General features: G+C 49.2%; 14 protein-coding genes and 1 long non-coding RNA gene across 25 annotated transcripts in view; 10 read left to right on the plus strand and 5 right to left on the minus strand.

Annotated features, from left to right (window-relative positions):
* Positions 1–1,012: 1,012 nt before the first annotated feature.
* Positions 1,013–3,019, plus strand: nfkbil1 (nuclear factor of kappa light polypeptide gene enhancer in B-cells inhibitor-like 1). 2 transcript variants are annotated; one of them, XM_084693941.1, is made up of 5 exons: positions 1,013–1,370; positions 1,518–1,630; positions 1,812–1,932; positions 2,026–2,638; positions 2,669–3,019. In XM_084693941.1, the coding sequence occupies exons 1-4, from the start codon at positions 1,097–1,099 to the stop codon at positions 2,610–2,612; spliced, it is 1,095 nt and encodes a 364-aa protein (XP_084550067.1). In that variant the 5' UTR covers positions 1,013–1,096; the 3' UTR covers positions 2,613–2,638; positions 2,669–3,019. The 2 variants fall into 2 exon arrangements, with proteins under 2 accessions (XP_084550067.1, XP_084550066.1); XM_084693940.1 differs by having other exon boundaries at positions 2,026–3,019.
* Positions 3,020–3,922: 903 nt separating this feature from the next.
* On the plus strand, positions 3,923–11,658 carry atp6v0a2a (ATPase H+ transporting V0 subunit a2a). Of its 2 annotated transcripts, XM_084693493.1 has the most exons (21): positions 3,923–4,613; positions 5,125–5,203; positions 5,295–5,392; positions 5,642–5,779; positions 6,299–6,396; positions 6,649–6,775; positions 6,872–6,954; positions 7,098–7,191; positions 7,290–7,502; positions 7,618–7,768; positions 7,884–8,023; positions 8,130–8,287; positions 8,417–8,507; positions 8,637–8,755; positions 8,927–9,137; positions 9,274–9,393; positions 9,593–9,712; positions 9,862–9,979; positions 10,122–10,293; positions 10,502–10,648; positions 10,779–11,658. In XM_084693493.1, exons 1-20 carry the CDS (start codon positions 4,497–4,499, stop codon positions 10,602–10,604), a joined length of 2,550 nt encoding a protein of 849 aa, XP_084549619.1. In that variant the 5' UTR covers positions 3,923–4,496; the 3' UTR covers positions 10,605–10,648; positions 10,779–11,658. The 2 variants fall into 2 exon arrangements, with proteins under 2 accessions (XP_084549619.1, XP_084549618.1); XM_084693492.1 differs by having other exon boundaries at positions 10,502–11,658.
* Positions 11,659–12,514: 856 nt separating this feature from the next.
* Positions 12,515–18,929, plus strand: edil3b (EGF like and discoidin domains 3b). Its single transcript, XM_084693847.1, has 11 exons — positions 12,515–12,913; positions 13,176–13,250; positions 13,383–13,412; positions 14,399–14,527; positions 15,739–15,852; positions 16,614–16,795; positions 16,898–17,053; positions 17,176–17,320; positions 17,640–17,824; positions 17,983–18,138; positions 18,233–18,929. The coding sequence occupies exons 1-11, from the start codon at positions 12,844–12,846 to the stop codon at positions 18,380–18,382; spliced, it is 1,392 nt and encodes a 463-aa protein (XP_084549973.1). The 5' UTR covers positions 12,515–12,843; the 3' UTR covers positions 18,383–18,929.
* A 5,537-nt stretch (positions 18,930–24,466) lies between these two features.
* On the plus strand, positions 24,467–36,590 carry hapln1b (hyaluronan and proteoglycan link protein 1b). The gene is made up of 6 exons (XM_084693755.1): positions 24,467–24,542; positions 32,599–32,727; positions 34,011–34,174; positions 34,373–34,571; positions 35,476–35,778; positions 35,994–36,590. Exons 2-6 carry the CDS (start codon positions 32,625–32,627, stop codon positions 36,281–36,283), a joined length of 1,059 nt encoding a protein of 352 aa, XP_084549881.1. The 5' UTR covers positions 24,467–24,542; positions 32,599–32,624; the 3' UTR covers positions 36,284–36,590.
* Positions 36,591–39,294: 2,704 nt separating this feature from the next.
* vcanb (versican b) lies at positions 39,295–57,323 on the minus strand. Its single transcript, XM_084694269.1, has 16 exons — positions 57,146–57,323; positions 56,212–56,286; positions 55,545–55,958; positions 54,075–54,249; positions 53,857–53,984; positions 53,197–53,490; positions 49,574–50,317; positions 46,963–47,141; positions 45,170–46,340; positions 44,957–45,070; positions 44,749–44,862; positions 42,847–43,005; positions 42,186–42,268; positions 41,324–41,468; positions 41,047–41,229; positions 39,295–40,927 (listed from the first exon to the last, which is right to left on the minus strand). The coding sequence occupies exons 2-16, from the start codon at positions 56,273–56,275 to the stop codon at positions 40,767–40,769; spliced, it is 4,128 nt and encodes a 1,375-aa protein (XP_084550395.1). The 5' UTR covers positions 56,276–56,286; positions 57,146–57,323; the 3' UTR covers positions 39,295–40,766.
* Positions 57,324–57,703: 380 nt separating this feature from the next.
* xrcc4 (X-ray repair complementing 4) lies at positions 57,704–72,051 on the minus strand. 4 transcript variants are annotated; one of them, XM_084693335.1, is made up of 9 exons: positions 71,938–72,051; positions 71,067–71,229; positions 70,676–70,866; positions 70,196–70,258; positions 67,272–67,438; positions 66,478–66,609; positions 65,968–66,119; positions 63,626–63,767; positions 57,704–58,049 (listed from the first exon to the last, which is right to left on the minus strand). In XM_084693335.1, the coding sequence occupies exons 2-9, from the start codon at positions 71,206–71,208 to the stop codon at positions 57,938–57,940; spliced, it is 1,101 nt and encodes a 366-aa protein (XP_084549461.1). In that variant the 5' UTR covers positions 71,209–71,229; positions 71,938–72,051; the 3' UTR covers positions 57,704–57,937. The 4 variants fall into 4 exon arrangements, with proteins under 4 accessions (XP_084549461.1, XP_084549459.1, XP_084549460.1 ...); XM_084693333.1 differs by having other exon boundaries at positions 57,704–58,052; XM_084693334.1 differs by having other exon boundaries at positions 57,704–58,052; positions 71,067–71,249; positions 71,938–72,027.
* On the plus strand, positions 72,003–74,802 carry tmem167a (transmembrane protein 167A). The gene is made up of 4 exons (XM_084693337.1): positions 72,003–72,141; positions 72,537–72,646; positions 74,001–74,035; positions 74,373–74,802. Exons 1-4 carry the CDS (start codon positions 72,139–72,141, stop codon positions 74,441–74,443), a joined length of 219 nt encoding a protein of 72 aa, XP_084549463.1. The 5' UTR covers positions 72,003–72,138; the 3' UTR covers positions 74,444–74,802.
* A 5,438-nt stretch (positions 74,803–80,240) lies between these two features.
* atg10 (ATG10 autophagy related 10 homolog (S. cerevisiae)) lies at positions 80,241–83,424 on the minus strand. Its single transcript, XM_084693887.1, has 7 exons — positions 83,273–83,424; positions 82,957–83,064; positions 82,677–82,835; positions 82,401–82,581; positions 82,216–82,313; positions 82,013–82,110; positions 80,241–81,533 (listed from the first exon to the last, which is right to left on the minus strand). Exons 2-7 carry the CDS (start codon positions 83,059–83,061, stop codon positions 81,359–81,361), a joined length of 816 nt encoding a protein of 271 aa, XP_084550013.1. The 5' UTR covers positions 83,062–83,064; positions 83,273–83,424; the 3' UTR covers positions 80,241–81,358.
* A 1,197-nt stretch (positions 83,425–84,621) lies between these two features.
* On the plus strand, positions 84,622–90,082 carry acot12 (acyl-CoA thioesterase 12). Its single transcript, XM_084694024.1, has 15 exons — positions 84,622–85,039; positions 85,200–85,269; positions 85,375–85,435; positions 85,670–85,771; positions 85,990–86,158; positions 86,765–86,921; positions 87,177–87,296; positions 87,668–87,818; positions 87,907–87,962; positions 88,097–88,160; positions 88,264–88,347; positions 88,621–88,754; positions 89,010–89,141; positions 89,264–89,390; positions 89,480–90,082. The coding sequence occupies exons 1-15, from the start codon at positions 84,745–84,747 to the stop codon at positions 89,618–89,620; spliced, it is 1,863 nt and encodes a 620-aa protein (XP_084550150.1). The 5' UTR covers positions 84,622–84,744; the 3' UTR covers positions 89,621–90,082.
* Positions 90,083–90,244: 162 nt separating this feature from the next.
* Positions 90,245–92,267, minus strand: zcchc9 (zinc finger, CCHC domain containing 9). Of its 2 annotated transcripts, none has more exons than XM_084694025.1 (6): positions 92,161–92,267; positions 91,423–91,959; positions 91,155–91,305; positions 90,930–91,022; positions 90,736–90,804; positions 90,245–90,614 (listed from the first exon to the last, which is right to left on the minus strand). In XM_084694025.1, exons 2-6 carry the CDS (start codon positions 91,873–91,875, stop codon positions 90,502–90,504), a joined length of 879 nt encoding a protein of 292 aa, XP_084550151.1. In that variant the 5' UTR covers positions 91,876–91,959; positions 92,161–92,267; the 3' UTR covers positions 90,245–90,501. The 2 variants fall into 2 exon arrangements, with proteins under 2 accessions (XP_084550151.1, XP_084550152.1); XM_084694026.1 differs by having other exon boundaries at positions 92,080–92,222.
* Positions 92,268–93,416: 1,149 nt separating this feature from the next.
* Positions 93,417–95,671, plus strand: LOC146220558 (low choriolytic enzyme). The gene is made up of 10 exons (XM_084694065.1): positions 93,417–93,545; positions 93,624–93,677; positions 93,773–93,826; positions 93,949–93,998; positions 94,085–94,166; positions 94,290–94,404; positions 94,488–94,660; positions 94,849–94,930; positions 95,039–95,160; positions 95,233–95,671. The coding sequence occupies exons 1-10, from the start codon at positions 93,482–93,484 to the stop codon at positions 95,322–95,324; spliced, it is 888 nt and encodes a 295-aa protein (XP_084550191.1). The 5' UTR covers positions 93,417–93,481; the 3' UTR covers positions 95,325–95,671.
* Positions 95,672–96,043: 372 nt separating this feature from the next.
* Positions 96,044–100,320, plus strand: LOC146220559 (alpha-2B adrenergic receptor). Its single transcript, XM_084694064.1, has one exon. It carries the CDS (start codon positions 96,910–96,912, stop codon positions 98,485–98,487), a length of 1,578 nt encoding a protein of 525 aa, XP_084550190.1. The 5' UTR covers positions 96,044–96,909; the 3' UTR covers positions 98,488–100,320.
* A 25,404-nt stretch (positions 100,321–125,724) lies between these two features.
* wdr45 (WD repeat domain 45) lies at positions 125,725–128,479 on the plus strand. The gene is made up of 10 exons (XM_084693358.1): positions 125,725–125,879; positions 126,008–126,164; positions 126,322–126,396; positions 126,482–126,586; positions 126,707–126,812; positions 126,930–127,024; positions 127,171–127,250; positions 127,426–127,736; positions 127,864–128,009; positions 128,118–128,479. The coding sequence occupies exons 2-10, from the start codon at positions 126,116–126,118 to the stop codon at positions 128,225–128,227; spliced, it is 1,077 nt and encodes a 358-aa protein (XP_084549484.1). The 5' UTR covers positions 125,725–125,879; positions 126,008–126,115; the 3' UTR covers positions 128,228–128,479.
* Positions 128,118–131,525, minus strand: LOC146220561 (uncharacterized). Its single transcript, XR_014750843.1, has 3 exons — positions 131,432–131,525; positions 129,573–129,633; positions 128,118–129,362 (listed from the first exon to the last, which is right to left on the minus strand). It is a non-coding gene; the product is annotated as an uncharacterized LOC146220561 (long non-coding RNA).
* The window catches only part of LOC146220562 (ras-related protein rab7), a 4,125-nt gene continuing 177 nt past the window's right edge, over positions 130,993–134,940 (plus strand). Inside the window, exons 1-8 of one of the 5 annotated variants that reach the window (XM_084693363.1) lie at positions 130,993–131,176; positions 131,862–131,938; positions 132,050–132,176; positions 132,321–132,539; positions 132,697–132,825; positions 133,252–133,971; positions 134,096–134,214; positions 134,492–134,940. The exon at positions 134,492–134,940 is cut by the window's right edge and continues 177 nt beyond it. In XM_084693363.1, coding sequence (XP_084549489.1) covers positions 131,886–131,938; positions 132,050–132,176; positions 132,321–132,539; positions 132,697–132,825; positions 133,252–133,341 — 618 coding nt within the window. In that variant the 5' untranslated portion in view covers positions 130,993–131,176; positions 131,862–131,885 and the 3' untranslated portion in view covers positions 133,342–133,971; positions 134,096–134,214; positions 134,492–134,940. Of the gene's footprint in view, positions 131,177–131,861; positions 131,939–132,049; positions 132,177–132,320; positions 132,540–132,696; positions 132,826–133,251; positions 134,266–134,491 lie in introns of all 5 variants that reach the window. The other 4 variants (XM_084693362.1, XM_084693360.1, XM_084693361.1 and 1 more) reach the window with 4 other exon arrangements.

Consider the following 134,940-nt stretch of genomic DNA (forward strand, 5'->3'; position numbering starts at 1 on the left):
AGGCCTAAATGAAGCCCCTGTCAGAAGCTCAAACTAGCCGTTCAGCTGTACTCATTTAAGCACTGACCTGTGACAGCAAAGGTAGGCAGTTAACTGAACAAATATGAAGTTGCAATTTGGGGACATGGATTTGTGTTGCTAGATCACTTTAAAATGTTGACGAGAATTGTGACCGATTAGAAGTAGAATAATAGAAATCTATATGATCGCAATTCTGGTCACATTTGTAATAAGAGGAACCAATCGGATATCCTGGACACTCAATATGTGAGCATTTAGCAGGGAAGTAGTACTTATATATTCTCTATCTCTCTCTTCTATCAGTCTTTCACTCTGTTACACCAATACAACCACATTTCTGCAATGAAGGTCCTTTTAGTTCCTGAAACAGCAACTTGATGACATTGACAAACAAATGCACACCCCCACAAACAAACACCAACACATACACACACACACACACAGATGCTCCCCTCATGCATTCCTTCCCCTCTTCCTGGCAGGTGCTATGCTGAAAGGACCTCCATGGCAAAGCATCAACACAGAGGACAACAGCTGAATACTGAGAGGTCACTCATGGGTGATTTAATTGGGCAGAGGGTAAATATATATTATAATAGGTTTACAGTTACATTGGGAAACAGTTGGTATACAGTTACATGCCATACTTGGGCTAAGTGTGGCTTTCTACCTCCATTACTCTACTTAATCATCTGCATTTGTGCTTTACTGCACTATGCTGTTGGTACTTCAAATTCTGCAGAATTTCAGCATAGTTGATTGAAGGGTTTAACCCACCAAAGTGTGAATATATATGATTCGGATGTTACCAGTGAAAGGGCTAGTAGGTACTGTGGAAACAATGTACTATATCTCTTTCCTCGTGCCTGAAGGTTGCGGAGAAATACTGACCCTTAGTGGTTGGATAACACAACTTGACAAGAACCATTTTTTCCACAACCGTCACAGGGACACATTTCGGTGTTGGACAGCCGGAAATTGACGATGGTGTAGCTCTGTTGTCTGTCCGTGTGGTTGTTTTCCAGTGGCAGCTAATTATCGGGCTCAGATTGTATACGTGTTGATCTGTGTAGCCATGGTGTGTCGTAAACAAAAACGAGTTTGGAAATACGTGGAAGGGGGTAGTCTACTGAAGCTAAAATCCTACCTGCGTAAACATAAAGACCTCAACCTCAACTTTATTCAGGGCAAAAAAGAGAGAACCCCGTTGCACATAGCCTGCTCACACGGGGACGATGCTATTCTCCGACTACTATTGAAACATGGAGCTGACGTTTTTCAGAAAGATCGTAAAGGCGACACACCTCTACACATTGCGGCAAACAGGGCTCTCAAGCACGGCACAAGAGGTAATACTAGATCGAATACCGTTGAAAGGAAAGATAATATACCGCTGTCAGCTGGTTAGCTAGCTAACTAGCTACCTAGATCCAAACGTCAACGCTATCTATAGCTACTTATGTGAACAATAATCTCTTGTATGTTTTCTTACGCAGAATACAATGACCTGGTTGTACCGCTTCTAAGAATAAATCCGGATATCATGATCATATCAAATAATGCGGGAATTACACCTCAGGACCTGCTGCAATGGATGAGGACTGAAAAGGTATGATCCAGTAAGACCCATAAAATGTCGGCCCACAGTAATCTTCAATGTGTGTCCTGTTGGCTCCAAGAGTCACCGTTAAATGAGTTGTTCATTATTTGATAAGAACCTTGTTTTGGTTGTAACCTTGTAGTATCAGTCTACTGTACATGAATACTGACTGTAACTTATTCTGCTGAAGAACCAAAAGCCTTCCACAAGTACAAGCTCTTCGCACAAAAGCAATCCTGAGAAGGAATGGCAAGAAAAGCTTTTTGGGGAATGCCAGGATGAGTTCTTTGAAACCTTTGGGCAATACGATGGTAAGATGACTTATTATGAATTATGGCAGTTCATATCTTTTTAAGACGGCAGAACAAATCAGTCTGTGATATTCCTGTGTTTTTCCTTTACAGACGATGAATTTTTACAAGACGATGCAGATGAGGAAGACTTTGGCTTCTGGGCCGACCGAATTAGAACTGAGTACTTTGCGAAGCAGCATGCCCAGGCCCAAAGACTGGCAGCTTCCGGCTCGGGGGGGAAGAAGAGGAAGAGTAAGGCTGAGACGGAGGAGGAGGAGAGAAGCCGCAAGGAGCTGCACGAGAGGCTGCAGAGAGAGCACGCCGAGTACCTGGCGAGGGCGGCGCGGAAGGAGGAGGAGACTCGTCAGGGGAAGAAGCAGCGCTACGAAGAGAAATGTGCAGCCACCTTCCAGAGCGGCACGTCATCCGCCACCACCAAGCTGAGCTACGGGGACATCCCCTGGCCCGCCCCCAAGGGCACCGTGGAGGAGATGGTGGAGGTGATGCTGCACGGGGCGGACAGGGAGGACGTGCCGGTGTTCCGGAAGGTTCTGCGGAGACAGCAGGCCGTCTGGCACCCGGACCGATTCGACCAGCGCTGCGGAGCCCGTCTGCAGGAAAAAGACAAGCAGAGGATCCTTGATACAGTTACGGCTCTCTCCCAGGAACTCAACAGGCTGGCCCAGACGCTGAGGTGATTGGTCAGGAACAGGCAGACCTTGAGGTGATTGGTCTGGAACGGTCAGACCCTGAGGTGATTGGTCAGGAACGGTCAGACCCTGAGGTGATTGGTCAGGAACGGGTGTAGTCATGTCCTGTTGTTTCACAGGCATGTTTAGCCACGGAGTTGTACATGGCTCCTTACAGTACAGAACAATAATGAATAGTATCCATAGAAAATACTATGCAAACTCAAATACTAGTGTATTCAAAACATGCTGTGCTATTTGTGTGGAAGGTGTGTCCTCTTTGGCCTAGGAAATGAATCAGAGCTTCTCCAGCTGCTAAATTCATATTTTATGTGTTTGTAAATGTATGTATATACCTGGGAATAAAAGTTGGACCTATTTAATGCTATAAATATAAATAAATATTTATATCAGTACATGTATCTGCCCTTTTCTTCTGAAATGTCTATTTATTTATTTTATATATAATCTGAAAGGTTTGTACCCAGTTAATGAGAAGCCCTCCTTGACCAAGGAACTGTGAAATATATGTAATACTTAAACAATAGTGAAATTCTAACAATAGGGAAATTGCACGTTTTAAAGGGTCACATATGTTTTGACCAGTTGTATGTTTTTCAACTTAATTCCAACCATCTCAACGTGTTTATGTATATTCATAGATTAAAGTATTTGGGTTAAGGATTGGATTTTGGCATATGACCATGACAGGGACAACCAAACTCGATCAACAAGTCAGGAAGACAGAAAACCCATCATCAGATTGGTTTATTTGAACTGAAAGGGTGTTAAATCATTAAACGAGAAAAGAAACATCCTGTGAATCGGTGAACCCCAAATCCAAAATTAAACACAAAGGACAGATGGTAATTTCAGTGATGGGATAGAATAAATTAGAGGATGTTCTGGTTGCCAGGTTTGTTAATATTCCACGTTGGATATTCAGTCAGTGAATTGTAACCCTGTACGAATGTTAGCGCCCACTGAACATAGGCTACATGTAAAATGTAGACATTTGCACAATATTCCCAAACACACACAAGTCCTTTAAATCATCGGTGTCTATTAAGAATTTACATTTCCCAGGTAAATAGAACTCTTGTCACATTTATTTTAACCTAACCTAAATACATTTCTATAGTCTAGACCTACATTCTTTGATAGATTTTTAACACAATGGTAGTTTATTTTTATTCGTCTACACGTACGTACTATTGTATCATCATTGTCGTCATTAATGGTTCAACAAATATCTTGTTTACTGATGGTGTCCGTGTAAAACATCTCGTTAACAGCTTTCTGGCGTCTACAAAATGTCTGGCAACCCAAAGACGCAATCTGTGTCAGTAGCTGGGCGACACAGTGCGAATGAAGGGCTGCATTTTGTATGTCCGTTAATAATTTTACTTGGGTTATGTCTAGATTTTACTGTAATTCCGTTATGGATTCATACATCATATAGTCTATTGGTCGTTTAATTTGTGTTTGAATGGGCAAATGCATAGCATTGCGACGACTGGTTGCGATAGTGACAGCTATTAAAGGAATAGGATGACGCTTAGGCTCGCTCGGTGTAATATGTGCAACTACATAGACACTAAACATGCTTTATTTTCTTAAATATCGTTGACTCACTGATCATTCAAGAAACCAGAGCTAGCGAGAAAAACATAGCCTTGATGTTTGATTGCAGTGGCTGAAAAACTGATTTCAAACTGAGATAATATCTTTTTTATATAAAGAAATATAATAATTATTTGCTATTTCGCAAATTGAAGCCAAGTGTCGGCTGGTGTTGATGGGCTAAAATTATTTGTAGACTTGTCCGGTAGCCTACTGTTGGCTTGAGAGATTTAGGCCGGAGGAGATTTCGACTGCAAGGTGGCAGATAAGATGGGGTCGGTGTTCCGAAGTGAGGAGATGTGCCTGGCGCAATTGTTTCTACAGTCCGGTTCTGCTTATGATTGCATAAGTGAACTTGGAGAAATGGGTCTGGTCGAGTTCCGAGATGTAAGTTTTCCTGACTGTTCATTGCTCCCACACGTGTTTTATCTTACAGTCTCAAATTCACTGTATTTACATTCAGCTTAATGTAAGTGTCACAATGTCACAAAATTACATTTTGGGCGTGTACTTGCATGTGTGTGCCTACTGGTCTGTGTGTGTGTGTGTGTGCGTGTGTGTGTGGTGTGGGTCAGATAATTGTCAATTAGTTGCCGTTTAATCAGTCCAATCAGTCCAGTTAATGCCCTTGACAGAAATCAATACTCAGAAGTAGAACAAACTGATAATGCAAACCTTTTAAAGCCTGACCTCGAGGCAGAGCAAGGATTCATTGTGTCCAAAAATAGCCTAGCTTCTGAAGTTAACTGCACAGAATATGGGATGGTATTAATCTAACCCTTCCATCCTTAAAAAATAAAAGTATTGTTGAATAAACCCTAATTCTGTGCAGACAAGCACTGGCGCACACATCCTCCAGCCTAGCCGCCCAACCTCGCCTCTTCTTCTCTGGTTTCAGCTCAACCCCAGCGTCAGCTCGTTCCAGCGCCGCTTCGTCAGCGAAATCAAGAGGTGCGAGGAGATGGAGAGAATTCTGGGTAAGGAAACCGAGATGGGACCTGGCTGACATGCACATCCGCCCTACGTGGATGGTGGCGCGTGACGTGTCTGTGCCTTTTCCTTGGGCAGGGTACCTGTTAAGGGAGATCCGAAAGGCCAATATAGCTGTCCCCGAGGAGGATGACAGTCCTGTCGCCCCTCCCCCTAAACAAGTCCTTGAGATCATGGTGAGGCTCTTGTATTGTGTACAGAAATGGGATATGTTGTCACGATTTGAGAATTCGTCGGAGTAACGTCATTATGAAGCCTCAAGACTATATCTTTCGCTTGGCGTGTGTGACCAGTTTGACTTAATAACACGATGCGGTTTGAGTATTGATTTTGTGATGATCGGGATGGAGTGGTTCAGGGCCGAGATGGTTGCGGTCGGGGGAGGATTGGCTGTCAGTGGTTGAGTCTGGCTGTCTGGTCCTCAGGAGCAACTGCAGAGGCTGGAGGTGGAGCTGAGCGAGGTGGCCAGGAACAAGGAGAAGCTCCAGAGGAACCTGCTGGAGCTGACCGAGTACACACACATGCTGAGGATCACGCGCACGTTCATACACAGCAGCTCTCGGGTCAGTCCTGTCTGTCTGTCTGTCTGACTGTCTGTCTGTCTGACTGTCTTTTTCTCCTTCTCTCTCTCTCTCTCTCTCTCTCTCTCTCTCTCTCTCTCTCTCACACACACCTGGCTGGGACTATATATATATATATATATTAATGATATATAGCCAATATATATTGGCCGCAATAAATTTGTCCCACACACACTGTGTCCCTTCAGAACTCCAGTTTTTGACAAGGCCTGACTAGTGAAGACTTCTACCAGTTTGTGAGGGTGCTGCAGAAAGAGGGATGACTCTAATTAATGAAAACAGTCATTCCACAGGCATCCAGAGAATCTCATGACTCCAATAATCTGTGTTAAAAAAAAAAAAAAAAAAAAAGGTTTATTTTTTTACATTTTTATATCTCTGCCAAGGGAGTCACCATGTTCACTATCACCAGACTCTATACTTTCTGCCCGAGTATAGTAGGCTTTAAACTTGAACAAACGTGTGGTGTGATGTGGTAATGTTTGTTCGTTCTCCTCTTAGCATGAGGCCCTGGGTCCCCAGTATGAAGAATTCCCCTCTACAGAGATGGAGTCTGTGACCGGATGCACCAACATGCAGAGACTGGGAGCCAAGCTGGGGTAAGGATTTACCAAGTACATGACAAGTAAATGACTTCACTTTTAACCCAGATAAACGGTGACTGTTTACGGCTAAACATTCAATGTTGAACTGTCACTGTTTAACACTCTCTGTCTCTTTCTCTCTCTTTGTCTCTCTTTCTGTCTCTCTCTCTTTCTCTCTCTCTCTCGCTCCGTTTGTCTCTCCGCTTTTCCTCCCCTCTCTTTTTCCCCTCTCTTCCCCCTTCGCCTATTGTCTCTCTCCCTCTCCAGGTTTGTCTCCGGTCTGATCCAGAGGGTGAAAGTGGAGGCCTTTGAGCGCATGCTGTGGAGGGTGTGTAAGGGCTACACCATCCTCAGCTACGCCGAGGTGGACGAGAGTCTCGTCGACCTGGACACGGTGCGACGGTGAACACGGCACACAGAAATGCCAAACAAGGAACGCGGCCACGTCCGTCGATATCATCGTGTGTCGTTTTTTGTCTCTCTCTCGCAGGGTGAGATCAACGAAAGTGTCGTGTTCCTCATCTCGTTTTGGGGCGACCAGATTGGACAGAAGGTCCAGAAGATCTGCGATTGGTACGTTCCTCGCGACACGCACCTATTGACATGTTACAAATACGAGGGTACACAAACGTATGGCGTGCAGCCAATCGGACGGGCCGCCTCTTTCGTTTTAGTCTCTGACCCTAGTCCTTTGTCGCGCGTCTGCTGTTCCCTAGCTACCACTGTCACCTTTACCCCCACCCTGAGAACGACGAGGAGAGGGTGGACGTGATGGACAACCTCCGGACACGGATCCAGGACTTGAACAACGTACGTCTGGGCCCGTGTTCGTTTTTTGAACGACGTCCACCGACGCCGTGAGGGGGAAACCCTGTGGTCGTTGGTTTCTCACTGTTCCGTCCATCCAGGTGTTGCACCGTACGGAGGAATACCTGAAGCAGGTGCTCCAGAAGGCCTCCGAGTCGGCCTTCACCTGGGTGGTGCAGGTGAAGAAGATGAAGGCCATCTACCACATCCTCAACCTCTGCAGCTTCGACGTCACCAACAAGTGTCTGATCGCAGAGGTGTGGTGTCCCGTCAGCGACCTGACGAACCTGCGGGGGGCGCTGGAGGAAGGCTCGGTGAGTGAGTCCTCTTTCTCTGCGAAAGACGAGAGATTCGACGGTGAATTTGCGCTGCTGCCGTCCTATCGGCGGATCTCCTCCTGACCGTTTTGTTTCCCGTTTCCGGCTTCAGCGAAAGGGAGACGCCACCGTTCCGTCTTTCGTGAACCGCATTCCGAGCAGCGACACTCCGCCCACCCTCCTGAGGACCAACAAGTTCACGTCTGGGTTCCAGAGCATCGTCGAGGCCTACGGCGTGGGAGACTACCGCGAGGCCAGTCCAGGTGGGCTTCCACACCCCCCACAGCCGGACTAGATATCTGAGGTCCACAGCTCCTGGTGCAGCGGAAGTACTCCCACTTCCCTGGTTGGTGATGATGTTCCTTTTCTCATTGGCAGCTCCATACACCGTCATCACATTCCCTTTCCTGTTTGCGGTCATGTTCGGGGACCTGGGGCACGGGCTGGTCATGACGATGTTCGCCCTCTGGATGGTTCTGACGGAGAAGAGCCACAAGCGCAAGCGATCCGACAACGAGGTGAGAGGAACCAACACCCTGTCATCTCCTCAGCAGCAATAGGAACCCACGACGATGCGTTTTCGATCCGATTTTTCATTCGGTTGGGTTTTTCATCAATCCTCAGGTCTGGGTGATGTTCTTCCAAGGCCGCTACATCATCCTCATGATGGGCCTGTTCTCCATCTACACCGGCCTCATCTACAACGACTGCTTCTCCAAGTCCCTCAACATCTTTGGCTCAGGATGGAGCGTGAAGGCCATGTTCATGGACCAGCAGTGGACGTGAGTCGCCAGGCCTTTCACACCTGGATCTGTGGTGTCTCATGTGCGGTTTGGATTCCAGCTTTGACTGGAACCCGTCTGTTGGGAAGTCGTTTGTACAGCTGTTCACTTCCTCGTGTCTCCGTGTAGGAATGAAACTCTCCAAACGAACGCCGTGCTCACGTTGGACCCCAACGTTTCCGGGGTTTTCCGTGGACCATATCCCTTTGGAATCGACCCTGTGAGTATCCAAGTTGTATGGGTGGACACACAAACCAAATGAACACACACAAGCAGCCTCACCCTCCCAGACTGACTGACTGACGGACCAATCCGATTTCTTATGTTTATGCTTCCTCCTGCATCTCAGATCTGGAACATGGCCGTGAACCGCCTGTCCTTCCTCAACTCCTACAAGATGAAGATGTCCGTCATCATCGGCGTGGTGCACATGAGCTTCGGGGTGGTGCTCAGCGTCTTCAACCACCTGTGAGTCACAAGTCACGAGGACAGTTACCCCTGCCCTTGTCGTCGCCATCGTATAAAGCCACGAAGCAGAACTCAAAGGCAATCTCTCTGTCCCTGAGAGAAGCAGCGAATCCGAAACCGTTTGATAGCAACGCAAAGGAGACGCCAATCACTTCTCTTCCCTCCTTCCAGGCACTTCCGGCAGAAGTTCAACGTCTACCTGCTGTTCCTCCCAGAGCTGCTGTTCCTGCTGTGTCTTTTCGGCTACCTGGTCTTCATGATCCTCTATAAATGGATGGCGTTCGGAGCCCGAGACTCCCGCCTGGCCCCCAGCATCCTCATCCACTTCATCAACATGTTCCTCATGCAAGGAGGGGACAACACCCCTCTCTACCCTGGACAGGTAGGGCCTAACGAGGCGTAACGAGCCCCCCCCACTGTGTCCGACTGGGCTCGTGCACTGGATATTTGAGGGGTCACTGGTTCGACCTGGGCTTGATGCTGAATGTGTGTGTGTGTGTGTGTGTGTGGTTCCACAGTCAGGGCTTCAGATCTTCCTGGTGGTGGTAGCTCTTCTGTCTGTTCCTGTGCTGCTGTTGGGAAAACCTCTCTACCTCTACTGGCTGCATCGCGGGGCAAAAGGGTTGCGAGGACGCAGGGTGCGATTTTGTATACTGTTTATGGCTAAACATTCAGTGTTGAACTCACTGTTTAACATACATGCATACATACATACATACATACATACATACATACATACATACATACATACATACATACATACATACATACATGCATACACCTATATATATGTCTGTGTTTGTGGGTCTAATTTGAAGTGTCTCTCTCCTCATGAAGGGCTATGAGAGAGTTCGCCGTGTAAGTGAGGACGACATGTCCACGGCACCAGCATACGACGAAGATGAAGAGGAGGGCCTCGACGACCTCATGACCAGCAGAGAGACCGCACGCAAGAAGGTCAGAATCCTTGGCGACCGATCCGACATCCTACAGCTGGGGCTGTTCTCGCGTGACCCCGTCGAATCCATCCACCCCCCCCCCCCCCAAAAATGAAGAGCAAATGCATCTGAAGTCATGTGATCTTTGCCTCTCACGTTCACTTGCAGTTCGACTTTGGCGACGCCTTCCTGCACCAGGCCATCCACACCATTGAGTATTGCCTGGGCTGCATCTCCAACACGGCCTCCTACCTGCGTCTCTGGGCCCTCAGCCTGGCCCACGCTCGTGAGTAGACCCCCCCCCCACCACCACCACCACCACCACTGCAGCTGGCCATGGAAAGGAAACGTATGGAACTATCTGGAATGTTCTATACTCTGCCAGAGCATTATTCTATTGTGTGTGTGTGTGTGTGTGTGTTGAACAGAGCTTTCTGAGGTGCTGTGGGCCATGGTGATGCGTCTGGGCCTGAGGGTGACCTCCAGACTGGGGGTGCTGTTCCTGGTGCCTGTGTTCGGCCTGTTTGCCCTGCTCACAGTGTCCATCCTCCTGGTCATGGAGGGCCTTTCGGCCTTCCTCCACGCCCTCCGCCTCCACTGGTGAGCCTCTTGTTCTGTTCAGTCGGCCGCTCCGACCATGGTTTAACCCTTCGCTCACTTTCTCATGTCTTCAAATTTGCTGTCGTTCCCTTCAGGCTAACTGTTAGCCATGTATTGTACTCAATGGATCTCTCTTCTCTTTTTCTGTCTTCGCTCTCTCTCTTTTATTCTTTGTATTCTTTCTTCCTTTCTTTTCTTCCTGCTCCAGGGTGGAGTTCCAAAACAAGTTCTACCATGGGACTGGCATTAAGTTTGCCCCCTTTGATTTCTCCGTCCTTCCCTCAGTCTTGGAGCAGGAAGGCCTGCTGTGACCAGACAGAGCGAGCCACATCAAGGCAGTGTGTTTTATTGCCGGGTGGGTTCTCAGTGTGTGAATGTGGAGGCCCACTGTGACAATGATGGTAGAATGCAGTACACAGACTGATACTCCCTGTTGTGCTGGGAAGACATGTAGCAACATTTTCACCTAAGACTTTTTGTAACAGTTACAGGCTGCACTGACTGCCTTCTATCGATGAGACCATATCCAGCGAAACTCTGAACTCCTCGGGGTACAAAATTACTGTTTATGTATGTTGATACTTTGTAATAATAGGATTATTGCTGCTTATGTATTGGCTACCTAACGCCAGTTACTGTTTGTGAATTTAAGGACTTGATTATAAATCAGTTGTGTATAGGAGTTTTTTAAATACTTATTTATTATTTAACATATTTATCCGAGACAAATGTAAAGTTTAGACCCCTTACCCTTCTGAGTATGTACAGGAAGTCATATCAAGCGTCCTGATGTCTAGTGCCATAAGAATGTCAGTGTAAACAACACACATGAAAACCATTGCTACAGAAATGCACATTATCCATGAGAAGAAAATACTGCTTTTGGTAAACCTTCTTTGGTATGAGAAACTACTACTTATTTTTGCAACAGACGTTATCACTTTCCAAAACAGAAATGCAGAAATGATTGTATAATAAGAAAAATTCAGCGTTTTTATTGATGATTACTGTGCTGATGCCAAACGGAAGTGATTTCAATAGTGCTGGAGACTTTAAATTGTTGTTTTTTTTCTTTCATTTTTATTTGATCATTTCTGATGTACTTTAAGGATCGCAAACATTTTGTTGGACATGAGTGAGATCCGACGCACCAGATCAGATGAGACCGCATTGGCAGTTGCAATAAGCTCTCCTCGTGCCATAATCCAGAATGAGTTGAGGCAAGGACTAAATGGCGTTAATATTTCATGTATTTTGAGAAATTGTATTTAATCTTATTTATTAACCCCATTTAAATGTGATGAGTGAAGTTGGAAGTAATGCCAGCAAATAAAAATTCCATGCACAAGATAAATAAACACATCCTAGGGATTTGTTGTTGTTGTTTTTTTTTTAAACCTTTGTTTATATTTATCCTTCAGTGCCAAACCAAACAGTTGCTGAGTGTATGTGTGGCCAGCAGATGGCCCCATAAGAACCGTTTCAGTTGAGCTTGTTTGATAATCGGAGATTCTTCTCCTTGGTCTGACCTACCATCTTAAATAAAGGAGTCATGACCAATATTGAAAGTAATAGAGCATCTACAGAAATTCTACTGGATATTTTCCATGTTAAGTGTTACTGACATATTTGCATATTTGCAATTCATGAAACTTGTTGGCTTTCGCTGTGGCCTGCTTTTTGATACAGAACTTATGAAGCCCTTAGATATCACCTGTAGTAGCCTTTTCCTGTTGGTGAACCCAAAAGCCCAACAACCCAATATGGCTCCTACATCACCGTCTCGTTGAATGGTAAAATATTTATATTTGTAGTTATTTCCTTAGGCGACTCTTTCAAATCCTCTGCTCCCCTCCACCCTCATTCTAGTCCAGCTGCAAGGTTTGCATTCGTCCCTTGGATGCAGCAGACAAACCAAACTGGCTTTAATCAGCGCACAAAGGTCTACAAACACGCACACACGCGCGCACACACATACACACACATTTCCACACAAAACGATTCCAACCCTTCTGTCATATTGCTTCTGTGTTTATCACAGCCAGTTTCATAACCCACAGATATTGATCAGACAACATCCAGGCTAAACGAATGCATAATTGTTTTGTCGTTAATCGTAAAACTATTTTGCTAAATTAGCACGGCGGGTGACATTTAGTCAGACAATGCTTACACTTTTTGCCTCTTTGCCTGTGGTGATAGGCATCATTAGCTACCCCAGTGTGACTGACAATCACAGTGAACAATAGCCATGCCTCTGTGGCGCTTCTGCTGTCACTGGTACCCAGAGCATCAGAAAAGGAGCTGAGTTTTCGGTCACTGCGCACCTTCTTTCTGCGGCGAGAAGAAGGACGCGGCAGCATCCACATTTCGTTCTGCGCAGTTTCTCAAAGTATTGTCAGGGACAGACACAGGCAGGCCATAACATCAAAGGTGACCGCGCATCGTCGCTTCAGTGGACGACCGAAGCCAGGGGACTTTTTTTGGTGTATTATTGTCCTTTGTTTTGATTTGAAAGAAAGGCGCAGAGAGAGCGGCAACTTCCAGAGGATGCTTGCGTTTGTTTACCTAGCGGCGATGCTTTGCCTCGGCGCGACCAGCCCCGATCTGGAGTTGAACGGTGGGTGCGTGTTTAGGAAAAAGAAAGTGCAGTAGAATACTGACGTAATGTCAACAAACCGTCTTGCCTCGCCCTGAACCATGCACGAAAGCTATTGCTGCGTTATTTATACTGTCTCTAAATACTAGCAAGGATGAGGATTGATATCATAACAAGATATGGCATGAATGGTCCATGCATTTCAAATGTTTCAAGATAGCCTATAATGAGTGTATGTGTGCCTTCGTTTGTTCTGAATGTCAAACTTCCTCCACCCCTACAGTGGACGAGTGCGAACCCATGTTGTGTGAAAATGAGGCGGACTGTTCGACACCTCAGCCAGAGGATACCATCTCAAGTGAGCTGACTAACGCATTCAACCTTCACTGACGGCTAGTTAATTATGCAAAGGAAGAAGAAGAAACAAAGTTACAAACACTATGTTTATCTAGTGTCTCTCCTCTCTTCCTCCTTCCCTCTGTCCTCTCAGCTTCTGACTGGGAGGGGGCCGTGGCCGCAGGTGAGAGACTGTTGTCATGTGAACACGTAGGACACGTGAACAATGTTACTAACATCACACTCATCCAGTAGATTGTATCAAAGAACGTCTCCCATTATTTCAGAGCAGTGGTGTCCATAAAGCATTGCCGTAGGCTTCATGCCTCACCTTTCACTAATGTTTCTGTAAGGTTATCCCTAAATTAAGTATGTGTTTGGACAGGAGCCCCTTTGCCCATTAGTCATCATCAGCTCATCATCATCAAGTCTTGATTGAACACCAGGGGTGTTCACTTGACTTGCTTAATGTTTGAATTTGTCTACTCTCAGAAGATGAACCCTTTTGGAAATGTGCAATTATCTAAGGCTGTGTGTGTGTGTGTGTGTGTACACGAATGTGTAGCCAGCAGTGGTTCAGATAATCCCTCATAGTCCCAATAATGTACGTTTAAGTAAGTGTCTTAACGAGGAGAAAGCCTTTGTTCCGTTTGAAAAAGGGGAGAAGAAAGCCAATTGTTCATGACCAAATGACCCAGATTGAGTTAAGCCCTTTCGACCACCCCTGCGGCAAAGGCAGGGCATCCTTCTGTGTTCGTGCTCGATTAGCATGCAGGTATTCCATGTGGGAGTGACCCTCAATCCCATCAGGAACCGTCAAGGCAACAGTGTTTTGACTAACTCCTCTGTGCTCCCCCCGAAGAGGACCCAGGCCTAGGTGTCTGTGAGGCCTGTTAACCTGATGGACAGCCTCCCGCTGGGCCAGTCCAGCTTACATTAGCCAGGGCTATTAATAATATGTCCTATTTTCTTCCTCGTGTAACGTGCCTCCGACTGAACGCTCAGGACAAGAGACTGTTCATTATTTATCCTGGGAAATACAGATGATTTGATGCTGGATGACTGAACAGTAAACAGAAACCGTTGTATGGGGTTGTTTGGCTTGGTGGCTGGGATTACTTTGGTAAAAAGAGGGAAGGAGTTACCCTGTGTGTTTGTGCCCATGTGCAGGGTCGTGCCAGCCTAACCCGTGCCACCATGGAGGGGTGTGTGAGGCCACGGACACCCAGAGAGGAGATGCCTTCCTGGGGTACCTGTGTCACTGCTCTCCTGGCTACACTGGGGTCCACTGCCAGCACAGTGAGTGACTGCCAAGCAGTTCTCAGTCACTTTCCAGCAGGCATTCAGGGATAAGACTTCTGCCCTGAGAATATTAAAGACTGTTATAATCTTAGCATAAAGTTCACAGCCATTCTAGTCATATCTCCCTTTCTTTCTTTCGTTCTTTCTTTTTTAGATCTTTCTGTCTGTCTTTCTTTCCTTGTTTAGTGAGTTATGATGACATTGTGTAATGGCAACATTCTCAGCCCTGACTTTTGCCAGTTCCATGGACAGCGATTGCCTCGGGGTGTCTGGAGTGATGATTGTACAGTTAACACACATTTTGATAGACACACATACATTGGTCTGATAGATAGGATTATGGGCAGTGACAGCACACATGCTGAAAATACACACTTACAGTATATGCATACACTCAGACACTCACCCCCCCCACACACACACACACACATACACACACTATTTGAGGGACAGCTTGTCTAACAGCTCAAGGACTCTCGCGGCCCCAGGCTGTGGAATGGGGTCTGGTTCAGGCACAACCTAAACGAGGTCACTCGTGACTCACGATGATCAGATATGACAGAATACACGCCATGAACAGAACACGACTAATAGTGTTATCATAACCTTACATACACACACACCAACACTATCTGCATCTATGTGGAAAAAACGTAAAGTCTTCACAGAGAAAGAGAGAGCCCTAGACAAAAGCAGAGTTCCATGGGAACCATCTCGTTGAGAGGGCGACAGCTAAACCAGACTCCAGTCAGAATGGGCCAATAGCTGTTCAGCGCCCACCGGTGTGTACCCAGTGAGGCGTCTGTGTTTGCTGTCACACTGAAGACTCCCGTATTTTACAACGGTGCTCGACAGGCAGAAGGAGCCTGACAATAAGCTTTCGGGGAGCTGCTTCCTGTCTGCTGACAATGTTTCCCCATTGAATGTCATGGCTTATGTCCGAATTCTGCCGCGTGTCACCGGCCGGGCGCATTTCTCCTGTCGTTGTCTTCCTGGAAAAGTGTTTTAGTGACAGAAACAGTCAAACACGAGTCGTAAACAAATAAGATCAATCGATAATAAAGGTTACAGTGACATTTACAGTAAATAGTCCTATTGTCTTGTCCGAGGTGTGAACTATACATAGGGTGTCGAATGGACTGTGTGGAGCTGTCTGTCTTGCTGTGTCGAGGGCCGTTTAAACCCCTCTCCCTGTGTTTGTTTTCCAGACGTGAATGAGTGTGAGAGTGCTCCGTGTCTGAATGGAGGTGTGTGTACCGATCTGGAAGCCAACTACACGTGTGTGTGCTCTGGAGAGTTCTCAGGGCTCAACTGCCAACACAGTGAGTGTTTAGTCTGCTGCCGTCCTTTCCCCTCTATCTCTTCAGTGTCAGGGTGTCGACGTCTTTTCGTTGAGCCTGTAAATGTTTTTTTTTTCTTTTTTCTTTTCAGCACACATTGTAGGTAGTTTGCACTTATTCGCACTGTGCTAGGTCTAGCCTGTGAACCGACGCGAGTTGCGTAACTGTTAGGAGAACATATCGGTGTCTTATGCTGTGTCTCAGTTTGAAGTTACGTCATGTAAGCGATGCATTTTTCCATATCAGTTTCTACTTTTTGTACCCTTCTCCTCTACCCATATCCTCTCTCTATCCTTTGTCTCTCTCTCAGTGCAGTTCAGTTCAAAGGGCTTTATTGGCATGAAAACAACAATTGTTCATATTGCCAAAGCAACGGTAGTATTATATTGATATTCATCAATATAAATCATGGCTTGTATATACTTATATTTCATACATTCCTACATTAGATTAGGTGATAGATTACATTATATTTCTCTCTCTCTCTCTCTCTCTCTCTGTCTCTCTCTGTCTCTCTCTCTCTCTCTCTCTCTCTCTCTCTCTCTCTCTCTCTCTCTCTCTCTCTCTCTCTCTGTCTCTCTCTGTCTCTCTCTGTCTCTCTCTCTCTGTCTGTCTCTGTCCTCTCCCCCTCTCCTCTCTCCATCTCCTCTCTCCCTGTCCTCTCCCCCTCTCCTCTCTCCATCTCCTCTCTCCCTGTCCTCTCCCCCTGTCCTCTCTCATTCCCCTCTCCTCCTTGTTGGCAGGGTGCTCTGGGCCTCTGGGATTGGAGGGGGGCATCATCTCAGACAAGCAGCTGTCAGCCTCCTCAGCCAACAGCGCCATGTTTGGACTGCAGCACTGGCACCCTCGCCTGGCACGCCTGCACAGGAAGGGCATGGTCAACGCCTGGAGTGCAGCTGAGAGTGACCGCTGGCCCTGGATACAGGTAGACACACACACAGACACACACACACACAGACACACACAGACACACACACACGGTTGGTGGAGTTTCAGCAGGTTTCTGAACTCCGCATGCCGGCCTCAGGTCAACCTGCTGCGACGCATGCGCGTGACCGGGGCGATTACCCAGGGTGCCCGGCGAATGGGCAGCTCTGAGTTTGTGAAGTCCTACAAGATAGCCTACAGTGACGACGGGCGGACTTGGAGAATGGTGAAGGTCCACGGAAGCACGCGGGACAGGGTAAGACCGGCGAGGCCGGCCCACAGGACGTCCAATTCCTGCCCCCCCCCCCTCCAAAACGGTTCTCCTCCAGGTGAACCGGAATCGAACGAGAACCTTGTTGTTTTCCTGTCTCCGTGCAGATCTTCCGTGGCAACGCGGATAGCAACTCCCCTGTGACCAATGTCCTCTCTTCTCCGATCGAATCCCAGTTCGTCCGGGTTTACCCGCAGGTGTGCAGGGGCCGCTGCACGCTGCGCATGGAGCTCACAGGATGTGAGCTCAGCGGTCAGTGATGTCGCCGTTCCCCTCCCCCCCCCCCCGCGCGCACACGAGGCTCGAATACAAACTCAGCTCGTTAAGATCTCTCAAACTGCGAGTGAATTCCGTGGATTTTGTCAGGGCCTGCTGTTTAATTGTGTGATGGTGTTCCCTGGTCACGTTGCTTCATGGCAGTAGCATGGCTATGATTTCTGATTGCTTACTATAAAAAATGAAGGAATCGTGGCCCCCCTCATTTTAACATGAGACCCGTGAATTATACGATACTACTTCATGGTTGTTTGTGAGCGGTTCTACGTGGGTTCTTCTTCTTCTCCTCCTCCAGGCTGTTCTGAGCCACTGGGCCTGAAGTCAGGCCTGGTGCTGGACTCCCAGCTGTCCTCATCCTCTGTGTACCGGACCCTGGGCATGGGGCTGCTGTCCTGGGGGCCCGAGGAGGCCCGGCTGGACCGCCAGGGCAAGGTCAACGCCTGGACGCCCTCCAGGGACGATCAGAAACAGTGGCTGCAGGTGCGGGAGAGCCAAGAGGCAGGAGGGGGGGAGAACGCCATGTGAAAATGCACTCCCGTAGAACGGTAGGAACGCAAGCCGGGCCGGCCAACCCCAGTCTCACTTCTCCTGTCTCTCCTCCCCACCCACCCACCCCCCCCCCGCCATCCCCGATTCAGGTGGACCTTCTGTCTCCTACCAAGATCACCGGTGTGATCACTCAAGGAGCCAAGGACTTTGGCCAGGTCCAGTTTGTCGGTTCCTTTAAGCTGGCCTACAGTAACGATGGCGTTGCATGGACCGTCTACCAGGACGAAGCTCAACGTACCGATAAGGTAAAACACACATCTAGACATGAACGACACGAACGGTTTTCGGGGCATCTCGGAGCAGGCTTGCGAATGACCCCGGCGGTTGTCTTGGGTGCAGGTGTTCCAGGGGAACTTGGACAACAACACGCACAGGAAGAACGTCGTCGAGCCGCCCATATATGGTCGTTTTCTGCGCCTCATCCCCTGGTCTTGGTATGGGCGCATCACAGTGAGGATGGAGCTGCTTGGGTGCGCAGACAAGTACTGAGTCAAACCATCCCTCTCTCCTTGACCTCCCTTCCTCTCCTTCGCCTTTTCTCTCTCTCTTTTCCCCTCCATCTCCCTTTCTCTTTCCCTCCCTTTTTCTATCTTAGTCCATAAGAGAGCGCTGAATGTTTTCGAGTGGCAGGCAGTGTCCGATCATACTGTTGTATGATATAGTATCTCTTATTTGCTTACTAAGTGTTCATTATTTATTGGTCGCTAGTATGTGGTTTCTTTGTTTCGTTTTTTACTCGTGTATTAATGTGGAAATGAATCATGACTGCTTTGGGTGGGCTGCAGTGCAATGTACATAATGTGCATTAATTACCGTTGACTGTAAACGATCTGTCGACTGTTCTCTACTGACTACTACATGTGTACATGTGGACTATCGCCACTTTGCCACTAAAGGTATTCCTGGAATCTGCACTGAACATCCATTGTGGTATACTATACGATGTTGTCCAATAACAAACCAATAGTTAAAGGTCTGTTTTGGTAGAAACCTTTTCTTAAGAGGATGTGAAACAAGTCTAAACTAAATGACTAAATGCTGAAATAAAGACTTTTAGACAGAATTTAACTTCAAACTTCGTTTGTTGCTAACTTCAGACTGGGTTTAACTGCGTGAACACTTTCTCTTTTGAGGTTTTAGTGAATTGTCCTAAACACTGAGAACAGCACTGACTGCCTGGCACTTGCCTCAGCAACCCAGAACCATCACTTCAAGGTTGAAGCTGCCTCTTGTCTGCATTGGTGTAAAGAGAATAGTATCAGTGTCACCTGGTGGTCACTATAAAGTATTGCATGGATCCAAGTAAACTGTTTTCTAACGTGGACACTACAGGGCACTTGTCTTGCCTTGGTCACATGTTAGTCCTTCTCACCACAACGTAAGAGAATTACAGGAGACCGCTATAACCTCATATCTCTTTCAGACTGGACCTGTCTCCTGCCACGTTGTGACCTGATAAGCCTCTGTCTCTCTCCCTCACACACACACAAGCACACACACACACACAAGCACGCACACACACACACAGGACACAGCATATCCAAGTCTCCTCTGGGCAGGGATCTTTCAGAGACAAAGAAGTGATTGGCTGGTTTTGTTTTGTTGTTCTCCTCAAGTGAATGTTCATTGGCTCCTCGAGTCAGACACTTCCTGTTTGAATTGACACGGCTGAAGAGACACCGAGACACATACGACTAATGGGCATCCAGCACGTGGGAACACATGCACGTACACACACGCGCACACACACTAAAGATGAAAGATTTACCAGCTGCACACACAGACACACTGCAAACTGGGCGTTCCTTGCTGAACACACCTCTGCCCCTCAGACGCCTCACTGGAAGGCCTCACAGAGGCTGCTTGTGCTACTGCTCCCAGGCCGTGTGGACAGGCTGGCCTGGTTCAGGAAGCTGGGTTAGTGAGTGCAGAGCTGGGAGAAAGGGCCGCGGTCGGGGCAGGAACATGGAGGCTTGGCACGAAAGTGCAGGGGAGCAGAATTCCATGGGGAGGGGGGGGAGGGGGGGCGGGGGGTTCATTTCAAATATACATAAACATCAAGTCAAAAGCAACACTTTCTTCATTCATGGGAGAAGAGAGGCCTGCACAGGCTGGCAGAAAGAGAGGATGTGTGTGTGTGTGTGTGTGTGTGTGTGTGTGTGTGTGTGAACGTCAGGGCACGAAAACACTACCGAAGAGTGCCGAGTGTCGGAGAGACAGCAGGCAAGTGGTCGAGGAAGGCAACAAAGGGAACGTGTCATGTTTGGCGAGTATGATGTCAGCGGGGACAGACGGCTGACTTCAAAGGCAAACAGGGTGTCCGTCCTCTGTCCTCGGTCGGTTCGATGACTGAACCTGCGCGTCAGCGGGGTTGGCACCAGGGAATCTAAACACGGTCCTTCGTGCTAGGCCCAGCTCTGTGGCGCAGGCTGGCTGGAGGGTCTCTGTTTATCTGCCGTTGTGTGTCCTGTCTCACATGTGTATGGTGAGATAGACCACCCCCCCCCCCCCCCAAACTCAGGAAAGACCCTCTGAGAACCTGATGCACTCTGCTTTGCCATCTCCTTTCTTCCTCTCCTCTCCTCCCCACCCCTCCGCTCGTCCCCCCCCCCTCCTTCCTCCCGCCTCTCCTCTCCCGGTGTGCCCTATCAGTGCACGCCAGCTCCAGGATGGGAAGGATGCAGCTCACCGCTCCAGTCGAGGTTTCGGACGATGGACTGATCTGACAGAATCTAAGGAGAACAGCTGTTGTGATTTGCGGGGACCAGGATATGACACGGGGGCTCTTGAGCTTCTCAAGGGTTTCTGGGTAGCGTCTAGGGACAGGGATCAGACGGCGTCATTAAATGTCACGCTGTAAAGCCGTCACTGAAGGTTATCACTTCTCTGGGCAGTGGGGGGGGGGGCACTGTCCACATCACAGCTCTGTCAGATAGACTTCCTCCCAGATAAGGCTTAGATCACACAGAGACCTCTGTTTCCTGTCCGTAAATATGTCGGAAAAAAAACGTGCTTCTCAACATGCATTTGTGTCTGCACATGGGCAGTTGTGCCACCGATGGCTTGCTGACCATCAAAACAAGATTACCACTTCTAGAGATCCCCTATTGTTTAGGATCGGGTACTAATAACTATGTACATAGAAGATCACAGCGGTAATGATAGGTTCTTCGGGGGTTCGTTCACACAGATGGAATGCTAATGAAACAGCAGCTGTCATGTGGCCAGCTTTCTGGCAGCTTGTGTCTGGTGTTGTGCCAGCTCTGAAGATGAGTGAAGGGGGGGTTTCATGTCCTTTGCCTTACCCTCCCAGGACCAGCGGTGAACTCGACCTGGGGTTGTGTTTGGGGAGGGTGGAGGAGAGGCATGAGAGCAGGGCCTGTGTACCCGGAGCTCTATGGGCAGGTTGCATAGAGGCAGTATTCTGTAGCCAAAGCGCTTGAGTGTGCCCGCTAGCCGTAAACATTTTGCTGTGGACGAAGCTGTGTTGTGAGGGTGTGTTTGCACATGTGTGTGCGTGCGCGTGCGCTCTGTGGGGTAGTGCGGTAGGGGGGCGAAGCAGGGCGGAGCATTCTCAGACGTACTCTGAGAATGCGGCTCTGTGTTTCCTCTCACAAGGTTCCGATTCAGCCCACTTAGATGAAGAAAAACCATCACAGTAGCTGTGGAGCTACCGGACTTTCTGACCTAATAACACAAACAAGTTAAGCTCGCTTCACTATTACTTGTACACTCAATTTCCAGGAACAGACACTGAGGTGACTGGTATTCTTAGTTCCAAGGAAAAGGAGAAGGTGGTCAAAATGACCACCTTCTCCTGTGTATGAATGAGTGTCCATTCATGACACAGAGGGCATTACACCAAAAGCGAGCAGTTGATGATTGTTAGGGTGTGGCTGGCTGGTCCTACGGCGTGTTGGAGAGCGAGTGTTGAACATGCTGTTAAACCAACCCCTCCACCCCCACACACAAAGACCCCCTGTCCTTACATGCTACATGATTCTCTGTATCTGCGTGTGTATTAAGCCTTTAAGGATAGAGTTAAACCAAACTTGACACAACTCCCTTTCCTTGAAGTTCTCTGGGGAATTTCCTTGGACTCCTCTTTCAGCCCACCCTGACCCACTGATTAACATTATGCAGCCGACATCCATTGCTAATGTGTGCTCGGTGACCTTTCCTCAAGACTATTACAGCCACCTTGACCTTCGCGACAGAAACTCAGTGACCGCAGCAATGGTAATACTCTAATTGTGCGTGGCAAATAAATATGATGAATGAGCTTAGGTAGGATTAGCCATCCCAGCCCTACAGATTGAGTTCACATCAAATGGGATGAGGTCATTTTCCTCCATGACCTATTGGAGGTCAGCTTTTAGGATCCCAGACTTCAGTCCGACCTCAGTCAGACCTAGGACCACAGGGGAAAGCGACAGACCACCGCTATCAGGACAGACGTCCCTTTGGGCTCCACTGAAACTGTTTTATCACAAGAACATGGAATCTCAGGGTGGAGCCTAACAGAGCAGAAGAGAGGAGAGAGGAACCAGGAAGGAAACCGATTGGTCATTAACACACCACTAAACCTAAAGTATCCAGCATGAATTATGCAACACCTGCTGTTTGTCACTGTCCCTCAGGTGTGAATCAGTCTGAGACTCTTGCAGAGTGTGTTACACCCTTTTTCCTTATGAGAAACACATTCAAATTAACACAGTGGTTGGAAGGCATTTGAGATGCCCTGTCTTGATGTGAAATTGCCCCTGGGCTACTGTGTGATTTAATGACATAATCACAATTTAACCTGTGATGCCAGTGGAGATGACTTGTTATAAATAGACATACTTCACAATGCTGTCCATCTCAGCCCTGCCTCTAAAGCTGACTGTAAAGTCATAGAACAACTATTTTCATGAGATCTTTGTGGCTTGGTTCGTTGACAGTTTGTTTTGCATTGTGGCATTTCTCAATATTCTAAGAGCCACTAAGTCTGGTCTGTTACCTTGCCTGTGAAGAGAATATATATTTGCTGTTTGCATCACAGACACCACTGCAATAGTGATATCACCGTCATCTTGTTCTCATGACTTGGTTTCTGTGGAATACAGCTTAATAACTGAAGAACAGCATTTAGTAGCTAAGCTGTAGTTTCTTGTCTAGTAATTGGACATTTTGGAGTTGACGGGGACTGTTACAGTGTAGGTTGTGTCTTAAAACTCTTGTCTCTTCAATCGTAGAAGTGTCTTCATAGACGGCGGAGGAGCATCAATGTCCGTCAAGACAGAGCAGGTACAAAAGCTTTGAGATGAAATCCCGAGGCTAGTCTGAATGTGTTTGTGTCAAGACTGTGTGAATCTCTTGTGCGTCTGTTGCGAAACATTCCTTGCAGAGTGTGGTTAGACTAAGCAGACAAACCACAGTCAGTGAATCTTCACCCACAGAACTGTTCCTCATTAGGCCTAAAATCACGAACGTAAACATGATCATGTGGAGGCTTTCTCTAGAAGATTCTGCAAAGGCTTAACCCCTGTTAGGTCAAAGGAAAGCATCCTTCCTTCCTCCCTCCCCCAGGTAATCGGCGACATCAGGAAGACCGGAACAAGGCTACACAGAGAAGCTGCCGACCTCTTCCATCCTCTTGAGAATTGGAGAAGAATCTCCACGTCGAATACGTTGAACTCTAAGTCAGTCAAACTGGACTTTGTGAGAATTGCAGCAGGGTGTCTTAATCAGTTACAACCATAGACTTCTGGACACCACTACTGCTCTATGTGGAATCTCATATTGTGAGAGAACTGAGGGTTTGAGCAACACCTACAATCAGTTCATTTCTTGTGTCTGTGGGGTACACATACAGAAAATGCTGTTATATTCTGTAACTGACAACACATGATACATCAAAGAGGTTTAATTTTGAGAGCACATTTTGGCGGTTTGTCACAACTTCAGGTGGTTGTGTGACCAAGCCAGTAAACACCAGCTTCTAGTCCTCTATTTTACCCTAGTTGATTGAGTGTGACCAGAAGCGAGCTGGGTGTGTTAGTTAGTGCATTTTTGCTGCCATCATTAGGAGGGAAAGAGGGAGGGATAGGGGGTGATCATGAGGCTGGGAGGGGGACAAGAGTGAAATATCAAGTCAAACTTGTCACCATCTGGAGCTGATGGATTATAATTTATGGACAAGTTTGGGTTCTGATTATTTCTGATGTGCGTAGAAAGTCTGGAAATACATTTCCTGGGTAACAGTCAATTTGTTATCATCAGTAGTTTTCTGACCTCTGTCTACCGTATTTGCTAACTTTACCTGTTTTTTTGAAAATGTGTGTCACTCGCTTAAAGCGCCTCACGAATTATTGAGCCTCTGAAATGAAAACCGCTGCTCTTCTGAGAAACCGGTGTCTGAAACTGACCCGTGGAGAACGAACGCAGTAGGACGACCAAAAACGACTCTGAGCCTGAAATGAATCACTGAATCACAAAAAACGACTTGTTTGACCTGAAATAAGAAGAAACATAGAGACCTTTTTTTCTCTGTCCACTTAACTCGCCCGTGACGTGGTTCCTTTGACTGGGCTCGTGCGCTTGTTGACTCATTCCAAACCTTCGCTGCTGTCTGTAGCATCTCAAGAGCCATCGTACGGAACTCAAGGTAATTTTATTTTCTGTTATTTATTATATATGTCTTGTTTAAGCACTATTGTAACATTTGTACAGTTTGGTGAATATTAACTGTGGAACAGCGCGTGCCATGTTACTTTTACCAAAGAAAAGTTTTCGACCAATGTTTTCAAAAGTAGAAAACATCGATGGCTTTTAAACTCGTTCTTTAACAGTCAAAGTTTTAAGCATGCATTGTTTGTTTCCATTGTTTCCATGATACTGATTAACTTATCGTTTCTGCGTTACAATGTCAATGTGTACGTATATCCTACAAATAATCTTATGAAATAAGACCTGATGTGATTATAGTCTAGAAATGATAAATAACTTGTGTCAGTCTAGGATAACAGCGGAATGGGAGGGGATGAACACCACTACACTCGTGAATTATTGGTAAATGGCAATTGAGTGTAAACAAAGTGGTTTCTTTATTTGATTCCAGTCTATAATTAATGAAACTTGCACAGTTTATCATACTTGTGGTTGGCCATTAAAGTGACCAAGGAGACGGATGCATTAGACAAGCCTACATCTGAAGACGTATGTGTTCAGCCAAAGTTTTAGCCGCACTCTGCGCACTGATAGACTGAACGGCTCCACTCTGCCCGGGGTCTGTGGCCCCCAGTGTTGCATGCCCCTCCCTGACCCACACACACACACACACACACACACACACGTTTGTGGCCCCCTTTGGCCCCTGCCGGTCCGCTAGAGAAAAGGATGTCTGTTGACTGCACTGTTAGGACTTACTCACAGAGATGGACGTCAGGACACAAACACACACACACACACACACTCACACACACACACTCACCCACAGCCTTTAGTGCAGTGAAATGTAATGGTGTGGAGCGTAGGGGAAACAGCTGGTTAAACAAATATTGATGTCTGTGTGTTTTTGTGTGTCTGTGTGCGTGTGTGTGTGTGTGTGTGTGTTTTTGCGTGAGTGTGAGGGCTTGTAATAGTTGGAAATAACAGTGTCACTATCTTATGAATGCTGGATTCAGTGTTGTCTTGCGTTTGAATATGTTTACCTGAGTAGAAGAAGTTTGTGTCTTTGTGTGTGTGTGTGTGTGTGTGTGTGTGTGTGTGTGGGTGGGGGGGGGGGTGTGGGTGAGTGTGGGTGGGGGGGGGGGGGGGGGGTGTGGGTGGGGGGGAGGATTTCTCATCAGGATGTGTTCTAGCAACAGCCGGAACATTTCCTTTGCCGGGAACAGAGAACAGCAAAGAGATTATTATTGCACAGTGGCCCATTGAATGTCTGTACATGTGTACATACATTCTTCACAACTAGGAAGTAGTATAGTTATGAGAGCTAGATTAACAATCCATAATCAGCAGAGTTGGATCGGTGGCGTACAGCCTCAAACGTGACGTGGGCCAATGAACGTCTGCAATGACAGCGTACGCTGTGGATACAGCAAGCATGAACACTGCCCTCTACTGGAGTAAATCCACTCTGCACGTCAGAAATGACAGGCTCTGATGTACAGGCTCTATAGTCTCAAGCTCCTACAGTGTCATATATAACAGGGACCTACATGGTGTGTGTGTGTGTGTGTGTTTGTCCTCTTTACCTAGAAAATGCCCCTCTGGGATAGGATATATGGCTAGAAACCAGGGCCTTGTCAGTACTGACGTTGAAGTGATGGAGGTGGGGTGTTAAAGAGCTGGTATGCTGAATGTGCTCTCCCCGACTCCTATGGGGGGGGGGGGGGCACACTCAGGAGGAGGGGTGGGGGTAAGGATTAGGGGTGAGGGTCGGGGTGAAGGTTAAAGGCCGGGCCTGTGTTGAGTAATTGTCCCATTTCCAGGGGTCTCGTGTTTCCGAGCCAGGAGGCGGGAAGTCAGACGGGGGTCCTCAGCCCCCTGCAGACACGCCGGGGCCTGGAAGGCCTGGAGCTGGCCTCCATTTCTGATCAGGCACTCTCACGGGGCAGCCCTATCAGCAAAGGGGGGGACCTTAGACCTCTTCGTCCCCTCCGGGAACAGGCCACCATCGATTCGAGCCGCGAGGGGTCAGATCTGCAGTCGGACCCCTCGACTCGCGTCCCCGTTCCTCGGGGCGGTCTGTAACCGTGCCGACGGCCGGCTGGGACGGGCACAAGTGCCGGGCTGTGATTGGGTTGCGAGCCTCTTGAGGTTGAGAAGCCTCATTTCCCCCCCTCATCGTGCTGCAGCATGACCCCCCGCCACCCAGGCGGTTACTCACAGTGCCAGTGTGTTCTGGACTGAGAGCGCTCTTTGTACCGACGGAGGTGGGGTGAGGGCGACGTCAGAGAACCTACTGAGGGACTGAGATGTGTGTGTGTGTGTGTGAGGGCGTGTGTGTGTGTGTGGGGGGGGGGGGGGTGGGTATGAAGGTGGGCAGGTTTGAAGTCACCACTTTTGCCGCTGAGGAAAATATATCCGCTCGGGTCTGTTGGTCTGACTGGTTTATTTGTGAATATTCAACACTCCACCTCTCCATTCAAACACCGCACCCTTCAAACCCCCTCACCCCCAGTACTAACAGGGCATGTGTTGCTCCTGGTTACAGAAAAACACACGCGCACTTGCAAGTGACAGTGTTTGTGTGAATGTACTGCACTGTAGGTGCCTGTGTGTGACTGTGGTTCACCTTAGACTGGGTCACCATAGGAGACATGAAGGAGAAGAAGCAGTATTTATGCCTCTATTTATATCTCTTTTTTGGGGGCCTTTTTCCCTATCCAGAAAGAATCCTCGAATGGTTAAACACAAGGTCTTGCATTTGCCTAGAAGGTAACAGCGTGCCGTAGACATGAAACATTAACCTCATAAGCCCATAAAAAAAAGACAGCAATCCTTATTCCATGAGCGCACTGTACATCACAGAGAGCGGGGGGGGGGGGGGGGGGGGGGGGGGGGGGGGGGGGGGGGGCTGGGGGTGATAGATCTGCCCTGTGTTTGTGTAATGAGCCGTGATGGAGGTGGACTCCAGCGGGTGAACGTCTGCCGTGGGTGCGTGCTGCAGAGCCTGGGGTCTTATCTGTGGGGCTGGAGTGGCGGGCCCTGTCTGTCAGGCGATCTTTGACACAGTCCAGAGCCCCCCTCCCCCCCCCTCCTTCCATCCCTCTCTACAGTCGACTGACCCGGGGAGAATCTCTGCTCGGGGTAATCATTTCCGAGAAATCTCATTTGGCACTATACCACCTCTCTATCACCAGGCTACACTTGTATGTGTTTTGAACTTATGAACCACAGTAAGTGAATGCTGTTCTCTGCTCATCACAACAAGGCTCGTGGATGACGTTCTGTGTCGTTTTCAGTCCAGCATCCCTTCCTCAGAGGGAACCCGTGTGCATGGCTTGATAGAGACAGAAACGTAACCCGGCCTGACATCCCTCTGCGTCAGTGTTCATGTCATGTGGACACGCATGTAATACTATCCGTACGTTTACCTCACTGTCTCCCTCCACTGGCTCTTTACACACACACACACACACAAACTTACCCGCAAGGGTGAGAGAGGCTGTACAGTAAGTTGTGCAAACATTGTAACATACTGTGTCGGTGACCTTACATGGAAACGCAGTGAATGGAACAATTTGATTTGTTTTGACAGTTGATCCATTGGGAGAGAGACCTGTGGAGTGCTTTTGATTACAAGAGTAACTCAAGATGAGTAGAACTCAGTCGTGTCATAGCCGTCCAAAGCATGGTACACCTCATTTTACGTGATGACATAATGCCAGCTAGTTTATCGTTCTCAGCGTGAGATTTTGCAGTGTGTTGACTGGCGTCAGTTTGTGTCTGTGTGTGTGTGTGTGTGAGAGAGAGAGAGAGAGAGAGAGAGAGAGAGAGAGAGAGAGAGAAAGAGAGAGAGACAGATAGATGCTCTCCTCCCCTCGGCTAATAGCTCGGACTCTCTCCGTTCACCCCTCTCTAAAATGATTTGTAAGGGCCGAGCGACCAATGACCCTCGTGCCAGCATGGTCGTAAATTACTGTAGCAGTGTGTCCTGCATATTCCTAGAAAAGTCTGTAACATGTCTATAGATACGGACAAACACACACACACACACACACACACACACACACACACGTTGTGGCATCCTGTGTTCATTAGCTATGGTCAGGCTGGGGGTATCTGACACACAGGGGAGAGGTCATGTGAAACATTCTACCTGACCCGTAACGACTACCAGGAGGGCTGGAACATTGTGATGTCGCTTTCTTCCTTTCTATCTTTCATTCATTCATTCATTCATTCAGGATGACCATGGCACAAGGTCGGTGGTTTGATCCTTGAATCCTCCTCCTGTGTTGAAGTGACGTCCTCAAGGTCCTCTTACTGGGCCTTTCTTTTGACATAGATTTTAACCTTCCTTCTTTGACCAACTAACTGACTGACTGACCGACTGATTGACTGACTCACTGTAACTGACTGACTTGATAGGCTGACTCGCTGTTGCCTCTGCTAGTTCTCTTTTCTTCATAATCCTTGCCAACAAGAGGATAAAACGGTGTATTTCTACATCACTTCTGGTTCGCTGTGATGAGCTGCCAGCCTTGGAACCAGAGTCGCACTTTTCCTTTGTAATGTTTTGAGAGATGCCAAATGTAACCAGCCTGCTGCAGATTAGGCTTTGGCTCTGGCAACCTACGGGCCAATGGGGGATGGACCCGGGCCAGGAGCTGGGCCAAAACATGTTCTCAGGAGAAGGGGTGGAGAGGGAGAGAAGGGAGAGAGAGATAGAGAGAGGGGAGAGAGAGATGGAAAGAGGGGAGAGAGAGAGACAAAGACTGAAGACAGACATCGTACACTTTTGGGCCCTTTTTCCATCACACCTTGGAATGGTTGTGCAATTTCATGACGCCCCCCCCCCCCCCAGTCGTCTGGGTGTTTGTGTGTAACACAATACTCAGCATAAGGCCTCAGTAAACCAATGGGAGCATTGTGAAAGATCCGTGTTTAGGATCCAATTTAGGATGGTATTTTACATAAACTATTTGACAGAAACAAGATTCAGACACCGACGGTTAAAACGTTTATGTGACTCTCCTTACATATACTGAACTGCCATGGTGTTTACCCTCTTGTGAGGAGGTCACTGTAAACGTGTCCCTAATGGTGGCCATTACTCTGTGTTATTGTCTAAAGTTGAGCATTTAGCAGCCCAATATAAACCCTTCTCGCGCGTGTGCGTGTGCATATATAAAGTATGTCTATCCACAAACGCACACTCCCCAATCGAAGCCAGCATTTGCTCAATCTGAATGTTGGAACGGGAACCAAACCCAGTTGGGAGATTACGGTGAAATCATTTGTGTACTTTACAATTCCACGTGCCGACAGAGCATCTGGCTGAACTCATGTGCCAGGTCCACTTTTCCCGGAGCCCAGCCTCTCCTTCTCTCTCTCCCCGCCATCCTCTGGAGACACGTCCTGTTCTCCTGTTCTCCTCCACCCCCCCCCCCCACCTCCTCTTCTCCCCCCCTCCATCCCTTCTTCTCCTCCTCACATCCCTCTCCTCCCCTCTCCCCTCTGCTTACACAGGCCTTCTATCCATGCTGTTGCATTGGTTCCTTTCCAGTGAAGTCAACTCGTGTGTGTGTGTGTGTGTGTATGTGTGTTTACACTGGCTCTACTGATTGGCTGACATTCACAGCTCCAATCAGCAGCTTGACTCAGTGGCAGCGTAACTGAAAGCGTCTTGCAGAGGGAGGTTCGAACCTGGCGGAACAAGGGAGGACAATGGAGAGACAATGGGAATCAAGAGAAGACATCACTAGTCAAGCACACACACAACTCCTCAAATAGACACACACACACACGCCCAAACACACAAACACACACCTGGCCTGTAACTCTGAGTGCTGTTTACACTACACAGCTGGGCCCAGAGGGAGGCCAGTGACCACAGCCATTGTTAAGAAGACTCTCGAGGGCATTTCCATGTGTGCACACCAGAGTGTGTGTACCTGGGCTGGTGTCTGTGTGTCGCATGTTTGGTTTACCCACAATGCAAGGTCGGTTAAGGGTTACTGGGTGTGAACCCATCCATGTTGACATACTCAAGTCCTGCTGGGAGTCATCGTGTTCAGAAGAGCTGGGAGTGTTGTTGGACTGTTGGAAGACTAACTGTCGTTAATGTGGCGTAGCTCATTTCAACAATTCTCAAGTCCTCTGCAATCGTTTATGTTAGGAGGTCTGGTTTAGCCATATCTCTTGCTCTCCTTCACTCTGACTCTCTCTCTCTCTCTCTCTCTCTCTCTCTCTCTCTCTCTCTCTCTCTCTCTCTCTCTCTCTCTCTCTCTCTCTCTTATTCTTCATTGCTGTCCTGCCAAAAGAACAGACGAATCGAAGATTTTCCAACTGTCTTTCCCCCAGGACAGGCCATCTTATCAGAGTATTCACCTCTCACTATTTCTGTTCTGTTCTGTTCTGTTCGTCTCTCTCTCTCTCTCTCTCTCTCTCTCTCTCTCTCTCTCTCTCTCTCTCTCTCTCTCTCTCTCTCTCTCTCTCTCTCTCTCTCTCTCTCTCTCTCTCTCTCTCTCTCTCTCTCTCTCTCTCTCTCTCTAACTATCTGTGTGTCTCTCTCTCTCTCTCTCTCTCTCTCTAACTATCTGTGTCTCTCTCTCTCCCTTCCATCCTTCTCACTCTCCCCCCCCCATGTTGGTATGCGTAATTACTATTTTCAGTCTGGGTGGGGGGGGGAGAGGTGAGTGTGTGTGAGAGGCTGTGAGGCGGTTCTGCTGACTGCGGGAGCTCTACCTGGCACTGGGACCAGTGCGTCAGCAGTACGGGATGGAGTGAATGAAGATAGAGGGGGGGGGGGGGAGAGAGAGGAAAAACTGAGGATCAATCAGATTGACTGCAGAGAGAAGCCCCCGCGCACGCACTTCCACACGCGCACATGATCACGCGCGCACACTCGGAACGCGCGCGCGCACTTAGAGGGGGGCTCGGGAGAGAGAAGTGTGCGCGTGTCCTGGTCTGAGACGGTCAGTCGCTCTCGCTCTCCTCGTGTTCCCGGGGACGTGTGTGCGTGCGTGTGTGAGAGAGAGGGGAAGGCTAGGACATGCATGTGCGTGAGGGATAGGCACAGGCAAGATTGTGTGTGTGTGCGTGTGTGTGCAGAGGGTGGCTCTCCAGATCCCTGTAGAGGTTGGGATACACAGATCTGAGGACAGAAGTGCTTTGCCAAAGTTTTCTGGTGCCGGTTGCTTAGACACGGTATAGTATGCTGCCTCTTGATTCTCGCACGGTGCCCATCGTATGTGCGTGGGTAGTCTACAGGACTGTGTTATGGTTCAGGTGACACTCAGTGTTTTACCCTGCGTGTGTGTGTGTGTATTCTACAGGACTGTACTGTTGTTTAAGTGCAGCTCAGTGTTTTCCTGTGTATCGTAGAAGCAGCTTGAGGTGTTGATGTGGCTGGTTAGTCATGGTGAAGATGTCGATTATGACCAGGTTAGATTATCTCCACGACAGGCATGGAGTCCTACTGACGTCCCTTTCTCTCTGATTGTGCCCTAAATATATGTGTGTGTGTGTGTGTGTGTGTGTGTGTGTGTGTGTGTGTGCGCGAGTGGCATGTGTATACTCTTGTGTGTGTATGTGCATGCGTGCATGAGTGGGTCATGTATGTACAGTATGAGTGAGTGTGAGGGTCTTGTGCGTGTTACAGTCTGCATATGTGTGTGCATGTGTGTGTGTGTGTGTGTGTGGAGGGGTTGCTCTGTGACAAGGACACAGAGTGCTGCATTCCTATTGCAATCAGACTGCTCTGGAGGGAGGCACAGCATTGCAGATGGAGACACTGTAGAGGGGTGTTCCGAACAGGTCACACTCACTTCCCTCCCCCGCCCCCCACCTCTCTCTCTCTCTCTCCCTCCTCCTCTTGCTCTCTTCTTTAATCTCTCTCCCCCTTCCTTTATCCCTGTCTCTCTCTCTCTCTCTGTCTCTCTCTCTCTCTTTGTCTCTCTCTCTCTCTCTCTCTCTCTCTCTCTAACTATCTGTGTCTCTCTCTGTCTCCCTCTGTCTCCCTCTCCCTCTCTCCCCTTCCTCTGTCTCTGCAGTGAGCAGCCATCTGGAGTAGCAGAAGATGATTCCTGTGCTGATCTGTGCCCTGGTCTCTCTGAGTGTGGCGGATAACTTTGACACGGCCTATCCGGAACTGGAACACTCCAGAACCATCTACGTCACAGGTCAGTACCAGCACGTGAGTGAGTGTGTGCGTGTGTGGTTGTGTGTGTGTGTGTGTGTGTGTGGTGCAGGAAGGAGGAGGAGGAGGCGGGGGAACATAACGTGACTCTCTTGACGGTGTCGCGTCTCTCTGTACTTCGTTCGGGACACACACTCTCGGAGGTGACGTTTGTGATACTCCCTATCTCCTTATCTGGGTGTGTGTGTGTGTTACTCCTCTCTCTAGCACAGTTTGGATGGCGGTGGAGATTCAGATAAACGGTTGGCCTGCAGACCAAGCAGTGTAGGGCAGCCTGTCCAATAGGATCAATGGACCTTAATCAACCAGTCAGTCAGCACAGCATGCATTATGTGTGTGTGTGTGTGCCTCTTAGACTCCCTTACTATTGTAGTGTGTGTGTGCGTGTGTGTGTGTGTGTGCGGTAATGGAGCTGGGAGTCAGGCACGTCGCTTTAAATCCGAGTACACGTGATACAGGATATGACGAGCGTCACTTGACCCGTCCAGAATATCAGAGTCGTGGGCAGGCCAAATAAGTGTGGTCACGGTCATCCGTCACGCGCGTCCACGGCGGCGTGATCAGAGGGTCAGAGCGAGAGGGCAGAGAGAGTGGCGTGGAGTGACCTCTGGGGGGGGGGGGGTCAGAGGTCACCCGAGGACCAGACTGCGGGGGCTGCGCTCCGCAGGGGGGCGGGCGGGGGGGGGGCGCGCCCTCTCCTCCACTCGCGAGCTGGAGAAGTGTCACTCACAGGTGAAAGCGGGCCTCTTCAGCATCTCTGCACACCGACAGAACATACGGGAGACACAGGGCCTGGGGGGGGGGGGGGGAATACGAAACAGTCACACAGCTAGAGATACACACACACACACAACCAAGTCCACACCGCCTGTGGATAATGAACTCAGCAGGTTCATTGGGGACAAGGCAGGGCTTAATTGTGGCTCTGGATATTACTTATTGATTTGTTCCACACTGCTGGGACACCCTGAGATGGGGATATGAGGTCACGCTGGTCATGCTGGATTACTGGCTGGATTAAAGCACACGTTGGAACTATTTAACGAAGCACGCCTGTGCTGGTGTGCCCAATCTTTGTTTATTGCTTGTTTTATCAAGGTCAATATTGACAGAGAGAGAGAGAGCAAAAGCAAAAGAGAGTGAGAGAGAGAGAGCGCAAGAGAGAGAGAGAGAGAGAGAGAGAGAGAGAGAGAGAGAGAGAGAGGAGAAGGAGATAGAGATCAAGAGAGACTGAAGACTATCAAATAACCTCTTCGCTCCCCCCAGAGAATGGCCCTGGGCTGTCAGTCCTGTCGGAGCAGTCCAAGGTGGTGTCGAGGCGGGGGGGGAACGCCACGCTGCCTTGTAAGATCCGCAGGGAGGATTCCCTGGCCCCCAGCCGCAAGATGAGGATCAAATGGACCAAGATGACGTCGGACTACCTGAAAGAGGTGAGTCGACCCCCCCTCGGAAAGCTCTCCTGGGAGGACTTCCAGAGGATCAGATGTGCAGCTGGCTGAGCTTTTGCGTCGCTCACGTTCAGGTGTCACCCTCCAGACAGACGGAGACACCCTCCTAGTGGTGGGAGGATTGGTTTGGGGATGGGGTCCGATATCCCTGACTCCTCCCCTCCCTCGATTCTGTTCCAGGTGGATGTGTTCGTCGCTATGGACCAACACAAGAGGAGTTACGGCCGTTTCCACGGGCGCGTCCACCTGCTCGGCTCCTCCCCTCTCGACGCGTCCCTGGTGATCACGGAGCTCACCCTGGAGGATTATGGGAAATATAAATGCGAGGTCATCGACGGACTGGAGGACGGAACCACGGTGGTTTCTCTGGATCTGCAGGGTAAACGGCACACACGCACAGACCCGTTTTGACCCCCGCCACACAAACACACAACACACACCTGGATACACAAATACACCCCGGCACAAACACACAAACACACATGTGTGGCGCACATAGGCAGCAAGTGCGGCGAGTGGGGGGCTGTGAAGGGAATGTGTCCTGTCCACGAAATGTTTAACTCCTATACGCTGTGGCGGCCTGTCCTTGTTCTCACACAGACCTAGCTCTGCTGGAGCTAAATATAAACTCTGGACATAGACAACCCAGGGGGGGGCTGTCTGACACACACACCAACACACACACCAACACACACACCAACACACACACCAACACACACACCAACACACACGCCAACACACACGCCAACACACACACCAACACACACGCCAACACACACGCCAACACACACGCCAACACACACGCCAACACACACACCAACACAAACGCCAACACACACGCCAACACACACGCCAACACACACGCCAACACACACGCCAACACACACGCCAACACACACCAACACGCACGCAGAGTAAGGAAGTAAGGACAGTGTGATAGGGATCATTTAGGGTTCCATTCTTATTCCATTCACAGTCCGGGGCGCTTCTGTGTGTTCTATGATATGAGAGAAGTGAACAGTCCTAGCTGCCCACCATCAGTAACAGACACAGAGACAGACACAGTGCTATGATGACAGAATGGAAGGGAGATGTAGCAAAACCGCGCCAGTTGACAGTTTATTGCAGTAAGGGTTTAGCACGAGTTAGAAGCATGACTGTGCAGTTTGCCTTTCAAAGTTCCACTTTCCATTGTCGGAGGACACACCATGAAGACACTCTGTATGCTGACAATGTCCCGCCCCCCTCCACCTCCCCCCCCCCCCCCCCTCCACCCCCCGCAGGCATCGTCTTCCCCTACTACCCTCGGCTGGGGCGCTACAACCTCAACTTCTACGACGCCGAGCGCGCGTGCCGCGACCAGGACGCCATCGTGGCCTCCTTCGACCAGCTGTACGACGCCTGGCGCGGCGGCCTGGACTGGTGCAACGCCGGCTGGCTGAGCGACGGCTCGGTCCAGTACCCCATCACCACGCCCCGCGAGCCCTGCGGGGGCAAGAACACCGTGCCAGGAGTACGCAACTACGGCCTCCGAGACAAGGAGAAGAACCGCTACGACGTCTTCTGCTTCACGTCCAACTACAAAGGTAAAGGCGTGTGCGTGTGTGTGTGAGGGGTGCGTGTGAGGGTGTGTGTTGGGGTTGGTGTCTTTGTGGTGTGGGGAGGTGAATTTAGGGATGTTTGTTTGGGTGTAGGGAGGCGAGTGTCTGTGTGTGTGTGTGGGGGGGGGGATGTGTGTCCAGAGAGGTCTTGCGTTGCGTAGGGGAGGTGAGCTCGTTTCAAAACCACCTCCTTCTCTCAGGCAGATTCTACTACCTGATCCACCCCTCGAAACTGACCTACGACGAGGCAGTGCAGGCTTGCCAGAAAGACGGCGCGCAGATCGCCAAGGTGGGCCAGATGTACGCCGCCTGGAAACTGCTGGGCTTCGACCGCTGCGACGCCGGCTGGTTGGCCGACGGCAGCGTCCGTTACCCTATCTCCCGCCCCCGCCGGCGCTGCAGTCCAACCGAAGCAGCCGTGAGGTTCAACGGCTACCCCGACAAGAAGCACAAGCTGTACGGGGTCTACTGCTTCAAGGGCCAAAACTGAGCCGCAGCACATATACACACCCAACACGCATCGACACAGACATATACACACATGTTTACTAGCAAACCAGTACACATACAGGTTGATGTCATGGGAGGGGGAGAGCGTTGAGAAAGACGTTGAGAGTTTAGAGGGTGCTGAACATTCAAACTGTGATGTTTTATTTTCTAGATACCGTCAAATATGTTCATGAACTTCTTTTTTCTTTTTTTTCTTTTTTTATCTGGACCCGTTCTTCCGTGTGGGATAGTTTACACATATTTAAGGGTCATGTTATTTAATCTTTGATTTCTGATTCAGGGGCAGAAGGAACATGTTTATGGGGGTGGGGAGATAAGGGTGTGAGGGTGGGTTTGGGGGCTGGGGTACCCTTATAGTGGGCAGCCAGTCTCCCAGGGGTGGGTAAAACATGTCATTGTCTTGAAAGACCTATTTGGACTGAGAAACACAATCTAGTTAAGCGTCTCATAATCGGACTGCTACTTTCGGGCACTTACTGTTTTGACCAATACATCTAGGACAACCTTTACAGCTTGGAGAAAAACCAGAAAGCAAAGATGGCTTAAATCCAACAACCATGCCAGGACGCAATTACTAATGTTAACGCAGAAATAGCACGACCATAACCATCTCTGCTTTCCATCTTTGCAGGGTGCTATTACAGAGGCACAAACCTCACCATACCATTGACCTTTTTCGGTTTTGATACCAACAAGTTATCTATGGACCAAACATCAATCAATCATGGAAACGGATTAAAAAGTAGCAGCCAATTATCGATTAAGTTTTCTAACTATGAATATGTAGAACATGAGTATATAACTGTATTTCTGTTAAGGGATGTTTTTTATATATATTAATATTGCCAACCATACAATCCCACAATCCCCACTTTAGACACGGTTCAGAGTGAAGTATCCTCCCACAACAACATACATGGACACGAAACGTTGCACTGAACCTAGGAGCCGAGAATGTCTGGAGGCCTACGGTTGGGCCAAGCTAGACAGTAGAAGGCCTTTAGCAGCAACAACAAAATGCCTGGCAGAAAAGGTAGACGCTCGTGTCACCAGGTGCAATGCCATGTTCCTTTACGGTAAGCTAGCCACATGCGGCTGCTTTTTGCGCCTGTGTTTGGCCTTGGCCTAGGATACAGTAGGCATGACTGAGCTTTAACTAACAGCATTAAAACAAACACTAAGCCTATTAGCTCAGCAAACAGTATTATCTCCATAAAATGCTATTTTTATACCAATAGTTTCTTAAATTGACAAACCACAGCAGTGATACTTTATGTGTCTGTTCCGTAGTGCTGGGCTGGGAAGCTAGCTATCCACGCTAACATACATTGCATGGCTCAGCTCAGCTCAAGCCTGTAGCACAAGTCTTTACCTAACAGTTTACACATGGACAGAATATAGGGGAATATAGAATATTGCTTCACCCCTACTTCATTGAACCAGAAAAACACCGCGTACATGTCAGAGTCAGCCCGTTTGAAGATGCCATCGATGTTTGAGACTGTAGATACTGCACAGAGTCAAGGGCTAGAGCACATTGATCTGAAAGGAGAGTCCTGGCTGACTCTGAGGCTAAGTCAGCAGCCTCCATCTGGTGAGTTAGCCAGATTTGGCTCCACCGCTGTCTTATCAGACAACTCCAAGACTACCCATGGCACTGTTGTTACAAAAGAACTGCTGGTCGGACACACGCAATAGCTTTATATTGAAACTAGCCTCTGATGTGTTTGTTAGACAGATAGATATTTTCCTTCAGTAGGTTATCGTTGACAGCCAAGCACAGGGGGGAGGGGGGGGGGGGCGTTTTTGAAAATGCTACAACACCACTGGCTTAAGGGTCAGTGTGTCTAATAAACCGTTTTGATTGGCTTGAGTGACATTCAGTCAACATGTGATGTGTGAAAAAGCCATATGTCCCTTTGTTTTGTGTACTACAACACTACTCATGGCATAGTAACTATGTAACAAACGTCTTTGGACCCAAGTCAAAAATGAAAATAAAAAATATGAATACATGTTGATGTTGTTTTTGAATTGTATTCAGGAAAATCCATGTATATGCACGTTCCTGTGTGGTACTGGATGTTTTCCTGGGGGTGTAGAATGGTGTGGTGGGGTTTATAAGGAAAGAAGGCCTCCAGCAATAGGAGGGAGGTGTGTGACTCGGTAAAGCATTCTAATATAGGCCCGGCTGCAGGGGGCTAGGGATCATGGGTTAGGAGAAACTGGCCTTGGGCTGGGAACTAGGAGTGGCTGTGGGCTAGGATTGACTTGCCCTGGGTGAGGAGCTGGGAGGGTGGGGGCCGTGGGCTAGTGAGAGGGTCTAGGGGCCAGGGAGAATGTCATAGCGTGGGTCGTACCAGGTGTTCCTACAGTCCCTACTACTACATCACGGCGAAGATATTTCCAGGGAGGGACATTTACAGTTTTCCTGCCAGGTTTGGGAAACACAGACTAACAGAGGTCCTTTCATGGTCCGGTCGGTCTGTCAGTCGATCTTGTAACTGAAAAATGTTTGTCAAAGTCCAGGATTGTTTTAGGTGCTGGATGACAACATAGGGGTTTTTCAGGTTTGTTCATATTTTCGAGGCTGGTTTCCACAAGGCTATTTTAAGATCCCCACACATACCCTGCCTGTTGCCTGGATACAACACTGCTTTCCTAACGGCTCATTCTTTCATTCATCATGAACACAGGAGATACAATGAACAAGCTTTCCATTGACACATGACAAGTGGAAAGTACAGTAAGCAAAACAAAAAACGAACAAACAAAAGTTCATAAATAATAGGTATTCTATATTATTATACCCTCTTTATGGATTGACAAAACTGCTGTCGATGTCAACATCGGGCGTCCAGTAGTGCCCTCTATCGGGGCGAATGGGAAGAAGGATTTCATTTCAAAGACAAAGTGTTTAGCATCTGTTATAAAGAGAGGGTTAGCTACCTCTATGATGGGCCACTTGAAAGTAATGACCCGAAACAGGAGTAATGTGTTAACATACTGATTTTTATTGCACGAACAGCAGACTGACAGGGAGCCTGGAATGGAAGCAAACACAGGAACAGTGGCAGTTAAACGTAACACACTAAAATAACGATCGAAAAGAAAGCTTGCCATCAACGGATGACATCACTGCACCCGATCCAGAATCCCCATCATCTCCACCATGGGGCAAAACAGACAGATAAAATACAACACAGATACTATGTATGGAGAGGACAGGTCAGCTTGAGAATGACAAAGGAGTGGGGAAAAAAAGTTCAAGTGTTGTTTGGTGGGCAGCGGTGACGCTGGGAATCAGGCCCTCAGGACTACAACAGCTCAAAGAACTGGATTACCTTGGGAAAACAAAGTTTAGGAGCGACTTAGGAGAAGGCTACACAAAGGCAATGCAGTGAGAAGTGAGGAGAAGATGCTGTATCTGCAATATACGACAAGGCAGAAACCTGTAAACAGGAAGGAAGCTGTCACTGTTTGGATCGCTTCAATTCTACTGACTTTCATTCAGAATCACAGTCCATTCATAGCGCTTATGTATGCAATAAATTAAACCAATATAGATTCATATAGACCTTTTATCCATCTTACAAGAGTATTGTTTCCAGACACAATACATACAACATACCTGTTCCCTCTTTCTGTGTATATGCAGAACAAACGACACGTTACGAAGGTTAAATGCAGAAAACCATTAAAGGTTAAATGCAGAAAGGTCCATTTCAGGTTTTCTTGTATAAAATTCGACGCACGGCAGACTAAAATGTAAATGGCTCTTGATAGTTCATTCGGCTTTATCATTCATCTCAGGTAGATAATCTATATGGGCAGCTTTTACCCATGTGGAAATATCAAATAATTTAACCTTATTGCATTCTCTGACTTAAAAACAAAGCTTAATTGATCTATAAAAAAAGTGAACTGGATTCAGGTAATGACGCATTGTTCTCTGTAATAATTGCATAGCGATTGGGCAAACATTTTGGTACTTTGATAATTTAGCTGTCCTTTCTGTGGACTATATACCTTCTGAAGGCTCTAGACTCATTCAGATGTGGTCTGCAGAACTGCAGTGTCTGCTAGTTTCTCTCCGGGCTACTGTAGTCTCACAGTTTTGTCTGGGGGAAGATACGTCATCTGTGTGGGGGGGGGGGGGGGGGGGGGGGACTCCAGCTCAGTAAGATAACAAAAGAAAGTTCTCAAAACACGTCACAACAACACTTCGTGAAGTCATCTGAACGGACTCACTATCGTTCAACGGTTAGCCAAAGATTCGTTCGAACCAATCGAGAGGAATGATTTCAAAGTGTCCTAGCTTGCCAACTCACTGACTGACTGGGCTGAAGGGACACGCAGGTTTGGAGTGACAGCGCAGTCGAGTTATGAGTGTCTCTGGGTCTCGGGCGGAGTGGGAGCCGGGGGGGGGGGGCAGGACTGGCCTCCTCAGAACTGACGGAACATCAGTGGTGACCTCGGTGACCTCCGCCACGCTGGTCGGACCTCCTCTCCCTCTTCTCCTGATTCGGCTCGGGAAACACGTTCTTGCTGTGGAAGTCGTGGTGGTGATGGTGGCTTTGACCGCTGCGGTGCTTGAGAGCGAAAGTCCGGTGAAAAGTGGCAGCTGGAAAAGCGAAGAGATCGAACATTGCGGTTATGACGGGAACCGGGGGGGGGGGGGGGGGGGGGGCGTGAGAGAGATCCGCCGTGACACGTCGAGCACGCCGCGACTGCAGTACTCACGGCTCATGCAGGAGACCTTTGGGCTGTCCCATCGGCCGTCGTCACGGCAGCGGATGGTGGGCACGTGTCTCTGGATGAAGCCATGTTTGCAGTGGTAGCGCACCAGGGAGTTGATCTCATAGCGAGGCTTCATGGAGCCAAACACCCGGGCGTCTCTTACAACCGGGGGCTGGCTGCACGACACTGGGGGCAGGACACACACGCAGGGGTTAGTGTTCGTTTTAATGAGCTGTGTGTGTGTGAGAGTGTGTGTGTGTGTGTGTGTGTGTGTGCATACCTGTGCCCTTCTTGCAGGTGAAGCTGAGGTGATAGTTGCAGGGGACGTCGTTCCATTGGCCTTCCTCGTGCCAGATCATCACCACGCAGTCCTCCCCCGACTGGAAGAAGCTATCTGGCTGGTTAGGCCTCCAGTTTTCATATTGCTACACACACACACACACACACACAGAGATATGTTCACAACAAAACCCATACTGGAGCACAGCCGTTTCATGCAAACTAGAGCCCAGACACATCCAGCACAATCTGAGGCATTTCTCAGTGTATACATGCGGGTTAGAACACAGGACCATGGGGAGGGGGGAGGTAAGGGGGGGAGGGGGGAGGTAAGGGGGGGAGGGGCACCCATCATTCATTAAACAGGACAGTTAGGTCACCTCTCTGCAGTTTCCAGCCATCTTCTGGGATGCTGCACATGGTTCTCTAATAAGCCTGCTAAAGTCATCACATGTGCAGCGGCTGTACAAAGTGACAGAATGGCGCTGAAGGGGATCGACTGAGCAGGGTGTCGTTACTCAGAAAGGCCACACGGTGGAGCTAAAACGAATGCTAATAGGGGGGGACTGGACCTCCCCTGCTGTACAAGAGGAGGGGTTTGGACTCTCTCTCGACTCTATCCGAACAGCTGAATATGGGTGTGTCTTCGTTTTCCGATAACGCCGTCGAAAAACCCCCACTGAGTGTAAAAGTCCACGTATCAAATGTGTCAAATGTCTTGCTGTCCTCTCCAGACAACCCAGCTAACTCATCGTACAGGAAAACACAATCCCCAATTATCTCAGAGTAACAAACAAACCCGTACAAACAAACCCGACAGTCCCACGTCTTTTCCCAAGCGCGTGTCCATTTCTTTCACTCACCGCTGGTCTGCTGTCCGTCCACCTGAAGTCTCTCTCGAACATCTTGTCGTTCAGGCCGATCCACTGATAGTCATGGCCCAGACCTGAGGTACACAGGGGTGCACAGTCAAACTACAGTGGAGACTAAGGGAGACTGCCAGCAAATTGAACAAAGGCCAGGACCACAAATCTGTGAGAGAAAATCCTAGAGGCCTGCTCCAGCTCCTAGCTAAACATGCCAACCACGCCAGCTCTCTCTCTGCTCCACTAAAACAGGCTCAATTAGCAACTACGATCTGCACAGATTATTTTGCGCGCGTGTGCTTACGCACTGTACACGCGCGTGTACGCGAGAGAGTGCGTGCGGGTGCGCGTGTCCGCCTGTTTGTAGCCTGTGTCCGAACGTGTTCGCGTGGGCATTCGCATGTGGGATTAAAGAGCGAGCAATCAGCGAGGGAGCTGCCCAAGGGCATGGCGCGAGTCCACCTTCTCTTAGCGCCATCGCAAAGAGCCACAAAAGAGGACCCCGTTACCCCCAGACTGCACTGAGGAACACGGCACGAGTTTTCCTGCCTGCTCCACTCCAGCCAAGCTGGCAGTGTGGAAGCCAGAAGCTGGTCTCTATTTCCGACGGGTTGACACCTCAAAACCGGAGGGGGCGGTTCTGTGGGCGGGACCTTACGGTTGACATACTGCTGCTCCTCCTGGGACAGGACGCTGACCAGGTGGGCGCCGTGGAGACGACACTCGCGCTCGGCGGCGTCCCAGGTGCGGCGGTGGGTGAAGTACTTGTAGCAGTGGGACTGGAACTTCTGCCAGCCGTACTCACACACCTCGGTGTCTGGGGGAGAGAGAGGGAGAGGGAGAGAGAGATAGGGAAGGGCGAGAGAGACAGAGCGAGAGTCAGGGAGGAGCAGGAAGTGAGCGAGAGAGAGGGACATATGAGGGAGGCAGAGAGGAAAAAAAAGAGTATGAACACCCTCTCCACTTTCCTCGTGAGCAGAGCCATAGACCAGGGGCACAGAGCGATTACAGCACTTCTGTTGTCCGTGCAATAATACCACTCATCAGACTTGACGATGTATGGCCGGAGGAAGGTCGGGGGGGCTAGGACAGCGACAGAGAGAGGCACAGCTGGGGAAGAAAGGTCTCTCGCTGACTGAATGAGCTCAGTAACCCAGCTCACAGTTGGACTTCATTAGTCTGATTGGAAACCATCACAAGTTACCCTTGTCTATAGTCCAAACAAACACGCACACATGCACACTGGCGTCCCCCCCCCCCCCCCCCCCCCACACACACACACACTTGGGCATACACACTGGTGCACGAACGCACAGAGCATCGACAACACACCCACTGAATCAGTGAATAGGGGATAAAGTACAATACCAAAACAGTGTAGCTTTGTAATCAGCCGACTCATTCGATTTGGGGCAACAAAGACCAGTCTGTATCAGCCTGTCTGCAGTCACGTCTGGCTCAATGAATGCGCCTTGCAGCTTCCTCCATCCAGACCTTAGGGATTACCCATCATCAACCTTAAATACCTGCAGAGACCTACAAGATGGTCTCACGCTAACCTGGAGGGTCAGACCAGGTGTGGTCGAGCGTGTGGCAGGGAAAGTTGTGCGGTTAGGGTTAAGAAATCGTGAGGGGTTACAGCACGGTGATAAAAGGGGTTACGGCAGGGTGATAAAAGTAAATGAGTAGGGTCAACTGGACACGTGATTCAGAGTGACAACAATAAATGGACGTCGAAAGACAGCTCGGTTTCCGCGATGAAAGAAGACTGATTTGGTTCACTGACAGTCGTTAGCGGAGCCCTCTTTGATTCACTGCAACTCCAGCTGCAAAACATTGTTCGACTAAGTATCGGGCAACTTCTCTCCCTCTCTCTCTCCCTCTCCCTCTCTCTCTCTCTCTCTCTCTCTCTCTCTCTCTCTCTCTCTCTCTCTCTCTCTCTCTCTCTCTCTCTCTCTCTCTCCCCCTCTCTCTCTCTCTCTCTCTCTCCCTCTCTCTCTCTCTCCCTCTCTCTCTCTCCCCCCCCTCTCTCTCTCTCTCTCTCTCCCTCTCTCTCTCTCTCTCTCTCTCTCCCCCCCCTCTCTCTCTACCTCTCTCTCTCCTCTGGCAGAGCAGCAGGAGAGAGCAGCTGTGGGTCTGTCTCTTCTCTGTGTCTGAGAAGGGCTGTGCTGCAAACTGTCTGCACAGTACATGAGAACAGTGTGTCATGTGACATGGGATGCGTGCACGTGTGCGCTCGTGTGCACACACGGGGAAGTGTGCATTTTGCGTCGGGACGACTTGCTGAGTAATAACAGCGGTGCTGGACGTGGAGTCATCGAAAGTCAGGCAACGCCCTGCACTAGGGGATATCCAAGAAGCAAAGACATGACTCACACGTGTGTGTGTGTGTGTGTGTGTGTGTGTGTGTGTGTGTGATTCAAACCCCTGGGAAACTGTGAAAGTGGTTTCTCTAAGCCCAGTAGTGGAGTCTGCAGACTTGATAAAACGATGCTGTTCTTTGTCCCAAGGCAGGTCGACTGGAGCTGTGTGTGTGTGTGTGTGTGTGTGAGGACCTCACCTTGCTCACAGAGCTGTCCCGTATAGCTGGGCAGACATACACAGGTGAAGGAGTTCAGCCCATCCGTACAGGTCGCTCCGTTACGACACGGGTTCGACTCGCACTCATCGATTTCTGGGGGGAAAACGGAAGAGGGGAAATCTGTTGTTCTGAAGTTTACAGAGATTGTCAATTGACTCTGTGTGTGTGTGTGTGTGTGTGTGTGTACCTGTGTCACAGTACTGCCCAGAGTACCCGGGGGCACAAACACATATGCTGGAAGGCCCTTGCTGATAGCAAGACGCTCCGTTTTGACACACATTTACGGTGCATCGGATTAAATCTGAAAGCAACACAGGTCATCAGTCTTCATTATTTTCACCATCATCACCATCACCACCACCAAAACGACTCCCAGCCTCCCCGAATCCAGTGTACACACCTGCGATATTGATCGTTTGGGCTTCGATCGCGTCGTCTGTCCGTGGCTCCGCTGTGGACTGGGGGCCTGCGGGGGGGCCGGCCTCGGGAAGGAGGGCTCCCCTGACTCGGTCGTAATCCACAAAGGGCTCCTCCGACAGGGGCGTGGCCGAGGGGTCAGGGGTCAAGGCCCACTGGGGAACGGGACGCGTGCGTGGCGCTTGGCTGGGCGTGGTCCGGTCCACGTGGCTCGTGGTCGACGAGGAGGCGTGTGTCGCTTCGCCGGAGTGATAAGTCGGGGGTGTGGTTGAGTGTGTGGCCTGGGGGGGAGGGTGGGGCTTGCCCTGGGTGGTGGGGTGTCTGGGGGGGGTGTAGTGATCTCGAGCGGGGTGTGTGGGATCTTCGACGGCTGGTGTCGCAGTGACAGTGTCCTTTCTCGCAGGGGTCTGGTCACTTGGAGAGACCCTCGAACCAGCCTCTAACCCCAGCTCCACAGCCGGACCCACCAGGGGAGTCTCAGCGGAGCCCACGGGGCGGTGAGGTTGCTGGGGGTGGCGGGTGGCGTGAGAGGGGGTCCAAGAGCTGGTGAGCCTGGGTACCTCCGGAGGGTACGCCTCCTGCGCTGAACCCTCCTCCTCCGCCGACGAAGACCCCTCGAGGTCTCCCGCCTCCGTGCGGGCGTGCGCGTCCTCGCCGAGCGCGTCGTCCTCGCGAACCGGGGAGCGCGGGGTGTGTATGGTGAGGTCCGACCCGCCGATCTCTGTCTCGTCCGTTACCACTCCCGATTGGCCGCCCGAGGCTGGGGTGGGCGTGGCTTCGTCCGCCGACCCCTCCTGGGTCACACCCCCTTCGTCGTCGGTGGTTCGGCCCGCCGACCCTTCCGTATCATCAAAAGGGGATGCGCCATGAGACGAGGGGTGGGGGGAGCCGGTGTGCTGGGGCCCGGGGGGAGATACAGGGACTGGGGGTGAGCGGTGGGCCGGGGTGGTGTTTGCTCCGTCCCCGTCCACGGCAGAGGTCGTCGACTCGTCTGGGTGGAGCTCGACGGTTCCATAGTCAAACGGAGTGGGGCTCCGCTCCTCCCCCGCCTCCTCACCCACTCCCCCCAGCGGTGTCTCGACTGGGGTGGCCGTCTCAAACTGGTCTCCCCTCGCCTCCTGCTCCTGGCCTGGGCCCGCCGGCTCCAGGGTCACCTGGGAGGAGGAATGGATGGACTTGATGAAGGAACGAAGGAAAACAATCGAGAAAGGAAAGAAAGAGAGAAAGAAAGAAAGGATTGACGGAAGGAAGGAAGGATAGAAGGAAGGAAGGAAGGAAGGAAGGAAGGAAGGAAGGAAGGAAGGAAGGAAGGAAGGAAGGAAGGAAGGAAGGAAGGAAGGAAGGAAGGAAGGAAGGAAGGAAAAGATGAAAGAAGGAAAAGATAAAGGAAGGAAGAAAGGAAGGAAGGAAAAGATGAAAGAAGGAAAAGATAAAGGAAGGAAGGAAGGAAGGAAGGAAGGAAAAGATGAAGGAAGGAAGCAAGGATGGAAAGAAGGAAGGAAGGAAGGAAGGAAAAGAGGAAGGAAGGAAGGAAGGAAGGAAGGAAGGAAGGAAGGAAGGAAGGAAGGAAAGAACGAAGGAAAAGATGAAAGAAGGAAAAGATAAAGGAAGGAAGGAAGGATGGAAAGAAGGAAGGAAGGAAGGAAAAGAGGAAGGAAGGAAGGAAGGAAGGAAGGAAGGAAAAGAGAAAGGCAGGAAGGAAGGAAAAGAGAAAGACAGGAAGGAAGGCTGTTTAAATCTTCAGGCATGGTGGTAGCACCCGGCTCTGAGTCTGACCTGGTGTTTGCCATTGATGAAGCTGAGTGCGGGCGGCAAGGTGATGGGCGCTGCCAGGATGCCGTCAGCCTCCCCGCTGCCCTGGATGGCCTCGCTGGGCACCACTTGGAACCCTGGAAACTCTGGGATCTGCAAGTCGCCCCCTGGAGGCCGGCCTAGGATATCCAATATGTGATCCACTGGGAAGAACACAACAGGAGGCAAATAAGCTTAGAATTAGCAGACAGTTATAAGGCAGCAGAATACATTCTTGTTTTCTCCACTGAATCTATAATGAAAGCCAGCTTTATATCTGCCTTTCCTAACCCGGGGTGCGTTAACCCGTTCAGGCATCGAGAACAAACATTTCATGTTATGTTACGGAATCCTACAGAAGCCCATTTGTGGGATTAAAATATAGACTGTTTGACAAAGGAGGTCATACTGGAATCTCCTGTAGGTCTATAGGCTTGCCTCTGTGTTGGGTATGGCTTTGTCCCTGCCAAGGGCTGCACTGAAACAATGAAGGTTTGTGTGTCTTCATTAGGACTTTATGGTACACATGGAACCTATATCATGGGAATGTGTGCAAAATGTGAAGTCGATTTGGACATAAGCTCTAAACCTGGGGTACGATGTCTCTCTGGGGATAGATAAAACACACACACACACCGCAAGTTCTGCTCCTGAATGTCTGCGTGCAGAGGTGTGTGTGTGTGTGTAAACGTCCTCGTTTTCACAAAAGCAGCCACTACGTGTCTTTGTCCCTAAACTTGATCCATCCAATCTAATTGAAACGGTACTCTGAAGCAGGAAGATTGAACCATAACAATCAATATTTCTATTCTTCAATTTCCTCACACCGTGTGAGAGCAGTAGGTCAAAGAAAACCACTGAGAAACTGTAATGAAATATGACCTCAGGGACCTAGTATACCTCTGCTCGTTTCATGATAAACATTTTGTTTTAATAGGTGGAAGGGCTGGCAGGTCATGGGGAAGGGGGGGGGGGGCGAGACTCGTGTCAACGGACACATACACACAAATACACACAGACACACACACAGACTCACACGCTGCAGGGATAGTAGTAACGTAGTAACCTGAGCGTTTGGGAAGGGTAAGAAGGTTAAATAAGGGGTGTAAGGAGGTGCTCGTTTGTGGTTTGCACATGGGGGAAGTGTTTGAGCAGCGTGGGGGGGGGGGGGGGCGGTTTGACAAAAACGGACCTTGGAGTATTAGAACGCGAATGGGTGTCAAAGAGTCTGCCATTTGAACTCAGGGCTAACACCGTGGTGTGTGGGTGTCATTGAAACTAACAAACATACATGTCACCTCACCTGCACAAACACATACACACTTACTTCACATTTCCATAAACAGGTTCCCATTCCTAACCCAACAGCTGAGTGGAAGGGCAATTAAGTTCAAGGAGGCCAGAGATCTGTTGACTCCTTGTGTGTGTGTGTGTGTGCGTGTGTGTGTCGGTGTGCATGTGTGTGTGTGCGTGTGTGGGTGTGCATGTGTGCGTGGGTACTACTAAACAAAGGAAACTTCAGCATCCCTTCGGCTCAGAGGGTCCGCCAAAGAGACAGATCTGTATTGAGCCAGCAAGCGCTGAGCTGCCTGTTAGTGTTTAGTGCAACTGAACCTGCTTTCAGAAACCCACTGATGCTTTTGCAATATGCTCCTCTCAGAAAAGTGCCTGTTTGGCCGAGCTGGGGCACTGTAGACACTGAGCACATGACTTCATGCGTTTTCCACATCTGGCTGTGCATGTGTTTGCATGTCAACTAGCTCACTGTTCCTCTAAATAAGAAAGAGCTCAGTGATGATGGGGGCCTGATAATGATAACAATGACATGGATGCTTCATATCAAACGCCACAGACAGGAAGAATAGAATGCACACGAGAGCCTGGGGAACGGAGAGAACGGGGAGTCAGATGGCTGAGCGGTGAGGGAATCGGGCTAGTGATCAGAAGGTTGCCGGATCGATTCCCCGCCATGCCAAATGACGTTGTGTCCTTGGGCAAGGCACTTCAGCCTACTTGCCTCGGGGGGAATGTTCCTGTACTTACTTTAGGTCGCTCTGGATAAGAGCGTCTGCTAAATGACTAAATGTAACCGTGACTGTTTCTGAGGGCCGTTTCTCCAAAACACAACCCAAACAGCACAGCGAAATGAGGTCTGAGAATAAACAGTTCCCACAGATACTACAGGCACAGGAACAGTACAGGAACTACGACAACCTTTCGAGATGTTTAGAGGGCAATAGGAGAATCTCTGGCAGGAAAAAAACGGGCGTGGCCTTCCACACTTTAACATCCAAGATCCTTCGCCAATCGAACCAGAGATGCAGCTGGAAACCTTGATGTCGTATTCACGAGTGGAAATATGGAAATGGGAATATCTAATATGAGGATGAATGTCTTTTTTTGTGGGAGGTCAGACTGGGACACTGCTGTCCAGAAACAGCCGGCTCTAACAGAGGGTTCTGTCTGCGCGTGATGGTCTACAGCAAATACACACAAGCAGACCAGCCCTGCCAGCATCGCACAGAAGCGACAGCATCTGGCAAACGGGTCAAACAGAGAACGAGTCAAACTCAGAGACTCTCGTCCAAACGCTCACCTGAGTGGTTCTTGTCGTGCACGTTGACGATGATCAGCTGGTACGGCGGCTTAGTGGGCGAGGCTGCTCCAGAGGTGGCCACCGATTGGTCCCCAGTGCTTGAGGTGGTCACCGATTGGTCCCCAGCGCTCGAGGTGGCCACCGATTGGTCCACAGCGCTCGGCGGGGTGGTGCCGGGTGGAACCTTTGGCAAGGCCCCAGAATCTGGCCCCTCCTCCTTGTAGACCACAGCAGGCCGCTGGCCTGGCTGGCGAGTGCTGTCAGGTTCAGGGGTGAACTTCCTGACCCCGGCCTGGGGAGTCGCCCCATCCCCCTCCTCCCCCTCGCTGGATCCCTCCCCGCTCCCGCTGCCCTCCCCGCTCCCGCTGCTCTCCCCCCCCCGGCCGGAGCCCCCTTGCTCCCTGTCGGAGGGCTCTCCCCCCTGGGCGATGTCCAGCTGCGAGCGCTGGGAGACGGTGGTGGGCAGTGGGGGAAACTGCAAGGAGAGGATGTCCCCTCGGGGCAGGGACTCTACCAGGCTGGGGTCCTTCTGATCGAAGTCCTCCGCGTTGAAATCGGGGAAGGGAGTGCTCACCGTGGCCGTGGGGGAGTCTGTGGGTGGGGGGAAGTGGGAGCCGACGGCGGTCGTGTGGGGTTGGTGTCGGGGCCTGTCGGTAACGGCGTGGTGAGCTCTCTGTGCTGTGTGCGGTGGGAGAGCCTCCGGGGTTGTGATTGGTCCAGGGGTAGTGATCTCGGGTTCCTTACCTGGAGGAGAGATGGGGGGGGGGAGTGTGGATGCGAGGGGAGGAGAGAAGAGGAATACAGTAAATGTAATTTGAAAGGTGATAAAGCCATCTGCGCTGGAATGCTTTACTGGCGGTCGAATACTTTCAAGAGGGCAGATAGCGCAGAGTACGGTTTGCTAAACATGGTGTTTCATCAGAATGGCGTTAGCTCACTGCAGGCTGTAAATGGAAATCCAACCAGTGTGATTTCTGGAAAGTGAAGTCAGCTGTCTAGAATAAAACCATTTCAGCAGTGGAAGCAGCGTTACCAGTGGTGTCAGAATGACCATATGCAGAACAGGCCTGGACGAGACCACTACAGCCGTATTTATAGACGCCTGAAGAGCTTGGAAACTGGTGCTTTTAGACCAATTCCAAACCACCCATATCATCTCCCTCCCTCCCTCCCTCCCTCCCTCCCTCCCTCCCTCCCTCCCTCCCTCCCTCCCTCCCTCCCTCCCTCCCTCCCTCCCTCCCTCCCTCCCTCCCTCCCTCCCTCCCTCCCTCCCTCCCTCCCTCCCTCCCTCCCTCCCTCCCTCCCTCCCTCCCTCCCTCCCCTCTCTCTGTCTTTCTCACATTAGTCTCAAGATATTTATTTTGGCCGTGACTAGCATCAGAACATATGTTTATCTCTCCCTTTTGCGTGAATCCAGTCCCGCCGTCTGCAGTGCACAGAACACGCACAGAACACATGAACGTTCCGGGCACCTGAAGTTAGAGCCGTTCCAGGTAGCATGTCAGCATCACACTACATGTGTCACCCTCTATAAAAAAAGATCTACCACCTAAGAACAGGAGAGGGGAAGGGGAGGGCAAACACACACACACACACTACATACAATGGGCCTTTGTGAGCGCAAACTGCTGAACTCGTACTTTGTCCCATGAGAATATCCGGTCTGTTGGCACACTATAACTTAACTGACATAACGCTGTATACTCTCAGTTCACTGGCCCCTCTTTCTCACTGAGGTGGGCTGCGGCAGAACGTGCAGAAGGAGAGTCCCTTTCTCTCTCTCTTTCTTTCCTTCTCTCTCTCTCTTTCTTTCCTTCTCTCTCTCTCTCTCTCTCTCTCTCTCTCTCTCTCTCCTCTCCCCCTCCCCCCCCCCCCCCTCCCTCCCTCCCCCTCCCCCTCCCCCTCCCCCTCCCCCTCCCCCTCCCCCCTCCCTCTCTCTCTCTCTCTCTCTCTCTCTCTCTCTCTCTCTCTCTCTCTCTCTCTCTCTCTCTCTCTCTCTCTCTCTCTCTCTCTCTCTCTCTCTCTCTCTCTCTCTCTCGTGTGCTCTGTAGGTACATCCAGAGCTCTCTTGGCTCCGAGCAGAGGCGCTCAGGGGAGTTGCTGGAGCACTTTCACGCTGTAAGGAGACCCTACATACAGCAGGACCCCGGCCAGCTCAGCCCAGCCCAGCCTAGCTCAGCACAGACCAGATGTGATGTCATTTGTTTGGCGAGCCACGGCCATCTGGCTGGGCCGAGGTCTGTCCTTACACTATATGGTCGTGTCACTTCAATTAGATGGCTGTCATTCACTGCTCTGTCCCTATAGCCCCCCCAAAAACACAGCCAGCTCACGGTGTCCAGGCCATAGGGGTGGTTTGCACACGGTCCAAGGATGCAACTGCGTTCTACCCACCTCACTGTAAATCCCCCTGGAAAAACAACACTCTTGGTACATATGTACGGTATACATATTTCCTCCGGATGACGATTAGACTTCTGGCAGATCAACATGCGTACCTCTCTCCAGCCCCCCCCCCCCTCTCTCTTTCTCCCTCTCTCCCATCCTCCCTCTCTCCCTCTGTCGCTGGGCAGGGTCCAGCTGCGATGCATTAGGGACCCTGCCCCGCTTCTCTCTGCTCTGCTATCTGTTTTAGAGGCTGCTTGCTTGAGTTGGGTTTTCCCCTCATAAAAAAAACACACACACACCAGTCCATAAACAAGGCAAGGGGAGCATGTTCCTCCACCGTTTTGGGGGTTTGCTTGTTTTCCCCCGAGCGGGCAAACTCGAACGCATCTCTCAGCGCCCTAGAATCCGCCTGTTTCTAAACCAATCGAGACTTGTGCTTTTCAAAGTTGTTGTGTTCAACCAGCCACAGATAGTGTCTGGGGAGTCCTGGTGACCTGCCAAGTCAACCCGCCTGGTGTTTTTTGACCTGTGTGGGCACTGGCATGGCCCAGCATTGCGGCCACGTTTACTTGACTTTACCTTTGGCTGGTGAGGTTGAAAACTCCAGAGCAGCCCTGGCGAAGAGAGGAGGAGGTCATGGTCTCTCCAGATGTCAGAAACAGAATTCTCGCAGAGCAAACACATTTCCAAGGCAACGTTGCCTCTAAAGCTGTTAGCATGCATGCGCACGTCAGGTCTCATGGGTAGCCTTGATGCTCCTCCCCTGTCTTTTCCCTCTCGCTTTTTTTCTTTTCCTTACAGAGACGCGAGACATGCCCCCCAGACAATCCTCAGCAGGAAGTGAAAACAGGGTCAAAGTTTAAACACACACAAACCATCATTCACGAGTCTGGGGGTGAGGGAAACGCTACACGGTTGACCTTGAGACGGGTCCAACAGGCAGAACATAGCTCAGAGAGAAGAGACAGTGTGTGTGTGTGTGTGTGAATGTGTGGTTGGGATCTGGTGAGGCGGGGCGGGGGGGGGGGGGGGGGGGGGGGGCTCAGGAGAGAAGAGAAATGAGAGCTCGGGAAGAAAAAAAAAGCTGCCCCAGTCCTGTCTAAATCAACCAATCAGGAGCGAAGGAGGGTTCACCCGGGGGGGGGGGGGGGACCCTTTCTTTATGGTTCTGGGCGGTGTGGAGGGGGGGGGGGGGGGGGGCAGCCCACTGCATGTCCGGTGTTATTCAGTCTCACCCTTGAAGCAGAAAGCCCCGTGCAGGTCAGTGGGCTTGGGGAAGCCGGTCTGGTCGGCGTGTTTGTAGAGGGTGCGGACCCCCAGGAGGCCCCCTCCGCACTGGGGCCTGGGGACCGAGACGGGGTAGCGGGCGCTGCCGTCCGACAGCCAGCCGTAGTCACAGCGGTCCAGACCCCCCCTCCAGGCTGCGAACAGCTGGCCGGGGGAGGCCAGCACTGCCCCTTCGCTCACACACACGCGGGTGGCCTGGCGAAAGGTCAGTTTGTAGCGGATGGCAGGGTAGAATACCTCTCCTGTCGAGGGAGCCACACACACATACACAGTAAATTACAGGAAATGACATACGTTTGATGTATAGGAGTCATATGAGAGAGCAGAGCGGTTAGAGCATCGGGCTATTAATCAGAAGGTTGCAGGTTCGATTCCCGTCCGTGCCAATGATGTTGTGTCCCCTAGCAAGGCGTTTCACCCTACTTGCCTCGGGGGGAATGTCCCTGTACTTACTGTTAGTCCCATTGGATAAGTGCGTCTGCTAAATGACTAAAAGTATTGAAAAGGACGCTATATAACAAGGACATACTGAATATACAAACTTATATTCATTTCTTTTGAGGTGGATATGCTATAGCCCCCCCACACAGCAGCCCCTTCAGTCTCACCATGCAGTTTGTCCACATAGCAGTAAACATCGTACATCTCTTTCGGGTCCCGGAGCCCATACGTCCTCACACCAGGTCTGTTGTTCATATCGCCTGAGCAACCAGGACGGGGCTTTGTGATTGGGTATCTGAAAGGCAAAGGGGGGGACAACGAATGAAATCGCCTCCTTCTGACCACACACACACATACAGGTGCGCACACGCACACACACACACACCTGACGGTCTGGTCTGCGAGCCAGCCGGCGTCGCACTGGTCGAGGCCGTCCTCGAAGGCGGCATGCAGCTGCTCTGGTGTTGCGATGGTGGCCCCAGCTAACTGACAAGCGTCCACAGCGCCTTGGAAGTCCAGAGTGTAGCGACTGGTACTGGCCCGGTAGTGGAACACAACGCCTGGAGGGAGAACACAACCAGCCAGTCAGCCAGTTACCCAGTCAGTCAGTCAGTCAGAAAGTCAGTCAGAAAGTCAGTCAGTCATGTTAGTATTTCACTGTAGTTTTATTATTTTTGTTCGCCACACATTAAACTAACTCTACTGTAGTGGGATATGTTCCTGTTTTCCTTTCTTCTTTTTTCAATCGCCATGCCTGGTGGCTGAGATGTGGTTTTCTTTGCACTGTGGCGAGGAAACGTAGACCGTTCCTCGACTCCTCACCACAGAAACACTGTGAAACGACGCACTTCTGATCCTTGATCTTTCTGCGCGCACTACGCGTGTGTCGCTTTGGATAAAAGCGCCTACTAAACGAATAAAACGTGATGTCAGTCCAAATGTAGAGCGCTGACGATTACGATTGCGCAACACCCACGGCAGTTTGAAGTGAAAGGGTGACTAATATCAGTCTGGTTCCTTTTTACGTTAAGAAATGTCCCACTTCCATTTCAGTTACTCGTTGAGTAGGGAAGCTGCAACGGCTAAGCGGTTTGAGTAGGGCAGTTGACACAGGTGAGAGAGGGGGAACACAAAGTATTGAAGTACTTTCCCTGTGATCCAAACCCCTTTTGTCGTCTCGGGGGAACGCATCTGGGCCTGTTGTTTGCCACCAAAAAAAATAAAAAATAGAATATGACCTCTGTCTCAAGCTGGAAGCTTCTGGCAGCTTTAGAGGAGCTGAATGTGCTGTGGAAAGCAAGGCTGTAGGTCACTCATAAGGATGTCTTTGTGAGTGAACAGGCACTGCTGTTCATCCCTAATGTGGAATCTAAGCTACCGGGGGTCTAATGATATTCGTTCAGTCCCACACTGACACTTTCGCCCACCCTCTACATAACGGAAATATGAAATGTTTCAATAGAGATTTGTCTGATGTTCGTTTGATGGATGTGGGCGTCGAAACAGGTACAGGTCTATGTGGTGTTTGCCAGGGGTTAGAGCGGGATCAACGAACAATGAATCAGGACACTGAATGAATCAGCAGGATCAATGAACAATGAATAGGGACATTGAATGACTCAGCAGGTTCACTGAGATTTGATCGTTCGGTTTGGATATGGCCTGATCCTTTTGAATGCTGTCTTGATTGTAGCCATTGAAGAGACTCCAATCAATGAGTCCAATTGAGGCTGCTAGCTCCAAAATAAGTGAGGGAACTACCAGAGGATGAACTGATGGGCATGTTCTCGAGTTTCACCACAAAACCCAGACTGGAACTAATGATAATATGAGTCTGTGTGTGTGTTCCACTTACCGCTGACGTTGAGACTGACTGAAGCCTGGGTGTCCTCTATCCCGTGCGTGACTTCACAGCGGTACATGCCGGCATCGCTAGCCCTTAGGCGGACAACGGTCAGTGAGGCGTCCCCCACTGCCCGTGGGTGGCTGGCGACGGCCACCCTGCCTTGGTACTCCTGGCCCACCTTGACCACTCCTCCCTGGGCTACCAGCACCACTTTCTCCGCCACACCCTCCAGCCGTATCCACTTGATCCGCAGCTGGTCCTCGGGGCTCTGCGTGGGAGAGCTGCGGGGGTGGGGGTGAAGGGTGTGCGTGGGGCTGTCGGAGGTGGTTTGCGTGATCGAGAAGTGGCACGGCAGCACCACCTTGCCAGCCAGAGAGCCGCTAGCCGGTGAGCTCTTTTCCATTGTCATCTTCCAGGTTTGGTCTGGAAAGACAAGGCGAGTTAGCTTGATGAATGAGAGACAGAGACAGAGACAGAGACAGAGACACAGAGAGAGAGAGAGAGAGAGAGAGAGAGAGAGAGAGAGAGAGAGAGAGAGAGAGAGAGAAATAGGAGAAAGAGAAAAAGGAAAATAATTTTTAAAAAGAGAGAAAGAGAGAGTGATAAGGAGGAAAGAGAAAAAAGAAAAGTATAAAAGAAAAAAAGAGAGGGACTGACATTTTAAAGAAATACTCACCGTGCTCAGCGTAGCTCGAGCACAAACACACCAGCCACAGCAGGTGTCTGATTCGTAGTGACATCTCTGCGGTGACTTAAATAAAAAGAAATAAACGAAAAAGCAACGTTTAAGCTGTTACATTCAAACTATCATAAAAAATGCAAACGGTCGAAAACACGAGGTAGGCTATGGATGCCAACCTTTAACAGAGTGAACCGTGCGAGACTGTTGAAGTGTACAGAGCGTAAAGTTGGAAAGACTATACCACTACTCTCACAGTTGAGTCAAGACAATGAACCCTGACTCGAGAGTACAAATCTTAAACCTGTATCAGAAAACAAATAAGTCAATTAGGTCTAATAACTTTCTAATAACGGAAATTTTCGAAGTTTCTTGCCAAGTTGTCAACCAATTTGGTCACGAATTATGCTCTCTCCTCTTTCGCGGACGGGAACACACCACAGATGTTCTGGGCTGATGTGCAGCTGGGAAGCTGCACTACGCTCTCGCATCTCCAGGTCAGATAAGCCTTCGCCTTAAGCTATGACAATAAATCTTATCCACTGATCAGCTGTCAATGGGTGTGACTGAATGATTAGCACATAAAAGAGGCTTCTGGAATGAGGTTCCTCCGCGAACCGTTAAAAGTTATCAGCATGAGAACATTCCTGACCACCCAAACTCTTGCTCATTCCCCGGGATAACAATGCGACATCCATGTCTTTAATTGCAAAAAGATGTCAAACATCCACAGCCACCACAGTACATCCATGTGCATAAGCAGATATAGCGCTGATTCCTTGCATGTTCGAAAATTGTGCAAAAGTTCCGCCCAAAACATAAGCCTATCTTTTAAAAACATCTAATTTACCAATCAAGGGATACAAAAGATAATCAAATAGCCTAAGGCTAGCACTAAAAGATAATATACAACACTTTTTTTAAACAATACCTCTGAAGTTGCGGAATCCAATATCTGACGTGAAGTCTAGAGCGCCAACTGTAAGTTCCAGAGAGATGTCTGTGCCGAGTGGATCTCTCCGCAAACCTCAGGCTGGTCCGAAACGGAATCAGTGAGAACTATCCTCCACTCACCCTCGGCTGCAAGTTCAAACCCACTTTACCACCACTATTATCCCATCTGTAGTGAGAGGAGGGGCGCACATGTGTAACACGCCAAATACCGCCCCAAAAGAGAGAAGAGACTTTCACAATTTCCTTGACTCATGTTTTGACTCAAGTGTAAACGTCAGTGCAGATCGGACATTCATTTAATCACACCTATTATGGTAAAGTATACCATTTTGTTAAAAGGCAGTAGAAACACTATCATTTCAACCATGAACACCTGTATTGCACAATAAATATAACATGGGTAAGCTGCCATTGACACTTCAAAACTCCAGAGGTTTAGTTGAGTCAGGTCAACTAAATACTTGAATTCCAAATCATTAAACTATATCCAGGGGGAAGTAAACTTTGTTTCAAATTATAAACATCAAGCGGACAGTAATGTATATAATTGCAATGTTTATTGAAGAAACACAATCACAAATGTCATGTTTAATGTGTTAACTTAATTGTATCATCCCTTGTACATAGCCACTCACAACCCGACAAAAACATTTCCTGATCATTGATCATACCACTGTCAGGGTTTTGATATTGAGTCACGTGTTCAAATAACACCCGTGAACCCTGCAGCTCAGCCTAAAGTATAAAAATGTCACTTCTGTACGTGTTCTCAAAAGTCTTCAAACAGGTCTTCTGTGTCACGACTGGTTGCCATAGCATCTGAGGAACACTGGGGTGCCTGCTGCTTATTGGCTGTCCTTCTGCTCGTCACCGGGGAGTCCCTACTTGGCGCGCGCACACACACACACACACACACACACACACACACACACACACACACACACACACACACACACACACACACACACACACAGGGAAAGCGGGTCAGCAGGCTAATGAAGGTGGTTTACAGCCTGGTTTTCCTGTGTGCCAGGAAGTGTATCATGTGGCATGTTAGGTCCCAGACTGGAAACACATGGGCAGGTTTAATACCTGTGTGTGTGTGTGTGTGTGTGTGTGTGTGAGTGCGTTCAACATCAATTTCGCCCTGTATGGGGTTGTTGTCAGACAGGTCAAACTGCGTTTCCTCCTCTACAGACGGCCCCGTCAAGCAGCTTCAAAAGGGGCTCAAATGTATTTAGGGAGGAAACGTCAACAGGACCCGACATCGAGAGATAAGACCTACAGTACTGCGGCTTACAAGCTGCACGCGCGTGAACACGCAGGCCAGCGATTGGAGGAGAGAGTGGGGACGAGCCGAGGAGAAAAGAAAAGGGGGGAGAGAAAAAAAAAAGGAAGAAGAAGAAATGGGTGGGCGGCTCCTTCTTCTGTCCCCGGGCCCTGCAGCTTTGACACACGGGGCCTCGCAGATGACCTCCTGTAAAAGAGGAGGCTTCTCAAGGCGGGTCTCTCTTCCCGGGTAAATCATCTCGCTAACCAGGAACACCTCTCACCTTTGGCCTTGGTCGACGGAGAACGAAGAGGAGCGAGGGGAAGCTGATTGGACTGCAGACCTGCCGTGCGCTACATCACCTTGAGATCGTTTGTGAGAAGAACCCAACTTCAGATGGGCTCTATGCACAGGATGGGAATGCTGCGGTGTCGTCATCGACCAAATCTTACTCACGAATCCAAACAAAATTCCACGGAGGCGACGAAAAGGGGGCCACAGAGATTTTGGAGACCATGGAGCATGTGAATGGAGAGAGACGGATTGATAGATGAAGGGAGAGATACAGTAGATGAAGGGAGAGAGAAAGAGAGAGAGAGAGAGAGAGAGAGGGGGGGGGGGGGAGAGCCCTGAGCTCGTTTAAATCATTCCCAACTGTATGACAAACACGAGTTTCACTGCTGGAACCCGTTAAGAGGAAGTGGTAGAGCTGTCCGCAGTGCGAGAGGAAACACAAAGGACCACCGGAGCCCGAACACATGGCTCCGACACATCCTCCAGCAGGAGGGGCCGCGAGGTGAGCGCTCTGACCCACGGCCACACGGGCACGGGCGGAGACCTGAGGTCCTCCGCTACGAGGTTCTCCACACACACACAGCCAGACTATGAACACACCGCAAACACGCATTGGCTCACTGTCATACGACAGAAGGCCAGTCTCAGCGGTGTGCTCGTTTGTGGTTCTTGAGACCAGAGGAGGTTCGCCCTCCATGTCTGACGTGCCGCAGTGCCATGATTAAGCCTGGCTCCTCTCTCTCCCTCTCCCTCTCTTTCTCTCTCTCTCCATCTCTCTCCCCCTCCCCCCCTTCCCCCCTCCTTCCCTCTCTCTCTCTCTCTCTATCTCTCTCTCCATCTCTCTCGTTTTCTCTAAACACCCCCCCCCCCCGCGCGCGCCTCCAGCCCGGCACTCAGGCACACTAACAAACAGATGACCAAGAGGACCTTTCTATGCACTCACAGAGGTATCGATGTACCTCACGTATAGATGAACTCATCGAACTGTGCCAAGTTCTGTTTACAAGCCTGCGCAACCCGGCAACCCCCCCCCCCCTTCCAAACACATACCCCCATACAAGGGTCTTGGAATGATTATCTCTGCCGAGGCTGGGAGCAATGTGCTGATGGTTTACAGAGGCCTGTCCTGTATAGTGTGTGTGTGTGTGTGTGTTTGCTTGTGCCACCCTATCAAAGCCTGCGTGGGTCTGACTCATGGGAAGTCATGGGAAAATCTATCAAGAACGAGACAAAGACGAGTAACACAGAACTTCCTCACTATCAGGCCCAGCGCTACGTGACGTTAGGGACCGAGCGAAGCTGGCTTACCACACAGCTGTAGTTCAAATCAAAGTTTGTTTGTACAGCCCTTTTTTACAAGCGGTGTCAGAGGGCTTTACGCATGCCCACCGAACTGCCCCCTCAGCCAACCTAAAAGCCTTAGGGAGGGTAGTTTGAGTCCATCTAGTTCTTTCTGCTGTTGTTCTCTCTTTCACTCCTTGCCTTTCATTTCTCTGAGCTTTCTTTATTTACTCGCCCGGCTGTTCTTCCCTTGTCAGTCTTTCGGGCTTTTTAGAGATAAATCTCCACAGAGAGAGAGAGATGGAGAGATGGAGAAAGGGAGAGAGAGAGAGAGAGAGAGACGGCGAGAGAGACAGAGAGAGAGAGAGAGAGAGAGAGAGATGGAGAGAGGGAGAGAGGGAGAGAGATGGAGAGAGGGAGAGAGAGAGAGAGAGAGAGAGAGGGAGGTGGGAAACATGAGGGTGAAATGGGGTCATGGATAAACTAAAAACAACTAAACATTACAGATGACCGTCCACCCACCCATATCCTTCCTTTCCATTCCCCTTCTCTCCTGCCATCCTCCTCTCCCCTCCCCTCCCTCCTCTCCCCTTCTCTCCTGCCATCCTCCACTCCTCTCCCCTCCCTCCTCTCCCTTTCTCCCCTCCCTCCTCTCCCTTTCTCTCCTCCCTCCTCTCCCCTTCTCTCCTGCCATCCTCCTCTCCCCTTCCCTCCCTCCTCTCCCCTTCTCTCCTGCCATCCTCCACTCCTCTCTCCTCCCTCCTCTCCCCTTCTCTCCTGCCATCCTCCTATTCACTCCTCCCTCCTCTCCACTCCTCTCCCCTCTCTCCTCTCCCCTTCTCTCCTCCCTCCTCTCCCCCTCCCTCCCTTCCCCTCTCCTCCCTCCTCTCTCCGGGCAGACAAAGGCCTCTCTTCTGCTGTGGCTGCCCGGAGCCATGCTGGCCCGGTTCTGAGGAAGCCCAGTCCACACGTTGCCCCTGGAGCAATTACACGGCGGCAGCTGCCCGTCGACTCACTTCTGTTTCTTGTTGGCCGAGGCAGGGCTGGTAATGGGCTTTGGTTTTCGGGGCTACTGCCGACTACAGCTGCGGATGGCACCACTGTCAGCCATCTGTGCGCGGCATCGCTCTGTGTGACACTGAGCTCCCTAAGAGACTGGCTCTGAGGGCATCTATATGACGGGGGGGGGGGGTGGATAAAGGCCAGTCCGGAACGTTTTCGAGAATGACCACCTGCTTGTCGATGCTCAGGAGAGAGGCTGGTATTGTGGTGTTTTGGATCGGCAGCACCGGGGGTCGGAGGCCTCCAGTTAACCCCCCCCCCCCCCCCGAGCCAACAGCTCCAAGTGGACAAAAAAAATTGGAACCGTGTCTTGTGGAGAACAAACACTGCTCTATTTCAAAGACTCCATGATGCTGCAAACACATGACGGTCCTGTGCTCTAATATCACACCACAACAACAACAACAGGGACAGTATAGCTTCAGGTGTGATCCCGAATGAAGGGTTAGGCCCGTGAAAGCACACTGCCACACCAAGTCTGTTGTTCACCACACACACACACACACACACACTCAGGGACGGAGAGTGTGTGTTCATGTAAAGACAAGGCGGGGGTCGGGAGGTATTTCTCCTGAGGCTGCCCGTGTACCAACCTTGTCGTGACCAGCTGGACTGCCTGAGGACTAGTGACAGTGTGTGTGTGTGTGTTTGTGTGTTTGAAAGTCAGAAAGACAGCGAGAGACACCCAGTAGAAAGTGAGAAGGAGAGAGGCCCGGTGATTTGGTGCACCGAACAGGCCCGGCAGCAACCGAAACTCCCTGACACGGCAGGAGAACGGCACATTTTTATTAGCAATAAAGCGAGAATGCTGAATGTGATATTCCCTTAAGGTGGAAAGCCATAAATGTGACGTGCCCTTAAGGTGGACAGCTGTGCTTTTCCTACGGACGTCTGTTAGAGGAGGAGGGGGGAGGAGGGGGGGGGGGGGGGCAGGAGGATGGAAACTCTGAGCTGACCAGCTGAGTTCAGGAACACGGGGTCCCCCCCAGACCCACTTCTACGCCCTTCCCTCCTCTTTTTCCTCTTTCATCTTCCCCGTCCTGGCCCAGCCTCTGTTCTGCAGAGCCTGTTTCCCCCCCCCCCCCCCCCCCCCGCGCCGTCTTAGACAATGACAGAGCTGTGACACCAGCCGCCCTTCGGTCGACCGTGCCGCGCGTCACTCTGCTAAGAGGGTGCTGACAGCGTGACTTATCCGCAACAGGACAGTCCAGAGAGTCTTCTAGTAGCTTCTCCAGCCCCCCCACCCCCCGGCCCGTGACAAACGCGGCCTCTCTTCTCCCGTCCCGTCCCCCGCCCCCCGACAAACAAGCGGAGTGACGGAGCGCCGTGAGTTTGGCAGTGACGGACGCTCTGAGGAATTGTGGATCCGATCCGAAGCGTCAACATGTTGTTTAGCGGCGGCGCGCTCTTAGTGGGTTATGTACGGGGGGGGGGGGGTCTGGATGTCTGGTCAGTCCGCGAGTGATTCGGATGAGTTCACCGGCAGTAAATATTGATGATGATGAAATGTTTTCTTTGCCTGTCGTCTGTGACTTCTGGAGCAAAAGGAGAGGTCGGCCTCACTCAGTCACTCAGTCACTCGGCCAACGCAAACCAGGGATCAATTAGCCCTACTGGTTTACAACACCCAGACGACTGTAAATGAGGCTGCATTGTCTGGGTGCAGCCTAAACAATGGGCGTCTTTGGAAAGCAAATTAAGCCCAACGGTGACCTTCTCAGGGGGTCAACAGATAGGCAGGTGGGTGTGGGTGATGGGTGGGTGTGTGGTGAGGAGAGCGATTGCTCAACACAAAGCCGACCCCTGAGGAGAGACGTTTATGATGTTTGATTTTCCCAGTGAGAAACCTGAACGGTGAATGAGGGGGAAGAGGGAAATGTGGATTGGAGGGAAAGGGTATGTGTGTGTGTGTGTTTTCCAGGAGAAGGATATTCCCATTTGATAGAGGGCACACGAAGAGAGAAATATGACTGCCGGTGGATGAGTGCTTGGTAGACAGAAATGAGCCTAAATAAATCTTTAACGATCAAGGTGGGACCCCAGTGGAAACCCATAACTCTATCACAATGGAGGACGCGAGTCCTCCGTGTCAGACATCTATTCTTGGGGCAGAAGTGTTACGCCCAAGCTAAGTGGACGAACGCGGGGATCGCCTAATCAGCGATTTACAATCTGGCAGAATAGCAGAGGCAGTAAACTCATCTGTTCAGAGAACACAGAACTTAACCAGTATTTAGACAGTTTATATTCTAGGATGGGGGGGGGGGGACAGGGAGGGAGACAGCAGACAGCTGTAAAAACCGACAGCGTTATAGGCCCTTTGCATTATGGGAAAGTAGGCTGAATAATATGGGCAGAGACAACTAGAGACAGAATGAACCACGAACATCCTTGTATGAAGGTTATACAGACAATAAAACCGTTAACGGTGGGCGGAAACATCCAGAACAAAAAGGAAACATCAGGTTGATCTGGTAGTATGGTGATTATGACAGTACTGTGTTGGGTTGGGGGTTGACATCGATCGATATGGCGATGGTGCGCAGGTACCTCTGTGTGGGAGTCTTCTCCGGGGTCGGTTTCTTGGCAACGACATCGGGCGGCTGTTTGTGGCGGAAGCGGCGTTTACGACAGGGGGCAATGTCCGTGAGGTCGCTGGGACTATCGCCCAATGGGCTGCGGCTTCGCACCTCTGAGAAAGGAAAAACACACCACAAAGCCAGTGAAAACACGGTTCCGCTCCACCATATACATGTCACTCACATCCCTTTAATACTCGCATTCCTGACCCGGACCTAAACTGTTCAAGGGTTTTTGTTGATACACACAAGACGCAGCACTCGGGGGCAGAGTCAGGGGATCACAGGAGAGGAGGGCGCTTGCGAGCGGAGGCTTTACTGCATGCCGTTCTCCAGCTGGCTGGAACGCGCGCGGGGCCGCGGGGGCCGCGTGACCCCCACACCTGGAGCAGACCCTTCCCTCGCCGACTCTCCGTCCCTCCGCCGTGTTCCTCTCCTTTCGTCACCTCTTTAAAGACTCTCCCCTCTCTCCCGGGACTCCCAGACGGCAGGTCCAACACGGAGGACCTGGAGCGGGGCAGGTGTGTGTGTGTGCTGTGGGTGGGCCTCTCCCTCTCCCCCTCTCTCTCCCTCTCTCTCCCCCCCAGCCCACCCAAATCAGCAGGTTGGAAAAGATGAAAGGAGAGTCGTGGCAACAGCAGGAGGAGTTAACAGACACCGAGACGGGGCGTGTCCCAATAGTGTGCGGTGGTGGTTCCCCGCCTCTCCTTCCTCCTCGGTTCACTACAGGACCCGCGTTTGCTCATTAGGCTGCTCGCTTTTCAGCTGTCCGACTTCGACACCCTCCGCCCTCTGTCACGTCTTCACATAACCGCCGCGTTGACGCCAGTCACTGAAGCAGTCTGTAAAACCAGCCTGTTAAACGGAATGGCTCGATAAACCCACAACGAGGGAAGAAGGCTGGATGACACACACACACACACACACACGACACGCAGGTCATTCGCACACTCAAAGCCAGACACAGTCAACAACATCCCGGCAACACACCTGGCCTTGGGGCCTGCGAGCGGCACACGCCCAGACCATAAAAGAGTTGCCAGGCGTCCAACGCGGCGCTGAAGCCTGGAGCGGCGCTGTCCCTTCAGCCTTCCTCGGCTGGCGACGCGCCAACCCTCTGACTCACCGCCGCGGCAAGCGAAAACAACCCAGGAAAACCGGGAGCTTTGTCCCCCATCCATCTCAGCCTGCGGCTGGGGTAGGAAGAGAGAGGGCCCGATCCCTTCCCCCTCCCCACCCCAAAAAACCCCCCCAGAGGCACCTACCCGCACCCCAAGCCCTGCTGCGGAGCCCCTCGCATGGGTAGCGGGGGCAGGAGAGAGAGGGGGGGGGGGGACATAGGCGCGAGCCGACCCGACCGAAGAGCGCTCGTCGTGGGCGACACGCGACGGAGCGTCCCCTCCCTTCTCAGACGAGCGGGAGACGCAGCCGCACTCCCAATCGAGTCTCCGGGCCCTATGTCCGCCGGCCTCGATCGTCCAATCCGTCCAGGTGTGACCGACATGTTTTTAGATGACAGGTCGAAGGGGCCCCAGACTCACGATTCTATAATCCCTCCATGATGTCATCCCTGGCGCCCGGGCAAAAGCAACACCAGTCGCCCAACGGAATCTCCCCCTCCCCCCCCCCCCCCGGGTCCCGACGCATAAACACCCAGCGTTTCCGTGACGACCACGCGGGCCAGTGTACCGACGGAACCTGTCGTGCTTTTTGCGAAACGTGATGTTACACCTTCTGCTCCGAACCATAACAACCATTAAGGTGGACTGACAGACATAACTGATGGATGGACGGACCCCGAGTCCCTGATGACACTAATGATGGCTGGCTTTGTGTTCGGGCTGGACATGCTCAATCCTCCCTGGAAAGCACATGACACAAAGTGAGGGGGGGGAGCTATTATGGGGGGGGGGGGTTTCCTGGATTTCGCTTTGGGGCACATACATGGCGGTGTTTGCGTGTTTGCGTGTGTGCTCGTGTTTAAAGTGTGTCCGTGTGTGTACAGCCGGGGTTTAACGAGCATGACACCGAGGAGAGTGACGTTGGCTGAAGGTTTAACAGAAGGTAATGGTTTCCTGAGGGACCCTTGAGCTGCGGCCCTCTCTCTCAAGTTAGAACACGCTAGAAAAGCAGACAAGAACTTCAATATAACCCCCACGGTAACCTCCCACATCGCTCGCGCCCTGATGTCATCAATGAGAGACGACCGCCACGCGCGCGCAAACGATGTCAGAGTGAGAGAGAGAGAGAGAGAGAGAGAGAGAGAGAGAGAGAGAGAGAGAGAGAGAGAGAGAGGGAAGGCGTTTCTCGGACCGGTGTTAGCTGTGCTGGTCGTAGGGGCGGGGCCTGCCACCGGGCCTTCCTCCGGGTCTTCTTCGGTGATGGCGCCGTAGTCCTCCTCTTCCTCTGAGGGGCGCCCTGATGTCCGTCTCTGGGCTGGGCTGCTGGCCTTCCCCTCAGCTGTGCTGCGGGGGAGGGGGGGGGGACATGGATGTCATCCGGACACATCGCATACATGACCACAAACACGTACGTCATGCTATTGGCTCATGAGAGTATTGCAGTGGCATTGCAAAATCCCTACAGTGACGAGAAATCCCAACATTGCGCAGGGAATCAGCAGTCGAAGACGATTGGGTAAGGATTGGGCAACGAATGACGTACACAGAGAGTACAGGGCTGGGCGTGTGGGCGGTTCAAGGGTCTCCCACGGGGCAGGCTAGAGTAGGCTGGAGCTGGCAGCCGGGGGAGTGGGTGAACACGTGGGCGGGAGGGAGCTCTGTCTGGGGGCGGGGCGGCGGGCGGAGGGTGGAGGGCGCGCACCTGTTCTCCTGCAGGGCGGCGATCCTCTCCTGCAGGCTCCGGATCTTGGCCTTCTTCTCGTTGAGCACCAGGACAAAGCGAGTGTACAGCTCGCCCTCCAGGGACACCTTCTCTGCCACGTAGCGCTTCATCCTGCACACACACACACACACACACACACACTTCCTCAGTGCAGTTTGTCCTCAGTCATCCCCTCTTCTCTCACTTCTGTCTAGCCTCGCGTGGATCGCTTTCTGGCAGCGGTTGCCGGGGGAACCTAACACACACTGTTCTTTCCCCCCCCCCCCCCCTCCCCAGTAACACAATGCCTCCATTCTGAAGCGGCCTGATCAGCGCTGTGAAGCTACGGTCGAAAAATCGGACTGACTAGAAACACATGGACCCCATTCAAGGTGATGGGAGCTGCCCTCAACGCTTACTTGGGAGGGATTCCCTCGATTGTGTGTGTGTGTGTGTGTGACGTTGTGCGTCGGAGGTTGTGTGTGCGGCTGTTTGATCTATGCCTGTGTGTGTGTGTGTGTGCAGCCCTGTAGCCTGTGCGTCAGAGAGGCCCACTTTTAGCACCTTGGGTGTGTTCCATTCTCTCACACACACACACGCACGCACACACACACACACTGACATCAGCTCCTAGCTACATGAGACGTGCAGTGGCGACCCTCCCAATGGAGAGTTGTGGGGATTGGGTAATGACCGAGAGAGGGAGGAAACAGACATCAGTAATGGATCTCGGAGAGAGTGATGGTGTGCGCGTGATTTCGTGTGCGCGCGTGTGTAGTTTATGCGACTCTCACTCCGCAGTGATGTGTTGCTGCTCCTGTCTGAATCGACGGTTTTCCTCTGTCAGGCGCTGGTTGTGGTTCTCCAGAGCAGCAGTCTGTTGTAGAAAGTGAGTCAGTAAGGCCGTGACTTCGTCCAGCGGCTCTGGGTGAGCCCTCAGTGACACGGAGCCCAGCTGGATCTGGAGGGGGGGGGGGGGGGGAGAGGGGGGTAGTGGCAGTTGAGTCAAGTCGAAGTAAACGTCTTCAATCCTTCAATGCAAAGACCATGCCAACGGTTGTGATCAGCGAGGAGGGCAGGAATCCACGTCCGTCCGTGGCTGAATTATCTCTCGTCTCGTCTTGAATTATCTTGAGAATCGGATGGGGGGGGGGTGGGGGGGGGGGCGCGTACAAAGTGTAATTCTGTGTTTTTCTCAGGACCCAAGGACGTGCAGTGTTGCGAGTGAAGTTGTTTGGGTGAGCGGCTTGCGAAACATAAATATTAACAAGTTGGGCGCCCTATTGAGCCATGGGACTCGCGTGAAGCAAATATACACACGGTCGGCCGCCAATGGGAACTGCCCTAGTGTGTTTAACCCTTGTGTTATCTTCGGGTCATTCAGACCCATCAGTCATTGCGACCCACCGTCGTAGTGCGACAACTTTACCGCATACAAAAACAAAGTGAAGCATTTTCTTTTAAGCGTTGGGCTGTGTCAGACCCCCCACATTGCGAAGGTTAAAATACAATTATTTGTATTTGTTTTTGTATTGGGTACAATTGGGTAAACGCAACGATGGTTCGTTATGAACCTTTGGGTCATGTGACCCAAACTCAGCAATTAGGTGGACAAAAATGGATGAATGAGTTCCGACAGAAACCACACTGTCATCACTCACAAGTGGCTGGAAACTCCCTCACTCTCACAAACACTTAGCGAGCGCAGCCCGGAGCCTCTGCTGTCTCCCAACTGGACAGACGCTGTCTCTCAGATAACAACCTGGCCTACCAAGGGCCTCCCTGACCCCCCCCCCAAAGCTGCCACAACCCAAAATAACTGACCTCTAGGAAAGGCTAAGTGTGTGTGTGGGTGTGTGTGTGTGTGTGTGGTGTGATAAAGACTGTTGACCTACTGGCAGACGGTCCCAGGTTGACAGAGAGGGACTGACAGACACACGTCCTCCAGGGACATGGCATCTCTCGTCCTGTCTCTGTTCATGTGGCCTACTCTTACTCAGTCTTTCTTAGCCACCTTCCCACCAGCCTCCCACTTCCCCTCCTTTTCCTCACTGGGATATTTACAGCTTTTCGAACACCAGCCAGTCCTTACTTCATCCCCTCTGAGTAACATAAGTAAATAACTTCAGCTTAAACTTCAGAACTAATATGGCCAGAGATGGAAACATGACTTCCATTCCTCGAGACTGAAAACAGTCGCGGCGGTTGGTCTATTTGCGTACATTTCATTTGTATTTAATTTGCAGCTTTCAATTACGTGTCGTCTTTTGGCTGGTCAAGACTATCAGTCATTTGATTGGCTGGGGTATGGATTTGGTCGTAAAACAATGGGTTGATAACAATCCGGCTCAAAGGCCACTGGCTGGTATTGCCATGAATCCCCCACCAGTTTGGCTGGGTACGGCTGGACAGAGAATGTTGACGCAGAAGTTCCACAAGTCGTCATAGGGACACTACTGTTCGGTTTCTGAAGTGATTGACAGCAGGCAAAAAAACAAGACGCTGGCAAGCTTTGACACACTGCTGTAAATCTTCAGTGGCGGGAGAGACAGAAGCATGGATAAACTGATTCGCAGTCGTTGCCCTATGCCAGTCCTTTTGGTCAACGCACCCTGTCTTACAGTGAATAACTGAGATCAGTGGTTCTTGGCAGAACTAATTGAGGTGGTGACTGAGTGGTTAACACAGACCCCTCTCTTCATTATGAAGACCCGCCGAGGACAAGGAAAGAAGAAAAAAAGACCTCAAGTCAAACGAGTCCATGAGCTCACAATTGTCTACAGCACTGTGGGTCTTCTGCAGATATATGGTGTTGCAACGACTGCTACTAGGAGTTAAAGACCAGGCAGAAGACCAAAATCCTCTCTATTCTGACTCACTCATGTCTCCAAATCTGATGAATGAGTCTTCTGAACAACTGTTGAGCAAGAACCACCCCCCCCCCAGGAAAGCTTTTCCGTTGGGGATGACACATCGCGATACAAACAGTAAAAGGAACTCTTTGAAAACTTTCAGTTCTTTACAGAGGCTAAACGTTTTCATTCCTCTTTTACTGTAACAGATGCCCCTGGGTTTCCATTCTCTAATTATTGCTATGACAACAAAGCAGACGTGTTTATTCGGAGCGTATGGTCGTGCGTGTGTGTGCACGCGTGTGTCTCTCTGTGTGCGGGTGTGCCCGGCGGGTCTGTCACTACTGTGTTTGGGAGTGTTTACTTCCATAGTGATAAACCCTCAACAGCGCAATGTGAGGATCATTTTCCTGTCAGAGTACGGCGGAAGGCTTAACTCAGAAAGCAAGCGCAGGCGGGGCCGCGACTTCAAATACCGGCGGGCCTGGGAAGCCCCGTGTTCGACGTGCATCAGCGTGATTAGCGTTATGACAGGTTAGCCTCTGGGGCAGAAACCTTTGACCCCCACATAGCCTGGATACACAGATGTGATATGGTCGACCAAGGATCTGGCTATCAGAGGACCACCCCCTCCACACACACACACACACACACACACACACACACACACACACACACACACACACACACACACACACACACACACACACACACACACACACACACACACACAACTCTGACCTCATGCGTGTTTATTTTCTCCAGCTCATATTCCATCCTGTGGACCATTTAGCACTCACCTCAGGCGTGTTCATGGTCAATGAGCTAGAGCTCCTATCATAACAGCGGCTCACAGACATGCTAACCTGGAGCGAGCCTCTGACTGTGACAAGCGTGTTTCTCCGGTACCTCACTGCATACATCACTTCCTGGGTTTAAATGGACAACAACAACAAAAGTGAGACCTTTCTGGTCTTTCTCCATTTCTCTTTCTCTCTCCACTCTCTCTGGCTATGATGTTTTGGAAAGTTATTTGTTATCCTCAAGTGGAGGTCATGCGGGCAGAGTTCACTATTTATGCCCGGAAATTCCATCAATGTCAACTATCAGGATCACATGATGGACGAGCAGTGTCAAAGCATAGTAACAGTGGTCAGCCTAGAGACCACATATCATGTGATCATCCCAGGAAAAAGTATTGAACATGAAAATGTCACAATCTGCTCAAAAGTGACTTCTCCTGCAGCAGGTGTTGGAATATCGCCATGTGTAGCCTACATGTATAGGGGTATAGGTGTACTGCATGTGTACAATTTCCCTCCACACCAGCGGAGGGCACCACTCACCCATATGTCACTCTCCACTTTCTCGTAGGCCAGGGTTCTGCTGGAGCTGGGTCCGTGGCAGGGCGTCAGAGTAAAACTGAATCCAGGATCTAAACTTCCTTCTCCTGTCAGAACCTGATGGAGGTCCTGGACATATCTCTCCTTCTTCATCTCCAGCTCAGCAGCCTCTTTACTCACGGCATCCTCCCCCACTGCAGACAGGGGCATGTGGGTGGTGTGGGTGGGTTGTAAGAGACAGGAAGGGGGGGGGGGGGGGGTATAGAATCACACAATTGGATGGTTAGTCTGGCTGGGACTTGGAGAGAAAGAGGCCCCCTCATACTATAGTCTGTGAGAGCAGTCAGGTCTGGGGTCAATGGGGGGGGGGGGGGGGGGACACTGGCGTGCTCACCTTCGCCATTCCAGGCAGACTGTCCGTCAGTCAGCATCGCCTGGAAGCCTGAGCCTAAGTCACGCCCATTCCACGCCAGTCGCAGAAAATAGGCGGTTTCCGGTTCTGAGGAGACGGACACCTGTCGCACCGTCACAGGCATTTCTGGTCGGCAGACACACCGCTGGAAAAATTCAACACAACCTATCAAAACTTCTTTATTATTAGCCTACGCCCAAATAAGCCATGATACAGTATAGGCCTACTGCAATGTAATGGCTAAGCTTATTGTCATCCGTCCCATTCTCACACAGCAGAACAGAAGAAGTTGGTTTCGAATATGACAGAGCAACTCAGGCCTGCCATACTATGGCACTCAGGCTTCTCTTACATCATTTTCCTGGCTACCAAGACAGGCTGCTGCTTCTGGTGCTGGATTTGACAGCCAAACTATAAACCCTAGATCCCGCCCCGCCTTGGACCAACCAGCAAGCTACCACCACGCCGAAAACAGAGCATTTCTTTGGTGGAACTCAACACAGTCACCGCCGTAGTACACTTCTTAAATATATAGCATGCACAGAGTTCTAAACAACTAAACTTGTGGGGGACGGATTAGTTGGCTTACGAGACAACCAACCCTTATTAAATAAACTGCCATCATTTAAGTTTAGGGATGCCAGACACAAACAGAAGTGGAAAGCTTTCTATCTCTTTTGCTTATTTTCTTTGACTTTTAAGTTATATATTTAATGCATTGTTCAAAAGTCTCGCAGTCTTAACAATAACATGCCGTAATGTTTGTAAACAACTCATAGGTCTGCACGTGGTGGCATTGCATTCAAAGTAAGCGTATGCAGCTATACGTAACAGTTTTCATATAACCTCTTACCTTAAAGTTCCTCCGTTATTTTAATTGAATATTGAATGCTAGACTTAACATAAAAACATTTAAACCGTCAAAAGAAGCTGTTTTACATCCGTTTATTTCCGGGCAGTACTTGGCGCAGGTTAATAACGTCATTTGATGAGCGACGAAAGTTTGAAGTGAAGCAAGCTAAGCTAACCCACTCTAGCCTTTTGGTAAACCAAAATGGTAAGTTGTATAGCCTAACAGTGTCATTAGTACATTGTTATTGCTAAGTAACTACCTGTATTAATCGTGAACATGTTGAAAGTGAAGTGTGTTTATTTGTGTCTTTCATTGGTTCGCTTAGAGATACTTTACATGATTGATAGTTAGCAGCCAGCTAGCTAGTGTGACTTAATAGTACTGTAGTCAAGTGTGTCTGGCTTTTGCCTTAAAGTCTTAAGTTTGATTCCTAATGACAATGAGTATTTATTCCCTCCATACATACCCTTTGCCTCTCTTTTTTTCCCCTCCACTCACTCATTCACTCACTTTCCACTCTCACATTTTCACTGCCTTTTCTCCTTCTGTTGTCTTGCTTTCGGTTGTCTCTCACTCTCTTTCTCTTGTCGTCCTCTCAGTCAGCCATATTCAACTTCCAGAGTTTGCTGACGGTGATTCTGTTGCTCATCTGTACCTGCGCCTATCTCCATACCCTCGCTCCAAGCCTGCTGGACAAGCATAAGACTGGGTATGCGCTCTCAACATATTCACTCCAACTCTGACCAGTATGTTGAGAGATGTTGGCTTGACTCTGAAAGTAGTATTGTTCAGTAGGGACCGTTGTGTATACATTCCCACTTACAGACACCCCTGCCTATAAATAAAACACAACCACATTTTTTGTTTTTGGTTTTTACGGGAAAGGCTTTTGCCCCAAAAACCACAGCTCAAAATTCCTTTCCCAATCCTCTTTCCTTTTTTCTAATAGGGAGGTTAAAGCAACAACTGTGTGCCACATGTTGGAGGGAGGGAAATGAAGGGATTACAGCGAGCCCATGATTTTAGCTCTGCAAACATCATGCTCTTTCCAAGACAAATTAGGCTGCACTAAGATGCGGCCCAAGCCTTATGGCACTGTTGTTACAAACACACACTTGAAGCCCAACAGTTGAAGCCTATTGTTTTAGGGGAGTTTCGTTGGTTGCACTGTGTGTGTGTGTGTGTGTGTGTGTGTGTGTGTGTGTGTGTGTTGCTGATGTGTTTATTGACATGAAATGAGTTCTCATAGATGCATCTCTCCCAGCTCAGCCTGAGAGTCTGGGAGAGTAGCCCCCCCATGAAGACCCCTAACGGGTGGACCCAGTTGGCTGTACACAGGCCTGTCACCCTCCAATCACCCACCGATGACAGACTGTCTATTGTTTATGAGAAGCGCTCCCACTAGACACACAGCTCGAATAAACCAGGACATGTGGGTCTCGTTTAGTTTTTTTCTGGCTGGGAACTTGAGTGTTTCATTACCTTGACAGAGTTATTGACGGTGTATTTAGAAAGCCCATCAGCGTGCCTCCTATCTGTTGGCCAAAAGACAGGAGGAGGGCGATGAATGAAGACGAACGACCAGTCCCAGAAGAGCTATTTGAAGATAGCTTGACAGAGCACGCTCAGTTCAAGTCACCAGGCATGAGATTCTCAACCAGATATCCTTTAACGGTCCTCTGATCTAGTTACGTTAGAAATATACCTATTTTTCACGGCTCATACACTGGATGCACAATAAAGGCCTCTCCCCTTCACCCATTTTCTCCCCCGCCTTGTCATAAAGTCAACTGAGCGGTTGGATCTCCTTAATCATTCTCCTCGGATAGACACAAACACAAACAGGGTGAATTTCCGGCAGCCAGTTCAAATGAGGGCCAGTTCCCGCTACCGTCATTTGACTTCACCCCCCCCCCCCCCCCCCCCATGTGTGTAATTACCTCCGGACTCTCCAATCTGTGTGTGTGTGTGTGTACAGAGGAGGAACTGTGAGTGTTTACACACACATATTCTGTAAGATATTTTGTGTCGTGTGATGGTTTTCTTTTTACATTCCTCCTCAGGATATTGGGTATCTTCTGGAAATGCGCCCGAATAGGTGAGCCGTATTTCTTTCGAATCACGTCTGTCCATACCAGGGATGTGACTTGTCATGCACTAGCCGTCTGTTCCTCATTGCAGTTTAGTCATGGCTATAGAGACACGTGTCGACATTCAAATTTGTCAATAAACTGTGAATGATGTTAACGTTTTCCAAATTCCTGATTTCGTTTCCACGTGACTTCCCATTTCTGTATTTCCCCTTGTCATTTCATAGGATCATGAAACCTATTTTGACATGTTCTTGATTGGCTGTCACGATGACCAGAACTGACCCAAACCATAGATCTGAACACGAGCGTGATCGAGGGGGGGGTCTTCTTTCTGATTCCCAGGCGAGAGGAAGAGTCCCTACGTGGCCCTGTGCTGCGCGGTCATGGCCGTCGCTCTCCTGTTCTCTGATTAGCACCTTGGCCTTCTCCGCCATGGTGCTCCCTGGTTTCCTGTAGGCTCCTCCCCCCCCCGTCTGGTGGACCAACCAGGGATGGATCCACCTCTCTAGCCCTGAACCAGCTCGTTCCTTTCGTCTCCACGCGCCTCGCGTCGATCTGGGAGGATCGTCTCCCTCACCTTGCCCTCCGAGGGGCCGTCCTCTCCCTTCTGTCATGTCGTGTCCGCTCTAGGACTCGGTGGCCCGGGCGTGTCTCAGCCGCGTGTCTCTCGGCCCTCTCGCCGGGTCCGATCGGGGATCAAGGCCTTTTGCCGAGTCAGGAACTGGAACTGCTACTGATCAACGCAATGCTGATTCTCCCCCCCCCCCCCCCCACCCCCACCCCCTCCCCCACCCTCCAACTGAAGCAGTTGCCTGTGATCCCTCTCACATCCATCCCCACTGGAGGCGTCAGCGATGGCCAACATCCCCCACTGGAGGCGTCAGCGATGGCCAACATCCCCCACTGGAGGCGTCAGCGATGGCCAACATCCCCGAGCTCTTTGCAAACGCTGACCTTCCTTTGTCGTCGTCATTTGGCGTTTTTGTTGTTGTTTTTCGGTTGCATATCTCTAGACGTTTGACCCATGTATCATACTAAAGTGACAGTCTCACAAAGTCCACATGGAGATTAAAATGGAGGATGGCGTGTAATCAGTTCTGTTATATGACCCTATGCATGACTGTTCTGTTGTGCCTTGTTCAGAAATAGATTTATATAAATATATATATACTTACAGAACTGAGAGAGAGCATGGGTCAACTCTGTGTTCAAGACAGAGGCCAACTCTGTATTTTAAATGTTACAATAGATTGAATGAATGATTGTTTTTATTAACCCTGTATCGAAGCTGTCCTTAAATGGTGGCGCTCGCTTTGAAACGGGAACGTTTGAAAAACGCTTTTTCGAACATTTCAATAAAGCCAAGACGACTGATGGCCAATGTTTTTCCTTGCGTTTTTAATGTTTCTGACTCGCTCCTTCTGATTACCAGAGTGTGTGTGTGTGTGTGTGGGGGGGGGGGGGGTCTCGACACAGTTTGATTAGGAGGGATATCTTTCTAATGACCATTACTTAATGGCTTCACGCACACTGTTTTTTGTCACCCAGTGCCAAAGCAGTAGCTCAAGATAAAGAATCCATTTCCAGTCAGTGGGTTTATCTCTGGACATTAGAGGGACTGGCTGAGGAGGTCAGCTAAACAGCTTTCTCCTGGGGCTCTTGGTCATTTATTGTAACTGGCAGATGAATTAACTCCCCTCCCAGTTTGGGCCAGAAAATCAGGGGTGGGTTGGAAAAACAACTGGTATTAGCAGTCTCATGCTCATGCTGAAATTGCAGACCGAGAGGTCCGGCAAAGGACATCAAGAGTTGTCCCTCGCTCCAAGTCACCAAGTTCCAGGGAGTACTCAGGTGAAGTGAGTATGCAACTTCCTGCCACAGCAAACTCCTTGTTTGTGCGAACTTGCATAACGAATAAAGCTGATTCTGATTGGGAAAAAACATCCTCGGTGAGGTAGACGGATCTGACAGGATTACCTTGCGGCTGAGCCCGGCCTTCTCTGCGTTAGGAAGCAACTCCAGTCTCCGGGATCTTCTCCTGACCCGGCATACACATGAAAGCATGTTTAATGTCAGCCCCAAGCATGACCAGCAGGGCTGAGCACAGAGGATAGACCAGGCTCATTAGTTCTAACAGGCCACCTGACCTGACATCCTGAAAGAGCCGCTAGCTGTCTGATCTTTCCTCAGTCGCGAGCGGAAAAAAGGCTTCACTTTCATCTCTGTCCTCCGCTCAGAGGGATTCTTCCTTCCGTCTCTCTTTAGCACAGCTTCCCTCGCAGGCCCTAAAATGCACCTAATGGCTTCGTTTGTACACACACACACACACACATACACACAGTCCCGGACTAATAGCTTGCAGCTTAAGCTGGAGGTAATGAGCGTTTCCTGATAGTCATCTTCCTGCCTGAGGTGAGGTCCTCTCTCTGTATCTGGTTCTCTACCCTGTCCGTTCAGGTGTAACATCTGGTCTGGTCATCTTTCTGTTGACACGACTGAATTAAACCACATCTGATTGTACTGACCAGAACCATTGGGACTTAGTCTTACTATCCCCAGTGCAGTTGAGGACAAACTGTCGGAGCTGGGTTTCACCCGGCAAGTGGGCAACCAGGCCTGCATGGCTCAACAGCAAGGACTGCCTTATTATTTACTGTTCCAATCCAGGACAATATTTCTGTTTAATAGTATTTATCTTGAGCGTATCTTGGTGTGATGAAGCCTGCTGCTTGAGAGATGGGGAGCCATGCAGAGACCCACTCCCTGGCCACAACTCTGAACCGGGAATAAATTCTACTGGCATTAATGACCTTGTTTGTCCAGTGTGTTTAGGCCTACTGTTTGGGCTTTGATAGATGACCATGCACGGATCTCTGTCACACGTTGCTGTGCGTGTGTCTGTTTAATGTGTTTTAGCACTACTGTGTGGGTTAGAGTGATGGCCTTTCTCGGTGACAGCACTGGAGTCAGCTTTTGGCCCGTGGCTGGTAACTTCAGCCCTGAAAGAAACTCGTAGCCCGTACACACACACACAGGTGCACACACACACACACACAACCCTCTGTAACCCAGATAAACACCACAAACCCAGGCAGCAATGCTAGAAACAGCCGCAGAAATTGTACTCTTTGCCAGACTTTGATATGCAGTCTTGTTTTAGTGTTTATTCGACTCAAGGGAGCCAGTCAGTGAGACAGCCAGCAGTGTCACAACACCCCCGCAATGCCACAGTGATCTGGCTGAATGAGAGACACTGACAGAGAGGAGGAACAAACACCCCGCTACAGGCCCTCTTTCTTAGGACCAGGCTTACTCAGGGCTTCAAGAACCAGCGTTTCTGATCTACTCTCTCACGACCGCCTTTGCAACCGAATTGAATTGGTTCCACACAATAGCTGCAGGCCGAAGCAGAGATGAATGTGAGTTGGTTGTGGCGTGTGTGCGTCAAAGGGGCCCTCATGTCAAGCCCCAGGGTTAGCAAGTGAGGCCGGATGTGAAACGGACGACGCAAAAAAGAAACACCTGTGACATCTTCACTTCATCTTCACTAAGTTCCATTGGAAAGCTGTGTTCCTGGACTGAGACGTATGTGCTCCAAACTGTCCCGACCGCAGCCATCCCTGTTAGCTGACGGTCACCAACACCTCCCAACACTTACAACCATAACCACATGCCCCAATAACGACCTAATGGGAAAGACGACTAAGAGGGTGCTGTGATGTTCTGCACCATCAGCAAATAAAAAACGACAACTCTTTCCCATCACTCTCACTGCCCCGTCCGGGGGCAGAAGGAGCAGTTAAAGTAGAGTCCGTTAAGTTACCTGATGGACTTTGTTAAGACTGGCCTGGTTTCTCGGGAATTGAAAGAGCATGTTTGCTGACTCAGATCAAGGCCATGGCCAAGCATCAAGGGTTAGTTAGTCTCTTGCAGAGGTTCCATCTATAATGCAATCCAGTAGATCCCCAAGATTTCCAGTAGATCCCCAAGAGTTCCAGTAGATCCCCAAGAGTGAACGTTGTCGCAAGGTTTCGAACATTAACCAGTGGCCCTGTAATTATAATCACTAGTGCACAGTGCCTGTGATGCAGTCAGCGATGTCGGGTCAGACACACCCATACAGATTCAACGAATTATATAGGGCACAGTGCCTGTGATGCAGTCGGTGAGTATGATGTCAGTTACACGCAGAGATTGGGGAGGGAGGGGGGGTGCCTTGCTAGGGCTCTACAGCAGACTTGTACATCACAGTGACAGAGATGCAATGGCTGAGAATAATCCCCTCTCCACTGTTTCTTTCAAATTGGAACCAGGAGAGCTGACAGACTGAATGGACCCTCTGTACTTTTGTTTTGAATCAATCTCTCTCACACTTACACACACACACACACACACACACACACACACACAGTACAGACACACTCATTCCCCCGTGGATGAAACAGTGGGAATGGATAAATTGCATAGTGTGCGTCAGAAATGGGAGCTGGCTAGCGTGCTGCATCCTGGCTCAGTCCTTGATTCCTCTGGGACACGTCTTCACGTCTCCGCAGTGAGGAGGCATCGAGCCCTGGGAAGGCCCGACCCAGGGGGGTTCTTCTGGGGCTGCGCTCCAGGACTTGGGACCTCAACCAACCCAGTCGTTTAATGATAGGGTGTTGGGGACATTCATTGCCAGAGACGAAGATGAAACGAGATGCAAATAGGTTCAATCTGTGTTGGACACACAAATAAGGACTATACCACCGAGGAAAGGTAGTCTCCAGGTTATCATCCTTTTTCGACATCGACTGCATCTCACACACTATTCTCCCCCCCAAAAGACGACGACGGATGAATTGTGAAGCGGTGGCTTGTTTTGTTGTTTAATATACTGAGAGCGTACTACTGACCAGGCTGCTGTCCAGCTATGAAACAGAGGACACCGAGTTGTTCTCCATTCACAAGCAAAAGATACGTGTGTGTGTGAGTTGTCGGTGGTGTGTGTGTAATTACCTCCAGATGACTTCTTCACAGACCCAAGGGGGGCATGTTAACAGAACCAACATGGCCCTCATGCTGGGGGTCTCTGTGTGCGAGTATGTGAATGTACGCGAGAGAGAGAACTTCAAGTGAGCTTCTCAACATAAAGAGAGTTGTTCTAACGAGCCGTCGTAGTCATGCATCCCTACTTCTCCCCCCCCCCCAGCTGTGTACTGTGGTGCCCTACCTCCACTCCAGCCACCACCTTGGCCTGCCTTTCCTCTCTCAAGTCAGACCCCCTCACCCTCTAATCCTTATCAGGCCATGGCCACTGACCTAGGATCTGTCCATGTAGTCGTAGGGGAAAAGGATGCCAAGCTGACCTCAAGTAAGATCAGACAACTCTTCAACTCTAACTCGCGAGACCCTCTTGTGGAGAATTGTTTTCATTGCTTCTTCTGGCCACAGCACAAGTTCATTTCCAGACCTCCTATTTTGAAACTGACAGAACTTAAGTGAAAGAGGAACTTTCTTCTGCTGACAGTACCAATTCTTTGAGAAAAAGGTTGACATGTAAGAACATTGTGTAATGCAACATATATTGCATGTATGTTATGTCACTAAGACAAAAGGAGAGGGGGGGATGAAAGAATGAAAGGCACGAGTAAAAGGAAAGACAGTGCAACAACAAGGTTTGAAAGAGAGATAGAGATGGTAGACAGGAGAGACGAGGAACAACACATAACAGATGAGTTCACCGTTTCCAATGTTACCCGTCAGTGGTGCTAACAATAACATGACAACAGGAGGCAGACTGCGTCCATCAGCCGGCAGATCAAGCACAGCCGCAACACCAGGATGAACATCGCTCAGCTCCTCTCCCGTGGGAAGCCTCAATCTCTCCTCTCCTTCACCCTTTCCTATCGCCCTCCCTCGCCTTTCGCGCTCCTCAGCGAGACGAGGAAATAAAGTGCTTCGGCAGAGTTCTCACACGACGCACTGTGATTCTTTCTCTCACCCCCAGCAAACGTTTTTCCCCTCCCGATACTCGTCTGCGTGTATATACGCGTGTACGTACGAAGGCTCGATAGCCATGTGTTTCCAATTGTTGTTTATCCAACATTGGCAGTGAGACATCTCGAGCTAACAATGGTCTCTTTTAAACACGGATAACTGATTACACACAGTGAGGCAGACACACTTTAATCCACATTGTCAGAGCCCCCCCCCCCCCCCCCCCTCCATCGCAGGAGAGGCAGAGAAATTGAGAATAGTAAGAAAACAATTACAACATGAAGTCATGACTGGCCAGTCCGTATACATAGACCTTATAGGTAAATCATCAGGATAAGGGTTGCTGACATCAATCCTGTGGGGGCGGGGGGGGGGCGGGGGTTCCAACTAATTACAGGTCGATCTTTTGATTCTGCCATGACAAAGAGGAGAACAACTGTTCCATTTTGGTTGTCACCTTCTCCTACATCAGTACCTACATCCGTGTGGACGTACGCTCTGCGACCATGAACCAATCCCATTGTGTGTCAGTGATGGACATGGACCCAGGAGAAAGGTTCACGTGAGGCAACTCAATGGCAGACTCACAGTACACACACCCCCCACGCTCACTATTACAGTATTTCCTTTCTCCCAGTGGTCCTGTTATCTTGTTTATCCATCCCCTACACTGCAGCCAAGAGACAGAAAATTAGGATTTATGTGGCCAAAAAACACAATGTGGATTTACAGACAACACACACACACACAATAGATCACTGTCTGGTAGTCTTTTAAGTTGAGGTTGTGAAAGATTAATATCAAAAACATATGCACAACTCTTCATCGATGTCAACTATAATACACACAACGACGCATACGTAAAGATATATAAGAAACTTCATTTCCAAAGTACTAAAGGTTAACTATTTGGGGAGTGGAGAAAGCAAAACAGAATGATTAGTTACATTGGTAAGCATGAGAGAGATGTGCTCCGTTTGTAGAATTCAGTGTAAACAAAAAACACATTAGGGACCTCTAGATTAAATTATTGCCTTGAGGAATACAGTGAAGCCCAGACAACTGTAATGTTCAGTCACCACCAGCAGATGTCAGTAGTGTTTCATGTGCTCTCTCTGCAAGTACATAGTGGGTTTTAACCTTGCCCCCACATGAACTTACAATGTAAAGTATGAATCAGCCACCCCAAACTTAAACTGTACTTCAGTGGTGGATTTCAGACACAACTCTGTGTGTGTGTGTGTGTGTGCGTGTGTGTGTGTCCATGAGCAGGACAGGCACAGTCCCTGTTTCAGTCTGGCTGACTCCCAACCCACGCAGGACTGGTGGAGGAAGTAACTTGTGCATCTGTCTCATTGGCTAACGGGGGAGGAGAGGCGGGGAGGGGTACCCGTCTCCGTCTGACTGGCTCCCTGGGCGGGCTGGAAGGGTGAGGGAGGTAGTACCAGTGTGGAGTAGCTGAGAGGAATGTCCAGGCCCACAACTGGACCCACCACACTCAGCCATGTCACGACATAGTTCACCTGCCTGCAGAAACACAGTCAAACGTCAATCGATGGACATTTCTGCCCGCAGAAATATCCATTGGACAGTAGTCTGACTGAGAATCCTTGCTTGAGGTAACAATGTCAATACTTTCAATATGTATCTCACAATAATGGCTAGAAGGAACGAACGTGGATATGTAGCAGTGGACATGTTAGATCATTATGAGGACTAGTCAAGTAGGGGCTGTTCTAGAGCATGGTGAAGTCTGGTGTAACCATGGTGAAGGTCTGGTGTAACCATGGTGAAGGCCTGGTGTAACCATGGTGAAGGCCTGGTGTAACCATGGTGAAGGTCTGGTGTAACCATGGTGAAGGCTTGGTGTAGGCCTAGTGTAACCATGGTGTAGGCCTGGTGTAACCATGGTGAAGGCCTGGTGTAACCATGGTGAAGGCCTGGTGTAACCATGGTGAAGGCCTGGTGTAACCATGGTGAAGGCCTGGTGTAGGCCTGGGCCTTACCTGTGTTCCTCCAGGGCTGCCTGCATCACAGGCCGCATAAACTCCTCTGTCTTACAGGGGTGGAGCATGAAGAAAGGCTGGCCCAGCAATGGGTGTTCCTACAGGGAGTCAAAGAGAGGGGTTTAAGTAGAGGAAAGAGGAAAAGAGAGAGAGAAAAAAAAAATGAATGAAAGAGAGAAAGAGAGAAGCCAGAGAAGTGCTACCTGTTGTGTGATAGAATCCCAGGGGCTGTTCTGGAGTCTGATTCTGTAATTGGGATGAACACCGTTCCACACCTCCTCTAGAGACAGACTCCTACCATCTGAAATAAATAAAACAGGATGTGTTCACAAAAAAAAAACTTTCACCGACCCTTCCAAACACACACACACACACATACTCTACGCACCGAGTGTTGAGGCTCTGAAGTAGAGTACAGGGGTCTGGTAGCTGCAGGAGTAGAGGATGTGATACTCGTACTGAACCACCTGGTTGCTGCCCTCTGATACACTGCTACACGTGAGCTCTTCATCATCATTATCGTCGATAACATCATCTTCATCATCAACAGTCAACTTAGCAATTAACATCTAATGAAAACAGAAAAATACAAGCAGAGAGAGATCCTGTCAGAGTTAAAACGCTATTCGTGTAACGGTCGCCAACCATCGGGGCGTTGTCCTACCTGCTGTCTCTCAGAGTCCGGTGGATCCTGCCCGGTCAGCGCGGCTGTAAGACGGCTTGGGGCTTCTCCTGCTCCTCTCTGCTCCTTATCCTGGTCCGTGATGCAGCCCACTCTGCCAGGCCCCAGGGTACTTTTCTTGAGGTAGCCATCCTCCGTGCTCTAGACTCCAACAAGATCCAACAGCGAACGTGGGACTCCGTTCACTTTACGGCTGCTTGTTCCTGTCCCCACCATACTTTGGCCCCGGTTCTAAACGTCTAAGACACACAGCCGAGCCTACCTGTCCCTGCTCCCAAGTCCAACCGTCTCTGACGGTGTCGGAATGCTGAAGAAGGTCCTTGCAGCAAATGTGAAACTTCTCTTCATCCAGAAAACATCCGCTCATTTTCTGTTGATATGTTCATTGAGATTAGACGATCAGAAAGGGGGAAAGGAGCTTTCAGGATGTTGGGTAAGGAGAAGTACAGTAGATAGTAGCGGATGACAGGGATATCACACGCACGAAAGGTTCTGTTTGTTTAGAGAAATGGCATCTGAAAAAAATGCTATTACTGCACTAAGTGAACGATATTAAGCAAGAGCCAAACCGATCTCACCTTTAAATACAGCGAAGAGACTTGTGTCGTTGCTGAAATGAATAGCAATACAACATAATTTAAGGCAGCCTTCCTATACAACAATTTGAAATATTTCGCTTAGCTGGAATGTTGTTGATGCATGCCAGTTTGTTTCTGGGACACTTCCGGCATTGCTGTGACGTTTGCTATGTCGGCTGGTTCAACCAATGGGGTTTGTCCTTCAACTTCGCTTTACCAGAGCCTGTAGACATTCTCTGGCTTTACTCCCAAAGCGGATATTATGCCAGTTCGAATGCGAATGTGTATAATAATTCACATTTCAAATAACCAAAAAGGTCGCAGATTAATATGAGCACAATCACACACACGAATTCAGAAAAAAATGACAAATACATTTACATTTTTGTTGTGATACGATCGAAATGGACGCAAAACAGGTTTTTGTCTGAAAACTGCTTGTCTTATAAAATGTTGGGTGTTTTCTTTGTTATGATTTTTTAGTTGCATCCTAAATATTTGAGCAAAAAAATTGTACTGTCTCCTGATGCTGCACGTGCTGTAGGTGTCTTTTACTTAGTACCCTAACGGAAACACATGAGCCACTCACGCAGAATAACCCTGAGTACTCCTTACTTCATCGACAGCTGACTCAGCCTCTTTTGTCCTGCAGCACATTTTAATGTTCTGGTCAATGTCACGCGCCACATTTCCCAGATCGTCTGTCTTGGATGTTTGACTTGGATATTTTTGTATTTTCTATGTAATTTAGTACGGTAATTTGTAAGGTATCTAGTATAGGAGTGACTGTGAGGCATGCAATGACTTATTTGGAATTTACACATACATTCATGTAGGCCTATCATGTATCATCTCGCTCCGGATAAGAGCGTCTGCTAAATGAACATTCAATAGCCTATATAGTAGCCTTATAAAAACATTAAAACAATAATCAAAGGAAATTCATTGAGGACATTTCTGTCAAAGTCCCTCTTATCTGATGTTCCATGCAGCTTATACTGATAAGAAGCCGGAGTCCAGGAGCAATAACATGTGTGTGTGTTTGTGTCAAAATGAAAGAGAGTGAGAGAAGGTAGGGGTGTTATGTGAGAAGACAGTGATCTGTTTGATTTGGTTCGGTGATATATTACATTGACCAGTTTCTTTCAGTTCCATACTTGTACCTACCTGTCTTGCAGTGCTGGGTGAGATCATAGGTGGTCTCGGCTATCAAGCTGTGTGTGTGTGCTCTGCGTGTGTGTGTGTGTGTTACATCAATAAAAGGTTGAAAGCCAATGATAAAGATCAGAGATAGATGGAAGGAGTGGTTAGTGTCTTTTAAAGAGTACACTCTGCTTCACTCACAGAAACCGATCAGGCTGTTTATTCCTGTATTCCGTCAAATGCTCCTACCACTTTTTTAACCCCTCCAGCTCAATTCTTCTCTGTCGGCAATTCCAGAGCTACATCTGTACCTGACAACAGAAGATACCATGGAACCAGTGGAGGTAAAGATGAATGGAAGGAACAAAACCAAGCGGAATGTCAAGAGGAACTTGTTCCTTGAACTTGTTCCTTGCGTCCATCGGGACCAGGAGAGCAAGGGCTCTCAGACTGCGACCGTGCCTGCTCGAGGTGCTCCTCTCCCGGGGTCGAACCAGAGGCAGGCTGCGGCTCCTCTGGAGGTGCAGATGTGCCAGTCCATTCTGCCGTGCCATGCCGATCACCAAGGGCTGCTGAGCGCAGGGCAGCTGCTCAAATGGATGGACACCACCGCCTGTCTTGCCGGTGAGTGTTGACGTTGGCGTTCGGGTTGTTTGTCACTTTCAAAAATGGTCGGTTACGGTACTCGTTGACCCTAAGAAGACCTTCCAGTGCAGTTGTGTTGGTGGACGCTGATGCCACAGTGTGATTTTTCTCACGTCTCTCTCCTGCCTTCTCTTCTCAGCGGAGAGGCACGCTGGCATATCTTGCGTCACAGTCTCCATGGACGACATCCAGTTTGAGGAGACAGTCAGGTAAATCAGCGTTCATTTGTCAGGAAGGTTTGTGTTGCTAACAATTGTTGCTATATTGCGATATGTTGTTGAAGATGACAATATCGGGTCTATGTGTTGCTACAGGGTGGGACAGGTCATTATAATCAAGGCCAGATGCAATAGAGCCTTCACAACAAGCATGGAGGTAAGGGTTCTCACTCCCACGACACGCATTGACCCCTGAGAAACGCTCACCCATAAAAATAACGCAAACCTAACCCACGCGTGCACATGCACAATCAGACAAGCACATGACCCCGAGTGTGTCCACACACTGTGTGATAAGAGCTTCTTATCGTTTGATAGTCCGACACGCTGTAACCCCAGTGCACTGACCCCTCACCTACTCTCCCCGGGCTCTGTTTCTGTCTGTGTGTAGGTGGGGATTCGTGTTTCGGTGGAGGACGTGCTGACCGGTGTACAGAAGACGGTGTGCGTGGGCTTCTCCACCTTTGTCGGGAAACCTGCGGGGTCCCAGAAGGTGATCCCAACCGTCTGGCCTTTGTCGTTGTACTTGTGCTATCGCAACCCAGTATCACATCATTTCGTGAAACAGTCTGGGAAAATAATCTAATATTTCGTGACACGTTCACGAAATTGGCACTTTTGGCTATTGACTCCTCGGGCCGCGTGAACAGTTGCCGGGTCGTACGCGCATGTCAGTTGGCTGATACTGCGTGTGTGTGTGTGTGTCTGTAGGTCATCTTAAGACCTGTGGAAAGTCTGTGTTCTGAAGAAGAACACTTGCAGCATTCCCTGGCATCAGAGAGACGAAGACTCCGCCTGTACAACGATGAGGCCTTCAGCTCCCTGCTGCGAGACTACCAAATACTGCAGAGGTCCAACCTCAACCTCCGCGGGTCCAACGGTTCGTTTTCCTGGATGGCCGCAATCATTTATGAATCCTTTCAATCTATATCATCTTATCCGACACGTCGCCCGTATAGAGACGAGGAGGAGGGCAGGGAGAGGGACGGGGGAACGAGGGGGTAGAGAGAGGAAAGAAGGGGCGATGGGTCATGACAAGCTCGGATTGTTTGTGTGTTTGTGAATGACATCCAGTGTAACAGATGCGATCAAGGTTCAATCAAGTTCTGCTAGCAAACACTGTGCATTCATTCAACTGTGTTGATCCCAAAAAGGACAATTCATTTGCAACTTACCCAGTCCACTTAAAAACTCATAGCATAGGCAGTTAGATATGTCAATGGTAGAGATTAACTTGTATAGATAGAACATAAATACAGTAGATACAACATAAATACATCATTTTATATACATAACCGAGTTCAAAAGAACGTGACGTGTCTGCATTTAAGAGCCAGACAGTGCGCAAGGATGACATTATTGGCGTAAGACTTTAAGGGGCACCTTATATAAAGTACATAGTCCAAATAAGGAAGTAGTATTGTCAATGATTCCAGTCGTTAAGAGCTGTTCCTTTTTAAAGGAGTCACTGTCACTGTCACTCCAGGTTTGGGCCTCAGAAAAGGCACGCCTTCCCTGACCACAGAGAACACGCGTGTGGAGAGCACCGAACTGGTCCTGCCACCACACGCCAATCACCATGGCAACACATTCGGAGGACAGATCATGGCTTGGATGGAAAACACAGCGACAGTGGCAGCCTGGTATACACTTGCACGCAGATACTGTATACACACACACACATATTGTATACACGTACACACATACACATTGTATAGACGTACACACATACAGGCACACACATATTGTATATACACACATACACATTGTACATACACATATTGTATACATATACATACACACATTTATTGTATATACACATACACACACATATTGTATATACACGTACACACACATAAGCAGTGTCTGTAAACAAGTGTGTGTGTCTCTTTCTCCAGTCGTCTGTGGGGTTGTTACCCGACCCTGCGTTCAGTCGACATGTTCAGGTTCAGAGGGCCCTCCTCTGTAGGAGACAGGCTGGTCTTCAAGGCTCTGGTCAACAATATCTTTCAGAACAGGTAACTGGTGTGTGTGTGTGTGTGTAGGTGTGTGCTGGTGTGTGTTTGTGTGTAGGTGTGTACTGGTGTGTGTCTGTGTAGGTGTGTGCTGTTGTGTGTCTGTGTAGGTGTGTGCTGGTGTGTGTTTGTGTGTAGGTGTGTACTGGTGTGTGTTTGTGTGTAGGTGTGTACTGGTGTGTGTTTGTGTGTAGGTGTGTGCTGGTGTGTGTTTGTGTGTAGGTGTGTGCTGGTGTGTGTCTGTGTAGGTGTGTGCTGGTGTGTGTTTGTGTGTAGGTGCGTGCTGGTGTGTGTGTGTGTGTAGGTGCGTGCTGGTGTGTGTCTGTGTAGGTGTGTGCTGTTGTGTGCGTGTCTAAGCATGTGTGTCTTTGCAGTGTAGAAGTGGGTGTTCGTGTCGAGGCCTACAACTGTAAAGAGTGGACTGAGGGAAAACCTCGGCACATCAACAGCGCCTTTCTCATCTACCAGCAGGCCAGCACGCCCCATGAAAGCCCTGCTTCTCCCACAGCCACATACACGACACAGGTACCATGACAAGAGGTCACAGAGAGAGACACACACACAAGTACTTTTCGACACCCTTTTTAACGTCAACATTTGTCTCCTGCTTCAGGATGGGGAGAGAAGATATCTGGCTGCGATTGTGAGAAAAAGAATACGAATGGCAAGGTAACGCAGACCGAAAGTTGTTTGGTGAGGTTTTGACACATTGACATGAAACCCCCGTTTACAATGTCCTCTCGTCAGTCTCAACCACCTGTTGCAAACCGTATGCTTGTTCGCCTGGATTCTCCGTCCCACAGAAAGCACATCTTGTCCTGTAAGGAGGAGGGTCCTCTCTCTGTCCCCTGGGACAAAAGCAACCAGGTACAAACCACACATTCTGCCTGTCTCTCGGAACAGCTTCACCGTCTCGATTCCCAGATCAGAGCTTTTCACGTCTTGTATGATGGATGACTTCCCCCTTCAGGTGTACCTGGGCTATAACAACATAGCAGCTCTGACCGTGCTGGCTGGGAAACAAGACTGGGAGGCCAGCAGCCTTCATGACAGGGTACGAGGCGTGCACGCAAACCGATGCCGGGACAAAAACATTTACAGTACATTTACATTGAGTCGTTTAGCAGACGCTCTTATCCAGAGCGACTTACAGTAAGTACAGGGACATTCCCCCGAGGCAAGTAGGATGAAGTGCCTTGCCCACAGACACGTCAGTTTTCACCGCCGGGAATCGAACCGGCAACCTTCTGATTACTAGCCCGATTCCCTAAACGCTCAGCCACCTGACGCCCCTTCGTGGTGATAAGACGTCTTGTTGTCCCTCCAGATCAGCGTGTATGTCCACGAGGAGGTCGAGCTACTGTGCCTGCGAGTTCAGATGGAGGTCACCACCTCGGCACTCCATGCCTTCACCTCATTGGCTGACCCCTGCCTGCGACCCCGATGGGACAGACACTACCTGTGAGAGCGTCTCTTACCTCATGTGTCATTGCCCCTGCTGCTACGTTAGTATGCCTCTGCCCTCTCCGACCTAGCCACGCCAGCTGAGAGCGACTATTACAAAGTAGTGCATCCCCAACAGCTTTGTTACATTGCGACAGTGCCCTCGCACAGCATATTGAGTGGCCCCTTCGGAGCCATACGTTTAAATGCCCGGTCGAGTTCTTTCGTCCGGAAGTGCCCTTTAACCCCTTCACCCGGATCTGCCCCTGGCAGGAGCTGTAAGGAGGTGGAGAGGGCCGAGGAGGAGGACGAGGTGGTGTACCACATCACGTGCTCCCCCGACCACGGAGACAGGCTCCAGGACTTTGTGATCCTGCTCTCCAAGAGGAAGCCCTGCAAAGACGGGTACCGTCCCAATTCACACCGGGGCCTTTGGCGTGCGAGGGCTTTTTTTTTTTTTCTCCTCTCCCCCCCCCCGCCCCCCCCGAGCAACAGCGTGAATGTTATGTCACGTGTGTCCTATGCAGGGACCCTTACATGATAGCCGAGAGGTCCGTAACCGTGACGACGGTGCCACCCCGAGAGGGCTTTCACCGTGGCGAGATCCAGTGCGTCGGGTTCCTCATCCACGCCCTGGGACCAAACTCCTGCCGGGTTTGTACGCCGCACACACACGCGCGCACAACACACGTACACGGAAGCAGTGTCGGAGACGCCGTCTTGACGCACCCTTCCCCCTCCAGGTGTGTTATTATAGCCAGGTGACCTCCAGTATGCTGCCCTATGTGGCGGGAGACCTAGCTGGCTGGTCCAAGTCCATGGAGGAGACGGCTCATGCCTGCATTGGCTTCCTGGAAAGAGACATATTCACTACGATCTTCTAACACTCCAAGGTGTTGTGCTACCGGCCTGCTCTACACGGCATCTGGTCCTTGTAGTCTTTTCCACATCCTCACAATGGATTCTACAGGATTCTCAGGGCACTGAATACAAAACAAGACCGAGTCCGCATGTGCTGTCTTCAAATCCCATGACTGTTTGTTGATTTGTTTGTCTTTGCCATATATTTATGCTCTTTTCGTGAAACCATGTTAAAACTGTCAATTATGTCTACTTTAAAGGCAAGGTAGATAAGCTTAGCAAAACTAGCAATTTTGGCTCAAATTTGAAAGTATCCCTCCTCCATATTTCAAAGCCACTCCCCAGTAGCCTGCCCAATGCTGCCGGTCCGAACGCAATGATTGGTCGTGTTTATTAGTACTGCGATGGCCATTAATTTGTTTGCTGTCAGGATGTGGATTATTTCAGCAAATATGACAAATAAAAAATACCTACCCTGCCTTCAATTCAGTCAAGTCTGTTTCTAGTCACTGTTGTGGTTTTGATTTGGGAGCAATGGGTCTCACGTTCAACAGTCAGTATATGGATAAGCAGGACAGCGACGAAAAGTTTAAATTGATATCCTGTCTTACAAAGCAATTCAATACCAACACAATGACATTAACATGTTATTAAATCAGAATAGTATTTTAATACATCTCCCTCAATAAAGCCCCCTTAAACACTCATTTCCTCCCTTTTTTAAATGGTGTCCAAAGTAAACAAAGCAATGTCTGTACAGTGGTCAGGAGTGAGTGAGAGAGTGAGAGAGAGAGATCCGGCTGACAGCATCCTTGTAAAGTCCTTTCAGAACAGAGATTGCATATCCAGAGCTGGAATTGACCAATGGGAAACAACGGTCTTTAATCTCGACCAATGAGACGTCTCAAAAGACCACCACTTTGGGTTGTTTGACCGGGGCTTTCTTCACAGGCACGTGGACTTCTTCGTGATCGGCGCTCATGTTGTTGGACAGCCAGCCCACCGTCACAGAGTTGGCTAGAGTGGATTGGAATGAAAGAAAATAAAAAGGTCAGGCTCGACCAATAACCTCACGGAAACCAGGAAGGAGGAGTGCAACGTGTGGGAGGAGAATGAAAACTAAAGAGGTCTGACTCACTCGCGGCCTGATGCTCGGGGCAGTCCTTCTGGAAGTGTTCCACTGAACCACACACACGGCAACTACCTCCTACACACACACACGGTGTCAGAGACAGGTGAGGATAGGGAGAAAAAAAGAGAGATCCAGGACACGATTTGTGAGTTTTAGTATAAGTGTGTACTAGACAAGACCAGTGAGTGGCTTGAATGTACCTGCAGCATAGAGCCCTTTGGGATTGTCTGAACAGGAACGGGACAAGTGACCCATTTTACCACAGATGAAACACTTGGCATACGGGTATTCACCTGAGGACAAGAGAGAGAGAGAGAGAGAGAAAACAGACTTCAACAACCCGAAGAGAGACAAGTTACCATTAACCTTGACAATCCGCAAAGTAAAATCAACCCTTTAGTAGGAGTCTGGAATGTCTTCCTTACCCAGGGCAGGGTCAATCTTAGCCCTGCACCGCTGTATCTCATGCTCGGTTGACCCGCAGCGGTAACATATGTCCCTCCCCATCTCCTCATCACGCTCTGCATCCGGACAGTCGGCCAATCCATGACCAGGTTTCCTGCAATTAAAACAGAGCTACAGAGGGAGGGGGGGGGGGGGGGGGGCAGACATGAGCCAATCATAGTCAGGTACAGGGTGGATACTTCCATGTGTGAAGTGTAAAGCAACTTTGCGTGTCCCTGGCTGACTTACCATATTGCTCTTTTTGTCGTTTTGCCTCTTTATCCTCCTGTCTTCTCTTCTTCTGTCTTTCCAAAGCGCAGTTTCTACCTCTTCCCTGAACTCTCGTTCCTCCCCATGCTGTGACCGTCCACTGCCACCAGCAGGTAAGCTCTTCCCGCTCTGCTGGAGGAAGTCCAGAAACCCGTTGACGTCAACGTTGTCATATTCCTTCTTCGGGCGATTAGGTTTCTTCACTCCTGCGCCAACCGGATGGGGTCTTCTCAAAGGGTCAGCTCCTTCACCACCTCTGCCCCAACTCGGAGGTCCACGTCCAGCTCCACATGAAGCCCAAGAGCCAGCTTGTCCCCTTCCTCGTCCGTGCCCTGCTTCTGTTCGTCCTCCACGCCCTCGCAGCTGACTCCAAGGAGTGGCGTCCGCGGGTTTGTGTTTGTGAACGTTGTTAGCACGGGCCCACCTCGTCATGACTCAACAAGCTTGTATGAAGAATTAGAGGGATTATGAGTTATTCACGCATCCACTGACATCCACGAACTTCGATGGTGGGGTCTGTAAAACAATGGGAAACCTTGCACGTTAGCTGGAGTAGTCAGCTGGCGGTAAAGTAACGATCTGTGAATTCGAGATTATGCTAGGTCTAGAAAGCCAACTAGAAGCAAGCTAACTTACTTGCTAGTAGTAGCTCAAAAATCTCAACTAAGGATTAAGGAAAAAGTTATGATTCAAGAAAAATACTGAATACATACATACCCCTAAGAATAAACTATCGCCACATGTATATTTTCTTGTCCCCGGAAGTCATGTTTATTTACTCCGGAAGTCTAGGGCACACGTTTCTTCTTCTTTGGATTCTGTAAGGTGCATACACCGCCACCTACTGTGCTGGAGTGTGAAGCCATATAGACGCCTTCGGCCCAGAGCCATAGAAAAAGAAATATTTTTATATGGCTCTGCCTCGGCCCTACCGAGCGAGAAGAAAATCAGCTGAGCAAGCAAAAATTCACAGTTAAGCTGTTAACCTATGACAGCGTGTCAAGCGCCCCCTAGCAGCTACCTGTACAACTCTCGGTTTGTGAGTGATGAATTTATATCTGTGCGTGTGAAATAATCTATGCGCTCGCGACTTTTTACATAAATCTGTGGGGGCACCCATAATTTGCTTGCGGGGCCCATAAAAGGCTTGGCCCGGCTCTGATTAAACTGTAGGCCCTACTGTGAAATGGTGTACTGGTTTTTATTGTACCAACATTGCAACACTCTAGCATCTTGTTACATGTAATGAAATTAACTTCACTAAGTGAGACACTGCAATAATAATTTTTATTATCTCTTGAATTTACAGCTCATGCCTTTTCTTTACCAATCAAAACATGAAAATAGCCAATAACCAAAAACACATTCATAGGAGTAATAAATAATCCACTCCTAATGCTGCATTCAGATTCTTCTTTACTGCATCAACACAAAACGGTCTCCCTAAGAGAGCAGTGTGGTTTCTTCGATCGCACCTGAAAGGACTTCAGCATGAAGTAAGCATTGACAAAAATGAAGAGATTTTGCTTTTATGATGTGCCTAAGTGACTAGATGTGGAAGTTGAACAAGTACTTTTGAGCATTTCAATTGTGATCTGAGAAATAGGAACCAAAGCCTCTGAGAAACACAGTAATGAATTACAATATAGCCATCAGTGTCACGTTTAAAGTGTAGAGCCCAGATATATGATTACACATTTATTGTAATATAAAGGCAAACGTGACGTCATTCACAAAGTTATTTTGATGCTTGCCAAAGTAGCAGAAAGTCGCTAGATTTGTCGCTAGTCACTAGATTAGATGTTTCCTGGGAAGGCGAAAAGTTTCTCAAATAAAACGGGCAACACTGAGTAGGCCTACCATCCTTGCTTTCCCATAAGCATCGACATTTCAGTTGAGGTATTCTACAGACAACTAGGCTACTTCAGTTCTTGGCCTTTTTTTGGACAGGTGTGTCAGGTGACCCTAATTAGAACACTCGGAATGGAGGTTAAAACGGTTCAGTATAGTCTACTTGGGTTTCAGGCAATAGGCTAAGATGGCAATAGCTGCTTATTGCGTGCTGGTTATCTCACTTTTTATTGTTGGAAGTTTTAAAAATGGTATGCTCTAACTAAGAGTTTACATATATAAAAAATGTATGATTCGTGCATCAGCTTTATGTAGTTATCTCGTTTCAGTGTTCAACAGCCCCGTAAAGCGAGCGTCTGGAATGTCCGCGAACACGGATAAGTGTAGGGATACGGAATGTCGAAGCAATTGTCTTAAATTTGTTGATCAGTTGGTTGAATTATATTTTATGACATGAAATTCCATCCATGATTTGCAGACGTGGAAAACGACTTGGAGCTTGACGGCTCAATCAACGGGGAAACTCTTGAAGGTAGTCAATGTTGACTTAAATTGCCAAGGCATCCTAGAATATAAACATGTACCTGTTTTCTAGCCAACGGTTAAATGGCTTACCAGTGAACATTAAGAGGATATTTTTTTTTCTTTCTCAAGGAATTTTGAACTCTGATGCTACTGTGATGGAAGGGGACATGATGGTGTCAGTGAGTAAAGCCACAAGGCCTCATCTCTCCTATCTGTACTTCCAAACACGTGGAACATTCCAACTCAAAAGCACATTCTTTCTCAGGCTGACAGGAATGCGGTGAAAAACCTGTGGCCAGATATTGGAGGACAGATTTCTGTGCCCTACACCATCAGCCCAAACTTAGGTCAGACCTCCTGTGGCACGTGCATCCTTTTGAGAATTTAACGTCTAGTCTTTGAATTAGGCCTATTTGATGGACGACTAGATGTCTAATACTTTCCCCTATCAATGTTTTGCTGCATCTCAGCGGAAAGGACCAATGACATAAAAGCAGCCCTCGATATGATATCAAGTCGAACTTGTGTTGGCTTCTACGTGCGAAACGGTGAACAAGGCTACGTGGAGTTCATTAAGGGTAATGGGTAAGGTTGCCATGGCATTTTAATACAAACGCAGAAATGGGGGGGGGGGGGGGTTGTTGACAGATTCTTATTTCCTCTTGTAGCTGTGCCTCCAACGTGGGCTATTTAGGTGGCCGGCAGGTGGTCATACTTGGGCCGCCTTGCAGTGTGGGGAACATTGCCCATGAGGTTCTGCACTCGCTGGGGTTCTACCATGAGCACACACGAAAGGACAGACTACAGTACATCGACATATTGACTGGCAATATCATTGGGGGTAGGGTTTGGTTCTTCAGTCTTTTGGGATTTGTGCAATGTCACCGTGTTTTGGTATCGCTCCCTTGCCCTCCTCAGGCTTGGACTGTGGGTCCTTCTGAATGTAACTGATCACTTCTCTGGAAACACTTGGGAGGTCAAACCATGCTACAGTATTGTCATGCAGTGTTGTTCATTTTCTTCTTGCAGGTATGGAGAGTAACTTCCAGGAGAAGAACGGCAACACACAGGGTCTACCCTATGATATCAACTCCATCATGCACTATGGAGGGTACTGTACCTGAACAGTGCCGTCTTAAATTTGTGCTGTTCGTTCTGTAAGATATTTTTAGTATGGCATCACGAGCAGCGTTTTGAGGGTTGTCGCCCTGTATGACAGGTCGTTTTTCTCCGCCAACGGGAACCCCACGATCAAAGCCAAGAGTCCCACGAAGGATATGGGCCAGAGGACTTTCCTGACAGAACTCGACGTGGACAGGGTCCGACGGCTGTACCTCTGTGGTGAGTGGACTCTCCTCCCATGTCTGTAATTGAATCACGCTGCCTTTTCTAACCCACCCCCCACCCCCACAGACAACAGAGAGCAACAAGACATGCCCTATGTTGTGAACTCGACTACCACCATCCTTGTGACTCCAGCAAATGCCAACACGACCAATGTCTAAACGCTGGGTACCAGCCGGCAACACCCTGCACGTGCAGGACTCTGCTTACAACACCAGAGGGCCCACTCGCTCAAGCAGCAGCGTGGTTGAAGGATGAAATCAAGACCAACAACTCAGGATTATGTCTTATTTACTTTGTCACGTGACTGTTTCTAGGCACAGCAACACATTTGGGGTCAGATATTACTACCAGTGGAGGAGGGACATCTTAAATCTGGAAGTATTTGACAGGTAAATGCATATGTGGATTTTTTGACTGCAAAATATCAATACCATGGATGCATATCAATAGAATGGAACTGGATGTGTGTGCCACCTGGAATAAACATAAGTGTAGCTAAATGGGAGATTCTGTTCTGTGCCTCCTTTCTCCAGCCTGGTGAAGTGTGATGCCATTGATTGATTTCAGGGAATCTCCTCTGGGATAAAGTTTTTAAAATTTGATATATTTTGAATTCCATAGCGACACATTGCCCCAGTTTCCTGCTCAAATTGACAATGGCAACTAGTTTTTTTTTTTTTTTTTTTTTTTTTTACTTGAGTTGACTTGTGAAGAGTATTGCTTTCATAAAATCAGATTGACACCTTTGTGTGAAATGAGGTCAGCATATTTCGAGGGTTCATCTATGAGGGAGGCATGGTGATGCGTGACGTGGGCAGGCGTAGTTATTAATATGGCCCGGTTCCTACTTTGTTGGCAGTCTGAACGGACGGTGCGCCGAGATGGTGCATCAATGCACAAGCAAAAGCGATTGGCACAATTTGTTAACCGAAGAAAACACGCACAAACTTCAAGGATTGCTGTTAATTGGGATTTATGATGTGTTCAATTATTTTGAATGGACGATTTAGCTGCTGGTGATACAAGCTGCTGAGCAAGACTATAATGAACCAGTTGAAAACGTGTCAAGTACGTGAAGACTAGACTACATTGATTACATTGACTAAAATATCAATTTTGCCAGTTTTTTTTAAATCCTGCCTAAAGATGCAATCTTTCGGTTGTCCTTTATGGAGATGGAGCGCGCGCACAGATTTGCTGTTTCCGTTATCTGAAGTTATGTCGCTACACTTGGAATTTTGATATTAACGAGAGATTCGTTGTGTACGGTAACTTTTGTTTTTTCCAAACAGACATCCCACATATCTTGCGCAGTTTAAACTCGTGCGTAATTTCTTTGTATACGCTGCAACATCGCACAACAAAATTGCTTTAAGAGCTAAACTGACGACATTTAAAGACCTTCTTACTATCGACGCGTACATTTAAGGATTTTAGTGTTTTTTTGTTTTTTGTTTAAGCTACTTTATAAAACCTATATGTGAACTATTGGATTTGTCAAATCTTCAACGTCCTGTTTTTAATGCCTTTTTCAGTATTATCAAGACGTGATTCCTTCCAAATGCAAAACAGAAAATGTCAATGCTTTTCCAGACCATCATCATCATCTTCCTTATCTGTCCTTTATCTGGTCACCAAGAATTCCTTAAGGGATTGAGCTAACAACACCCCCAAAAAATAGATATTTCCCAAGCCTCCCCTCTCTGTGACTAATCTGAAATCCTCCCTCCTTCTGGTACTGACATGGCTGCGGCTCCTGATGTGGCCTGCCTATCAGAGATGGGTGGAATCATGGGTCAAAACCTCAGCCTGTCCTATGGTCCTGAACCCTGTAACCAGAGTGCTCTCCGAACCCTGCCCTACTCCCCAGAAGCCACAGCAGCGTTCGCCATAGCCATCACTCTCATGATGATCTTCACCATTGTGGGAAACGTTCTGGTCATCATCGCCGTTCTGACCTCCCGCTCGCTCCAAGGTCCGCAGAACCTCTTCCTCGTGTCTCTGGCAGCGGCGGACATTCTCGTGGCCACCCTCATCATCCCGTTCTCCTTGGCCAATGAGCTGCAAGGCTACTGGGCCTTCCGCTCGCTGTGGTGCGAGATCTACCTGGCGCTGGATGTCCTCTTTTGCACCTCCTCCATTGTCCACCTGTGTGCCATTTCGCTGGACCGCTACCTGTCCATCTCTCAGCCCGTTTCCTACGCGGCGAGACGCACCCCCAAGCGCATCAAGGCGGCCATCGTCGTGGTGTGGCTGATCTCGGCGGTCATCTCCTTCCCTCCTCTCCTCTCCCTGGACAAGAGCGAAGGAGGGGTGGAGGTGTGCGAACTGAACAGCGAGCGCTGGTACATCCTCTACTCCACCATTGGCTCGTTCTTTGCGCCGTGTTTGATCATGATCCTGGTGTACGTGAGGATCTATCAGATCGCGAAGCGGCACACTCGCCGTCCCCCCGGGGAGAGAGGCAAGGAGGGCGCCCAGGGCGCCAACGTCGCGGCTTTGGACAAACGGCAGAAATCGTCCGGCCCGCCGCGAGCCGGCCCTCCAAAGAGTCCTCACGTCTCTCCTCCCTCTCCCTCTCCCCCTCGGGCCCGGCCAGAGACGCCCGGCAACGATCTCCAGCCGCCCGAGGAACAGCCTCCGGCCTCATCGCAGGTCCCCGCTGCCGCGGGTCCACCGACCTCCCCTCCCACCTTCCCTTCCCTTCAAGGAGACCAACCTCCGGCTATCCCTGACCCCCAGGAGGCCTGCAAACAGCCTCAACAAGCTGCCGAGACACACACAGGATCTCTCCACGATGACAGTTCCTCTTTCGGCTCGGAGGTGGAGGCGGAGATGAGGGACCATGGAGGACAAAACGGCCGAGGGCAGGGCGGGCCTGAGAAGATGAGGATGACCACACGAGGGTTGTTTCAAAGCAAAAAGTTCAAAGGTCAAGTTCAAAGCCTGGCCCAGAGGTACAAAAACACTGTGGCCACACCCACTGGCACCAAGCTGGCCTCTGATGGGCTGCCCAAGCCCGAGGGCACACCCATGTCACGGCGCAAGGCCATGGTAAACCGAGAGAAGCGTTTTACCTTTGTGTTGGCGGTGGTAATCGGTGTGTTTGTGGTCTGTTGGTTTCCCTTTTTCTTCTCCTACTCCCTCGTGGCTGTCTGCCCAGAGACCTGTTCCCTCCCCAAGCCACTCTTTACATTTTTCTTCTGGATTGGCTACTGCAACTCCTGCCTAAACCCTGTGATATACACCATCTTCAACAAGGACTTCCGGAAAGCCTTCAAGAAGATCTTGTCGAGGAACACCAAGGGCACCTACTTCTAAAGTGAAGCTTGCGCAAGCACAGAATTCCTTTTAGGTAACGAGGACCAACAAATGGTGTACGCACCTGCTTCTCTTTTGTTTGCTAAACAAATGCGGACGAATGCTTCAATGTACAGTATTAAGTAACTGGATTCTAGGTTGTTTGTGGAAAGGATAATAATAATATCTTTAATCTGCATCAAGGTGTGAAAAAAATGTTACCGAATTTTATGTCATTTAAAAGCTACTTGTGAGTGTCAACATCCAGAACTATCTTCAGTCTTTCCCGAGCCTGTGTATTAGCTTGGAGCATTAGTCACAATGCAAAGATACAGTATCAAATCAAATTTCATTTGTATTGCCCTTTTTGCAAGCTGCATCACACAGGACTTCACATACACCAACAGAACTGCACTTAAACCAACCTAAATCCCTCCAAAAAGACAGGGACAAACTCCTATTGAAGCTCAGTGAGAAAAATGTCAGAAACATACAGTAAAACATAGGTTCCGTGAGTTCTTAATGTTCTGGAAGTTCTCCAGTGGAGCAGGCTGCTTTGTGAGTCATGCAAGGACAAAAATGAAAAGAACTTGACCAACCAAGACGATTCCCCTTGAATTTCAAGGTTAGGAGAGATCTGGGTATTAAACAGGGTATGATCTCCTCACGGTGTGAAATACACGTGGCATCTAGTTGAAGGTTTAAATAGCAATCAGAGTTGTAAGGATTACAGGGTTTGCTTAAGATAAAAATACAAATATGCATGTTTCTCTGTCTACACTACTCTCTCTCTCTCTCTCTCTCTCTCTCTCTGTCTGTCTCTGTCTCTGTCTCTGTCTCTCTGTCTCTCTGTCTCTCTGTCTCTCTCTCTCTCTCTCTCTCTCTCTCTCTCTCTCTCTCTCTCTCTCTCTCTCTCTCTCTCTCTCTCTCTCTCTCTCTGTCTCACTCACTCTCACTAGCCTTGGGTACTGGATGTGTGTAGTGGTGGATAAAAGCATCTCATCTCGTAACTCCCCATGGATATAACATCAGAGGGCAGAATAGGGAATAGATCCTGAAGTGAGATCCAGGAATGTTAGACCTCTCGCTGGGAGCTGTCCATCACAGTCAGAGTTTTAGGCCACCGAGGGAAACTAAAGCAGGAAAACCAGAAACATGGAAAACTTCCGGAAAAGATGGAGAAAAAAAGACCAACGTGAATCTGCTGCAGTACCATTGCTGGGAGTCAAGTCAGTGCTATGTCTCCTCCTTGTATTCCTGCTCTCTCTTTTCTTCATCTCTCCCAGACTGTATTGTTTTGAGAGAGACCATTTCCTAGGTGACGGTTGCTCACCCAGAAGGTACCAGGTTGTAAACTGACTCAGCACTGGAAATTGAGTTTGATTTCAGTTTGCCTGTTGTCTATCTCAGTCCTGTGTTAGACTGCTTCACAACTGAAAAAACAAGGTTTAAATCCACGACGTGACTCAGAACCTTCTTAGACAAATTATCTGTGTGTGTGTGCGTGCATGTTAATCCGGAGGGCATGCTTTTGAATGTCCATTACTAAATTATTGCTTAACCATCAACTATGTGCAGGACTGACTGAAATGGTGGGCAAATATGTAAATAGTTGCAATGTGATATGTAACAAGCCTATGTTTTTTTAGGTGTTCATGGGCTACACTGTTGAATGAGGAATCAATTGGGAGCTTGTCTTGAGTCCCCCAGGACAAGATTGTTTCAGTTTTTGTGATTGAAAAGGCCATGGTTTATTAACCTTTGTTTTACCTGTTGGTCTTACAGAGGTGACCTGTTGTGGTGTTGCGTCTCAGTTCTGCACTGTATGGTTGTACAAATAAAGGGTTTCATAAATGATGTTGTGTAACTGAACATTCACATTGGGTGATTTAGAGGCGGGGGACGACAGTGCGAGGGGATGCCATTATAGCTCTGCTTATTCCATCCTAATGCTTTTCATAGGAACGATTCCCTATTTATTGAGTAGTTGTAGAGAGAGAGAGAGAGTAGTTGTTTTGATGACAAATTCGACCTCCTGGGATGCGTGGCTGGGTTGGCTAGGAGCAGTCAGTCACAATGCGGCACTCCACAGAGTAAGTGTTCACTCTGGGGGAAAATAAATAGATTAATGGTAGAACATGGTTCATATCCTTTTTTTTTTTTTTTTTCATGAGATAGACATTGTAATTAGTATTTGTGAAAGAGAATGACATTAGGTTCAGGATGTACTGAGCCAGTGTTAGTGTTTACTCAGCTCGACACCTATACCTTCTTCTTCATTCTCTTGTTTGCAGTTCTCCTCATACTGCAAGGAGGATCAAGGAGTGGTGTCCAGATAAGCCCAGATGAGCAGACACTACAGTTTCAGTGCTTCGCGTTGTCTGTCGTACTGCGTACCGCCTCAGTGAACACCGAAAGCAGAGTGCCTCTCCACATGGTATCGAATACGTGTGTGTGCACGTTGGGCGTGAGATGGATTTTCTCTCATCGGCGATGCACTCTAAATGTGAACGTGGAGAGAGCTCTCTTTCCATGTGCGGGCTCTTCAGGCCTCGAGCAGATCCACAAGGGCCTGAGAAATGAATCTCGCTGTGACCCAAGTGTCCAACCCGGGGAACAGATTCTTGGATTATGTAATGGACATGGCGTGGACGTGTTTGCTGTCTAAACACACTGTGTCAGTGCGCCGCTGACCAACAGATAACCATGTCCTGTTTAGAATACACTTCATTAGTAAGCATGTACCGAGGTCTTTAGTGATACGGAACACTGAAGCAGTCCAGAAGTATGTACAGTAGGTCTGGTTCTCATAACCTCTGATGTTCCCTGATGCCATCAGGATGGCTTGAGTAGAAGCAAGTCCGTAATCATAAGACATATTGGGGGACACACACATCCCCCCCAATATTCAAATCTGGTCAAAATGTCCCCCCCCCCCGCCCCCCAATATATTGACATACAAATATAAATGTGCTACGCTACGACAGGCAACCACGCATGGTGTCCCAAATCATCATCATCAACATTTAAATTATTTCCCCCCAATGTTGACTCCATGGCTACGGCCTTGAAGCACTGAGCACTGAAACGTAAGATTGCAATTTCGAGCCACTCCGAAAGTCCAGCAGCTCTCATCTCTCAGTAAAGTGCGCAGCACGGCATGTGTGCAAACGCGTGAGAAGGAGCTTAAGAACTGTTTGCGTACACAATCCCATGATTTAATCAAAGTCAAGAATACCACTCTCGCTGGAGACTGAACCCTGAATTATTCAGTGAGATCGCATTTTTATGATGTCAAGTCATCGACGTGGCAGCGCACATCTGGGGCTCTTTAAAGTAGTATCAACTTGAAACACTTGACACAGTGAATGAACAATCTTTTAGAGGCGCGGAAGGTTTTTAATATTTGGTTCCCGTAACTGTGGGATAGCTCTTCGCGGGCTGTCTGCGAATGGAAGTGCGTGTGTGTTTGCTTGTTTTATTTAAGAAGGCACTGGTAAGGACAGGGATATGGGGGCTCTCAGAGCAGAGCCACCGGGAGAGATAGGTTCCGCTGCAGCACAGAACAACTCTGGCAAACGGTTCGGCCGCAGCTTTATCTTCTTCCACACACACGCGCGCGCGCGCGCACACGTTGTGAGCGAGGCTATTAGCATATTGGGACAGCAGAATTACCACCTTATGTTCTTGTTCCGCCGCTGTGATAAAAGAGATGCAAAGGGCACACCCACGCACACACACACCTACACACACACACACACACACCTTTCCACCTTTACTTTTCCAAGCATAGTGGCTGTGGGTGTTACCGGGAGTAGAGGGAAACCCTGCCTTGGTGGTGTGTGTGTGTGTCCTTTTCTGTCTCCAGTCCTTTTTGTTCGCCCTTGAAAGTATTCCAGGGGAGAGGGAGAGAGAGAGAGAGGTGGTTGATTGTTTGTTCTAATCCCTTTTACTCTGATTAAAACAAATAACCTTGTTATCCTGTTAGCGAGGGGAAGGGCTGCTCGAGGGGGGGCCACTGTGACACAACTAAATGTCAGACCCCATCACCGTGGAAACTAATGGGGAGTGAGTGAGCTGGGAGCAAGGGATTGCCTTTTAAGCGTAGACTGGGGAAATATACCGGCCCACACACACACACACCCACCCACACACGTGTACACACCTAAATACGCATTTACATCAAAAACACGCTCACACAGGGTTCCAAAAGCAGACATGCGACTGGTAGAACATACCCGGATAACCCACCCATAGAAGAGTATGTGAAATGCCGTGTCACTGTAATTACATTATTTCCCGGATCAAAGCATTGGCAAGAACCAGCGCGTCATTCCCACAATAAAGGTGGGCTCCACTGTGACCAGTCTCACCCCTGTCTTCCCCTCACCCCTCCCCTCCAAACCACACCACACCACTCCCCTCCCCTCACCCAATCCCCCAATTTGGTGCCAGCAAAATCCAAGCAGAGAGGAAGCAGCTCAGTGTTGCCTACGGGCCCACAAGGACTGGCATCACATGCATATTTACGGCCCTGTAAAAGCTGGGGCGGTTGCAAGTTGGGGTGTGGGGGCCCCGGGGGGGACTTGAACAAAGATCTGTCACGAGGCCGGGCTGTCACGAGGCCAGGCTGTCATGACTCCGACACTTTGTGGGTTCTCTCGCAGCTGAGGCAGCAGTTATCTGTAGTCAAGTCAAGCGCTGCGGTGTTCTCTGCTGAAATTTCTGACGAATTTATGGATGCTGCAGTTTTGTCTATCGGGGTGTTTGTTTGGCTTTCTCCGCAGTCCTGACAGGGCTGCATTGATAGAGACACCTGGATCTGTCTTGTTTTCTCCTGCTTTACAGACCCATGTATCCTAACCGCTAATATGTCCGAATCAGGGAGGAGCGTTCCAGGGGCAAGATAAAGATCCAAAGAATGTTCTAAATGGGGCCAGTTATGGCCCTCAATGGCTTTATTCAGTTCTCTACACTCATAACCTTTTTTCGACTCCAAATGAAAAGAGACGAGACTGATTGGTTACAGTAGATGCGGCTTTTCGAATCAAGGCGTGTGCATTTTTCGGTGCGCGTGCACGCCTGTAGGTGTACGTGTGGCCTTGTGTATGTGTGTGTGTGTGTGTTTGTGGGTATTGGTGGGGGGGGGGTATATTTGTATGCCAGCGTGTATTCTGTAGCCTGAGCCGATCGGTCTGTAGAGTGATCACTATCTGCTGAGACCGACGAATCCCATTGGCTCAAAAACGAAAACATGCACCTTTTACTTTTGAAAAAGGGTGCTCCGGGTTTTACAATGTGCTCAGTTACGTTTGAAGTTATCTAAGTCACCTTAACGTCTGAGTCTGTGTGATGATGCAACAAAGATAAACAGTCAGGTCTTCAAAGCACCACCCTACAAGACGATGAATGTCACGTGCCACTGGGAATGAACACAGGACTGTCTTCGTGAAGAACAGAAACTGGGCATCTGTAATGCTGAACATTTCCGCAACAGAACAAAAAAAAATACATGATTGAATCATCCATGGTATCCGGTAGATTTTAAAGATTGCTTCTAAATTGTATTCTAATGTCCTCCTAGATTGAATAAAACATATACATGGATTCTCCGGCCTGTTCCCTAATTCAATATGATGTAGGGCCGATAACTGTTTTATGTCTGTAGAAACACACCAGGATTTTAACCAAGTCATCTGTATCGTAAATCCCATGAAAGCAAAGCTTGACCCCCAATGACATAGTGGGATTCCTCTGACGTCAAAAGGCTCATGTCCGAACAAGATGATGATGTCATTCGGAGAGGACGGGGTAACATAAGAAAAACATGCACAGGCGTACATAGGTGCATGTACACACGCATACACACGCCTGATACACCACACACAGACACACTCACACGCATTCAGGAGATGCTGACAGACTTAAAGGCATGTTGCTTTGAGGCTCTGGGGGATGGAAGGGACAGCAGTGGATACATCATCATGATTACAGTCATTAATTTCCGATTACAATGTACACGATCCATTCTATCACTTCGAAGCCTCGCAAGAACAACATATCAAGAACGAGACTCTGAGGGCGTCCAGGCTCGCATCGAGGCGTCATTAAGAGTTCAGTCGGAGAGCGGCGGCGCACCGCTGTCTTAAGAAGAATGTGCATTAGGCAAATGCAGGTCTTCACGCGAGCCTCTTCCAGCTCTGTGAGAAGCAGACGACGGGTAAAATAAAAAAAGGTAATTATCTGTCACTTTTCTAAATAAAAAAAAGAGTAGAAGACAGGAAGAAAAGGACGAGGTGAAACGCGGGGGAGTCTGAGGAGCTGAGAGTGAGTTGCAGAAGGGAGGGGGGCGTGGGGGGTGGGGTGGGGGGAGGCTGAAAGCCAGAAGAGAAGAATGGCCAGAGGACGAGACAACACAATAGAGCCTTCAAGTCCTCGAAGCTCCTTCTGATTTCCATTATCGCGCCGCCGAATCGAGCCGCGCTGTAGATGGACACGGGAGGTTATTTCGAGTTTGGAACATGGACCCTCCTGCTCATTCGATTACGTTCAGATGCATTCCCTTCCACGGGGCGGGCCGTTCCTCTTTGCCTTACTGACACTTTTCATTGCGCATACCAAAAGAAACAGCTTTTAGGATTTGTTGTCACTCACATTTCCTCCTTGGAACTTTTCTGTGAAGAACACTGAGTGCTTTCTCCAGTTAATCGCTCAGTCAAGCAGAGAGAGCACATCTCACACTTAGAACAATTATAGCCACCTGTGTATTTATGCAGAGCAAAGTGATTCTGGTTTCAATGAAGGCACGTTCAACCGAACCAATTACAAAGCAAACATCAGACTGTCTTCTGCCACTAATAGCTTCTAGGGCTTTCCGCCATAATACACTGAGCTGGATTATGCTTGACGTGTGCATGATGATTAGTATCTCCAAGCCCCAAATCACATCGGATAAATTAAGAACCTTATTAGAATCATTACTGCATCTCTAACACACAGAGACCCCCCGAGGAGTCGTCCACGGTGCAGCTAGTTCCCCCTGTTCAAGTATATGAGATGTTGCACTCATCCAAACATGCCAGATCATTCATCAGAGCCAAACCAGACAAACAGCATCCTCTGACACCCCCTGACAGTCCCAGTAAACCACGGCTGTTTATGACTCAGCCACTGTGAGATCTTCAGGGTTTAAAATAAATAAATAAATAAATATATATATATTTGTCACTAGAGTAGACATTTAAAGGCGTCACCTCTATCAACAACAGTGACATAGAACTCAGTGTGGGACTGACGGGGAATTGATGTTTGGCAGGGGATGAAACCGAAGCTGACGGGCGTGAGAAAGGAAGGATGGAGAAGCTGAGCTCTCGGGCAAGTGGGACACAGGCTGTGGGTGCAGCTCCAAGGCAGACTCACTGCTCAGCAGCCGTGGTATTGGATTTATACACACCATTTACCACCGTGTCGCGAGAAACGTGTCAAACGCACCCGCACGCGCGCACACTCAAACGCGCGCACGCTCAAACCATTTGTTGTTTCCCCGCGCTGGACTCGGGCTAGTGTAGGATCGAAACCTGAGCTAGGCCGTGAAACACTCGAACACACTCGTCACCTCTCTTGGCGTTTCTGTGTTTTTCTGTTTGTTTTCCCCCCGAGGACTGCTAGCGTTGAGGTGGATGTTCTCTTTTATCATGGTAATTTTTTACAGGAGATGTTGGAGAGCACTTATAATAATGAGTTGTATTTCCATGTAAGTGGTTTGAACCAGCAAGTGTTCTCATCTGAGTGACTGTGTCTGTGGGCTGTGTGATTCCCCACTTGTGTGCATGTAGGTATGAAGAGCCCTACTGCCATTCTATGTGCATGTATGTGTAACATTTGTGTAAGTGATTGCTCACCATCTTTATGTTTGTGCGTGTGTGTGTGTTAGACCCGGTGTTTTGCGAAGCAGAGAGTTTGCAGGGTGCCAGATTATTATTGCATTATTCATCTACTCTGCCTGTGCACTCCACTGAACAAGGTCTTTCTCTCACTCACACACTCGCACAAATAGCACGAAGCAGGCTGACTTCCCAGAATGTGTGTTGTTCCGCTGATTAAAACCACCTGCCTGGTCCTGAACAGGGAGCATCTCCGACCGTGTCTTCCTGCCCCCTGCCTCCCAACCCCTCGTGCCACTCACAAGCTTCCAGGCAGTACACGCATGTCACATGCATATGTGATGTACCACACAAACTATCTTTCTCTCTCTCTGCTTCTGTCTCTCTCTCTCTCTTTCTCCCCCTCCCCTCTCTCTCTCTTCCCCCTCTCTCTCCACCTCTCTCACTCTTTCTCGAATGGTCGTAACTTTTTGAGCTCCAAATTGAGCTGTTCCGTCTTTCCTTCTCTTATAATTCCCTTTTTTTCCCCTTGTACCCCCCCCCCCAACCCAAGGGGTGGATGAAAAATGAACGAGTTTCCAGTCATGATCTCTTTTCTGCCCTCACCCCTCGCTCTTCCGATCCCTCCCCCTAAGATCTCCACCCCTCTCTCCCATCGCAGACCAAGGGCTCATTGTTGCCATGTTCACTTCATCTCAGCACGCTGAGCCTTTCCTCCTCGACCCTTCCTCTCCACCCCCCCCCCTCCTCCATTTTTCCATTCCTCTTTCCCTAACTCAGCGATTAGTACCTCTGTTCAACATCTTTCATGTTCTTTGTTCTGTTCCCAGAATACCGACTTTGAACTTCTCCAGGCTCAAAATAGACCAATCACGAGCAATGGTAACATCTAAAGATACACACACACACACATCGCCACACCAGCACAGACACACACAGGTGTCCACAACAGCACAGACACACACACACACACACACACACAGGTGTGCACCAGAACAGACAGATACATACTCACACACACGTACACCTTCTGAGCCTAGCATTCCCATGTCACGTAAACCGCAGAACCAAAGTGGAATGTATATTATTTCCTAGTGGGGAGGGGAACAGGGGAGGATGAGGGCGCCTGTGTTGTCCCCTTTGCCCCCAGCGTGTTCCAACCTCTCCGTCCTGGGACCGTCACGGCTTCACCCGTTTACCACGTGAATGGAGATTCAACCCCCTACAGACCCTGTTTCTGAGAGGATCCGCCGGTATGGGTCATCGCAATTGGCAATGTCCTGGGTTCCAATTCCATTCGGACCCCAGGACAGAGACGCGAGGTATGGCACATCCCAAATAATAAACAGATGGACGAAGGTACAGAGACAAAAAGTAGAAGTAACATTTCTCTTTGATGAACACCCCCCCAGGCGCACACTGTGACGGGCTCGGTGTCTTTTGTATCGAGTCCGAATCACCCAGGATCCCAGTGGTGATCAGCTATGTGCATAAAAATCTAGAACTGTCTGTACGTGGGAGAGAGGGCGTGTGAGATCACGGGAGAGGAAGCTACGAAGGAATCCTCACGGGAATGCTGCGTCGTACATATATTACAGAGTTCCCTGGCCCTGCCGCACGCGGAACCTAACCTGCTGGATTTCTGCTTGTTCAGCGATCGGTTTCATCGACTCTCTCACTCAAGCCGCTCTCCATTTCCTCTGAACTTTACGGCTTGGAGGCTGACTCGTTTCATGGATGGAGCTTTGTCGAGCCCAAGGGCTTTTCCCCCCCCACTCTCTATAGCGTGTTTAGACATTCCCTATATAGACCCTCTGCAGAAAGAATATATATAGAGCCGTTTAGGAGCGGCATCGCAGTTCCGGGTCTGTGTTGTGCACCACTGTTCATTTCTAATAAGAGGCGACAGACTCAACCTCCCCTATCAGTGGTGGAGCATGTTCACGAAAAGACCCGTGACACTTGAGTTTGGGTCCCTTAAAACAACCCAGTATCGGCAAACCGAACAAATCCACGGCATCGACTGCTTCCTTGCTCAGCTCAGCACTCCAGTCTCCTAAAGACCGAATCCGAAAGGGTTTTTTAATCGCCATGAAAGTTTGCTCACAGACAAGGAATCGACTTTGGTCAGGAAGGTGCGTACATTCAACGTATAGGAGTAGATCTTAAATAAGCGGCGTAAGCTCTTCACAATGCAGCGATCGGTGTGCCAAGTCAGCGTGACCGTCTCCCGCCTGATTGGCCGACATGGGCCGAGCGAGAGCTGGGGCTCAGAGGCCGTGCATACTGAGTTTATCTGCCTAACCTCTTACTCCGTGGTCGGCGCTCCGAGGGACCCATCTGAGAATAACTCCTTCAGTGACACACTGTATCATCTTCACTTCAAATAGATTAGTGGGGGTCCAATCTCCCCCATCACAGCGCAAAGAGATATTTGGAAAAGACTGGGTGGGGGAAGAAAATGAGCCACCCGCCAAACCATGAAGCCTACTCTGAGCCGAGAGCTGTTTTTAGAGAGCAATATCCCTCTTGTGTGTGTGTCTGTGTGTGTGTGTGAGAGAGAGAGCGTGCGTGCATGGGTGTGCGCGTTCCTGTTTATGTGAGGGAGCGGGAGAAAAGGGAGAGATATTCGCTCATCATGAAAAATGAGCAGAAACATCCATTTGGTAGCGCTTTGCTGACCCAGCGGAGTCACAAAGCGGAGGAAATCACAGAGCCACAGTTTCAATCTCTCTTTATCTCTCTTTCCCACTCTGTCTCCCTCCCCGCCGCAATCTCTCTCTCCCAACTCTCCATCCTCCCCCCCCTGCTCTCCTCCGCGCTCCCCCCCCCCCTCCATCTTTATTGGGTAATCAGATCACATTACCTTTTCCTACGCCGTCTCACTCCTCTTCTCCTCTCTGTCACCGCCCTCCCTCCTTCTTCTTCTCTCCTCGGGAGTGGATCAGTCACCAGGGCCCGTCCTGCTGCAGTGGCAGGGGGGGGCGGGGGTGGGGGGGGGTTGGAGGGTAGGGGCTGGCATGACATCACTGGTCTGGTCGTTAAAATGCATGGCGCCGCGCTGCATGGTTAGTTTGTTTTCCATGTTGACCCTGTGGTCACAAAGCCCTTTTAGGGCACAAGGCCCGAGTCCTGGCAGCTATAATGTAATTCAGTGCATGGCGGTGTTGTTCAGGGAATCTTGGGAGATACACAGACAAGAACTTGGGATTGCACGTATCATTATGATTTTTGTTGCCCCCGAGCTGAGTAAGGAATGTAACCGGCAGAGGGGTTTGTTCACCCTGTGATTTCTGGAATGGAGCAGCAAGCTCTGTGATGATTTGTCCTCGGAGCCAATCAAGCTTGATTTGACACCTTTCATCATTCAATCAAGAGCATCCTATTAACAACCCGGAGGGTGGAATCACAGATTCCCACTCCTGTATGTGTGTGCGTGTGTGTGTGTGTGTGTGTTTGTGTGTTGGTGCATGTGTGTTCAGATCTGCTCATGTGCATTCATGCACAGACACGTGAGTGAGTGTGTGTGTGTTGATGGGGTGTTGAGAAGCAGGTGTTTGCAAAGCATGTGAGGACTTTTTGCCATCTGTGCCGATGTGTGTTTGAGTGTGTGTTTGAGTGTGTGTTTGAGTGTGTGTTTGAGTGTGTGTTTGAGTGTGTGTGAGAGTGTGCGCATGTGTGTGCATGACAATGTAAGTGTGTGTAATGCCTGAATAAATCAGAAAAGTGTACTGGTTAAATGATACATAATCATCATTGTTATGGTTGCAAAAGCATCCTGTATTCACAAACGAGGAGGCCCTAAATTGCTGTCAAGGAAATGAGAACCGACATGAACTGTCAGGGTGGAAAATGCACCAGGCACTGAGTAAATAACATTAACATTCCCTCTCAGACAGAAACACGTCCCCAAATAATCATCCAGAATCAATCAGGGATATAAACAAGCCCAGAGCAGCTCTGACATGCCAGGACGTGTCCAGTAGACCAAAGCAGCCTGTTTAGGAATTCACTCTCATTTTCTGAAACTTTGGTCTTCTCTCTCCCCCTCGCCTTCCCCAAATCACCTTCTGTGTACTTTTTCCATCCCTCCCAAACGGCCCCTGACCTTTACTTGCCCTCCTCAGTTTTGCAGTAGCTCTCTCTCTCTCTCTCTCTCTCTCTCTCTCTCTCTCTCTCTCTCTCTCTCTCTCTCTCTCTCTCTCTCTCTCTCTCTCTCTCTCTCTCTCTCTCTCTCTCTCTCTCTCTCTCGCTCGCTCGCTCTCTCTCTCTCTCTCTCTCTCTCTCTCTCTCTCTCTCTCTCTCTCTCTCTCTCTCTCTCTCGGAGGGCGGCTGGGCGGCTGGGAGATTCACCCTTGACCTCCTCCCTCTTCCTGTCTGATCCTGCTCAGCATCTGTCACACACACACACTCACAGGCAAATGTACACACACACGCTCCCCCCCCCCCCCCACATAGACACATACGCACGCTCCATGGTCAATGCTCTGACTCTGTGCGGCCTTCTGTAAACAGCTCCCAGGAAGTTAAACTAAACTCCAACCTCTGTGACTGTAGAAATCATCTTCTTTTTTTGTTGTTGTCTGTTTGGATCTGTGACGTAGGGTGTTGTTGCTCAGAAACATCAGCCTGGGTGTGTGTGTGTGTGCATTCTGGAAAACTCTAATTCCCTTGGCCATTCACTTTTGAGTAGACCAGAGGGAACACAGTAAATGGGATTAATATAGCATCCCGCCCAAAAATGCTGTTTTACACTGCACTTTCTATGAAACACCTCTCCCAGTATTCTATTCAATTGTTTCCTCTAACCCCACCAGCTTGCCCGCATCCCCTTCATCTCCCTTTCTCTTTATCATCCTCAATTCCCCTTCAACTCAATTGGCCCCTCCCTCCCTCCCTTTTGGGAGGGGCGGGGGGGGGGGGGGGGGATCTGATCGGAGAGAGTCGTTTTGGTTTGAGCAGGAAGAGAGCACTCGTCTCGGCTGCCATCTCCATCTTCCATTTCCTGTTAAGTACGCCCCCAAGAGGATCCTTCTGTTGCCCCTCCGGTCCCTCACGTTTCTTCCCTCTTTTCATCCTCCCCCCCAACTTTTTTTTTGGGGGGGCTTTCTTGTTCGTATTTCGAACCGTCATCCCTGTATTACAGTAGAAGACGGTAAAGAGAGGGAGGTGTGGGGAAGGGCAGACCAAGGAGATTTTAGGGGGGGGGGGAGGGGAGGGGGGTAACAGAACAGGGTGCTGCCAGTCTGGCCCGAGGCCCTGTGAGGAAGATGAAGGAGGGGCGAGGAAGGCTTCAATCAATACCTGACAGAAGGGGGGGCGAGCGGAGAGGGGGGCGAGCGAGGGGACGCGTGAGGGAGAGCGGTTTTGACGCGCCTCATCTCTGCGAGGTGATGTCGAAGAGGGAGCCGTCTGAGCTGGGCGCTGCGTGTGCTGATGAGGCCTTGCTGTGACACAGCCATGATAGTGTGTGTGTGTGTGTGTGTGTGTGGGCAGGGATGACATCGTTGTCGTTTCTTTTTACACGGACACGGATGCCACACACACAGAAGCACGTGTGTTCTCGCATGTACGTACATGCACGCGCCCGCGCACACACACATAGACGTGCACTTACGCAAGCAGACACACACGGTGAACAAATGGCTCCCTTCCACTCAATCTCAAGGTTTTGCTCAGTCCATTCTTCGTCTTCTTTTCTTTTTTTTTTGTTATTTCAATCCTGGATCCCACTTCAGAACACGATTCAATCCCCCTGGAAGATGGAAGCTCCAAGGCTCCCTGGAAACTCAAAGTAGAGCTTAAAGGAGATTGTCCCTATCCACAAGCAGCAGCAGGCTGATAATGACAGAAGGCGCACCTCATTTCTGACACAGAGGGCTACCCAAAAAAGAAAATGGAAATGCAGAGGATAGATTGGAATCATCTCGTTCCCCCTGTTTTTTTAAATTTTTTATTTAGATATCCTGTCTTCACAGATAGCTAGGTGCCGTGGCCATTCTTCTTATAGATTGAACAGTTGGCCGACTGGCGTTGGTTTGACTTAGCATGCTAATCGAATGACAGACTCTTGGGGAAACAACAACTGAAGTCATGCTGGGCGAGGTGCGGTGAGGCGAGGGAGGGAGGAGGGAGGAGGGAGGGAGTGGGTCAGCTGAGATTCATTCAAGGTTAATTTCGAGGTTGTTCTCTCACTGGCGTGTTGTTGGTCTGGGACTGTTGTGAACAACTGCGTGACTTTTTGTCTCCATACACCTCCATAGCTCTTGTGACCTGGTCTGACCTGCTGCACGTGCCAACAAACGCACACCTCGCAAACACACAAAACGCCGGAACCGACCCCGCGCCCATCAACGAACACACGCGTGATACTCGCACACGCATGCACACGTCCACGCAGCAGGCGGGGGTGTGTCCATGCAGGACCATCCACCTGCCCCATTAGTAGCGAGGAGAGATGAGAGGGGGGTCGGGGAGAAGTCTGCTGGCTAGTGGAGTTCACTTGTTTGGGTTGCCTCTGCGTTTTCCGACCTCGCTTAACTGATGCGGCACATTCAGAGGGCGTTCTCAGGCGTGCCCTCGAGCCCTCGCAGCTGCAACACAGACGCACACACCAGGCAGACACGGAGCGCCGATGCTTTTCCACACCCCCCCTCCTCTGTCTGTGTTCAGACCACGATACTGCCGTCGAAAAGGAAGCCACATGGGGCTCCAATGGCGCCCCGCTGGATCTGTGGTCGGACGTCACTGTAATGCAGTCAGACTAATGTGTGCTTTGGGAGAACCTTCTGGGCCAATTAACGGCCATGAGGATGATAGCACTTTCTCCTCGAAAGAGATTTCGAGCTGCAATACAGCACCACATGAAACAGGTAACGGACAGCTAATCCGATGCTGAATTTTTGATGTGGACATTTGCCGACGCGTAATGGAGACAATCTAATGAGACTGAAGAAAGGTAATATGGTAGCCAGGTTTATCCGCACCAAAATCCTTTTGCTTCGCAGATGACAGCCGTGATTGAAAATAGCCTTCATCACTTTGTTTTGTGAGACAAAATGAACCATCCCATAGCCACCCTCAGACGCGAGCTACTGCTGTCGTGTGAAGCAAACTGCCCGAGAGGTCATGCTTCAACTGTTTGTCATCCACATGCATGTCTTAACAATAGCAAGTTTCATTTATGCAGATGTGTTCCGACACACGCGCACGCATAAAATCACTGACCCAATGTTGCCTCTGGGAACAAAGTTTGGATGACTGACGAGCTCCATAACCCAGATTTAATAAGTACTTGAATATTGAACATGAATACTAATATTCTCTCTGCAGTATCTTCAAACCCACCGAGAGTGAAAAGAAGGGCATTCACATTTATCACGTGGGAGGGTTTGAGCACTTACAGTTGACTAATGGCTGTGACAAAACCACTGGGTCTTTATTGCGTTTCCTAATGTGGAAGAACTCTTGATTTGTCTGCATATGTGGCACAAAACTGATAAGTGATGTGCCTGTTGAAGTGGTTGGAGAACTCCCCAAGACTACATGCGACACCTTGCACTGTACAGTAGGGTTGTTGCTGTGTCCAGTCATGCGTGTGGGTAACATAGAACCCGACCACCGAGAGAACGACATGTAACAGTCAATCGCATTCCAAAATGTAGTGTCCATTCACTGTACTGCTTTCCCTCAAGCAGGAAACAGAACTGTCTCTCTCCCATAATCCTCTCCTCCCCCCACCCATGTCTCCCCTCCTCTGTGCGCCCAGCTCTCAGGCCTGACAAGGGCCGCATGCTGTTATCCTTAAGAAGAGTAGGCCCCCGGAGAGACTCGTGAGTTTTCTATTGAGTGCACTAATACCACACGCACATAGTGTGGATGTGTGTGTGTCTGGGGGGGGGGGGGGGGGCTGAGTGCGAGCGTGCTCCCACACAGCACGCCCATTTACAGCCCTGGTAATGAGAAGTCTGGGGAGTAAAAAAAAAAAAAGGGACAGAACGCGCCAGGATGGATGCAGGGAACAAAGAGGGGATGCTGTACATGCTGCGGGCCCTGAGGCCATCGCCTTCGGAAGAGGCCGTAAAGAAGGAGAAAGATAAATCTCCAAGTCAGCATGTTCTCTGCCTTTGAGCACGGTTTCAGAGGCACTAGCACCACGATGGTTGCCCACGTAAACACGTCGCGGGATATTCCCAGGCAGGCCATGACAAACTTCCTGTCCGACCGTGCAGACGGATGCCGCGTCCCCTTCTGGGTTCATGTGTCATTCCTGCTACGCTTTCCAGGGGGTTTCTTCAGTCGCAGATTACAAAGGCTGGCAGGCAGACCTACATAAATCTTCCATGTGGACAAACAGGAGTTGTACTTTTTATACTCAGCGTGATCAATGCGATCTGGCCCATGCTCTCGCCACCCCCCTCTCCATCCTCTTCTTCCCTCTCTTTCTGGTCTGTGCCTCGCTTTCTCTCTCCCTCCTCTTACATTTAGTCATTCAGCAGCTCTTCCTTCCCCTTCCCTCCCCATGTCTTTTCCGGGAGCTTCCTTCGACCAACAGCCAACATTTTCCCCGCAAAGTTGAAGTGCCCATAGGTCAGGAGAGGAAGCAGGAGAGAGAAAGGGATGGCTTGGAGAAGCTGGTGATTGCACCTCAGAGAGAGAGAGAGACAGAGAGAGCCGGGGGGGGGGGCTGTTTAAAGGTTGTTTGAAGTCTGAGGAGACAAAAGAGCAGCCACTCTGTTACTCTATGTGCACTCTCCTTTCTCCCCTTCTCTCCCCTCCTCCCCCTCCTCTCCCCCTCTTCTCCCCTTCTCTCCCATTCTCTCCCCTTTCTCTCCCTCTTTCTCCCCTTCTCTCCCCCTCCTCTCCCCTTTTCTCCCCTCCTCTCCCTCCTCTCCCCTTTTCTCCCCTCTTCCCCCTCCTCTCCCCTTCTCTCCCTTTTTCTCCCCTCCTCTCCCCTCTTCCCCCTCCTCTCCCCTCCTCTCCCCTTCTCTCCCCTCCTCCCCCTCTCCTCCCCTTTTCTCCCTTCCTCCCCCTCCTCTCCCCTTCTCTCCCTTTTTCTCCCCTCCTCCCCCTCCTCCCCCTCCTCTCCCCTTCTCTCCCCTCCTCCCCCTCCTCTCCCCTTCTCTCGCCTCTTCCCCCTCCTCTTCCTCACTCTCCCCTTGCCTTCTAGAAGAGCTGGAGCTCTGTGTTTCTAATGGCTGAGTGCCCAACCATCAGGATGGACACACATGCAAACGCACAGATACACACACACACATACGCAGCGACACGTACACACACAGGGAGAGACGGACAAACATTGGTCTGGGAAAGCACTAGTAGTAGCGGGTGATAAAATCCGTGATTGACGTCAGCTCCATTTTTAATACGGCCCACTTGAAACACAAAGCAAGCCCGGATCCCTTTCACTTCGTTTTCCACCATCTCTGAATATCCTCGATGAAAAAACACAAGTACAAAGGCAACAATTCTTCTTTTTGACGAGCAACCATTGAATCGTACAAAGACACCATAACAAGGTTTTTCATGTTCTGGAAGGATTGTGTCTTTCACAGGATTTCCTCCCACCAGCCTTCTCCTCTGTCACAAGTTCATGAGCACGTGCAGTAGATGTGTACATAGAGTAAGCTACCAAGGCGCCTTTTGCTACTTCCTGTGGCTGGGTGCAGAGGGGTTGGGAGCGGACATATTGAGCCTCCAATCCTTCTGTCCGGGGAATAATTAGCTTGGCTCCAACCTTCCCTAAGCAGACCAATGACATGGCTATTAGAAATTGTCAGTAAAATGAGACCAGATGAGTGTGTGATTGCGCATCGTTTGAAAATTTGTCTGTGTCAGTTGGCATGGCTTTTTTGGGGGGTTGTATTTGTAGTATTTTATTTTATTTTGCATCGTGGGAGTTCCTGCAAACGAATGGTAAACTTTCTTGCTCATGGCAACAACAAAAAAACCTCTACAGTAGTTAATTCCTTTTTCTTTAAAACTGGCAAAAAAAATGTTTTAAAGGCACAACTCAATAATTGAACAAAGACACACTTTCAATGTATTTTACCTTCCAGTATGTTGACATGCTTCAGTGTGTTTAGACCAACACACACTTCCCCGAGCGACACACCAAACAGGAGAAAGAGAGAAACAGTCCAGTGGCTCAGAAAGGAAAGATAGATTAAAAGAAAGATATGACAATTAGAGGGTGAGGGGGTGTAAATTGAGGTAGAGAGAGAGAGAGACAGAGAGAGAGAGAGAGAGAGAGAGAGAGAGAGAGAGAGAGAAAGAGAATGACTGGCAAGAGGTTGAAATGAGAGAGTGAAAATGGACTATCTACAGCCGGTTCTCCCCCACTCTGCGTTGACAGACAGAGCAATTACAGGTGAGAGAAGGGGCAGCTCAGAGGGGAGGAAAGAGGATGGACGAGGGGGAGAAGGGTGGTGCGGTGAGTGTCCATGTGTCAGACAGAAACAGGGGGTTAAACAGGGGCTCCAAGCTCATGGGGCTCTCATCTCAACAGACTTTGGCTGTCCAATAGTTCAGTGTCCGTGTGTGTGTGTGTGTGTGGGAGTGAGTGTGTATCTGTGGGGGTGTGTGTGCATGTGTGCATATGTGTGTGTGTTGGTGGATGGAGGGAGAGAGGGAGGAAGGCAAGGGGGGGGTGAAAGGCCCAAAAAGCAAAAGGTCCCAGTTCATTGAGGCCAAGAATGGCAGAGGTTCACAGTGGAAGGCTCCGGAAGACAGACGCACCGCGCCGTCACACGCACGCCCGCTGACTTTGACCACGCCATTGTTTCACGTTATGCGTCAGTCAAACGTGTTGTTAAATGTTTATGGAGATTAATTCAACGTCAAGGGGTAACAAAGTCCCTCACCACCTACACATACAATAACATACAACTTGCACATAAAGTCTGAGGTTTGTACATGTCAGATGGAAAAGATATGGTGAACATAGCCTTTACTGGACAAATGCCTCTATGTAGAGAGACAAAGATTTTGTCACATTTCCGCTTTTAATAATTGACTAGCCTGAACCACTGTGTCAAAACTCGTCTCAAACAACATGATAACTCTTAGAACCCTACTATGTAGAAGGACATTTAAGATGAATTGTCATGTTTCATTGAATGTCTCTCTACTTTGTGACCTCTCACTCACCTCTCGTGCTTCTCAGGAGAGTGAAACAGAACAGAGCAGGAGAGAGCAGAATATGTCAGGATGGAAAAGGGCAAAGCAGGATAGAGCAGGATAGAACAGGCTAGAGCAGGATAGAACATGATAGAACAGGCTAGAACAGTCTAGAGCAGGATAGAGCAGGATAGAACAGCATAGAACAGGCTAGAGCAGGATAGAACATGATAGAACAGGCTAGAACAGTCTAGAGCAGGATAGAGCAGGATAGAACAGGATAGAACAGGCTAGAGCAGGATAGAGCAGGATAGAACAGGTTAGCGCAGGCTAGAGCAGGATAGAACAGGATAGTGGAGGATAGAACAGGCTAGCGCAGGATAGAGCAGGATAGAACAGGATGGAGCTGGATAGAACAGGCTAGCGCAGGATAGAGCAGGATAGAACAGGATGGAGCTGGATAGAACAGGCTAGCGCAGGATAGAGCAGGATAGAACAGGATGGAGCTGGATAGAACAGGCTAGCGCAGGATAGAGCAGGATAGAACAGGATGGAGCTGGATAGAACAGGCTAGAGCAGGATAGAACAGGATGGAGCTGGATAGAACAGGCTAGAGCAGGATAGAACAGGATGGAGCTGGATAGAACAGGCTAGAGCAGGATAGAACAGGTTAGCGCAGGCTAGAGCAGGATAGAACAGGCTAGAGCAGATGAGCAGAAAGGAAGTCATCAGAGATCCATTACAGAGCCCCAGCTGCTGGGGACATGGGCTCATGGGTAGTGAGACGCACTCCAGGATCAAGTTGCAGCGTAAAGTGTCAGGTATGGATCTTCTCTAATCTGACCCTATTGCTAACAAGATGCCATGTCATTGCCCATGTATCCTGGTCTGATTTGATTTTGAACCAACATGACACAAAATGATGAAATATGTAGAATGTGAGATGAGACACACACACACACACACACACACAAACGCAGACACACAAACGCAGACACACACACACACACACACACAAGCTGGTCAGGAGGTCCCTATCCCTGAGGCAATGGTGCCACCCAGCTCATTAGGCTTGGCGCCGAACTCGGTTATTAATGAGCATTCCTCCTGGTCGAGACAGAGCAACTACTGTATGATGTCAACTGCCTTGTGACTGGCTCTACTCTACCAGAGGCGTGAGGTCCAGAAAGGCCCTACCCACAGCCTGGACCAGCCTGCTAGTCACCTGCATTAACCTTGCCTATTTCGTGGACCACCCTACCTGCCGTAGGCGAGCCTGCCTGCTAGAAACCACAACCGGCCAATCTCACTTGAACCCGGCCCTAACCAGTCAACACAGCCGGTCAGACCATGTGGTGTGGTACAATCACATTACTAGCCTGTGCTAAAAGCACACCGTGGAATGTTGTCGAGAGAAGAATTTAGATAAAGTCCTGATTGAGTGTTCTATATCTGAACCACCCCGAATTACTCCTGCGCGCAGAGACGAAGGAGAAAGTAAGAGAGGTGGATAATCACGGCGATGAGCATTAATCAATGCACCCCCGTTAATGAATACTGATTCGAAGAACAACAAAGGCTCCATTTACATTCATTAACGCTATTACGCGACTCATCATGTGAGAATGACCGGGTTTTAGAAAGATTAGGGCTTCTGTCTTTCTCTGCACCCATCCCCCCCCCACCTCTCTCTCTGTTTTCCATCGCCTCCCCTTCTCCTTCCTCTGTCCCTTCCTCTCTTTGCTCCCCCTCCCTACGGATTAGGAGAGAGCTTTTCCACCCTACAGCAGAAACATTGACCATTAGACCCGGGTTGCACCATAATGAAACACGCACATGAACCACACCAAAGAGGCATCCGTCTCTCTCTCCACTCGGCTCTGCGGGGTGTGAATGATGTTGTCGGCTAGCTGTTGTATAATTATGTGACTCACGTCTTTTAAAAGTCCCCCAGCATTGTTCTATGGGTTTCACAGCCCGCTGAGAGTGGAGAGAGGTACTTGATGACGGGTTTTGTTCCATTTCCAGCCAACGATTGGTTAGGTAAACTGTGTAGGTGAAGTTCACATCCTGTTCTGAATCAGTTGTGGGGGTGCTTTGCTATCTGTGTCTCTTTAAATCCCAACGTGTTGGATTGAACGTTTCGTTTTGCTCGCTGAAAGACCCCTACATGGTCAGATGCCGAATAAGCGGCGCACGGTAAGATAACGGAACAATGTTTTTTTCTTTAAAAAGCAAAGAAAAGTCAATCTAAGCAAGCGTATCCCTCAAAGTAGGAGAAGATTTTTCCCATGCCCGTGTGCACATATTTCATCAATGCAGAGATTCTGTGATAGCTAGGCCAAGAGAGCTAGCATATGTTTTGATGGATGACGTTCAGTTTCCTAAAACTGCCAAGGGAGTGTATATCTTCTGGTAAGGGAGACTGCTTTAGTGTTGTTGTTATGAAACGATTTCATAACCATACAAGCATGCACACACACATACACACGTGCACACACACACACACACACATGCACACACACCGCTCCTACATCCAGTGTCTCAGCCTCTGTTCCACCAGCAGCTAATTAAGATGTGACTGATGTCCTGAGGGGGGAGTGTTCTACTTAACTGCCTTTCCCCGGCTCCTAGAGCCGCATTAATCTACCTCCCCAGGGAAACATGGATATCGATTTGCGGTTCCCGAGGCATCAATCTCACTTCGGAGGCGATGAACAAGATTAGAGAGAGGTGAGGAGCACTACCAGGTGAGAGAAGTGTTAATCTAAGGTTTTGTGTGTCGAAGGGGGAGTTATGCCTCACCATTGTATTCTCTTCTGTTCAATCCACTCTACCCTGTCAGAGGGGGTGTGTGTGTGCGTATGTGTGTGTATGTTTGTGTGTGCGTGTGTGTGTGTGTATGAGTGCTCAGCCAAATTAATCCTCAGCAATATTCAAACGAATCTTGGGTTTTGTCTCGGGAAGGCTGTACATTGTACAAGTTGTGCCAGCGTTCCTCATCACATCGACAATTTCTACTGCCACCTGACCTCCTCGCGAAATCTCTGTTCACACGACCTTTCAGAACTCGCCTGTTGTCAAGCGCATTTCTCCGAAAACGGTCTGTTTATTGGCCTGATCAAAAACTGCCTGCGACTCCTTGAAAGGTCTCACCCTGCGTTGTCCCTCTCACATCAGACAGCCTCGTTTATAGACTAATAATCCCTAACAGCACACCAGAAGCGCACAAGTCTTATCTCACATCTTTTCCATAGAGTGGTGGAACAGACAGCAGATTTATCCAGACGAGCTTCCAGGAAATCCACATGATCATCAGATGTACGACATGTGACCGGCACAGGCCAGCCAAGACCAGAGATGATCCCGGTTCATCTGAAGTCTCATCTGGTGAACACCTCCTTGTTCTTGTGCGTGCTGTGTCGTACAGTACACTGACAAATTGTAAGCTTGTTTGAAAGCTTTAGAAAAGGCTTTCTTGCCGACGAGATGGAACTTGGCAGGCGATTAGACCCTTCCTGTCCGCGTCCATGTCACCATCCAGGCACTGTCGCCACGTCGACCAGAGATACTGGAAGCCCGTGATGAGTGTTGATGGGAGGGGGGCGGACGAGCATAGTCGTGACAGTCATTCTGACTGACACATAAACACCACATCTGAGTGACGGCCCATAACCCCCCCCCACTCTCTCTCTCTCTCTTTCTCTCTCTCTCTCTCTCTCTCTCTCTCTCTCTCTCTCTCTCTCGCTCTCTCTCTCTCTCGCTCTCTCTCTCTCTCTCTCTCTCTCTCTCTCTCTCTCTCTCTCTCTCTCTCTCTCTCTCTCTCGCTCTCGCTCTCCCTCTCTTCTCGCTCTCCTTCCCTCTCCCCATCTCTGTCTCTCTCTTCCTGTCTCAGCCTTTCAACAAGGTGGACACAGTGTAACTAATCTGGTGTACCTAAGCAGGGCAGCATCTATATGTGTGCGTGTGTATCTCGGAGAGTTGCGCAAGCACCTGGTGTGTGCACTTCTCCCAGACACTGATTAGCATACCGGCTCAGAGCATATCTCATCTACCCAGCCAGGCAGCCATGATGTACTGCACTCAAATGCAGAGGGGCCGTGTTTCGACCAGCTATCTGACTCTGTTGACATCGCTGATATGATCCCAGAGACAATGTCTTGGCTGCCTGAGTGGGGAAACCTGAGGGGAGGGACGTTCGGAGGGACGCACGGCTCACAGCTCAGGCTTGTGTGCCGTCCACAGATGTAGCTAATGGAGACAGGATCAAAGCAGAGAACCAGTGATTAAAGGAGAGAGGGAGAGGGGAGACAGGGGGGAGAGAGAGAGAGAGAGAGAGAGAGAGAGAGAGAGAGAGAGAGAGAGAGAGAGAGAGAGAGAGAGAGAGAGAGAGAGAGAGAGAGAGAGAGAGAGAGAGAGAGAGAGAAAGAGAGTAACAGAGAGAGAGAGAGAGAGAGAGAGAGAGAGAGAGAGAGAGAGAGAGAGAGAGAGAGAGAGAGAGAGAGAGAGAGAGACAGAGAGAGAGAGAGAGAGAGAGAGAGAGAGAGAGAGAGAGAGAGAGAGAGAGAGACAGAGAGAGAGAGAGAGAGAGAGAGAGAGAGAGAGAGAGAGAGAGAGAGAGAGTGAGAGAGAAAGAGAGTGAGAGAGAGTGAGAGAGAAAGAGAGTGAGAGAGAAAGAGAGTAACAGAGAGAGAGAGAGAGAGAGAGAGAGAGAGAGAGAGAGAGTGAGAGAGAAAGAGAGTGAGAGAGAAAGAGAGTAACAGAGAGAGAGAGAGAGAGAGAGAGAGAGAGAGAGAGAGAGAGAGAGAGAAGGGGGGAAGGTGACCCTGGAAAAGAATCTTTCTTATTTGCTTGTGAACTGTGACTGTATGGAACACGGCAGGTCAGGTTGGAGGGTGTATTTCTACACAGCTGAGGGGTCCTATTCTAAACAGCTACCCGAAACTTGTGTTAACTTTGGTTGAAATTAGATTTTCAAACAGAAAACGTCAAAAACGGAACACAGCATTTGTTCGAAAGATTAAAAGTATTTTATTGACAAGTTGCAGCTGGCTTGTACTGCGACACTGTACAAAGCAACAGTGATTAAAATCAGGGCCTATTGTGGGCTAGAAGTCACGTTCCTTTTGTTATGTGACTAATTCTTGTCTAATAAATGAGTGGGATGATTTTGGATGAGATCGTGATGTGTGTGTGTGTGTGTGTTGGTGCATTTGTGTGTGTTTTTGTGGGTGGTGAATTGGATTTCGCCCTCCCACACGTATATAACAAAGTGGTACCATTTGTCCTGTAGATAAACTTTATAATTGTGAACTGCTCTCCATCACACAACATGAAAGGAGAACAATTGTGCTGCGCGAACATTTTTGAAAAGCAAAGCGTTTTCATATCACTCTGATTCTGAGTGAGCTGACCTCAGAGTAAAACGCTTGCATGTCTCTCTCTCTCTCTCTCTCTCTCTCTCTCTCTCTCTCTCTCTCTCTCTCTCTCTCTCTCTCTCTCTCTCTCTCTCTCTCTCTCTCTCTGCACCTGCATCAGGTTCTACCTGTGTGGACCACTACAGGATTCCCGGGTCACAATCCTTCACTTCTGGCAGCCGATCATGGGTCCCACTCTCTCTCTCTCTCTCTCTCCCTTTCTCTCTCTCTCCCTATCTCTCTCTCTAACTCTCTCTCTCTCTCTCTCTCTCTCTCTCTCTCTCTCCCTTTCTCTCTCTCTCCCTATCTCTCTCTCTAACTCTCTCTCTCTCTCTCTCTCTCCCCATCTCTCTCTCTCCCTATCTCTCTCTCTAACTCTCTCTCTCTCTCTCTAACTCTCACACCCTTTTAACATTCTGAAAGCTATATCCCCAGATGTGGTCATCAGCTCACTACAGTGTTATTGTCCCATTGTGTTAATGATGCCACAGGGGGCGGGGGGGGGGGGGGGGGTTGCTCAGGTAAACCAGACAGGATGAGGCTAATCCTAATGGACACATACACACAGGTAGCATGAGAATGGGGGGGGATGGGGGGGGGGGCTTGTTTCTTTGCGGCATCTCACAGAGACAGTTTAATTGGTTTAATTGTGTGTGATTCGAGAGGCAGCTTGCGGGGCTTTTAGTGAAAAACAAGATTGCTGCAGCTTTGCTCTCCTCCTCGGCCATGCAGACACAAGTATGTACGTGCTGCCGTGCCATCATCGACGCGAGGCGTTCTCCTTCTAATGGGCCCTAATCGTTCGATGTTCCCAGTCAGCAGGACAGTTGTATTGGCTAGTTGTTTCTGTTCATTCGAACGAATGACGCACTGTGACAAACCTTGGTCAATAGACATGCCGTCGAAAAAAATACCTCCGGTCAAATATAGATATACAGTCCGCAGCAAACGCCTCGAAATGGACAGCGTGTGCTTGTTTTGGTTTTAATTATGGGGGAGAACGAGATGATGATTACTGGGTTTGGAGTTTTAACGGGAAGAGCGGAACTTTGACCTTAATGTGACATGGCTGCGGTTGCTCTTCGTCACCTTTGCATATTAGTGTTAACGACGTCACTACCCGTGAGGACACATAACCTTAGCTTCCATCCACTTTTAGCACATCATTACCGGCAGCATGGCTGGGTCGTTTGCTTGCAACATTTTTGCTCATTAAAACTCCAGTTTTTGACCCAAGGTATTGATTTTTGAAGGAACCGAACACGGGTCCGCGAACACGGTCAGACGTGTCCGCATGAAAGGTGCATGCGCGGGTGTGTCCGTGTGTGTGTGAGTGTGTGCATGCATGCGTGCTTGCATGTATGTATGTGTGTGTGTGTGTGTGCGCCAGCTGAAATGCGTCAACACACAAACCCTGAGACCTGGTCTTCACCTCAGCACCACCACAGAATTGCCTGGAAACCAACGAAGGCAGCAACTGAGGCAGCAACGGTTTGGCCAGGGGGCTTGAGTTTGAGGGAGTAATGGAGAGAGATTTAATCATCAACTGTACAGAGACAGAGTCTGTGTCTGGTTTATGTGGTGAGATGGAAGAGGTTTGGCCTGATTTGTGTTCTGGGTCACAGGTTTCCTTCTGTTGTCTGTCCCACTTGTTCTCTCTGTCTCAAACTCCCTCTCCTACTTTCCCTTCTGTATAATGTGACGAGATGGAAGGCAATGTGAATAGACTCGACCGAGACGTCATTCGATGTGGCAGGATGGGATAGTGCCGGGATTTGATGTGTGGTGAAGTGATATGCTGTTATCCGATGTGGCTTGGCGTGGAAGAGGGGGGTGTTACGGGACACGACGCGAAATCGGATGCGAGAACGGGATCTCCTCCGGCAGTTGTTTATCTACGACGCCACCTTGAGGCTCACTGTGTTTTTCTCCCTCTGACCGGTCGACTGTGACTGAACATGTGGCGCTGGCTGTTTCGGCGTTGTTGGACACGCTTCATTCACCAGTGGGTTAGCTCCGTCGTGGCGGCCTGTTTGTGTATTCAAACAGCGAGGCGGTTCAGTGCCGTGAGCGCTCATGCACACAGGCATCTGCAGCATCACCCCTCCGCCCTTTCACCAAAGGACTGAAGTACAAACGGTATCGAATGCAAGCTTATACACACACGTGCACATGCAAACAGTCATGTACAGGCATGACCACATGCGCACACACAATGTTGTCATGGTGCTGTGGGATGAAATGATTTATTTAGACTCTACATTACTGAATCCCTTTAAGTCTATGAGCTTACTCTCACACACACACACACACACACAAACACACAAACACTGCTGTAATACCTTACACGCTCAACCTGTAGGTCCTCAGTCTGCATTAAATCCCCATGAGATACTATATTGCAGTAATAGTAATGCACCAGTAAACCTTTCATTACAGCTTTCCTGAGGCAGTTTTCATAAACAAGAGTGGACAGCAGAAAAGTACAATGGCTTTCATCTGATCCACTTTATATTGGATTTATATTGCATTTTCAACAGCGGCCATCCGTGTCGCTGAGCAAGGGAGCATGTATCAGTGAGCCTTATGAAAGCTCCATATTGTGTTTTGAATGTATTTGATCCCTGTGTTCATTTTAGAGTCTGACATGAGGGTCTGTCTGAAATATTGGCTAATTCCAAAGGAATTATAGTGTGATACACAACTTTCAATTGCAACGCTGTTGATACATATGAGTTATTGGTTCTGGTCATTTTTTTAAGAACACATTTCTTTCTTTTTTAAGACAAAACATTCCATACCGCTAGATGGCGAAGTATTATCCACGACGGCCGAAGGAGCTGTACTGGTGTAAACCGGAAACACGTTGAGACGCGTCATTTTCACAGAACAACAACAACAACAACTCAATTTCGTCTAGTTGTCGGTTGCAACACACTCTATACCTTTCGCAATTGATCACTTTATGCTAACTTCTTTTTCTCATATCTGCATGGTAAGACTCTTTCAAATTATCCTGATAATAAACACTGAAATGCGGAAAAGAATGCGTTATGTCAGCTAGTTGCGTTGGTTTCCCTGTTCGTTCACTTGACTAACACACACATTTGTTGTCTCCTAAAGGAAAGCAAAGCGCGTACCTAAGACGAGACTGAATATACTACCTCTGAGTTTTTATAGTTGGTACAAGAGTTATCCATCAAAGTGGTTGAACCGTCGAGTCGTCCAGCCATGGCTCAACAGAGAGGAGTCAACACCCTCCAGTTCAACCAAGATCAGAGTAAGAAGTAAACGCCGTGATTGTCAGTAGAAAGTCCGAGAAACATATACATTTCCTTTCTCACATTCCCGCTGTATGACTGTCTTCCATCATGATCGACTCGCCACCCTCTTCCTCCCTCCATCTCCCACCCGTGTTCCATCTCTCCTATCCAAAGGTTGTTTCTGTTGTGCCATGGAGACAGGCGTCAGAATCTACAATGTGGAACCTCTTATGGAGAAGGGGCATCTTGGTGAGCGATTCCCCAATTCATGGGTATGTTAGAACCTGTAAACATTTGCATTGACACCCGATGTGTGTGTGTGTGTGTGTTTCAGACCATGAACAGGTGGGTAGTGTGGCCCTGTGTTCCATGTTGCATCGATCAAACCTCCTGGCTGTTGTCGGAGGAGGAGTCAGCCCTAAATTCTCTGAGATATCCAGTGAGTAGTGGCAGTCTACCCCCCACCCCTGAAGCTTTCCTTCTCTCACGAGAAGCCTGTTTTCCGAACCTTCTCAGACCTGTAAGTGTCGTGTGTCTGCCTGTGTGTATGCGGTTCCAGTGCTGATCTGGGATGATGCCAGGGAGGCGCGGGACCCCAAGGACAAGCTGGTGCTGGAGTTCACCTTCACCAAGCCTGTGCTTGCGGTGCGCATGAGACACGACAAGTGAGTGGTCCCTGGCTTGGGCGGCAATCAAGTTCAGATGAGTAGCTAGACGATTGCGATCGATGGGCTGTTGTCGTCAGGATGTCTGCGCGAAACCATCTTTGTGTCCCTTCACAGAATCATCATTGTCTTGAAGAACAGGATATACGTTTACAGTTTCCCCGACAACCCTGTAAAACTGTTTGAGTTTGACACCAGAGACAATCCTAAAGGTGTGTTGCCCCCCCCCCCCCCCTCTCTCTCTCTCTCTCTCTCTCTCTCTGATTAGGGGTAGGAACATAACAGGCAAGCTTATCAGCTCCACAACTTCCCATTAATTTGACCGGTGCCCTCTCTCTCTCTCTGTTGTCTATGTCAGGGTTGTGTGATCTGTGTCCCAGTATGGAGAAACAGCTGCTAGTCTTCCCTGGTCACAAATGTGGCAGTCTGCAACTGGTGGTGAGTGTGATTTTCAATAAGACTGAAGACCGCAAAGCACATACTTGACCTTTACTGGACCTTATTTTTATTACATTATAAACAGCAACATTCTTTGCTACCGAATCCCATTCTTAACGTGTGATCGGTTGTTCTTGAATTCTTTTTTGACTTCTGGTTTGGTTCCGTTCTCCAGGACCTGTCTAACACCAAGCCCGGCACGTCGTCCGCCCCCTTCACCATCAACGCCCACCAGAGTGAGATCGCCTGCCTGGCTCTGAACCAGCCTGGCAGTGTCGCGGCCTCAGCCTCCCGTAAGGGCACCCTCATCCGCCTGTTCGACACCACCACCCGAGACAAGCTGGTGGAGCTCCGCAGAGGCACGGACCCGGCGACCCTCTACTGCATCAACTTCAGCCACGACTCCTCCTTCCTGTGCGCCTCCAGCGACAAGGGCACGGTGCACATCTTCGCACTGAAGGACACCAAACTCAACCGACGCTCCGCGTACGTTTCCCCCGTCGTCCGGGGGGGGGGCGGGGTTAGACATCTGCCTGGCTCTCGCGCTTTCGTTTGACCCTTGTCGGATGTTCTTTCGGGTTCTGTCCAATTACTGTGTCTCTCCCTCCTCCAGATTGGCTCGTGTGGGGAAGGTGGGCCCTGTGATTGGTCAATATGTGGACAGCCAGTGGTCACTGGCCAGTTTCACAGTGCCAGCTGAGTGCGCGTGCATTTGTGCGTTTGGAAAGAACACGTCCAAAAATGTCAACTCTGTCATTGGTGAGCGTGCGAGATCAATGCGTCAATCTTCTATAATTTGGTTCACAATTGTTGTACAATTACATCCCGTCTAAATGTCTTTCCTCCTCTTTATTGTCTCCACTCTAGCTATTTGCGTGGACGGGACCTTCCATAAGTACGTGTTCACTCCGGATGGCAACTGTAACCGCGAAGCCTTTGATGTTTATCTGGACATTTGTGACGACGACGACTTTTAACGACGCCTAGCAAGAGACAGCTGCCACAGGAAGAGGCAGCTGGCAAGGAGGAGGAAGAGGAAAGAAAGAAGAGAGACTTAGTGACGACAATGATGAGGATGAAGAACATTCTGGATGAGGAGGTATAGTCAGCTCCTTGGACGGAAGAGAAACGTTGCACAGAAACACACAAAGTCTGTATTATATGACCGTTTTGTGTTTGTAATCCATTGTATCTAATTATAAAAGTAGCTAAAGAAGTTTTTATTACTACTTGTTTGTGTTGTCCTTATTCTCGTTGAGAGTGGATAGTAAGAAATACTTCCACCGTTTGGGGTCTTTCAGCCTCATTGTGACTGTGCTGCAGGTCCTGGACTTTGAACTCTAGGTTCTTCTATTTCCTCTTCTCTCAGTTTACCTTGTCAGGATCTTAAAAAAGCCCGCCAAGAACCTATTACCTTCAGCCTTAACTGTTTAGCATACAACCTCAGCAAGCTTTCAGAATGTCAATTGAGTTCAGACCCAGAACGAATGATTCAACTGATGTCAGCCACTCAGAAGAGGAAGTTCAATGAAGACATTTACATTTGGTCATTTAGCAGACGCTCTTATCCATAGCGACTTACAGTAAGTACAGGGATATTCCCCCCGAGGCAAGTAGGGTGAAGTGCCTTGCCCAAGGACACAACGTCATTTAGCACAGCCGGGAATCAAACCAGCGACCTTCTGATTACTAGCCTGATTCCCTAACCGCTCAGACACTTGAATACAAACAGCTTTGGTTAATTTAATGGCCCTGATTCAGCTTTGTGGCAACATTATTCCACCTTGAACTTTGACCCCACTGCTGTCAGGCACAGCTTCTGCTCAAACTTCAGGTTGCCACGGTGCATGTCATCACCAGTCAACTTGTAGATGCTCACCTTCTCATCGGCATTGAAGGCACCGATGTCAATCGCCATGTAAGAGACAATGACAATGGTGACCGAAAGATTACAGGCATACAGTAGAGTGGATGGGTGCCGGCCATTAGGATTTTCTGATTATCTGATTACATCAGTAACTACTACTCTTTGTCGTGAATGCTTGCCACAGTTATCTCACCCTGGCTGATGATCACGGGGGAAGTCGTCAGGGATGGTGATGAGCGTCATTTCTGGGGAGAACAAACAGCAGAGAGTGGTGCGGTCAGTGATCGTAGATTTACACTAAAACATGACCAAAAGGAGATGAGATGGGTCATCGCCTGGTGGAAGATGTGTTTGTCTCTTTCATTAAGAAGATGAAAGGTCACCCTAGACTTCTCCAGCAGATCTGATGTGAAACAGAGTAGGTGGTGTACGTAAAAGGAGAACAGAAAACATACCCTGCATTATTGGTAGGCACACATAACTTCAGAGGTCTCAGTCTCAACACTAGTCGGGACCCTTGGGTGGAGAGTGTAGAGGTCATATTGGATAACAAAAAAAAGAAGAAAAAAAAAAGTCCAACACAATCATTAGTAAGTCCTCGTAAATGTTGGGGGGAGTTACTCAAAAAAATTATATAATAGTTATTACTTATTACTGTTCAGTAATATATTACTTTCACTCGGTGTGTGAATTACGGGGGGGGGGGGGGGGGGGTTGACCCCCCTAATTAACACTTGGACCCCCCCAAAAGAGGTGAACAGAACAGGTCGGGGGGGTCGATACATTAATATATCGGGCTTACCTGTAATCGTAAATATTACTTTACGACCAGGAGAAGAAGTTGCCCCCCCCCCCCCCCCCCCGTAGATAGCCGTAGATAATATTTTGTTGGGGCACAGTTTGCATATAACTTGCATAAATGTTTCTCGCAATATCAACTATATATAACTTGAGCTAACAAATAACGCAAGTTACTTAAATAAGTAACTGTAATAATATTACCCAATGTCAAAAGGTAACGCGTTATATTACTTCGTTACTCACTTAATATTATAACGCGTTATAGGCTATTAGCTACATAACGCGTTTCCCCCAACACTGGTCCTCATAGGCTACTTTATAAGATTTCCTCATTGTGTATGCCAAAAGCCACCGGCAGAGGCTTGGACATTTCTGTTGTAATTTTGTCCATCCATCCATTTGTCATACCAAGGTCATGTTCATACCAGTCAAAGGCGTTGTCATAGACAGAGACGTTGCCAGCTTGAGCTCGATGCATTTCTTTCCCAGATAGGCTGGGACTACTAGTTATTCTGGTTGTACATAAAAAGCCACTGGGACACTGAACAGTGAACCAACATTATAATACAATATATTTACACATCCAAGTCAAGACTGTTTTTTTTAAAAGATTGTTCCAACTGAAATTATCACCCCAGAGCTGGGAACCTGGCATGATGTTAGCTGGTCATCTTGTGTCAGAGACTAAAAACAGCTAAATGTTGGTGTTTTCAATAAAGTACATTTTGTTGGGCCAATTACATCTTTATTTTAAATGAATCTGACCACTGCACTGCACAATAATATACAAAGAAATGTATTCAACACCACAACATCTGAATCAGCAAACTTTGCAAAACACCTAATGTATGATGACAGTGCCAATACCTTTGTCCATGACAGTATAGCCTATTTAACAACAGCTCATATAGATAAGCTATGCATTCCCTTGTTTAGAGCCTGGTGATCTGCCCGGACACGGGTCCAAAGAACGGTATTCATCAACATCTCATCACAGTGATTTAATCAAACCGTATGATTGTTGGCTGTGGTTGTGATTAAGGGGCGTTTCGACACATCACTGCGTCAATACCTCGTGACTTCTCTGATGTTGGGCAACCGCACAGCTGAGCACAACAGAAGCGGATGTTCTCTCAGAAAAGAAAGGGACTAAGTCGACTGTATTTTCACTTTCAAATTAAAACAGTTTCTTGCCAACTTACAACAAGGGACATAGTTGTCCCGTGCTGTGGGTTATCATACTTTCGACGGGCACAAGGTAAGATGTTTTGTCTCGAAATGATATTACTGGGTAGCTAGCTCATGTTGGCTAGCTAGCTACCTAGCAAAGTCTTTAGCTGTGTGTGCTAGCTAATAACTCGCTAACGTCAATACAGTAGCTTTCCAGCTAGCTAACGTTTGCTTGGTCACTGACTTGCCTCCAGCTAGCTAGCTAACATTAGTCAACGTTTTTCCTCGAAGTAAATGAAAAACGTTAAGCTAACGGTAAGCTAACGGTAAATTGATAACTTACCACCAAGTTGGTATGATTTTGCTACCATCAGGGCAGCAGTGCTAGCGTCATGATGTTTTAACATGTTTAGTTGATTCTAGTAGGTACTTGTACTGTTGTGCTAGAACAACTGTACAGTACCAAGCGAACTGGCAGCAAGCTAAATGTTACCAAACCTAGGTTTATAGTTAGCTGCTATGTTTTTAAAGGGCCCACAAGGAAGCTAGATGCAAAATGGGCAACTTAACGAACAACGTCGCTCACCTGTCATGATTGTTAGTCATTAAAAATGTCATTGCAGCTAGTGCTAACTTTGTCGAATGCTTAATATAGCTTGTTTGCTAGCTGCAGATTTTTTTTTAAACAATCTTGTCAGCTAGCTAGTAGGGTAGTATCTGTTAGCATTTCGTTATTGTTGATCGTTGTTTGGTTTGTTGTCCTTTCCACACAGTCAGGCAGAATATAGCAGGGAAAGATGGCATCCCGTAAGAAGGTATTGCTGAAAGTGATCATTTTGGGCGACTCTGGGTAAGTGATTACTACAATGACCAAGTAAAACCATAATGACAGACACATTCAAAGACTTTGAGTGTGTGTGTAGGTGTGTGTGTATATCATGTCCGTGTGTTGTGTCACCAGTGTTGGGAAAACCTCACTGATGAACCAGTATGTGAATAAGAAGTTCAGCAACCAGTATAAGGCCACAATCGGAGCAGACTTCCTCACCAAAGAAGTGATGGTGGATGACCGGCTTGTCACAATGCAGGTAAGTCCTGTGTGTGTGTGTGTGTGTGTGTGTGTGCGTGCACGCATGTGCATTTTAGACACTGGTATAATTGACAGGGTACTGCAGTTGTCACGTTTAACCACCAATTCTTCTTCATATCCCCTCCCCTCCATCTTTTACCAGATCTGGGACACGGCAGGGCAGGAGAGGTTCCAGTCTCTGGGCGTGGCCTTCTACCGTGGCGCCGACTGCTGTGTGCTGGTGTACGACGTCACGGCGCCCAACACGTTCAAGACCCTGGACAGCTGGAGGGACGAGTTCCTCATCCAGGCCAGCCCCAGGGACCCCGAGAACTTCCCCTTTGTGGTGCTCGGCAACAAGATCGACCTGGAGAACAGACAGGTGAGTGGAAAGCAGATGATCCCCCCGCCCCCCCCCCCCCCGACGTCTCGATGAGCTGGCGTGGGATTTGAGCTTCGTGGCCGACGTCACAACAAGTTTGGTAAAAAAAGGCTCTTTCTTTCTGTGATAACGGCGAGACGTGTGCTTGTTTCTGAAGGTGACGACAAAGCGGGCCCAGGCGTGGTGTCAAAGCAAGAGCAACATCCCTTACTTCGAGACGAGCGCCAAAGAGGCCATCAACGTAGACCAAGCATTCCAGACCATTGCCCGCAATGCCCTCAAACAGGTACACGCAGTCATCGAACACGGTGTGTCCTCAATGGCTCTTTATAGAGCTGCGGCCTTCAGCTACACGCGTGAACCAGTCAAATTGATTGGTTCACTTCCCCCTGTGGTGATTGTAGGGAAACACCTGTTAGACTGGTTTACTTGGCCTCTCCTGCGTGTGACTCATTTTGTATTGTGACGAAGCCACGTGAGAGTTTGTGTGCACCAAGACCACGTGAGAGTTTGTGTGCACCAAGACCACGTGAGAGTTTGTGTGCACCAAGACCACGTGAGAGTTTGTGTGCACCAAGACCACGTGAGAGTTTGTGTGCACCAAAACCACGTGTGAGTTTGCGTGCCCCCAAAACCCCGTTTCAGGTGTCCTGCTGTGGTAATATGCGCTCATGGCAAAAAAAGACATCTGTTGTCTTTGCTCGTCCTGCAGGAGTCTGAGGTGGAGACATACGACTTCCCCGACCAGATCAAGTTGCGAGACGACCGACCCTCCTCCACCAGCGACGGCTGCAACTGCTGAGAGGACAGGCGGACGAGAGAGAGAGAGAGGAGAGGGCAGGAGAAGAGGAGGGAGGATGGGGATTATACCACCCTGTCTTTGTCCCCTCCACAGCTACAGAAGTTTCCAGATGATGATGATGATAAAAACAAACAAAACAAAAAAAATAATGAAAAAAAATATGAAAACACTTATTTTTCTTAACTCCCCATCTCCAGTCGGGAACCAGTAGAAAAGGAGAACCCCACGCTTGCACAGCATCACTTTTTAATAAGATATAAAAGAAATCTTGATACTATGGATATTCCAATCATTATCCTCATATTATAATGATTTCTAAAGATATAATCATGTATTTTGTTGTGGTTTTAATGTTCTCATCTCTACCGTGAGTACAGACCTATCCTGTTTAGATTTAGAACGTCATGGCCATCTTACTGTCTATCTGTGCAAGTATCAAGGTACAGGTTTGCCCCTTCGTCTGTGACCTAGGCTCAGGCTTTGTTCTCCCCTCATGACTGTAACCAGTTGGGGGGTGAAAACACGCTGGTCCTGATTCGTTGGTCAGGAGGAAGGTCGACCTAGTCACGCGTTCTGTGCCTTCCATCTCATGAGACATATTATTGGGACAGATCTATATACTAATATACAGTATGTATTGGTTTTTTGTTTTTTTCTCTCTCTCTGCCTCTCAGTCCTTATGTTGCCAAACAGTTTGTGACCCAGGCCCCGTCTTAAGATATATATGTTTAGTTTTTTTTTTTTCCTCTTTAAGTGAAGTGAACCAGATGCAGTTGTCATCAGCACGCAATCAGAAGGAAGTCAGAACAGGATGCCTGAATAGGAAGAAACTTAAGGCTGCTAGTGACCAGGATGAGGGGCGTGGAAACACTGGTGCGTCCATGGTTACCAAGTACAAGTTGTCCCAAGTGCAAAATCCGAGTGGTAAATTCCATCGGTTCTGACCTGGCTTAGTTCAATGATTGTAGGTGTGGAAGCGTGATGAGGGAACATGGCTCCTTTGCCAAGTGATTGAATGTAACCTCTCTGTCTCCCGGGTCCGTAGTAGTTTGATCGCGACTGTATCAACAGTGAAAACTAAACTGTTAGGTACACAAATGCTGAACTCACCCCCCCCCCCCCCCCTCCCCATTTGTGTATCTTTTAATAGTGCAGCAGAGGGACATGAAGTCTAGAAAACAAACACCCCCTGAGGAGAGATGCATCTCTATGTTCCATCAGACATTCCTTTGGCTCAACTGCCATTCTGCGTTAGAAGCTCTATGGTGTGCTTTGCTATGGCGTCATTTTATACCTCGTTGGATTTGTCATTTTGTTATTCATACACACACACACACACATACCCCTGCATATATAGAGGCTGTACATACTCAGGAGCTGTCCATCTACTGTAGACAGGAGAGCAATCATCGTTACTCCTTTAAGTCACCGCAACCCCAATTCAGACTGGTTAATCAAGCAGCCGTCTGTCTAGGTCCCGTCAAGAAAACTACCATGCAGATTGTTGGGTTATTGTAAGCATTTCATATCCCCTCGACCTGTGCATTGTCCTTTTTCAGTATGATCTAGTGTATCTATATTATATTGTAACAAATGAAC

This window comes from Hypomesus nipponensis, chromosome 27 (assembly GCF_054491055.1).
Source record: "Hypomesus nipponensis isolate SF chromosome 27, ASM5449105v1, whole genome shotgun sequence".
Taxonomy (NCBI): Eukaryota; Metazoa; Chordata; class Actinopteri; order Osmeriformes; family Osmeridae; genus Hypomesus; species Hypomesus nipponensis.

What these genes read in the sequence shown, in the direction of transcription:
- nfkbil1 (XM_084693940.1), top strand. Translation starts at nt 1,097, where the DNA reads ATGGTGTGTCGTAAACAAAAACGAGTTTGGAAATACGTGGAAGGGGGT. An exon ending in TCTCAAGCACGGCACAAGAG is followed by an intron (nt 1,371 to 1,517) that starts GTAATACTAGAT and finishes TTTCTTACGCAG; the next exon opens with AATACAATGACCTGGTTGTA. An exon ending in AATGGATGAGGACTGAAAAG is followed by an intron (nt 1,631 to 1,811) that starts GTATGATCCAGT and finishes ATTCTGCTGAAG; the next exon opens with AACCAAAAGCCTTCCACAAG.
- atp6v0a2a (XM_084693492.1), top strand. Translation starts at nt 4,497, where the DNA reads ATGGGGTCGGTGTTCCGAAGTGAGGAGATGTGCCTGGCGCAATTGTTT. An exon ending in CTACCGCGAGGCCAGTCCAG is followed by an intron (nt 7,769 to 7,883) that starts GTGGGCTTCCAC and finishes TCTCATTGGCAG; the next exon opens with CTCCATACACCGTCATCACA. An exon ending in CCCCTCTCTACCCTGGACAG is followed by an intron (nt 9,138 to 9,273) that starts GTAGGGCCTAAC and finishes GTGGTTCCACAG; the next exon opens with TCAGGGCTTCAGATCTTCCT.
- edil3b (XM_084693847.1), top strand. Translation starts at nt 12,844, where the DNA reads ATGCTTGCGTTTGTTTACCTAGCGGCGATGCTTTGCCTCGGCGCGACC. An exon ending in CCCCGATCTGGAGTTGAACG is followed by an intron (nt 12,914 to 13,175) that starts GTGGGTGCGTGT and finishes CCACCCCTACAG; the next exon opens with TGGACGAGTGCGAACCCATG. An exon ending in GCCAGAGGATACCATCTCAA is followed by an intron (nt 13,251 to 13,382) that starts GTGAGCTGACTA and finishes CTGTCCTCTCAG; the next exon opens with CTTCTGACTGGGAGGGGGCC.
- hapln1b (XM_084693755.1), top strand. Translation starts at nt 32,625, where the DNA reads ATGATTCCTGTGCTGATCTGTGCCCTGGTCTCTCTGAGTGTGGCGGAT. An exon ending in CGTCGGACTACCTGAAAGAG is followed by an intron (nt 34,175 to 34,372) that starts GTGAGTCGACCC and finishes ATTCTGTTCCAG; the next exon opens with GTGGATGTGTTCGTCGCTAT. An exon ending in CTTCACGTCCAACTACAAAG is followed by an intron (nt 35,779 to 35,993) that starts GTAAAGGCGTGT and finishes TCCTTCTCTCAG; the next exon opens with GCAGATTCTACTACCTGATC.
- vcanb (XM_084694269.1), bottom strand. Translation starts at nt 56,275, where the DNA reads ATGTCACTACGAATCAGACACCTGCTGTGGCTGGTGTGTTTGTGCTCG. An exon ending in CTCGCAGACCAGACCGTCAG is followed by an intron (nt 53,985 to 54,074) that starts GTGTGTGTGTGT and finishes TTTGCCTTTCAG; the next exon opens with ATACCCAATCACAAAGCCCC. An exon ending in GGGACAGCTCTGTGAGCAAG is followed by an intron (nt 43,006 to 44,748) that starts GTGAGGTCCTCA and finishes TCTCTCCCCCAG; the next exon opens with ACACCGAGGTGTGTGAGTAC.
- xrcc4 (XM_084693333.1), bottom strand. Translation starts at nt 71,208, where the DNA reads ATGCCTGTGACGGTGCGACAGGTGTCCGTCTCCTCAGAACCGGAAACC. An exon ending in GACCAGCACAGCTAACACCG is followed by an intron (nt 63,768 to 65,967) that starts GTCCGAGAAACG and finishes TTCCTTTCTCAG; the next exon opens with AGGTGCGAAGCCGCAGCCCA. An exon ending in GAGAAGACTCCCACACAGAG is followed by an intron (nt 58,053 to 63,625) that starts GTACCTGCGCAC and finishes GCGCGCGCCAAG; the next exon opens with TAGGGACTCCCCGGTGACGA.
- tmem167a (XM_084693337.1), top strand. An exon ending in CTGGACAAGCATAAGACTGG is followed by an intron (nt 72,647 to 74,000) that starts GTATGCGCTCTC and finishes ATTCCTCCTCAG; the next exon opens with GATATTGGGTATCTTCTGGA. An exon ending in CTGGAAATGCGCCCGAATAG is followed by an intron (nt 74,036 to 74,372) that starts GTGAGCCGTATT and finishes TCTGATTCCCAG; the next exon opens with GCGAGAGGAAGAGTCCCTAC.
- atg10 (XM_084693887.1), bottom strand. Translation starts at nt 83,061, where the DNA reads ATGAGCGGATGTTTTCTGGATGAAGAGAAGTTTCACATTTGCTGCAAG. An exon ending in GGACTTGGGAGCAGGGACAG is followed by an intron (nt 82,836 to 82,956) that starts GTAGGCTCGGCT and finishes GTTGGAGTCTAG; the next exon opens with AGCACGGAGGATGGCTACCT. An exon ending in CGGACTCTGAGAGACAGCAG is followed by an intron (nt 82,582 to 82,676) that starts GTAGGACAACGC and finishes TGTTTTCATTAG; the next exon opens with ATGTTAATTGCTAAGTTGAC.
- acot12 (XM_084694024.1), top strand. Translation starts at nt 84,745, where the DNA reads ATGGAACCAGTGGAGGTAAAGATGAATGGAAGGAACAAAACCAAGCGG. An exon ending in CCTTCACAACAAGCATGGAG is followed by an intron (nt 85,436 to 85,669) that starts GTAAGGGTTCTC and finishes GTCTGTGTGTAG; the next exon opens with GTGGGGATTCGTGTTTCGGT. An exon ending in CCTGGGACAAAAGCAACCAG is followed by an intron (nt 88,161 to 88,263) that starts GTACAAACCACA and finishes TTCCCCCTTCAG; the next exon opens with GTGTACCTGGGCTATAACAA.
- zcchc9 (XM_084694025.1), bottom strand. Translation starts at nt 91,875, where the DNA reads ATGACGAGGTGGGCCCGTGCTAACAACGTTCACAAACACAAACCCGCG. An exon ending in TAAGATTGACCCTGCCCTGG is followed by an intron (nt 91,023 to 91,154) that starts GTAAGGAAGACA and finishes TCTTGTCCTCAG; the next exon opens with GTGAATACCCGTATGCCAAG. An exon ending in CCCCGAGCATCAGGCCGCGA is followed by an intron (nt 90,615 to 90,735) that starts GTGAGTCAGACC and finishes AATCCACTCTAG; the next exon opens with CCAACTCTGTGACGGTGGGC.
- LOC146220558 (XM_084694065.1), top strand. Translation starts at nt 93,482, where the DNA reads ATGGCAATAGCTGCTTATTGCGTGCTGGTTATCTCACTTTTTATTGTT. An exon ending in GTCCGCGAACACGGATAAGT is followed by an intron (nt 93,678 to 93,772) that starts GTAGGGATACGG and finishes CATGATTTGCAG; the next exon opens with ACGTGGAAAACGACTTGGAG. An exon ending in CAACGGGGAAACTCTTGAAG is followed by an intron (nt 93,827 to 93,948) that starts GTAGTCAATGTT and finishes TTCTTTCTCAAG; the next exon opens with GAATTTTGAACTCTGATGCT.
- LOC146220559 (XM_084694064.1), top strand. Translation starts at nt 96,910, where the DNA reads ATGGCTGCGGCTCCTGATGTGGCCTGCCTATCAGAGATGGGTGGAATC.
- wdr45 (XM_084693358.1), top strand. Translation starts at nt 126,116, where the DNA reads ATGGCTCAACAGAGAGGAGTCAACACCCTCCAGTTCAACCAAGATCAG. An exon ending in GTGGCAGTCTGCAACTGGTG is followed by an intron (nt 127,251 to 127,425) that starts GTGAGTGTGATT and finishes TCCGTTCTCCAG; the next exon opens with GACCTGTCTAACACCAAGCC. An exon ending in AAACTCAACCGACGCTCCGC is followed by an intron (nt 127,737 to 127,863) that starts GTACGTTTCCCC and finishes TCCCTCCTCCAG; the next exon opens with ATTGGCTCGTGTGGGGAAGG.